The 144,179-nt window shown below is 42.1% G+C and overlaps 3 protein-coding genes across 3 annotated transcripts; 1 reads left to right on the top strand and 2 right to left on the bottom strand.

The window, feature by feature from the left end:
* Positions 1–56: 56 nt before the first annotated feature.
* LOC310955107 (phospholipid phosphatase-related protein type 3-like) lies at positions 57–13,801 on the bottom strand (the record flags this gene model as incomplete). The annotated part of the gene is made up of 8 exons (XM_083924860.1): positions 57–1,031; positions 2,109–2,924; positions 3,862–4,035; positions 6,713–6,770; positions 8,395–8,590; positions 10,395–10,524; positions 13,022–13,207; positions 13,721–13,801. 8 exons carry the CDS (start codon positions 13,799–13,801, stop codon positions 57–59), a joined length of 2,616 nt encoding a protein of 871 aa, XP_083780986.1.
* A 13,322-nt stretch (positions 13,802–27,123) lies between these two features.
* grin3ba (glutamate receptor, ionotropic, N-methyl-D-aspartate 3Ba) lies at positions 27,124–97,901 on the bottom strand (the record flags this gene model as incomplete). The annotated part of the gene is made up of 12 exons (XM_083923622.1): positions 27,124–28,099; positions 29,033–29,097; positions 30,526–30,690; positions 31,925–32,076; positions 41,779–41,894; positions 46,131–46,276; positions 46,579–46,725; positions 49,686–49,922; positions 50,717–50,988; positions 51,793–52,289; positions 58,299–58,999; positions 97,368–97,901. The coding sequence occupies 12 exons, from the start codon at positions 97,899–97,901 to the stop codon at positions 27,124–27,126; spliced, it is 4,008 nt and encodes a 1,335-aa protein (XP_083779748.1).
* Positions 97,902–135,203: 37,302 nt separating this feature from the next.
* On the top strand, positions 135,204–139,288 carry cldn11a (claudin 11a). Its single transcript, XM_083924866.1, has 3 exons — positions 135,204–135,621; positions 135,887–136,051; positions 137,797–139,288. The coding sequence occupies exons 1-3, from the start codon at positions 135,396–135,398 to the stop codon at positions 138,057–138,059; spliced, it is 654 nt and encodes a 217-aa protein (XP_083780992.1). The 5' UTR covers positions 135,204–135,395; the 3' UTR covers positions 138,060–139,288.
* Positions 139,289–144,179: the final 4,891 nt, after the last annotated feature.

The raw sequence follows: 144,179 nt of genomic DNA, 5'->3' as shown, positions 1-144,179 counted from the left end.
TCTCTTTCAGCTGAGTCTTCTTAAGTACAATCATTGTTATGACAATGATGTCTTTACTATAACATCCTCTCGTTCTGCATGGCCTTGTAGTAGTGCTCCTGCTCAGCATGGCTACGGGCGGAGACAGAGGGCCGACGAGGCAGGGTGGAAGAGCGGGACAGCGCCTGGCTGTGGCTGTCCATCAGTAAGTCAGGATGGGGAGGAGGGGGAAGCATGCCGGAGCAGGACGGGTGAGGAGGCGGAGGCATGGAGGATGAGTGGTGAGGTGGTGGCGGCAAAGGGGAAGAGGACGGATGTGGGGGTGGGGGCATTTGACAGGAGGACGGGTGAGGAGGTGCGGGCATTTGACAGGAGGATGGGTGAGGAGGTGGGGGCAACTGAGAGGACGACGGAAGGGGTGGTGGGGACATCTGAGAGGATAGGTGAGGAGGGGGAGGCATGTGAGAGGAGGCAGGGTGAGGGAGAGGAGGAAGCATTGGAGAGGAGCTTGGGTGAGGAGGGGGAGGCAAAGGGGAGGACGATGAGTGGGGAGGCGGTGGCGGTAGAGGGGATGACAACAGATGGGGAGGGGGGGGCAGAGGAGAGGAGGAGGTGGGGAGAGGTGGGGGAGGCAGCTCTGGTCCTCCCTCGGCGCTGCCACTGGCAGAGGAGGAGCAGAGCGAGTCCGTTTTCACTGGGAGTGTCCGGTAATCCCGGTAGTGGTTGACATTGTCTTGTCGCTGCAGCGCAACGCGGTGTTTGTCCCCTGCCATCTCGGCGGCCAGCATGTTACCACTGATGGTGTTTCTCCACTCCCACGGCTTGCCGTTACTGGCAGACACACGCACCACTGGGTGGTGAGGGGCATGGGCGTCGATTGTGACGATGCTCCCACTCCCGGCGATGCTCCCTGGGTTGCTCCCAGTGCAGCTGTCTCGATCAGATGGGATCCGGTAATAGGGCGACTCGGAGCAGTTGGACCCACCACCGGAGGAGGAGCCACCTTCTGACGAAGTGACTCCATGACCCTGCTGCTTAGACATGGCGATCACCTGGAGGACAGAAGAATATCTTAGAGGAGTACTCAAAACAGCTGCTCCAAATCAGCTAGCAAATGGACCTGTGACCCGGCAATTCATATTTGTCCTCTGTGGGGACATTTATTTCAAACACCATGTATGCAGGCTATTTGAGTCACAGTGTACTGTGTTGAGGACATCTTCTAGTGATGCCACACACATGGGGGTGCGGCCAACAGAATACATCTTGTGTCTTTTGAAAATAGGGAGAAATGCAGAAAATATGTTTCATGGCAGGAAATGATGTTTCTAAATGAGAGTCTTAACTATATTATATTAAGATTTTAGCAGGGCATTTTCATTTTAACCCGTTCAAAATGCACATATTAACCAATGCCCATTGTGGGTACAGTGGGACTTGTTCTTCTCTTTTTCAACCATATTCCATACATATATTGTGTTGAAAATGATTGAGGAAGAGTCAGTTAAAAGCATGCACGATACCTTAAATATTACATTTCTTGTGGAGTGGAGTTTACTGTGATATATACGTATGTGCATCATATAATGTAAATCTACTGTACTGTAGATAAGTACATAGGTACTCAATGCCCACTAGAAGGGAAATGTTATAAAACATTTGAAAAAAAAGGAGTTTATTACATCCTAATTACACTTTAGAAGAAAAATCAATGATCTTTCAAGCTCAGGAAAAGCAGCAAGTATAGAAACCGGCCATTTGTGTAAAAATAGCTTTGTACCACAATAAACCCTGAGTTCATGGAGGTAAACATAAGGAAGATTAGTAACATATTCCGCCTTTACAGACATTTTATAGATCTATTAAATAATATGATTTTGAAAACTCGTTAGAGGATTTGATATTGCACATTAATCAGTGAAATTACCTCCGCACGTGTTGCTCTGTTTGGATTTTAGACTATAAACAAAATAAATCATCAGGTGAGTCGCACATTCTCTTCTCCTGTCTAAATAATATTTTCAAGAACTGGCTGCATGCCACTAGAAATCAAAGAGTGGAGAATTACTGCTCAAAACGAATGTAATTATTATGATAAACAAGCACTCGTTTTCTAATTTCTTCCTCACCTGAGTGACTCTCTGCTGGGTGGGCAGCTGGTTGGGCACACGGGGAGTCGACACTGCAATCGGCCCGGTTCCTGGCTCTTTCACCCCTCCTCCCTCTGTGAGTGACAACCACTTGGCGCGCGTCTTGGCACTCTTGGGGGAGACAGGCGGTGGACGTGAGGCCTCTTCAGGGATGTGAACCAGTGGGGGTGCCACCACCATCCTGGCTCCAGTCGGTGTAGCGGTGCCCTTGTTAGCTTGCACGGTGGGATAAAGAGAGGATGGCATCTCCTGGTCTTCTTCTCCTGCTACTGCTCCTTCATCTCCGTCATCCCTCCCGTCCATTCCCTCCTCGTCATCTCGTGAGCTCTGGCTACGGAGCTCAAGCGAGCGCTGCCTCCACTCTGAAACCAGCTGCCTTGACCTCTGGGGGTCAAAGGGCACGTGGAAAGTCATGTGACGCTGCGTGGTAGGCAGCTCATCTGAGGGGGAGATGGGGCTGTTGCCGTTTGCGACTCGGGGCAAGGTGTTGCTGAAGGTTACCATGGTTTCCTTGCCCATGGGACCCCGGGTTGCCAGAAGCTCCACATCGGCACTCGCTCGTTTGAGGGAGGCAAGGGACGCCTTCTCTCTCCTTACCTTACTGCGAGCCCCAGAGCCCAGCCCCGCCCCCAGCTCCTCTCTGCTCTCAGACACCCTGGGAGTCTTCCTGTAAAGGGAGTCATGACTCCGCTGGCTCAGCACCCTCAGGCCGTCCTTGTGCTGAGATGGGGTCAGTCTCTGTGAAGAGGGAGCATCTTCATCTGATGCTTTGAAGTTTCCCACTGCGTAGACAGCCTGACACAGAAAACAGGGAGGAAAGTTGGGAGGAGAAACAAATGAGGAAATAAAAGTACCCAGCATGTTAAATGAAGACTGAAAAGCGTAGAAATGTATTTTCTTTAATCTGTGTGAGGGAAAAACACATATCGCTATTAGTGGGGAGCAAGTGCACGAAAAGCCTTTCTTCTTCTTCCTGCTGTTTAGTCACCTCTCAGAATTTGTCTTTTAATGACAGGAGGAAATGTTCCCCCTCTTAAAATGTGAAAGACGAGACAGAGAGAGTGAGAGAGAGGGGGAGAGAGAGAGAGGGAGCAGGAGATAGGGAGAGGGGGAGGGGGAGAGGGAGTGAGAGAGGGAGAGGAGGAGGAAAGCGTGGAAAATGGCAATGACAAGTTTTTATAAAATTGAGTGTGAAATTGCTCCAGAGAATTCTTATCGGATTATTTATTCTCTTTCCCTTCCCTCCGTAATAGAAAAGGCTATATATAGAGACTGTCAAAAAACCCTACTAGGCCACAGCATGGATAGATACACTGGAAGAGAGGTGATTAAAAAAAATGAGCATTTGTTAGCACATCGTCCTGAAAGCGTTAGAATAATACAATGGGACAATTGAGTCAAAGCAAAACAACCAAATCACTTCATGAAAAACAACAACAACAAAAAATATATATATTCATTCCCAACAAACTGCATGCTGACTGTTAACTACTCCATGGGGCAAAAGTAATCCCTCAATACCTAAAAACCTATGCTCGTTTCAAAAATCCAGAAATAGGAAATCTATTTCAAGACAATTTCACTTGTTAAAATGTCTTTCAGCAAGTTACATTATCATAAAAAGGTGCAATTATCCCGAAACCGGCTAAATAAATTAGGCTCTTTAATATTTTTTTGCCCACAGATTTAAGCCTGAGACATTTTTTGCTCTTGTGCACTTTGTTTAACCTACCAGGTAGACTCCGATGCCGGCTCCTATGAGGTATCCCACGTACACGTCTATCGGGTGACTGCGGTGCTGAGTTATCTGCGTCAGCCCGGCGAGACCCGCCGCCATGCAGAAAGCAAACACCAGCAACGGCTTCAGCAGCTTGGTCGTGCTGCTGATGCTGGCATTGAAATACATCTGCGGAGACAGAGGCACACATTCATGTGACAGGCAGACATATGGAGACTGAGGGGGAGATGTCATTAAAAGGCACACTGCAACGGACCCCAACAGTAGAAAAAGTTACAGGTCAAAGAAAGAAAGGAACTCATCTTAAACTTTGTTATTAAAGGAATACTTTGACATATCGCGAAATAAAGAATAAAATAATTCAATGGGAAGATTGATTCCACTCTCTGGAGTCAGCCAGCAGCCTGTTAGCTTAGCATAAAGAGGGGAAGCGGGGGGAAACAGCTAGCTTGTCTCTCTCTCTCTCTTTCCCCAGGGTCATCCCTATGTTCCCCTGGTCCTATGTTCCCGCTCAGGAACATAGGACCCTTTTCGCCCAATAGGGTCCTTTGTTCCTCAGCATTTTGTTAGGGTTAGGGGTTATATTTTTGTGTGAAACGTGGTGCCCAAGATGGACAGGGTTAGGGTCAGGGTTAGGGGTAGGGGTAGGATCTATATAAGTCTATTTGCCGGGGAATTTGCAACCAACTATGGAAAAAACAATAGACCAGGGAACATAGGACCCTTTCTGTAAATTGCGGGGAACATCGGACCCTTTTATTAAAAAAGAGTCCGATGTTCCCTGGTCACATACAAAGTGGGGAACTTAGGACATTTTTGGGGAAAAGTGGGGAACACAGGCTCTAGTTTTTAAAAAAAAGGGTCCTATGCTCCCCGGTCACATACATACGGGGAACAAAGGTACGCTCCCTTTTCCCCCTGCTTCTGCTTTTTTGCTAAGCTAACTGTGTTCTTGCTGTGCTAGCAAAATGCGAATAATCATATTTCCCAAAATGTTGAACATTTTTATCCAGATGGATGAAATAATTTCACTGGTATCCAATCGAACTCCACTATTGCAGCAACATTATACTGAAGAGGTAAAGTTAACTGTCTCATTGTTTTTGTTACATGAACATTCTGTAAATGATTTTATTCAATGAGCTGTTTCAAGAAATAAACTGTACACTGCACATGAGGTTAATTGGGCCACTAAGATGGATATTCTTTGACAGCTGAACAGAGTGAGGAAGTAACCAGGAGTGACATGGGAGGATAGACAGTATTCATTCATTCATCTTCAACCGCTTATCCCGGGGTCGGGGTCGCGGGGGGCTGGAGCCGATCCCAGCTGACGGATAGACAGTATATATTTATATATTTACATTGAAATTCACTGCATGCACACTATACTTTGGATTATATAAAGTGGAGGACAACTGAGTGACAGAGAAGCAAGCTTTGCAAAAAACATCCAATCTAACAAGCGTGTCCATCTTGTAGTGAGCATAAACATCGAAGTTTTCTTGAAGCAAGAATCTGCCAGAAGAAGGTGACATTTCAGTTGCCGCCAAGGAGGTTATGTTTCCGGTTTTCTTTGTTGGTTTGTTTGTTTTCCAGCGGGATTACGGAAATACTACTAACCCCATACGCATTAAAAAGTTGGTGGAAGGGTGTAGCATGGGCCGAGGAAGAACTCATTAAAGCAGACCCGAAACGCGGATATGCAAATTATTGTTCACTTTCAACACTGTGAGATAGGGCATGGCGTTGGCGGAAGTCCGTACTCTCAGAGTACTTTTTTTTAGTTTCCAGTATAATTAAAATGTTTGTCTGTTTCGCAAGTGATCTGCTTTTTTCTGTTTCAGCAAATAAAAACAAATGTAAACAGTGTGAGGGGAAGGTATACAAACAAGTGGAATTACTTCATTTTTGAGACTGAATACAAGAAACACATGTTTTTATGTGGTGGGCAGAGGAGAACAAACCGAAGAAAAACGATCAGACAACAGTGTTAATGGCCTGCCTCGCAACTTTGCAGAGATGAGACAACATGCTGTTACTGTGGCAACCGAAACAACTGCTCCCCTCCTCCGCTCCTGCCTTTTCTCTCTCATCAGAAATTGTTCTGGTGAACTTTAATGAGCACACTCTGGGCTCTGTGAGGCAGCAGTAATATGGCCAGTAGCTAGAAACACCATTGGTGGAGGATGTATGTGTGTGTGTATATATATATATGTATATATATATATATATATAGGAGGGTGTTACCTCATGGGATAATGACGTTGCTACTTTGCCGTACAGTTCACATACTATCAGCAACGGACTACAGAATGGCAGAAAAACCTACTAACAATGTGAAATCTGGCCTTAAAAGTCAGTTCCTGTTATCTTTTAATGTAAAATTTGGATGGCTCTTTGGCCTGAGGTTACTATAGTCTGAAATCTGTAAATCTCTCATTGAGCGAACACCACAACACAAGTGTGATTTATGTGAGAATTGACAGTGATTTAATTCCAGCTATGATACGCGGGATCTAATCTTATGTTGCCGGCAGCAATGTTCGTTAAGAATAATTAGATGAACATCTGGATAGTTATCATGAACACAGGTAATCCAACAGATAAATTGTCGACTGCACAAACTCGTGAAAATGTGTGAAAAGAATGTAACGGTTAAAGAAATGCAGGGCAAAAGCACTGCAGTGATGTCAATGTACCAGATATGTAAAACAAAAAAGGGGTTAACTATTTCAAAGTTACAGTCAATGAACTGTTCATACTGTAGGAGGGACAATCAAGCACACACACTTTCACAAACACGTTCAAACACAGAAGACAAGTAAGACGCAGAAGTGCTTACGGAGATATAGACAGCAGCGAAGCCAGAGAGCGTTGCATGCTGGGATGGAAATGTTTTCCTGAGGGGAGAGAAGGGGGAGAGTTAGGTGTGAAAGAGTGAAGGTAGAGAGACAACGAGAGATTTATGTTTTCACAAAAATAACTGATTCTGAGTGTGTTTATTGCCTCTTGAACAAACGTGAATTCATTTGTGATGTCGGGGTCACATTTGACAAAAACAACGGTGTGACTGCCCCAACTGTATGTTTGTCCTTGGATGTGAGCATTAATAAACACAAACAGAATACCACGGGGCATCAGTGGGAACATTAGGGGAGAGTAAATGAGTTGAGGGCAAAGCCGCCAATTAAGAGTTTAGAAAACTGGATCATAAATCGAATTTCATTTGCTTCACTAATGCACTGTTTGTGTGAGCGTGTTTATCCTTGTGCTTACCTTCTCCCACATGTTCAGGGCTAAACCCGTGCGTCTGTGTGGGGGCGTGCGCTCTGTCATCTTTTTTTCAGACTGAATCTGAGTTTTAGATGTTGAATGAAGGCGAGAGCATTTGGCCTGATCTCTACTTTTTCAGAGGTCTGTTTGATCTCTGAAAAAAAACTTTTTGGCTTCATGTTAGAATAACATTTAGGTTAAGATTAGGCTAATTGTTGGGGGGAAGGCCTTTAGTTGTGATTGTTAAAGCAATAGTTCGACATGTTCGCAAATAATATATTTGCTTTGCCTTGAGTTAGATGAGAAGATTGATATTACTCACATATCTCAGCGGTATCAATTTTCTCATCTAACTCTACCAGAAGGCGAATAAGCGTATCATCCAAAATCCCAAACTATTCCTTTAAGATTAGGTTTAGGAGGAGAGAGGGAATGAATCGTCAGTATGGGTCCCCACAAGTATATAATTAAAAATGTGTGCGTGTTTGTACCACTGGGATAATCCATATATCAGATATATTAAGCTGTAATTGCTTGTTATGGCTGACTAATATCCATACTCTACTGTAGCTTGTTTGTCTGACCTCTGTCTGTTTGTTACACACGGCGCTGCCAAAGAGTGTCTTAAGAAGCCAAATTTAGCCGCAGCACCTGCAAGTGAGATAATACAGCTGGGAACAAAGAGAATTTCTGAGGGCATTGTAAGTCTCGATGTGCAAATAAACACTTAACTTGACTAAGCAGCATATCATTTACCAGATCAAAAAAATCCGAATGTAACAACAATTTCACTCCTTCGCAATTTTAATCTCCTTTAATCCTCTTCAAATACAAATTAGTTTTGATGTCTCCTCGTCTTAGTTTGCATTAAATACTCCTGCAAGACAGTGATGTGTAGAAATATACAGCACTTCTGTAAATGATCTTATCATTGTAACACAATATGTTCTGTAGCATTTTTGATCAGGCATATATTTATATGAGCAAAGCCTCAATTGTAGGCATATGTACGTTTGTAAATTGTTTTGTAAACCAATAAGAAGGCAAAGGAATCTAACACCGTTGATTCATATTTAATGGCATGGGAGCAGCCTGCTTGGGAAATAAGAAGCATAAACTAACCTCATGTAATGAATGCACTGTATTCTCTGTGTCTTCATAAGTTTTGCAGATTTTGTATTGAGGCAGATGGAGACTTTTGTGTCCGCCGATGTCGTTTTAAAGCTCGCTATGTGCATCTCTGTGTCTCACCTAGCTGACATGATGGCAAACTGGTCTTTCCCCATGCAGATGTCCCGCGTGATGTAGCCATTGTTGTCACATGAGACTCCCGGGGCCGTGTAATTGGGCTGGCAGACGGTGAGAAAGAAAGGGGTGTGGTAACCAGTAGCTAACTGGATGACATCCGTCACTAGGGCTGTTGCCAGGAGACCGAACACATGAACACCTGAGGGAGATAGAGGTAGAGATGGTAAGGCGGCCTTGGTATATGAACTAAAAGCCCCTGGTGATTTCTTCACTATGAGCTGTTCGCTTATGAACACCTGCAGTAGAGGGAAAAAAATGACACTGAATTTGTTCCAACAACCTGAAGAAACACCACCAGCCTTCAGTTTGATAGGATGTGAAGCTTTTCCGCAGACAGTGAAATTTGGCAAGGTGAATTAATTACTCTTTTCACTTCAAAGCTCAATGTATGCCTCAAGATATTTCCTGTGGAGCATTATATCATGTCTATTTCTTTTCTAGTCACCCTTCATTTAATGCATTTAATTAGCTTATTTCCTTACTCTCAAAAAGTAGACTCAAGTTGGAGGCTCAGCCGGTTAGTGGGGCAATTTGTCTGAGACTAAACTGATTTCCATGTTAAAAACAGCCTTTTGTTCTTTTTCTGTCACCAAGCAGCTCTTTGCAAGGACAAAATGTGGTCTAAAACTAAAACAACACACGGAGAAAGGTTAATCTCCCACTGACCTTACTTTGAAGGATTAATCCTCTTTATTGATGCCCATGTGCACAAGTTGCCAATTAACTCAAAGTTGCCATTGTGTAAAAAGTGAGATTTCCATATCTTTTATTTATTTATTAAAAAGCAGGTCAAGGTGCTATATAAATACTCTAAGAGTATAAAAACACCCAATCCTCAGAGAGATGCACAGAGTATTCAGAAACAGTGCCTTGTATGGTTGTGATGTCACAACAGAAAGTGCCACTACAGTTATTCCCCGGCTGCAATGACGGTGCAGAGACAATGAGAGAACAGACTCTAAAGACCCAAACATACTGACAAATCAGAGCAGAGTTTTTTTTGGAGTCTTAAAGATACAGGTGCTCAAACAGAACTGTGATAAACATGCGTTTTATAGAGCTTTTTAACAGTTAGCTCCAGCCAAGCAATGTGACTGAACAAGATACTCGTTCCATGAGTGCTGATATACAGCACAACATCCCTGGGACTATTAACTACATGTATAACTCCACCTTACAAGAGTTCTAGCTGCCAGGCTGTCAACTTTGCACAGCAAAGATGAACAAGTTTCCACAAATAACATTTGAGTTAATTATGAATGGTCGTCAGGAGAGGACGAAGAAAAGGAAAGAAGCCTGGACACTTCAGTGCAAACCTCCAGGCGTGCTCGTATGACTAGACATCCACTGATGTAGACAAACTGAAAAATGAACATAATGCTACACTGTAAAACAAAAAAGGGTCAAGTCTCAAAAACATAAGCTAAACATCCGACAACAGACTCTTTTTTTCACAATAAATGGACACCTACAGATAAATCCTGAGTATAGCTGGCCTGTGGTAATGTGTAGACCTAGCTTACACAAAGTAGCAAGCTAGTGTGCAGGAAAATGTTTATGTGTTGCTTAGCAACAGTCCAGTTCCAGTCCAGTTGTAGAATTTGTGTTGGCGGATTAAATAAACAAACAAAACATAATCTGTTGTTGCTTAATACAGTTAACTAATAAATGGTACTTTGCAGAACTGTTGTATAAAGGATTGCGGCCTCTTGCCTACGACTGGATCACAGCTGTGAGGATATTCACATCACTTAATTTAATGCCTCCATGTCACTGACAGAATAAGCAACTATTGTGAAATAACACTGTTTGACGTACAATGTGGCAATGACAGCATCTAAAAAATGGTCCCTGAGGTGAGCTACATTACAGCTATAGCTGTGTATATAGCAACAGCCATGTATCCTCCAAAAAGCCCCAATTGGATTAGTAGTTGGACATACCGACGAAGCGCACAGTTCTGCGTAGGAAGGAGTTGAAGCTGCAGCCTCCAGCATTGATGCTGCTCTCTGACTTGGGACATGTCTTCAGTTTGGACTGCAAACAGTACATGAGGCCCTCCCCCATCATAATCTACGGACAGAGGGAGAGAAATGTAAGGCACTGAGAGAAAACTTTCAAAAAGAACAACGAAAGAAAGAGACAAAAAGAAAGAATCAGAATCCAAAAGAATCAGAGAAGCAAACGGGTAAAAGTGCTTTTAATGCCAAGTATCCATCTGTGAGATTGTGATCTACAGTGAGAGAGAACTATGGAGGGAGAATGGAGGCAAGGCGCTATTGAATAGTGATCACTTCCAATCCCTGTGATAGATGAGCGTTGGAGAGCTCTGCTCGTTTCCATGCTGCTGATGGATTAGCAGTGTGTGTGTCTTTGTATTGATTGAAGGTGTGGGGGGTGGGGGGGCTGTGGGGTGTTTGATGGTGTTTATTGGAATGTCAGGTGTGTATTTATCAACGTGTCCATTGATTCGGCTTTCTGCAGGGAGACTGAATTTCCTTTGTGAGTGTTGGCGGAGCTGTGCGTTTGCATATTTGTGTGAACTGTACATTTGTCTGTACACAAGCGTTTCTGTGTGATGTAGAACTCACAAGCAAACCCCCAAATCCCAAGACATATTAGATCACCGATCCTATGAGACCAGATTTATCCTTCTGAATACAATATGGGAAGATTTTGTTCTTGTAAAGCTCTACTTGTCAACATTTTTTACATGAACAGTGGATCAAATGTTGCTCAGTTACAAACCCACAGGGAACTATTACTCAGCGAGCTCTTAAAGGTTTAGCTGGTCCAGACTGAAAATTCTGCTCTCATCAGTCCAGCCTCCAGCAGTAGCATCAGTTTTCAGATGAAAGAAGATCTGATAAACTGCACGGCACCAAACGGGAACGTTAGCGCCTAGCTAGTGAAGAAAGTCACTCAACAAGCAAAAGATATTATTCTCAGGAGTTGGTGGAAACCAAAACAGAGGCAAAGATGTAAAATGTGTATAATAACGCGGTGATGTCAGAACAGTAACTAATACTTTTAAGCCAAATAATTTCTGGTAACATTTGATTAGTCAGATAAAGCTAGGGGTGACTTTTGTTCCTCTACTGTAAAAGTAGAGTTAGCGCCAGGATTAAGAAGTAGCTCCTTTTAAGAGAAATACACATTTACCAGGGCTGACTCACATTAGCATAGAAACCCATCAATAACATACAAGCTGGAACTTGGCTATTGTGTTTAAAATATGCATTTATCTATAGCAGGGGTGTCAAAGTGATCCAGTAAAGGGCCGTGTGGCTGCAGGTTTTCATTCCAACCAATCAAGAACACACCTGACTCGACTTACTCAATCACCTGAACTGTCTTCACACAGTTGATTTGTTGGACCAGGTGTGTTTCTGATTGGTTGGAATGAAAACCTGCAGCCACACGGCCCTTTACTGGATCAGTTTGACACCCCTGATCTATAGGTATTTGTCCACTATGGCTATGCCTTGTTCATATTTATATGGGACGTTCATTGTTTTACAGGAATCCTAGTCCTTCAGTGCTTCCAAGTTTCATCCATGAATCGAACTAAGCTAGTCTAACAAGTCAACGTATCCTCATACATGAACAATGTCTCCCAATTCCAGTTTTTCATGCGTTGTCCTATGAATGTCCAGCAACACGAGCTATCAAAGCTCCTGCACAAGCCCCTGCATTGCAGAACCTGTTTAGGCAACAAAACTACTTGTTTTCATCATGGTTTGAGTTGAAATAAGCACCTTTGTTACATAACTTATATACCTAAATAATGACAGGTACATAAGTTACATAACAGATACAAGGTAAGTTAAAATCACTCAATATTGACTTTTGCTTTCACATTGGACATGAACAGCGGCCTCGTCTCTGAAAGTCCTGTTTTTATTTGACTCATCCATCCACCTCAACCTACACAGACATTTTTACTCTACATTTATTTATACTCCATCACATAGGCTGGATGATATGGTCAAAATCTTCTATCCCTACATCATGATGTAGCATCTTTTCTGGCACTTCGACAAATGAATAGACCATAAGAAAAAACACCATGGTAAAACCTATGTTTGTGTAATCCTGTGTGATTTTAATATGTAACAAATGGAAAAAAGAGTATTTTCTCAATTTATTAAGAACTTTAGTGCAAAACATAAATGCTAAACATTTCACACCAGATTTTCTAGAAAATGTCAGATGGCGTGTGCTTGTTAGGATCAATGTTGATGATATAACTGTTTATCTCAATATAGGATTTAATCACGATAAGATTCCTTTGAAAGACGGCAGATGCAGCTCTGTACATCTTGGCTCACAAGTAGTGGGTTGTAAAAGAATTAAATAGTGCATCACTTTTTGTAGGTAGAAGTAAGAACAGTGAATGAGAACAGCCTGAACAGGTAATGTTAGACTTGCTTAATTTGCATGCCTTAAAACCACATGCATAGACAAAAGAGAGCAGTTTTTCTAAGTTGTCCCATTTCTTTTTGCAAGGAACTTCCTTTTATCCCAATCAGCATGTGTGTGTGTGTGTGTGCCTGTGTGATGGACTTACAGATGCTGCAGGACCAGCAAAGGCCAAACTCAGCAGCATCAGCAGAGGGATGAGCTCATCACCCGTCTCCACGTAAGGCATGGAGAGGTCACGGTCATGGCAACGGAAGCCCACCATCGCCGGGGACAACACATCTGTCAGCTCCAGGAAGTACAGGGACACCAAGGAGGAGAGGACGATGGGGAGCTAGACACACACACACACACACACACACACACACACACACACACACACACACACACACACACACACACACACACACACACACACACACACACACACACACACACACACACACACACACACACACACACACACACACACACACACACACACACACACACACACACACACACACACACACACACACACACACACACACACACACGGGACAAGGACAAAGGAAAGAGTGACTGGCATTTAATATAAGGGGTGATTTATCCTGTGTTTTATAGCAGCTCATGCCACAACAACTGATACACACCTTCAAACACACAAGGGACAGCAAGAAAGTGATGACACATAATATTTGCCTTTGGAAAATCATCAAACTCTGCTTTCAGTAGAGGTCAGATGTATCCAGATGCATCAAAACTGACTTCTACTATGACTTAATTCAGCAGAAAGAGTGAGTCAGCTAGTGATCGATTCAGCAGATGTAGTGTGTAAACCCATCCCTGGTGACTCATTAATACATACCTCTACAAAATAAAAGCATGGCAGCAACGTCATGCTGTCTTTGGGTGGTTTCTTCTTGGCTTTGTTTTTTGGGGACGTCATCTTGGGGTGGGACCAATCAATACCTGTTGGGATAACAGATTGAAAAGAGTTGTCAGAGAGGAGCTTCAGGCACAGCTTTCCACCATCAATATTTATGAATCAAAGAGACGTTCTAACTTCTGCCCGGGCCTGAACTTATGAATGAAACAGAGGTTCAACAAGTTTTCAAAGGCTGGTTAAGCCTGGAAGGTTTTATAGTTATTGAAATACATTAATTTGAAGAATGAGACCTCTTGTTAGTAAAGATGTATTCAGAAGCATTTTGTTACAGTGTTGTTTGGTAATGAGGTGCATTATTAGTTTGCGCGCACCCAAGCACAAAAGGACACAGACGAACACGTACAAAAAGACATTAAGATGTTGAACAGTCTGAAAGGGAAGCTTTTAAACCCCCAAATGGTTTATACGCACTAAATCCATTGTCCTCACAAACTGGTAGACGTACACACACGTGCCCATATTTTCCCCCATCAGTAACCTGTAGGCGATCAGAAGGCCTCGGAGAGACGTAAGAGCCAAGGGCCCGAAATGGAAAACTAAACACAGTTAAATATTCACAGCTCTCCCTACAGCTCCCTATATATCTACTTTCTGCCTGTTCTTCTATCTCTACATCTGTCCTCTACCCATTACCTCCCTTCTTGCTCACTCAATCTCACCCTCTTTACCTCTCTGTCCCATTTTACTTATCACTTTCGCAATCACCTTCCATCTGTCCCTTCCTCTTCCTGCCAATCTGCCTTGATTTTACCAACACTTTACCTCTCTTTTGCAGTATATTACCTCTAGCTCTTTTACTCTTTTTCTACCCACATCCACGTATATTCTGATATCTCAGTTTGCTTTTGTTTGGGCAGTATTGACTTAATATACTGATTAAACAGTAATTGCATACTTTCCAATATGATGAACGTTAAGATCAGATCTTGCCCAGAAGCCATGCAATGAAATCTGCTGCACGTCACGTCGCAGACCTGCTGAGCCACCTAAAAATGAATTACGCTATTTATTTTAGATGTTTCAATGGAGTTCTTTTTTTTTTTCTTCTGGCACATATACTGACAGATTTAAAGTGAATTGAATATGAGCACAAAACCAGCTGATTGGAGGCTTCAATCCAAAAATACTTTCCCTCAAGAAACTCATATTGGCTGAAAGCTGTTGAGGCATCGCTCCCTCTTTTTACCTCTTTCATCTTCTGTCTCTTTGTTTTCTCAGTTTTCTCAGTGTTTGCTTGTTTCTCTCTCACTGGCACTTTCTCAGCCTTTCTTTCTCTTCGTCTTTTTACACTAGATCAGTCTACAAATCCATGTCTCTGCTTTTTTAACCTCTCTACCACCCCCCTTTCTCTTGCCACCAGTCCTTCCGTCTCAGCACCTCTCTTTCTCTCTCTTCTTTTTTATCTCCATCCTCCTTTCTGTTTCTGTCTCATGCTTTCTCGCCAAGATAAGAGGGCCTGACCCTGAGGCGATAGGCACAGAGAATCAAAGCCTTCTTCAAGTCTAATTTCCATGACCGCTAGAAATGAAGAGGAGAGGAGAGGAGAGGAAATGAGAGGAGAGGAAAGGAGAATAGTAGAGAACAGGGGACAAGGTAAATGGAGATCAAAGACATGAAAAAAAATTAAAAAGTAGCTCTAGTTTGTAGTATATACATATGTGTACAGTATGCTGCTGGTTGGGGGTGGGTGGGGTGTGATCAGAGACAGGGAGGATATCGGGATGGACGGATTCCAGTGGAGCTGAAAGCAGCTTAGGAAGACGCTGGACCCTGGGTCTCACACCCCCAGCCGCTTGGTATCAGTGACCTACTCCAGTCGGCACTTACACCTCGCCCCAACACACACACACACACACACACACACACACACACACACACACACACACACACACACACACACACACACACACACACACACACACACACACACACACACACACACACACACACACACACACACACACACACACACACACACACACACACACACACACACACACACACACACACACACACACACACACACTCTGAGCCTCTTAACTGAAGAAAGAGGCCCGTTTATCTATCACACCAGCATTTGTCCTCTGGGGCCCGATGTGTGTGTGACTGAAAAATGTGTATGCATAGTCAGTGTTTGCATGTGCGTATAGTCTAAGCAATGCACATCACATCTGAGTGTGTGTTTGTGTTAGTGTGTCTGTGTGTGTGTGTCTGTTTGTGAATGAGGTGGGTTGTATAGCCTGAGGTGGACAGAAACAGTCTGTCAGTCTGTCAGACAGCAAAGAAGATACAGGACTCAGTGACCACCACAGGAGAGAGGGTGGAGGTGTTGGAGACAGAGAGTATGGTATTACATAGTACCGTTCAGAGCAATGAGTTTTTGTGTCAGGATAGCGCGTCACTAGCTAGATAATAGTGATATAGTGTAATATATGTGTATATCTACAGTATATAAATACACTATAATATACAGACACATTTCAGGAAAACCCCATATCAAGTACCGTGGTAAGCTGTTCTGTTAGGCCACCAGAAAGAGCTTCAGCGCTGCTTGACACAGATTCTCCAAGTGTCTGGAAGTCCCAAAAAATGAAGCCCTAATTTGATGTTATTTATAGTTTGAGCCGGAGATCACGCCAGTCCAAAAGGTGTTCAGCTGAGATGATGGAAGCATTGGAAGTATTCACTTTTGTTAGGATTCCCCACTCAGTTATTCTGCTTTTCCCTTTAATTTCTCATTAATCTATATATTATTGCATATATGCTTGAATGGCTTATTGTTAGGTCGTATATATAGTAGTAGGCGGGACAATAATATGCAGCTATTTATGACAATTGAAGTCATTTTTTAAGAAAAAATGCCCAACACAATCTAGTTTTAGGTTCTCATATGTGAAGATGTGTTGCTTTTCTTTATGTTATGTGAAAGTAAACATCACATCTTTGGGTTTTGGACCGTCATTTTATTGCATTGTAAAAACAACTGATTTGTCAATTCATCGAGAAAACTATTAGCAGATGAATCAATATAGAAAATACGCATTAAACGATATAGCAGACTGAACTTAAAGGAGCGGGGGAAACATGTCGATCACATGCATGAATTATGTATGTTGTCTTGATAAACAAGGGAAAATCTTTCTTTGGCTTGACGGTTTGACCGTGTGATGGTGCAATTCTAGTTCAAATGTCATTAAGAATGTCAATGTTTCATAAAAGGCTACTATTATTTAAATGTTTGTAAAATTAGAACAAAAAGGGCAATTCTTTTCCATAAGATAGTGCTTTGGTTTGTTCCAGGTCTGCTTTTGCATAAGCAAATAATGCATATTTGTTTGTTTGATATAACCAAGACGTGGATCCAAACGGGCCACCGACTTAACATTCAAATCTGAATGCACAGTGTAAAGTCGCTGTTCTTATTATGACCCATGGCTTACAAGCATGAACTTTACAATGCATTAATGAGGCGACAGTGTTAACAGTACAGTTCAGCCATTACCATCTGAGAAGTTACAGTGCTGGCTGCAAAGCCTTGTCCACTGCAGGGCCCTTAACACACAGACAGACATAAAGGACCATATGTTCACTTGATGTGGAGGAGGATTTGCACAATGTAGCTCAGTATCTACCTACCTACCTTTATATTGAAGAAAAATAGTTCAACCGTCATTTGAAGCAGGTATCAATAATATAGACGTAATAAGATGTATAAATGTTACCCCCCCCCCCCCCCCAATCAATTTCAGTCAAAAGCAACTGGACTTGGTTATTTGTATAAATGGTAATTTATTATAGAAAACATGTTTTTCTGAACATGCATTTTGTTTTAATTGCTGTTTTCTTCTACTGGAGGTAATAGTTGATATCAAGAGGAGCCACAATAGAGGAACACAATGCCGTGGAGGCTATTGATAACACAGGTTACTCTACCACAAGCAGAATCAGTAGATTGCGTATGTGATCATCAATTATGAACGTGCAAACCATGTGCTGCTTTTCCCCCTGCTCGTCTCTCGGCTCGTGCCTGGAGGAGCGCTATGTTACCGGGGCGATGCATGCGGGGAAAGAGAGCCACAACGCTGCCGGACAGCCCGAGCACTCACCTCTGTCCCGGGGGCTCCGTGAATTCACCGAGTCCCGTCGTCCCCTTCCCCCCCGGCGTGGTCTTGCGTGCTGCTCCAGTTTTGCGGTGCACGGTACCTTAATCCATCTCGAGCGACTCCCGAGTCACCCCGAAACCTAAAAAAGCCTCCACTAATATTTAGAGGGAGCTCCGGTGTGAGGCTATTCTGGGATCACTAAAGGAGACTGGGAGAAGGAGGTTGGATGGGAGTAAGTGGGGAGACCTACAGAGAAGAGCAGTGATGGCGAGAGAGAGAGAGGAGGAGGAGGAGAGAGAGAGAGAGAGAGAGAGAGAGAGAGAGAGAGAGAAGATGAGAGAGAGATAGAGAGAGGAGGGGAGAGAGAGATAGAGAGAGGAGGGTTGCTGATGGTGGAAAAGTCCAATTTGCTGCACTTGCTGGTGCCGCGTTCCTCCTCTCTATTTCCCTGGCTTTGGATAAGTGAGAGATTCACGTGCGTCCACTCCGGTTTCCTCCCTCTTTACTTACACATGCAAGTTTTCTTATTTTCCATACAATACACAATTTATTGAAATTCCAAAAAGAGCTGGTTTTCTATGCAAGGCATCCGTCACTCGGTTTTTCGGGTACGCAGTCCATTTCACAGCGCGCACATACACACGCACACACACAAAGGCGTGGGGGGCGAGCAGGGTTTTGGAGGAGGAGGGGGAGGGGGGTACAGGGGGAGGAGAGAGTGTGGTGTGTGTGTGTGTGTGTGTGTGTGTGCGCGCTTGTGGGGGGAGGAGACAGTCTGGTCCACACATACACACTTCTTTCTGGTGAATTCCTGTTTCGGGGCTACCGCCATGAGGCAACCGAGACAAAGGGGTAGATTTTGGAACATGTGTGTGTGTGCGTGTGTGTGTGTGTAAAAGCGAGGGGGCGGTTTTTGAAGATAACCTCTCATCCACGAGCAGGAGCCAATTTCACTGTGATTATAATATTAGGCTCGGCGTCAGATAGCCTCGCGCGTCTGTAAATGCCTTCTGATGCGTTTGTTTGACCCTCAACTTGTTCATCTTCGCGGGGACGATGGCTCAGAATAATGCACCCGCCTTTGTTTACTCTGGAGGGGTGTGGCAAGCGTCTGACCACTGTGGTGCATTTGGATTCCCCCGGAGGACCTGGCGCGGAGCTGTGTGGACACGCGCCCGCACATCGTTGATAGTTCACATTCACAGACACCTCTGCGACGCACTGACTCGTCATGTATGTCATTGCGGCAATTAACATCAGATAGTCGACAGTGCACGTGTCGTGTTTGTTCCTTGCTGAAGATGTTCTCTGTAACAGATCCATATCTTTCACTCCCACAGTTATCAATTCTTAATGGGACTTCAATCTGAACTTTAAACATCCATTTAGCACCCACGTGCTTCTCTCTCTCCTTCTCTTTCTCTCTCTGTCTCTCATGTCAATCATTGTTATACTGGGTGTGTTGTGACACATTCAGGGACACTTGCAGCCTGTACAAAATCCGTGCAGACTAATTTTGAGAGGGTGCAGAGCAGGAGGAAGTCGCCTGCTGACCAGCCTCCAATGGTTTCACACTCATTCATGTATTTGCACACGGGAGCACCCCCACCCCCACCCCCTTTCCACTCTCTCTTTCAATCCCTGTCGTTTGGCTCCATGTCGCTGTTTGGTGCTAGATGAATAAGGGGGGGGGGGATCCAGTCTGTTGCCAGGGAGTTTCTCTGGTTCTCATGGGGTACTCCCTCGTCTCTCCCTCCCCTGTTCCCCTCCGCATTCCCTCATTCCCCGCCCGCAGATCCCCCCCAACCCGACAACATCACGCACACACACCGCCACCACCACCCCGCCAATAATACCCAAGGGTGGGTCACAGCTGGCAGGAGCTAATAAACTCATCACTCACAGTGCCTGGCTCCTATTTACCTACTAGACAAAGCACCATAGAGAGGGAGAGGGAGAGGGAGAGCCATGTGAGGTGGAGGTGGATGAGCACTCCTCTCTGCTTCCCACAGACGACTCACACTCCTCTCAACATGACAGATTTGATCACAGGGACGGTACCTCCGAGATGCAGAAATCAACACAATTGTATTTTCGTTAATGCAGAATCAGTGCATTATCTGCGCACTCTTTACTATGAACCCAAGTCGGATGGTAATTGATTGCCGGAGGGATGTACTTTGGGGATTCTTGAGTTTGATTAAAATTCTTCTTGACTGCTGTTCACACATGTGACCCAATTACTTAATCAGAGAAAAAGAAGTCTGCCATTCAGATATGTACAAACCACAGGCAGACACCCACACATGCGGCACATGCGCATGTTTGCATGGCTAATTCATGTGAGGTAACACACACAAGCGCGTATAGTAAATGCACTCCCAGACTGAGGTGGTGTTAAGGCACACGCTTCACATGTGTTGCACGAAAGCATAGGTAAGATTCCTGCATGCCAACACATTCACCCACACATCTATGAAGACCCACACAATTCTTGCGAGTGGATTCTCATAGATTTTTTGTTTGTTTAAAGATCCCATTCATTGCACCCCCATCACCCGACAAAGAGCCTATTGTTTATTTTATTACAACAAGGAGAATGCAACCATGTGCGAGTGCAGAGAACATGTGATTGATCGGCTTTATCACCGTGCGATTATCTTCACTTTCTACAGTCTGGTCGATACACCGCCACTAAATCATCCGCCTGCTACACCTGCCTCTCTCTCTCTCTCTCTCTCATCCTCTTCAAACAACCCACGGGCTCTTACTGTAGCTCTCATCTGCGCTGAAGAATTATATTTGGTGGCATCAATTTCTATTCTTCCTTCACAAGTGCCACGTATTGCATAGGGACTCAATTTTCAGATATTGTTAGACAGTAAATGTTTTTTTTAAGTGTGTCTTAAGAGTGTTCACATTTCTGTGATGATGTGTTTAAGAAAACATTCCACTGTAAAAAGGAATACAAGACTGTGTAAAATCAATACAGGTGAAATGTGTAACAATGATTTGCTCTGCCATGTTATCTAGGCCACCGCTTCGTGGGGTGACTGAAGTGTGACTGACTGGCAAATATACATGAGGGGCACACACACACACACACACACACACACACACACACACACACACACACACACACACACACACACACACACACACACACACACACACACACACACACACACACACACACACACACACACACACACACACACACACACACACACACACACACACACACACACACACACACAATGAGATAATACATGTCTCGCTGTCTTTTAGATCACATGATTGGAAGTGAACGCATGTCCCTGTCGTACACAAAATATCAATAATGTGATTCTCTGCAGGTAACTCCTCTCCACACTCCATTCATGTGTCTATTGGGAGAGGTTCAAGTGCCTCTGTGTGGTTGGAAGCTGTCATTACATGACAAGTTAAACAATAGCATTATACCCTTGCTGGAGTAGTGCTTACACCTCCTCCTATTCAGCCTCAGGAACAAAGGGAAGTGTCTGGGTCTGTGCCAACAAACAACAACACCTGCAACATCCACCCCACGTTTTGAGCCTTAACTCCCCACTTTAGTCTAACGGGACTACTAATGTAGATTACACAGTATTCAAAATCACTTTGCAAGATGGATTTCAATAAGTTAGAATGTGATAACGCAATTGATTGAGAGCTTACAGAGTATTAATGTTTTATCCTAACAAGATAAACACCAAAACTGTGAGTCCCACACAGATCAATTGCTTAAGTGCTGTAGTGGGTGTAGATCCAGTCATTCAATACAGATTAATTAATGCAGCTGATGCATTCTCGATTGCATTGCACTGTGCAGCAGTATTTTACTATAAAGTCCCACTTTGTCAAAATGTTCACATTTTTATCTCTTTTTTACTGAGTGAGGGACAGAGTGAGGCACAGTTTTTCTAGCTTCAGCACTGCTACAACTTTCATTTATCCACTACAGGTAATGCTACACCTTTATCGTGTAACAGGGTAGCTACTAAAGCATTAGTGTGGAGCAGAGACTTCATCTTTTTGAAGCTGCAAAATACCAGCCTGGTATCACCCAAAGGCGTGTGAATGACACGCTATTTCTCTCAAGCCATCTCGCGTATAATTACAACGCATTTCATGATTTTTGCTAACATTTCACGCCATGTAGTCTCAATTGACGTGTATAGTGCAGAGATGGCGTTGTCATTTGACGCACAAATGTCATTGAGGGAAAACCCACGTCTACGTATTTCTCCGCAAGGTGGCGGAGAAATACGAAGTGGTGGAGCTTTCTGTCAGAGGGTTGTTTTTAAATCAATATTTCATGTGAAGGATGGCTGAAATAACGGGCGTGAAATGCCCTAACCCTAACCCTAACCCTAACCCTTAACCCCTAACCCTAACCCTAACCCTGACCCTAACCCTAACCCTTACCCCTAACCCTAACCCCTAACCCTAACCCTGGGGAACTACGGGCGTTAAATGACACGCGAAAAGCTTAATATACGTAGACATGCACGCGAAAAGTCATGAAAGTCATGAAAAGTGGCGTGCTATTTATACGCCCTCCCATGAGACCACGTAGAAAATACAGCTTCTTGAGCTTGTAAATAACAAATTGCTCAGGCACTAGTGATTCAGTACTAGTTATTCTGCTGGAGACTCAAGTGCTGTGGTGCAACCATTTTTTTTTGCAATACTCCAGAGAGACCAGGTGTACTAATAGCCTTCCTGTGCACAAAAAATATGAATCTGTCAAACTTGAATATATTACTATAGTTGTTGAATATGGAGAATGAGCAGAACACCGCCATCTAGTGTCTCGAGATCATAGATACATTTGAAGATTGCAACAAAATGTTATGAAAACAATTATGAAAACAACGTTTTTGTTGCATTTTCAAAACTATGCTGCAATTTATAGCCTACAACTCAACACACACACACACACACTAAACAGAGACAATTCAGCTAAAACAGTGTTAAATAAATGTTCATTTAAGTTCAGAAATGTTGTCTTATTTGTTATTATTATTAAATTGTTTTAAAATTTTTCCTAATCCTACAGTATATTAGCCATGTATTTGTGGGTTATTTGTCTCAGCTTACCATATTTCCATGTCTTGTTTTGTTTTTTTTGCTGTTTAATTATGATTCTTTTTAATCTTAAGTCTTTTTTTTGTCATCAAAGGGTTCAATCATGTTCCTTTAGGAGGCTTTACTGGGACTTGCCCCTTCCACACCTGTTACTCCTATGAGAGCTCATCCAGTATAGTATTGGGGCAGATCATCTGTTTTGCCCCCCTGATGAACTTCAATCTAGCACATTTCACCAAGCCCTTCATTAATCATCAACTTTTACAATATGTGCCAGTGTCATTTGTGGGACATTTGTGTTTTTGTACTCACGTATGAGGTGGCCTTGAAAAAGATGAAACTCTATCTGCAAAGATCATTCAAACAACATTTGATTTAACAATCATACAGATATGCAATGAAATCAGATGGATAATGGATTTTGAATGGCTCTGATTGGTGGCCACAGATTCAGGCAATGTGCTCATTGTGTTCACTCACAGTGTGTTATCCTTAAATGATCCTAGGAGGTCAAAGCTTAGGGACGGCATTGTCATTGATTTCTGCACTTCACACTGAAAATATGAGATAATGCAAGTAAATAAGTATATAAATGTTTATTTCAAAACATGAGAATGATCATCATGATAAAATTCAATAATATGCTGATACAATTTTTATAAGGGGTAAATTTAAAAGTATTTGTTTAAATATCCAGTACCACAAGCTCCTTCTCGTTAAAGACCTAAAATATATATTTTTTTCCTCAGAGACACCATGGCATGTGAACACAACCACTTCACACCACAGCAAAGTTTGAAACGTTTAAATGTACACCAGTACCATCATAAAAGCCTTAAGTTCTGTGTCATCAGTGTCTGTGTCTCAGACCCAACACCTGTTTAAAGTATTCTCGCACAAGACTCAGCATCACAATACTATGAGGTGACATTGCATTGTATAGTGCTGGGGTGATTTCATAAAGGCCTTATTTCCCCAGGTCCTCTCTTGTTGCATGCGAACAACAGCGCAGAAGGAATCTTCAATCTGTCATGTTTATTTAAGTTGTTTTGGTGGAAAGAAACCTCAATCCATAAAACTCTCCATTGTCCATAGCCGCAGGAAGCAGGGTTGCAGCTCCCTCTGGTGGTTGACTGAATAACTGAATGAGAGTCCCGATATAGTCAACCTTTGAAGAGCCTTCTCTCTTCATCATTGACACGGGGCATGAAACTCCACTTTGTTTTAGTAGTAAGCAAAAAAACGATTGCGTCATCCGAGTGGAAACAATGTAAAAGAGTACATTTATTTGAATGATTTATAATGAAAATAACAAAACAAAAAAACAGCATGAGGTCTCACTTACTGCAGCTCACACGGATCTGCAGGGAGCTGGGAAATTGTAATCAGCGTGAATTCATACGCAGTACAGTCACTTGGCGCGAAACTGTTGCCTGACTCATGATAAGTCCCTTCTGTAATGCATAAATGAACAAATTCCCTCCAGATGTTTTCATTTACTGGCCAGAGCCACAAATTCAAACAGATATGCAGCTGTTCTGAGTTGTTGTTGGGGATTAGGGTTGGTAATTATAAAGGTTCAGTGAAACGACTTTGAGATTGTAATTCTGTTCTGTTGTTTTGCGTGGCTCCGTATGAAAGAAATGTTGGATTATTAAATGAATACTAACAGTCTGAGGGAGATATAAATAACCACCTTCTTTAAAATGATACCACCTGGACATCACCTACGGCACACTGGAAAATGGAAACAGGTTTGAACTCTGACACCCGAATAACTCCGACCCATGTTACTGCAGCTACTGATGGACACATTAAATATTAATGTGGTCCTGGAAGTTTTAAGAGGGGTCAGACACCCACAAATACACCCTCCACCAGCCACCCTCAAATAACACGTGTCAAACTGATCAATGAAAGGGCCGCTGTTGCTGCAGGTTTTTCATTCCAACCAAGCAAGAACACACCTGACTCAACTTACTCAATCACCTGAATCGCCTTCACACAGTTGTTCTTGCTTGGTTGGAATGAAAACCTGCAGCCAGACGGCCCTTTACTGGATCAGTTTGACACCCCTGCTCTATAAGAAAGGACCTGGATTTGAATGAAAGGGCACTGCAGCGATTAAGTACTCCACTTCCACAAAGTCACAGGATTCACAAGCGTCCTGACATTTAGTCACACGTTTCCCAAAAGCATCATCTTTGTATTGCATTTGATGTGGAGGAGGGTTAACCCCACTTAACTACACCTTTATGTCGATGTTCTTAGAAAGTTGTATAGTCTCCGAATCATTATTTGTCACCAGGGATTATTTTCTCAGAGTTAAAGTCATAATCCGTAAGACTTGAGATACTTTGTTTCTAGCAGCTTCTTTGGCGGAAAGACAATTGCAGACGAGCCTGTTCTTTCAGAGCCCTCCAGCTTGTCCCATTCACGGCCGCTATATGTTTTTTTTTTTTTGCTATTACGTAAACTTTATTGAAACACATTCATCTCTCTACTTTCGGCCCGTCCTCTATATGTTTACCCTCTTAAATCCACACACACACGTATGTTCATATCACACTTACGCCCTTACTACAAGCCTGATTCAGAAGTAAAAAGTTCCTGATTCCAGATTACAAGTGAATGCAGCATAATCGGCAGTGACGAGCTTCGCCGGCAGACCAACCGCTGTCAGCAGCGTCACTAACATGGCAACGTATTTGCATTAAAGGAGGGAATTTCGCCACAGACACTCAGATCGGAATACTCTGCAAAAAGGCAACAAGTGCTTTCATTAGTGGGTCATGTGATTAATCACCATTGTTTTAACTCACTCTTTGATAGATAGTAATTTAGCAGACAGTTAACTAGATGAAAATCTTACGGATTATATCTTCAAAACTCATTCAAGAGCCACGCTTGAAATGATGTATCATGAGTTATACCCCCCATGACTAGTCATGATTATGTGTAACGCTGAAGTTGCTCTTTACAAACTGCTGTATGTGAAAAGGTATATTTTGACCTATGTTAACAACACAAGATAACAAAGTGGACAAAGCTATTTAAATGTCACGGTACTCTGAGTTAACTAAAACTAGCGGCCATAACATAGACATGAGGTGTGTATTTGGATCTAAATGGCTCGAATCCACTGCAGACAGTATATCAAACCGTTTTCCTTTAATGTGCATTTTCCTGCCTTAATATCATTTTTTATGCAGAACCCATGAAACTACAGGGAAACAAATTACCATCTCAAAGCATCTGTTTTGGAATGGCTCAGTTTACAAAAAACCCTTTTATGAGGGTGGGATTTTGCTATAAAAATATCCCAAAATGTGTTTCTGGCATAGCTGTGTTAGTGTTGTAATGTTGATGGCGCACACAAGGAAACAACTTCACGGGATCTTTAGTTAAACTGATTTAGGGCTGTACCACTTCTTTGTCACAGTTTTCTTCCTCTATTATTCACATTTTTGGGAAATTATTACTTGAATTATTTGAAAATATATTGTTTTTTTTGCATCTTTATCTTCTGACACTCAGTTCAATGCGTGTGCATTTTCAAATAGCTGTTGTTTTATTTTACATTGGGCTTACTTTCATTTCTCTGTGCTCTTGTCGCTGATGTTTCTGTGTGCTTGCAGGCCTCTTTAACCAGTGTAAAAGGTCTTCATCGTATTCAGCTGATTGTGTTTGATGGCTCCTCATGTGAACCACAGGTTTCCTTAATAAGCACAGTGATTTTAACAGTGCTAGATTACCCATATTGTCATGGCTAATCCCCGTGTTTCTGAACTGGTTGTCCGGAAACTATTTTGCTGAAATTATATTGGCTTTCATTCCACAAGATTGCTTTGCTTATTTATGACTTCATGGATAATGTACTAGTTTAAATTGCAGTTAAAGTATTTTAGTTGTAGTTTAGGCGAGTGTGGAAATAATTCGGACTGTGAAAATTATTAGGTTTCAGTAAGTAATGGTGTGAGTTAACATACACTGTCATTTTTCAGCAAGCATCCCATTAACTTAACCCATTCCAACAAAGCCATCTTCCCACGGCTATGCAAGTACCAACTGCACTGCAATCCTACACACCAGTGGCCTTCAGAAAGACAATCAAGTCCCACTGCTTACACTTGGTTGGTTGGCTTTTGTCCTCTCCAAAGTGTTCAGAGTGCGTGATAGGTTAGCCACCTGTCTGTCCAGGCTAGAAGTGTTCCGTGACTGGACAGTTGTGTTTCCAACACCTGGTTGGTTGACTCGACTTCGCTCCAAACTGGTGGAAGTACGTGATTGGACAGTCCTTTCTCCCGTCAAAGCATTAACAGGGCGTAACTGGTTGGCCCTCCCTCTGTCCAAACTGTTAACTGTGTTTAATTGGCTGCTTCTGCCGTGCTCCAGAGTCCCGGGACCGCCTGATTGGTTAGCCCTCCCAGTCTGTTGATTATTCAGGGTTTGCAGTTGGCTGGTCCTGTCTCTCTCAGGTAGTTTGGGCTGAGTGGAGCTACTTCTGTCTGTGTTAATAGTTTGTATCCTCTGTCTGTCTCTTTCTCTCTCCAGACTGGTATCTCTGCGTACAAGTCCGCTCCTCTCTCTCTCCAAGCTGCTCTGGATCTCTGCTCTCCTGGCCAGAGCCTCTCTTAGCTGGGTGCGGAATGTCTCAATCTTCCCCTGCAGGTCCTGGAGCTCCCCCTCCCAAAGGCTGGTCTGAGTGGCCCTGCTCCCCAGGGGAGAGAGCACCAAGCCTGTGGAAGCCAGTGAAGAGACGGGGCCCCCATTAGCATGGAGGCTAATCTGTGGAGGGGAGGTAAATCCCCCCAGGGTGCCCAGTCCCCAACCTCCTAAGCCGAGCCCAGGACGGCCGACCATACCGGGCCTGCCGCGCACTGAGGCGGTGTGTGTGCGCAGGCGGTAGCTGTGGAGGGTTTCCAGGTCAAAGTGCACACGTTTCTCCTTTGGCTCATGGGACGGTGAGGAGTTGCAGGTATCTCCAGCTGTAGTGGAAGCAGGGAGGGATGTGGGAGGAGATGGGGGAGGAGGATGATGCTGTTTCCTATGTAGGGTGCAGTTCTCTGAGATACAAGAGGAGGGGCTAGTGAAAGAGAGGAAGATCACAGCAAAGGGCATATATCCAGTGAGATATACTGTACAGCAGTATACATGGATGCATTTTCCTATAAGCAAACACAAAATATATACTGTTTATGTAGGGATTATCAAGTTCAGACTAAGCAGTACGATCAGACGTAAATCAGGTTAATATCACTTGGTTTGTCTTGATTAGAATTTTTCTGTTTGAGTTACATATATTTAAAAAAAGGTCATGCTTGTTTAAGATCTGACATAAGGTTATTACTGCAATAAATCTCCATCTTTACACTGAAATAAAGTGTAAACATTTGCAAGAGTGGTTATTTCAGCTTGTTTCCTGAAACAAATTGACTTGTTTTAAAGAAATCGTTTGACATTTTGGAAGATATAATATTCGCTGTCTTGCAGAGAGTTAGATGAGAAGATCGATAACAGTCTGCACGTTAAATATTAAGCTGTCAGCATCTGATAATGGATTAAAACGAACAAGATATAATATGTTAATTAGTGAACTTTAGAGGTGATGGTACGCAAATGTAGTTCTCTTTGGAAAGAGACAGTTTCCTGTCTTTATGCTAAGCTAAGATAGCCGCATTCTGGCTACGGCTTCATATTTACCTTACGAGAGCGGTTTCACATCTAACTTTCAGCAAAAAAGTGTTTCCCATAATGTCAAACTGTTCCTTTAAAAATGTTGATAAATGAGAGCTTATTGACGGAAGACAGAATTAGGCAGATTTTGTGCACTGGCAACAGGAAAGTGACATTTGATCCTAGAAAACCCTTCAAACAACTTCTTGCCAGACATAATTGGTGTGTGTTTAAATGGAGAAAAACATAGTCTTGATGCATTTAAACTGGCTTATTCTAGCTGTTGTTAATGGTGACCATTAAGTGCGTAGATGCAGATGAAGTCAGTAAATGACTAGATTACTTTTCGAGGTCAGTCAGCTCCTTCCCAACATCCTCGTATGTGGTGTGGAGGGCTCTGTGGATTTTCTGCACGTAGAGAAGAAAAGAGAACTACTGATTAGTAATGTGCAACTTGCTATCACTTCATCAGCTCTGAAATTAGTCGGATCGAGGTGGTGAATATGAATTTCTAAGATCCATTATGCTACCCGGTTGTACAGAACATCCGTTGACAGCTATTCCGTAGAAATCCCGCTGTGGTGCTCCTCTAGATAATTGGATTAAGTGATTGTAAATTCAGCGAGACACTTCTTATATGCTTTAAATTTTAAGCGAGGTTAAGGTATCAGTCGCTTAAGCCCTTTTTGATTTAGGTGCCCACGTGCTTTGGTTAGACTGCAAAAAAATCTCCATACCAAACTCTAAAGTTATATCTTGTAACTCTGCTTTAATTCTCCCTGATAGATATACATGTGAAGATATCTGAGTGAAGGGGAGGCTCTCACTTTACTCGAGGGACTAACTCAGATGTCTTCTTCTCAGATAACTGTAAGGGTTGTGATGAATGCTAAAGGCTGCCCGGGAATGGTTGCCCTTTTAGAGGGTTGTAGGAAATAAATGTGGGCAGTCTTGATATACATTATTCACCCAACAGTATAACCACAGGCCACCTCATTTAGTAATAACTAGACCTTCATAAAAAAAACAAAATATGACCTTTAAATCCCCAATTTGTGCTTCCCGTGGTGCATGTTGTCATAAATTTGGCAAAAATTCTCAAACAGCCTCATTATACCAAAAAACTTCTACAGATTCATTTGTTTTAATTTTATCTTTTCTTTACAAAATAACACTTTTTTATTGTATGTTAAATATGGCGCATTTGCAGGTAGTAAAAACTGGTAAACGACAAGAGTTTGAACGCAAAGGTACATTTAATATTCAGTGTTTGTTTATAAATCCGTTGCCTCAGACTTGAAAAAACAATGACGCTAACTCACTGCCAATGGGAACCGTTTAATAGGCTTTTTCTAAATTAGCCCATTAATCTAAAATATTTAAGTAACTTTATAGAGCACAATTAGATAGTTAATTAGATCATTAAAAAAGTACTTAATTAGCAATGCATTTATCTTAAAGTTAAACTGTTTTAAAGAAACCTGTCCTCTAAAACACGATAGCAGTCTGCATTAAGGAAAATGTTTAATCTAGACTGTTATCATGAGTTCCAACAGTAGAGGGCGTAGGCTACCAGCAAGATAAGAGTTAACTCCAGGGGCTAGAGACATTTCACCAACCGCAGTATGCGTGTGTATGTGTATGAGTGCGTGCGCGTGTGTACGTTTGTGTTCAAGAGTGATTGTTCTCATATGCCGGTGGCCTTGCGTATGCACAAACACAGTTGGTCTTTGCTCATCTTTTCTGTGTGTGTGTGTGTGTGTGCTTGAGTGCATGACTGACTAAGCAAGTGTGTGAGAGCGTGTGTGTGAGTCCGTACAGGATGTATTTACTCACCTGGCTGGTGTGCAGCCAGTACTGTAGTGTGTGCGTGCGTCTGAGGCGAGGGATGACCAGGTGATAAAAGGTGTGTTCACCTGCCAAGGTTAGCAAGGCTCCACCCACCCCCATACACAGCAACACAAACAGGCCGGAAAAATGTTGTATCCCCATCTGTAGAGTCTGAGGGGGAGATGGCGGAGAGGGGGAGATAGAGGAGAGAGGGGAGAGAGGAAAGAGAAGAGATGTGAGAGAGAGGTTGGGGGGGGAGTGACACAGATTACTAAAGACTTAAGCTGACACACAGGAAAATACAAAGATTGATGATTTGTATTTACATAATTACAATTTAGGCCACGTTTTGTGACTCTGCTATTGATATTCTGCTGTTGTCTATCTAGTTTGCCTGTGTAAGCCCGTAAGAATGGAAATGAAGAGGAGAGGGCAACGGCGTAAAAGACGTTCGGAAAGAAAAGGAATGTGGAGAAAAGAAAAGCATAAAAGAGCTGAGGGGGGAAGCAAAACTGAGAGTAATAGAAAGAAACAGCAGTTAGAAAGGAGACGACGGTTAATTGAAGAGCAGTTTGTTCCCATTTAGTTCGCCCACATCCCCCTGACATAATGTCTATCTCTTATGGGGCTTTCAAAGGCCCGGAGGAAGTGGAAGAGACAGTGGCTGAGCTTTTCCAACACTCTCTAATCATGTTTTCTTCACCCGGCTCATTTCTGCATTGCCTCTGATAGCAATTAGCCCCACGCTGACTCGACAAATTCGTCAGCGACAACACTGACCTCCTGTTGCTCCCAATCCAGAGGGCAAGACGGCACTAACGCCCACATTGTTTGAGAGTGGCCCGGTCTCTGGGCTTCGAATGGGATGAATAGTAATAATTTCCTGACGCAGGGGTGAAGTTGAGGTTCCCATTTCGCAGGAGAAACCTGTTACTGTGTAATTGCGTTTGTTGCTATAATATATTTCAACTTTGAAGTGGGATTTAAAAAGGGATGGCCAAAGGGAGTAGAAATCGCTTCTCTATTCACAAACAAGAGATAAAGATACAGACAGCGCTCCCTGTCTAGAGATCCCCAGTTCTTTAAAAAGAATGGAAAGAAAGGGAGGGAGAGAACCGAAAGTTCTCTGCTGTAGCACATTAGACACAAATAAGTATCGACATTTAGACAGTACGTGCCAGTAACTGGTTGAGGTCAGTAAATAGGCCTGAGTTTATGTGATTATATGTCTTTGTCTGTGTGTGTATGGGAATGTGTCTGTCAGTGTATGTGTGTTTGGCTGGCAGGCAATCATGTTCATGTCCCAAAGGGAGACTCATTTATAGGAGTACAGCGACTGAAGGCTTTGCTTTACACACCGTACACGTACACTATACACAAACACACTCTCCCACCATTGACTTACCTCAGTGACGGCAAAGACTCGCTTCCCGCAGGGAACCACCTTATACCATTTGTCATGTAGCATGTCCATGAAGCCGTCAGACTTATAGCGACTCACAAACTCGGACACGTTGCGGGTTAAAGGAGAGCCCTGCGGCAGGCCTATACCATAGCCTGCAAAGAGGAGACACGCACAGGTGTTTAAATACATACAGTATGCTACATGTAACATAATCTGAGAGTCAGAGACTAGAAAATAAAGTCTAACTCAGAGCAGAGTAGGAAACAACAGTCAGGTGCGGTTAGCCAAAGGGCAGATGCCCTCTGGAAAAAGGATTTATGGGTTTACAGGCTTCACTTGGAATCAGGATCAACATGTTTTCTGCCAGGTACAGTGCATAATATAAACAAAGCACAAAACCACTAAAGCCAATGGAGGTTACTCTTGTGGTGCACAGTACTTTATTTTCTGATATGCTCCGATGTTAAAAATAAAAAATAAAAAACATTCAAGAGGTTATAATGCAGAAAACATAGCTTGGGCCAATTTGGAAATCGTGTCTTGTAGCTATTTATTTAAGTTTTATATATAAAATGTAATTAATGGTCAGCATTTGATACTGAGCATGCTGTACTCTTTAGCTGTTTATTTGTATTTATTCTTTATTTTCTATAGGTTCATTTGTAGAATTGGTTGACAATGTACATGCACAATGTTTAATAGTAAATATTCTTTAATATAGTTATTTGTTTAGGCAACTTACTTACTCACAATGACAATAAAGGCTTTCTATTAAATACAGTTTATTTTGTCAGCATCATTATAAAACTTCAGAGTTCCCAGTATCAGTATAGCCACAACAGGCTGCCACCTCAGTTTTTAGTGTCACTGCAATGTCTAACCTCATGTTACCTTTCATAAAAACGAGTTCCACGCCGTGAGGTTTGTAATCAAATATCTAAAGATGTTAAAAAAGAGAGCACGGGTTTCGATTGGTAGTGTCGAGGTACTGGAGTTGGTATCGGGAGGGAAGAAGATGGATTAGTGTACGCCAAGGCTAGAGATAGACTCCTGGGATCAATGTTAACATCGAAGGCATCTGAAGCATCAAAGAGCACGCTGTAGACATCGTCAAACTTCAAACTACTAAGCTTTCGGGTTGGAGCCTTGAGAGGAATCCTACACTTAGACTCAAGTCGCCCCACACTATGAGAGATCACAAGATAAAATGACAAATGGCTGCAGCCGGCAGTGCTCAGTCCTATTCCCAGCATCCCACATCTGTCAGGTTTCTGGGCTGACATCAGGTAATCTCCGGGGTTGTAGCGGAATCGAGTTTGACTCAAAGCCCCTAAACTACCTTCAGTGGATATTATGAAAATATGCTCATATTTTTACCTGACTGTGCTCCATTGGGTTATGCATTCATGTGGCTGGGGTCACCCTGTGGTGATTTATTAGTGGAATATAAATGATGAGAGTGTTATGAGAGTATTTTCATTTTTGGACATGGTTTCCTGAAATCATCTTCCCTCACCTGTTCACTGTGTCTTTGTCACCACCAATTAACATAATTAGTGCCTTCTATTTCTTTCCTGTGTGCTCGGTTATTTTTGTTTTATTACTACATTTCCATTAGTGTTTTCAGCCAGGGTCCACTGAAGCTTGCCTGAAGAATATCCGGAGGTATATGACACACATATATACATGTTATATTCTATTTTTACTGGCAGTTTTATGACATACTTATGTAAGAAAATGCATAAAAATCTGAATGCATTAAAAGAGAATACCATCCTTCTCCAGCTATAGACGCTGTTTTGACAACACACCATAAAAATCACCCACACAGCATGAACAATAATTACAACTCCTCCCTCTCACCTACCCTGAACTCACCACCACAGCCATCAGTTACAAAACACTTATCACAGTCTATGACGCAGCGCTTCACTCCACGCTCACTTCACACTCATCCCCTCCGGTCACAGATACATGGCTCAGTTTTGTACAAAGGCCAAACGAAGGCCATTTTCACTCCGTTTGGAGGGGAACTTAATAATACGCTGACATTCAAAGCTCTTTTGTGAATTTAGGTTTTTTTTGTGCCTTTCTAATTACTGTTTATTTGTGTTGAATGTTTCCTGACAGGGATGTTTAACGTTAATACACAACATGAAATAATAATAATACATCTTTACTAGTTTTACAGTAGTTTTTTCAAGAGGTGAGGATGGGGGACAGTTGTGGGGTGGGGTGGGGGGGGGGACTTGATAGCAAGTTAACAGAAGTTAATGTACATAGAATCGATGTACATCATCTGAAAGTTGGGTACTGGAACATTCATTTGAGATTGTTGTGGGAATTTTGGACATTTGTAATTCATAATCATAGTTTTGTCAGGTCAGACACAGTTCAGTGTCTCCTCTGTCTCACATTCTTCATGGATAATGCAAATAACTAACTCGTGATGGTATATTGGCATATTTGTGCATCTGTACCCTGTGTTAGAGACCTTGTGATGAGAGAGGTTCAGCATGTTCAGCATTGTAATGTCTGAGGGATGTTTTTGTTTGGTCTAAAGACGTCACCCAACCAAGGCTATTCGCGTCCTGTCCCTCTCCCTAAAAGACTGTGCGAGATTTGGTACGTGGTCATTCTCTGCTAGACTCTAACTTGTGAGGATGCGGGGGTAAACGTATTTTTGTCTGCAGAGGAAAATGCTTTGGCAAAATAAACCACGGAGAAAAAGCTGATCCTGTTTGTTGATCTTTATTGAAGAATCCATTTCCACAACAAGATGCAGCACTGTGTCAAGTTCTTCAAGTCTTAAATCTGTAACAAGCACTGTGGTTTTGTGAGGTGGGCATTCAATTTTGAAGGTTTTGAATGAACAAGGGCTCAGAACATTATGATAAACAGTAAGTTCATGATACCAATTTCATGTGCCTTAATGTCTCATATGTCCTTAGAGAAATTTTTGAGTTGATACCATTTGTTACACAGATTCGGTGCTATATTGACCATATTTTGGAAGAGAAATGGACATAAATCCCTTTCAAAATACAACATGAAAGACACCAAGACCTCGAGGAACACCATAGAAAAATCCAGGCTGTGATCTGGTACCAAAAACGTTTGACATTTGGTGATTTCTGTAAGAATTGCATTTTACTACAATTGGACGGCGAGCATTCTGTTGTGTAAACCGCTCAGAAACCCGCTTATTGTCACTATACTTTAAATGCGCCCAAATACCAAGGGAATTGTTTCGTGATGCGTGCGATTCCATTGCTTCGTGTTGTCAGCAGTGTGAGGACCAGAACGGACGTCAATTTAAGATCAAGCAGTGACAAAAATGTATATTAATAAACACCTACCTAACAATTATTTAAGGTGTGTATTCAATTTTTTGGGGGACACACTGTGTTTATAAACGCGATGAGGGCAGAGTTCCTAGATTAAAAAAAACCCCTCAATATATCATTGTCTTGAAACATAACTCTTGTATCATGATATGTATCGCCAGATTCTTACCAGTACACGACCCTGCTACTTCCTAACTACATGTAATGTAATTGGCTTTTGGAGTTATTGATTACCTTGCAGAGTGATGTTTGCATGCAAATAAAAATAATATGTGCAATTAGAGTTCAAACCTGCCGCTTGGGTTTAATATCTTAAAAGTTATTTGAATTATGCAGTCAGTAATAAAAGTCTTTGGTATAGCACATTAAATATTAATCTGTGCTTGATTTGCAGAAATTGTTTCACCACCACTTTGTTGGTACTGCCTTGGACTTTCTTATTTCCCTCTTGTTACAGGTAAAACACCAGCAGAACGTGGAGTTATGAGACCAGACGCAGCAATAAAACATACAGCGATTAAATTATATAACTAGGATATTTTTAATTAAGTAACAGATTTAAGTACTTTTCCCGCCGCTGTTAATTTCAGAGGCGGCGCATTCGTGTTTCATTACAGAATTTGAAATCTAGAGAGAAATGGGTTCTGTTCTGTGTTCTTCCCAGACTTGGAAACGACATCTGTTTTGCATTACAGTCCACATTACCGCAGGTACAAAAATCTGTCCCTCAGCTTTAAATCAAAAGACCCTCGCAGAGATTTATTACTATACAAGACCTCCTGGGGTTGTTTGTTTAATTTCATCTGTACCGCAGAGAAAGACAGAGTCATGCCAAAAGCGTTTGTATAAATGTGTCTGTGTGTGTGTGTGTGTGTGCGTGCTTGTCACAGATTTGGCAGCTGTTTTTGAGCGAGTTTAGGTGTGTGTGTCGGCTGTCAAGGTGTGTGAGCCTGATGGGGGTTGCGAACAGAACCAGGGAATCGCTAAGGTCCACGTAACTGTCACACTCTGCTTCCTACATGACAAAGACGGTCTAAGCTCCCCTCTCTTTGCTTTCAACTTCCTTTACCTTCCCTTCCCTCATCATTTTCTCCCCTCTCTTCTCCCTCTCATCCCTCCTCTTTCCCTGACCGAGGTCATTTCTCTCCCAGCATTGCCGCGAGTCTTTCCCTCTGTCGGCCCACTCTTTATCTCTGTCATCCCTTCAATTTTGTTCGATTTCTGCTTCACTCCATTCTTCTCTTTATCTTTCGGCTCCTCTCGCGAGTGCATTGCTTTGTCTCTGTACGTCTCCCTCCTCTTTCTTTTTTTTCCCCCAACAGATAGACAGCATTTCTGTCATCAGTCTATCGCTATCCGCATTCCTTTAGAGCACTCAGTCAAATAGCGGAACACAAGTGGGCAGCCACTTGTCATTTGTTTTGCTTCTCTTCCCCAGACATCCGCATATTCCGTCACGTCAAGTCCTAAAGCTGTCACTCAAATCCCCCATACACCTACCCACTTGCTCACAGACACATACGTGCATATGAAGTATAGTTTCAAAACACTTTAAAGGCCTATAGGCTTGTAGAAAAGAAGATGCACTACCTTATTTTAAAAGACAGATCGAGAGTGTAGCTATTTTTTCCACCCAAAGAATTTATGATGTTTCATAACTTTAAATATTGTATTTTTTATGACGTATTTGCTGCTAAACTCAGCTTTCTTTTGTGTTTGTGCTGTGCTTCTAAAAATATATTTCATAATAAAACACAGCAGGTATTATAAATTATTATTATTATATTTATTATATTGGACATTCTGCAAACAACACACTTATTATCAGCTGCTGCAGTGACGCTGTGTTGTTTTAACCTTGTGAGTCTGTGTGTGTGCGTGCGTGCGTGTGTGTGCGTGTGTGTGCGTGTGTGGGTGTATATCATCATAGTAAAATGTGATCCTGGAGACATCTGCTGTTAAGTTTTTTGCATAGATTGTTGGATTGTTGGTGTTGGGTAGATTTTAGTCCCTGTGCGGGGTATAAAGTTGTGAAACTTGTGAGTATTTGTGATCTGAATAAAGGCCAAGATTTGGTGTTGCAGCTTATGTGATCCCCCTCTAGTTTTTAATTGTACATTCATTTATTGATTTACTCTTAAAGCTGTAATCCATAATGACTGACAGAACTTGTTCCTAGCGGCCTCTTTGGCGGTATGATGTAACTGCAGGCGAGCCTGTTCTTTCAGAGCCCTCCATCTCGTCACGGTCACTATGCGGGGGTGACTTTTTTTTGGCTGCTCTTTTGTAAACTTTATTGACACACATTCACCTCTCTAATTCTGGTCGGTCACCTATATGTTACCCTCTTACATTCATACAGACAGACAGACAGACAGACAGACAGACACACACACACACACACACACACACACACGTTCCTATTACACTTCTGCTCTTACTACAAGCCTGACTCAGAAGTAGTAAGTTCCCGATTTCCGAGTAGTAGTGAACACATCATAACCGGCAATGAGGTGTTCCACCTTGGCAGACCAAACACTGGTGACGGAGGAAACAGCATCACTAACATGGTGCCGCATTTGCATTAAGAGTCAGAATGTCGCCACAGTCACACAGATTGCTTTCATTAGTGGGCCATATGATCAATCACCATTGTTTTAACTCACTCTTTGATAGCGAGTAACTTTACAGACAATCAAATTGATGAAAACCTTACGGATTACATCTTAAAAGACTGCTGAGCATCATGCACTGTTGTGATGTTTTGACGGACTTGCATGCCAATGGATCCACACATCACATTTATTACGGACACTTGTTCACTTGAAGATTTTAAGATGCATAACTGTTGTGTATTGTTGCCTATGGTGTGTGTTGTCCCAGTGCTAAAAAAAAACCACATTTCCATTTTATGCAAATCTAATGGACAATAAAGTCATCTGAACTCAACTCTACATAATTAGATTTACTTTGAAAGATGCATTCTTACACACACACACACACACACACACACACACACACACACACACACACACACACACACACACACACACACACACACACACACACACACACACACACACACACACACACACACACACACACACACACACACACACACACACACACACACACACACACACACACACACACACACACACACACGCCAGTCTTGCCAGACGTGAGCAGCCCGACCAACAACAGTCTCACTCCGACAACAAACTCTGCCAGTCTCATTTTGGTCTTCAGACGCGTTCTGTCCTGCTTGACTGAGCTTGTGCCGACCACTTATGCACACAGGGACACACGCATCCAAACAAGCTGCGAGTGGCTGCGTGTTCAGTGGCAATATTATTAATGGGGTGTGTCTAGGCTGTCGTAAACATCTCCCAACAGCACTCAGTGAAAACAGACACACAGCCACATCCCCACGTCTCTCTCTCCACTTAAGTAGCCTGAAGATTTTAGCAGCGGCGCTTGCCTGCGGCATCTCCACAGTCCCAATTCCTCTGTCCCTCTGTATCTCCTGACCACAAACCACTCCATAAATCCTGCATCCTCATATGGACCAAATCACACTTCCTCCATCCTTTCTCTCCCTCTCTGTCCTTTGCTCACCCCTCCCTCACTCCTTGTGCCTGGGGTGAAGGTTTGTCTTGATTAGGGGACTCTGTTGGCTGGCTCTTTTATCACTCACTGTGCAGAGGCAGAAAGGCGCAAACTGGCAGTGGGCAAATGAAAGCCCTCTATCTCCTTCTTGTGCTTAACTCCCACCTCGCTTACACCCACTCACTGGCCCTCCCTTTCTTTACCTTTGTGTTGTTTTTTCTCTTACTTACTTTTTCCATCTTCTCTTCTATTTTCCCCCCCTCCATCTCCTCATCTCCTCCTTTGTTTTCTTCCCTCACATTTCCTGTCGGGGCCATTTCCTGCCCTTTCTTCCTCTTACCATTCAGACTCATTGAGTTTTTCTCTCCCATCTCTTTCTTTCTCACACTGGCTGTTGGAAGTGAATAGCACCAAAGGCAGCTTGGATTCGACACCTGCCTTTTCATGTAGGGAAATGAACACAGTAGTCATCAAACAGACCAATTCTACATACCAATGAGATCTGTGTTCTCACCCTCCCCATCATGAGTAATGCTGTGAAAATGTCCTTTGCCTCAGTTTGTCTCACGCAGTGAAGAAAGCAAGTAGATAATCTCAAATGAGCGAGAGTTGAGCAGTGAGTAGGGAATGTGGGAGTGGGGTCTTTCAGAGGCTTTACTTTGATTGACAGAGAAATGGTATCAAAATTTGTGTTTATGGTCCCATGTGACACCCTCACTAGTGTCTATTTACTGTCTCTGTATCTATCCAGAGGAGGGAAGAGAGAGAGAAAAAAGAAGCTGAACGGAAAAAATACACATGGATGTGCACACACACGTAATATGCATTAACATAATTGTGCATCAGCGCCAGGCATGAGTGCACACACTAATTCTATACCTGTAAATACCTTCCAGTGGCTAGATGAGTTTGGGTGAGAGGTTAAATGCGTGATACATTCAATAGACGTGTTCTGCCAGCGGAATTCAATTCTTCAATGTCACCTTCAAAAGACGTACATGTGCCGTATATGATGACATGTGACTAGAATACAATAAAACTTGCTAGAATTGCTGGCACCATTACTTACCACGATGAAAGGAAGCATCCGACTTTTATTAGAGCTAAGATATCATTTATTTTGACAGGTCGTCAGCAGCCTTTATTTGTAAAAAGCGCTACAATTATTCTCTTGTTCTGCAAAAAAAAAAATACAAATAAAAATCCCACTGCTCATATGTATTCACTTTATAGCATACACATATCCCTTAAGGAAACTACTTCTTCTTCTTCTACTACCTACTGTCATTCCCGCTGCTACTAGTCATAATAATGTGCATCTGGCTACAACAGTTGTGTATAGCCATCGATCACTTTAGCAAAAACATGATTTATGACTGGTAATTTATCATCAGGTATTGAACACAATTGCAATTAGTCTTGTAACCAAAGTATCCACATCCCCAAACAGAATGAAATAAGATCTTATTGACGCACTCACTGGCTGACGCAATGCTGCAGTGATGCAAGTCTCAGTTATGTTTCCAAAGTGAGACAAGAATTTCATGTCAGTGCTTGAAGGGTACTGTAACTTTAGCCAGTACATAAAGGTCAGCATGTTCAACTATATTTTGGCAGGCTAGGCTATTAATAATGTATGAATAAATACTTTCTTTCCTAGTAGTTTTCTAGTAGAATCCACAAGTTAAAGGTGTAGAAGGAGCTGGATGAGAAGAAGGAAGCGGAATTAAAATCCAACACGTTGAACATGAAAACATGACAGCGGTGTAATGTATTTTTTCGGTGAGCTTCCTGGCTCTATTGTGTGGCTTTGCTTTTTTTCATTACTTGACATGGTTCATATGGTGATTTTTCAGACGGAAGAAGCAATGACTCAACTTTGGAGAAATGTCCCCTCTCTGAACCTCTTAAAAATGAAAAACAATTTCCTTCAAGAATGCACACACTCATTTAACACCAGGATGCAACCATCAGTGCTCTCACACACATATGTCAGCATAGGCTCACTCATTTGTGTTGAAAAGATAAAATAATAAAATATTTTAACGCCCTTTGTGGATCATAAGCTGTTTTTTTTTTTGACTGCCAGTAGATTTTTCTATAAGCTCCATGACTGCAGCAGCTAATTTGACTTGTAAGCGTCCAGAGTCCAAAGTGCTCTGGCATTGTTGTTAATAATAGATGGATGCGTACTTTTAACCTGCAGCATTATAAGTTCTGTCAGTCATGTAGCCAACAGTATTTGATCTCCTTTTTGCATGTGTGTGTGAGCATGTGCACACATTATGAACTTACATTATTATGTGTGATTGTGTGAGTAGATGTTCATGCTTTGAGGTGTATATAATGTTTGTACGTTTGTCAGTGTTGCATGACAGAGAAAGCGGTTTTCTACAGTATGTATGTACAGTTACAATATTTTGTTTGTGAGTGCATGCACAAGTGTGTATTTATATGTGTGCGAGGCGCTTTTGGTTTGTGTATATGTCTTTGTGAGTATTTAATCACATTGTGGGGACTCACCTGTCATCTGGGGACAAAAGCAGGTCCCCACAAAGTCAATTTATTAGGCTATTATGACTAGATTTTAGGGTTAACGATACAACTATTATTAAGTTAAGGTTCATGTAAAGGTTGGGGTCATACATTAAGTGTTTTTGATTCAAGTTTAAGTTGATTTGTATGGCATGTGTTGCAAACTGTTTTAAAGCGAGAAAAAAATTAAAAGAGGAAATAAAGACAGATATTGGATGGTATATTATCAGCAAAGCGAAAGCAAAAATAACCAACAACAACTTGCTTTTAAAAATGCCACCAGGGAAGGACTGAAAGTCAATACAATGTCCTTCCAAGTAATAAAAACAAGGGTGTCAAGTGTGTGTGAGCCCGCGTACGCACCTTCAATGGCGAAAGGTTTCCCCACAGTGAGCAGTTTGCACTCTGCGTCGATGGAGACCTCAAAGTCCAACAGGGCTTTGTCCATGATGAACGCATCCAGGGCAGGGGGATCTGTCCTTCACCACACACACACGCAGATCACAGGAGTGAGAGAGAGAAGCATTAATTGAAGACGGCTTACTCTAAACTTTTGAAGAGCTGTTAATCAGATCTCCCTCCCAAAACTTTCTCACTCTCCCCAGACCCACGAAAGAACCCTGTATTTGGGTATGTCATGGGTTTTGTCATTTATACAGAGGATGAGATTAACTGCATTCTAATACCCTGTGTAAACACATACATCATTACCTAAACCAACAGTCTCTGTGGCAGACTGATAAGGCATTATACACATCGCTGAAGACTCTCCTACTCTGGCAATATCGATCCAATTGACCTAAATCGACCCGTAATTATAGACCGTTCCTGTGTGCAGCCTCTGCAGCTGACAGGAGATAAGTTTCAGGTTTCAGGTTACGAAGCACAACACACTGGATTTGAATTATATATCGACACACAAACACACTGATAAAAGAGAAAAGATAATTTCCTGACGCACACACGCATGCACGGACGCACGGAGGCACGCACGCACGCACGCACGCACACACACACCCAAATTGACGTACAAATTGCGCAAACATATTCACACGCACACATTTATGCATACACTTAATTTAAATTGCAGACGGATAAACAAGCATAAATGCATTATTGTAAAAAGCATGCCCATAAAAAAATATAGCAGACTGGTCAAATTCATTGAAACTTCTTGATATTCGTGTGCAACTAAAGGTTGACTTTACAAAGTCTTTAACTGTGCTGGAAAAGCAGAAATGTCTGTTTTTCCCCCCTGTCTGTCAAATACGAGGCACAGGGAGAAGAGAGAGGAAGGCTTCTTTAGGGAGTAAAGAGGGTCGGAAGTTATCCGATGCCAAGCCTCGGGATAAGAGTGGTGTTTGTGTGTGTGTGTGTGTGTGTGTGTGTGTTTGTGTGTGTGTGTATAGGCATGAAAGTGTGTAGGTAAGATTGTAAGTCATAAGCCTGTGTGTAGGTATGCGCCTGCATTACTTACTCTGAGCGTATATATTTGTGTTCATGTGCAGCTGCATGTGTAGCCACTGGCATTCTGTCTGTTTGGGAGAAGGCTTTTGAGTTTTTTTTCCTCTAAGAGTTGAGTGCCGTATTGGGGTCAGTAGATCTGCCAACACAGTATTTTACTGCCTCACTCCGGTTCTCTGCACTACTGTGACTTCCACTTCTGCTTCGCCACGCACGCAAACAAGCGTCACCTTCATCTTCCCTGTTCTAACCCTTTTTTTCTGATCAGGCGCTTTGTATCTTCCCAGTTGTAACACAACGTCAGCACATGCACTGTCTCAGCATCTCCGCTGGTGCTCTATGGTGCAGGTATTGTGTCAGAGAAGCATATGCGATTATAGCTGTGAGTGTGTTTGCTGCGTGTGGTACAGAAGGTCTCTGTACTTGGATAAGCAAGGATGAACATATTTTTTTCTTGCAGGTCTCAATTCCAGTTGTGGAATGTAACTTGAATCAAGAGCTGTGCCTAAGTACCTATTTGAGCTATTTGTACTTGAGTACTATCCTTCTAATTTACTACATTTCAGAGGGAAATATTGTAGCTTTTACACACAACATATAATGCGTATAAAATAGGATGTATTTACGTATTATGTTACAGATCAAAAGTATATAAAATATTACAGTAAACTATTACTTACACAAATGCATCAGTAATAGTAATTCAATAATATACTATATAATCACATAGACAGTGGTAATTTCTTTGCATTATGAGTACTTTTACTTTTGATCCCAAGTACATTTTGCAAAAAATACATTCACCGAAATGAGATTAACATTGCAGGACTCTCATTTTTATATTGCAGTGAGTAGTTAGTAGTACAAGATCTGAATTCTTCCTCCACCCTTGCTAAATGAATGTATTCTGTGTATCCATGTCCACGTGAGAGTTTATATGACCCCCATGTGTGTTTGAATGAAGTTATAAAAGCCATTAGAGCACAAAGTAATACAACATGATGTTTAACTTGAATTCATTCATTAGATTAATGAATAATACGGCCCGATCCCAAAGTCCCTTAAAGGCCTCAAAATGGTATGAAAACAAATGAGACAGCCCTTTGTGACAACATATAATGTTTCCTTGAGGACACCAAAAAATGTTACGTACAATTGTGGATTTGGGAATTTTTCCTTTCATGGCCAAGGATGATTCATATTCCAGTATTCCAATGTAACATGCCAGGCTGAATAAATTAAATCATTTAAACAATTTCCCCCTGGGATTATTAAAATATTTCTGATTCTGATTAAACAGAAATGTGACAGTACATTTTCTTTTGACCTTTTTTTTGTTTTTTTTAAGCTTCTGGGCTACCCCTGGTAACCCTGGGTTTATAAAGTCACAAAGCTATGAATCATGGGTATTTTCTAAGGCAAAGTCTGCATATATGCAGACTTATGGAAAGTGTGCATAAAGTGCACAAAATGTCTGGTGGAGAGCCCTCAAGCACTTGTCGATTTGACAGTGGGAAAGCCCTAAGCCCTTGCAGACTCACCGGGAACACGCCTCAGAGTCTGTGAGTGTGGACAATAGGATTGGGCCCACGTTTCCTCGACCAGCACTTATTTGGGTGTTGAGAAACACAAATATGCTAGTCGGTGTACTCCAATAGAAATTAAGACACTGGCAAGGTTTTGTGATCACTCTACCTCAACTCGAGATACAAAGTAGTTACTAAGTTAAAAGTATCACAGCAAAGGATCCACATTAGAAATTAAAAAATGGACCAAACCAAAATGGGTTCATCCTTAACTGCTGAGCTTATTAGAGAAGTGACAGATTTATATATGGAGTTAAGGATGTCTTCACATACAATCATAAACCTGAATGATGTAATTGTCAAATATACAGAGTGCTGAAAAAACAGGTTACATGTTCCAAGTTAATATCATATGCAGGATATGAGGAAAACCAGGTAGGACTAACATAAAACACGTGACAGAGATACTTGCATATGCACACATACACATGCATAAACATACTCTATACCTCCTCGGTCTGTAAGGTCATGTGGTAGCAGTCTGCTAACCGTTCATGTGGTCAAAACTAAAGAGCTGGAACAAACTTCCAGAAGATATAGGACTTGACCCAAACTTCGACTACCTTTAAATCCAGGTTAAAAACGTGTATTTCCTGTATAGCCTTTGAATGAACCATAACTACTCTCTTTTATTTATTTCTCATCTTTGTTAATTTCTTTTAAAATCATTCGTATCCCTTGGATTTATGTGTTTGTGCTGTGTTCAGTGTTTTAATGCATTATGTAAAGTACTTTAAACTGCTTCTGTGAATAAATTGTGTTATATAAATGAACTTGCCTTGCCTCCCTGCTTTCATCTTCACACAATCCCCATTCGACACCCGATCTATCCATTCATCCTCGGCCCTCATTTCATCAGTTTGTCCGTGACCGTCATTTATCTCTAAATTCAACACTTTTAATGAACAAAATTCCTTTAATTTTTTTTAGACTTTTTGGTTTTTTAAATGTATGTAATTCACAGGCTTTCGCCTCACTTAGACCCTGTGCCAAAATTCAGCATGGGTGGATAAGGAAAAGCTAAAACCAACGCAGGGTTCAAATATATTCAGCTCACAGAGTGATGAGGATGTGATGGTATCTGTCGGATACACAAGCAAACAGCGCGCTCACTAGCATAAGAAAACATCAACCGATGGCTTCGACGTAACATCACTTGAGGTGGATTAAGATCAAAGGGGAAATCAAACCTAAAACACAAATTGCATTGAGTTACACTGAGCAATTGCATTGATGTTAGATCAAAATGTCAGAAGTTATAAAAGAAAAAACAGCAGGATGGAACTCAGAACATCCAAAGTTTGACATTTTTGTAGTTGGTACTCTTGACATTTATATTTCATGTAGGTGTCTATGGGTGACCTCCAGATGACATCATTAACTGTATTAACTATTTCCTGTAGGATATTAGCACAGCACATAGAATATACAGTAGGTGCTGCGTGGCTGTAAATCTGCCACGTTTGTTTGCTCTTATTGAGTATGCACGTTTGCTTGCTGTTATTTAGTATGCACAGTGCGCATGAAACATAAATGCAACGAATACAGACAACCACAGATAACAGATGTAAACGTGACTGGCTTGTTTGTTTAATTTCAATACAGTCTTTTTTAAAAAAAAAAACAAAAACAAATGTTTATTGTGTGCATGAGTTTGTGTCTTACTTCAACATATGCACGCCTTCCGGAGTGGTGGGCTGGTTGAAGCGTCTCATGTAGTCGTGCATCTCTGGGAAGCTCTTCTTCATGTAATCCTCAGCGCTGCTCTCCCTCACCGTCCCGAAACGGAAGCCCAGCGACGGATGGTGCAGCTGTGGAAAATACACAGGAAGACATGGGTAGAAGAAAAGGTGGAGATGGGTTGTGGAATTGATAAAGAGAGAGAGAGAGAGCGGGTGAATATCACGATGTGCCTAATATCCAATTCACTGTAGCCCTGAACTCCCTACAGGGTTTAGGGATATGGAAAGTGATAATCCTTCACAAATAATTCCACTCTGTACTCATTAGCTTGTCCTTGTGTAAGATTAGTATGTGTGTACATGTGGGTCTGTATGTGTGTGTGGCGCGCTGACATGCAGTTGCGAGTTTGTGTCCTTGCTTGCAGTCCAACCTTGTCGTCATGAATTCCCGAGACCTGCTCGAAGGTCTTCTCTCCGACCATGACTGCAGCTAGGTTGGCGGTGTAGCTGGACAGCACCAGTAAGCAGAAGATGGCCCAAAGGTTCATCAGGAAGCGCCCGGTCCAGCATTTAGGAGTCTGCAGAGCGGAGATGTATACCAAGAGATTTTTTTGTTCTGTTTGGGTTGATTTAGCTTCTGTCTAATTATTAAAAAATAAAGTAAACAGAAAGAAAAGAGAAAAAACCTCGACGAGTGAATCTAAACTGAAAAGTGTCATGATGTCAAGACAAAGGTTAAATAGACTGACAAACAGCACGGAGGAAACTGAGATGAAAAACAATTTAAAATACAAATGTGTGAAGAAAGGTGCTTTCAGGTCATGACATAAATGCAGAGGCTCTGAACCTCCCCCTCCTCCCCTATTGTCCTCACCCTCCTTTAAATCAAAATGAAACCCAGAGTAAGGGTAATCAAGTTAATCAAAACCAACCAGAAGAGGAGCTAATGCAGAGGAGAACAGTGTGACTGTTGCACATCAGAAATATCTTTCGATGAAATCGCCTGCCCAGGGGAATGAATCCACCTGAACATTGTGATCATTTATTTATTCCGCCAATTAAAATCCACTTAACATCAAGAGAAGAGATGAATTTCTAATTAATGAGACATTAATTATATAAACAAGGTTGTAACCCATTACTACGAAGGTGTTGGGTTTGTTTTCAACTCCATGCATAATTAGTTGGTGAATTGAAAGGGTAGAAAGGGAGGGAGTCTTAAGAAGCTATATATTTCTTTAAGGAAGTTATGAAATATGGGAAAAAGTATTTTTTTTTTACACAATGCAGGTGCTTATTTGAAGATATAATGACATCTATCACTGTCAAATTTGATCGGCAGTAGCTACTAGCTAGCTAATTAAGCTAATGGTAGCCCTGTGAGTTCCCCTGCTCAATATCCTTATAGCAGGACACATTATCAAGAACCTTCAAACGGTTTTGTTCGTTATCATTCAAACTGCATTTGTATTGTCCATATCCTTTGTTCTCTTGCAACTGCAAAGCTAGCCCCTGTCACTCTCTTACAATGTTTATATCAATAGACATAGGACCCTGGGGACATAGGGATGACCCATTTTTCCCGCAGATTCATTTAAAAATAAGAATCCTGTAAAAGGAGTCTTAAATGTACACTTGATGGCTATTTACTGTACATGATATCATGCTTAAATAATGAGACTAAAGCCGCATGTAACTACTAGTTTTCAGTATAAGGAAAATGTATGATTAGACTGTAACTGTAACTCAATGTTATAAGAGAAACGGCTTTGAGGAAGGAGACTACCTAATGTGTTTGGCAAACGTAACAATTTCAGGTGACATTGGTTGGGGTTGCATAAGTGTTGAACCAAGTCCAATACAGAGCAGAACAAAGCGTCTACGTCACCCTCTGCTAGGATCCAGGACCAGCTTCCACAGAGTGAGTAATACAACAGAGAATATACACGTTTTGAACAGATCTTTTTTTTTTAATCCCACAAACTGATGTATTGAGTTAATCATGTGCCCCTTGGCCTTGGAAGTAATGGTCCATCACAACTGTACATTCGGTAGTAAGCTAGTAGTTGCACACGATTGCAGCATTTCTAGAGAAACACTCCATTGCTTGCACTTTTGCTTGTGTGATTAGCTTTTGGAAAGAACAAAAATGTGTTTTTCCATTGGATTAATTGGTTCTGAAGACTTAAAATGGTCCAAATTGTATTGAACTTAAACACGACTATAAAGGTGACTCCAGGGAAATAAGGTATTATTTGCAATTTAGCAATCGATTGACTTGCCCACTGTCCTCCCCATAGCCTAAATGAATATGACTCTTTGGCTCTGACCCAGCCCACAGAGGTTCAGTGTTCCTCAAGGGCATTTTAACAGGTCACACAGCTGCTAATATACACAACCTGTTAATTGACACATTGCCAGTTGCCAGGATCAAACCTGTGACCTTTCAATTATGGGAGGGTCTCTCTAATCACTTAGTTTCTGTTCCACCAACGTCCTTTACACTGCTTCCTTTAGGGACAAAGTGTGATTAAATGAATATTATGATAGTGTGCATACTCACTAAGAGGAGGTATAGGAATAATTAAAGCTAATTTTGTTTCAGATATATAATGGAATGTGCTGCATGAAAATTTGAAGAGCAACTATACGATATTATAATAATGGATTTTGGCATAATATGATGCTGTTTAAAAGAAATTGCATTGTGGTTGGGTGGGTGGGTTCATCACTCAAATCTGACAGGTTTCTGAAGGCTTTTACTGCGAATTTAAGGTGCATTTAATCTCTAAACAAAAAAAGAAAATAAGGGCAATACATTGTTTTTCATCTTGCTGCATATTTTTAAATGGACGGATTTGCCTCAGTCTGCGAATTTGACTTCCATCTGTCCTCACACGTCTCTCTCGTACTTACTGCCTGGCTCTCCAACTTTACCCACCTACTTGCACTCTCCCCTTTACGCCATGCTCTGTCTGCCCTGCTCCATGTCGCGCTCATTCTGATGCTTTTCTCTGCATGCCCACTTACCCTTTCAACCCTGTCTCGCCATCATTCTGTCAACCTCCTTTTTGAAGCCTGTTTCCCAATTTGCACTCTCACCCTTCCATCCCCCATTGGTCCCTCTTCTTTCTGCTTTTCTTGTTTTCAACTTTGTGTCTGGCTACTTCCGGGAGTTAACCTCTACTTGCTCCTGCCTTTTCCACCTTCATCCATCTCCATCATCTTTGCCATATCTCCTTCAATCTCTGTCGGACCACTTACCCTTTCCCCTCTCCCTCCCTGTATGTGCATTATCCTCCCTGTACCTCTCCACTTCATCACTGCCTACCTTCTTAACCTCTCTCCTATCAATCTCTTTTCCTCCCAAGCTATTTCTATCATCTTTTTTTCCATGCCTCTTTTCCCTCTAACTTACTCTTCGGACTCTGACTCTTAATAATAATAATGCACACCACCCCTCCCTTTCTCTGCAATTTCTGCTCCCTCCCTCCTCCGGCATGATGCCTATTTATCACAGAGAGGAGAGCTACCTTACCTTGGTGGCGACAGTTCGTCCAAACAATATGGCATAGCAGAGGTTGAGGGCGGAGGAATAGGAGAACACACGCAGCCTGTTCCTGCCATGGGGTGTCATGCCGAAGGGGCTGTTCCACTCGTACAAGGTGAGGAAGAGCGCGGTGAGATGCAGCGTGACAAAAATACCCACCCACATGGACCAGTGGAGGGGCCACATGAAGGCTCCAATGGGGGCCGCAGTGTCTCGGCTACGAACCTGGTAAGTCAAAAAAATAAAAAGACAAAATGTAAGCAAGAAACTGAAACAAGAATGAGATGTTTTGCATTTTCGTGGTAAATTGGGATTATAATTACACTTCCAGTTTGTAGGATCTTGTCAGTCAATGTCTCTGACCCTCCTCGGCATGATTACTTTAAAAAGTTGCATATATTGTTTTTGTGCTATTCATCATTTCCTGAAGGCAAGAAATCACTTTTCCAAATGGAACCGTATTGTCAGATCATATTATGCATTGCAGTTTGTCAGCCACAGAGGGAGAAGTTAACAAGTCAAGAGTGTTTGAGGTCTCTGCTAAGATGGCTTCTCCAAATGCCTCTCACACTCCTTATACACTCTTAAACTGTCTTTCATTTTGAACTTCCATAATTGTCCACTGAAAACTCAGCAAAGTAATTATTCACAACTAATGATCTTGTGTTCCTTTCCCAGAAGACTGGATGAGCTGGGCATTAGGGTGAAATAAAGTACTTGCAGATCATATTGTCAAAGCATACAGAAATACTGTCAATGAGAGAGAGAGAGAGAGAGAGAGAGAGAGAGAGAGAGAGAGAGAGAGAGAGAGAGAGAGAGAGAGAGAGAGAGAGAGAGAGAGAGAGAAAGAGAGAGAGAGAGAGAGAGAGATTGACGAATCAAAGTAACACTAGAAGACTGCGATGCTGCCTCTGATTTGCAATGTAGTATATTTTCAGGGCATGCTCCATGCCTTCTACAATCATGTAAACACAAACTCGAGACTCCCACAAACTAATGATGACTGCCAGCAACTGTACCAGAATGCCCAGGCTGGTGGAGTAGAAGGGCGAGGTGAAGTCGATGACTCTACTCCTGGCAGAGTTGATGGAGAAAGAGGTGACAGCCATGTCCGCCGTTCCGCTCAGCAGGTCCCCGACCAGCCCCGTCCAGCGCCCTGTCCCGCTCAATGCACCATACTTCCCGTCTCCGACAATATAAAGGTCAAAGGTGAACCCCATGTCCTCTGCCAGTTTTTCCAACAAGTCGATGCAGTATCCATAGCAACACTTCCTCAGGTCCTCCGGTAGATCTTACAGAAAAAGGTGATAATAATGTGAAATTTATCTGCATATTCTTTGCAAGCACATGCGCTGCATATCTGGGAATGCGTCCTCACCTTTTGACTATAGAAAATATTTATGGTTCCCCACAGGACACTTGTTTTTAATTAGTCCTGCACTTATGCTAGGAATGCACACTAAACATCAGATGGGAAAATGTAAAAACCATTGCATAGGAAAAGTAAAAATTGACAGGCTTTAATATCAAATTATATCAAACTTTGTCATTTTGCAAAGTCCGTCAATAAATAAAACTTGGCACAAAGGTCTGCACGAGTTCTGACTAAGCACCAGCATATGGAATTTTATTTATTCATCCTTAATACAAAGTTTTATTAGCCATCTTCCATATGTCATCTGCTGATTCTAATCAAGGAAAGTTAAAATACCTTATATTTTACTGCTATACAGTAGGCTGCCTGTGTGGTTTCCTAAATCCGAAATATCGTACCTGGTATTTCTTTGACAAGGCAGTCCTGATCTCTTATTGATTTAATGCCTTTGATCCTCCACATTCGTGAAACAGAGTTGTAGAGCTGAACCCTTGACACTGCACTTGGTATATTTTGGGACTGACTAGCCATGATACCTTATTGATTTTACTTTGAAAATCCATTCCTATCTTGAGCAGCAAAAAAGTAGCCTGTGATACAGAAATAAGATCTAAGCCAAGAGATCTAACAGTTTACATAAGAGAAGCTTCAACATTTCATAGATTAGAACTGATGCCAACACTATGCTGTTCTAAGGACACATGCCAAAACCAAACTCACCATTGCCCTCCCAGTCTGTAACGCTAGAGTTTGGGTTGTGCAGCTGGTTGAAGAGGCTCTGGATTAGGTCGGACCGGTTGGTTCTGGGATCCAGACAGAGCTGACCGGCTGGACACAATCCATCTTCATCCACCTCCCGTGTGAAGACAAATGGGTGTTCCACCAGTGTCACCACCCTCAGGCGTTGTCCCTCAACAGATTCTCCTGGCCTCCAACGTCCTCCAGCGTTAATGTCCCCCTGGCCGTCTCCTCCCCTCACCCCGGCTCCAAGACCTTGTCCCTGGCTACTGCCGAACCCTCCCACAAGTCCCAGGATCCCCCCTTCTAGCTCCAGCCTGCCTCGGGTCCACTGGCCTACAGTCACCCAGGCTGGCTGGCCAAGGGCTCCCCTCTTCAGGCTCCACACATGGAACAGCTGGGAAGAGAGGACCCGAGAGAGGCCAGCATCCACCTGGACCAGGCCTGTGGCACCGGTGAAGGAAGTGTTGGAGAGAAACCTCAAAGAGCACAGAGAGGAAAACAGACAATAAATGAGAGACAACAAAGATCTGTGCTGGGCTATAGCAGTTTAGAAATATAGCCTGCAGTAATACACAACACTAAAGCCTGATGAAAAAACATTTAAAAAAAAACCCTACAAAAAAAATTGTGGGGAAAAGCAAGGAAAATGTTACAAACGATGTAGATGGGCATGGTTTTCTTGTGCAGCTTTAGCAAGTCTAGTCTCAGATGGGTAATTGCATCTCCCAGAAAGTCATAATTAAAAGTTAATGCAGTGCAGTGAGGGTCTCCTGCTATCTGCCAGTCCATACAGACAGTCATTGCCATTCGTCTCACTCGCCTGGCGGTCCAGCGTCAGTCTTCGCAGTGGAATAAATTAGTTAGAGCAATCCCCGTTTGCACAGAAATCTGCCCTGGCCTTTTGAACCGTGCAAGTATTGTTAGCTCACGTCGTAGCATTTGATCATGTGAGCATCGTCAGGTGATCTCCCAATATGAAATCATTCAAGTACTATTAGATCGTGTGTGGATTAGTGGGGGCTTATCAGGAGGTCAGTGAATATCATAGGGGTGGTTGTTTAAATGTTAAAGTATGCAGGGATCGCTGCATTCGACAAGGGTGCTGAACCGTGCAGGGACTGTTGATTTTGTCTGGGTCAAGGCTAGAAATGGCAAGTTTTCCTTCCTGTTAATGGAAAAGCCATAGCCTGTTCTCAGAGCACAAAAATGGCCTTTGTCTTTTGCTCTTTTCTGTGGTCCCTTCCTCATCTCAAAGTTATACGTTGAATCGATGAGCACAGAACTGGGCAGGAGAACTTTCTCCATTAAATATGGGACATGCAAAGGAAAATGAAAAGATTAAATTGATCATGAGGGTCATTAACCTCACCTCCAAGCCTTTACTGGACTAAAGCATGTCTGCGCCACACATAGAACGAAACAGCATGTGAAGGTATGTAAGAGTTTGTGTATTCTGCTTGCGCTTTTTTATTTTATTACCCTCTTACTTCACTTTGGGATTTACTTCAACGGCACAATATCAATTTATAAACCCATTCCATGCACCATGATTCTAAAGAGCTGATTAAAAATGCCTCTGATTTGAAAGTCATTGCCGTCCCATTCCATGTTAACTTATGTTTCCTCATCGGCGGCTCCCTCTGTCTCTGTGACCATAAAAGCGGAAGTGCTAGCCTTGCCTTGAGCTGAAATCACTCATGCTAATAGGGTGGCTGAATCATCATATCCCATAGACAGCAGATTCATCAAGCCAACCCACTCCAGACTCATATACTATGCTGTAATGGCTGCGGCTGGACACAAAAAAAAATAACCATAAGCTTCACTTTACATCTCTTATGTGAGCAGAGAAGTGCAAAGCTCCCTTCCCTGAGGTTTGTGACATTTTTGGATTCGCGCCCAGAGATAAGAGTGTGAGATGGGAGTAGGAGATAATATAGAGATAAGAACAGGGGTGTAAAAAAGTATGGCACACTTTTAAGCAGCGGCGCCTTTTAGTTATGGGTTCTGTTGTGTCGCATCGGACCAGAGGCTGCATTTAAAGAATGGACTGTGGATGTCAAAGCGAGTTGATAAGTAAGCCAAGCGGTGTCAGAGAGGGATGGTTTCGTCTCGCTAACACCTGGCCCCGGTTTACACACTCTGAAAGTAAATGTCAGCAGAGTGGCCAGTAAATGATGACTCTATAAAAGAGTCCCAGGCATGTGTCTCACTCCCTTATCCCTCCATCTCCTTTACTTTGGAGGAAAGTTTACTCCCTGTGTCTTTGTCTGTCTGGGATGATATGTGGCTTGCTTGTTTCAATGGTTTTAATCTCTTCAGGGGAGATAGAATCAGCGTGGCAGCTGTGTCGAGTGAGATGGCACTGACTGGCAGATCTCACTCTGATAACAACAGCCCTCCTTGCTCTCATTTTTTCCTCCCTCACATCCTTTCCCCACAAAAGTTTCTCCTTCCTTTCCTTTGACTTTATTTTTTATTTTCCGTCTTAGCTTTCCTACTTCCTCCTGTCTTTTATCTATATGTTTGTCTTTGACTACTTCATCCTTACTTTTGGGAATAAGCGCCCAGGCATATTTGGATTCTGGGCATTCCTCAAAATGAAATAAAAAGTGGCTACTTTCTCACATTTTTCTGTGGCTTTATCATCATTGGTCCACTGCTTTGAATGGTAACATTCTTGTGCAGCTTGTGCACTTGTGCTCCCTCACACCTTCCTCTTCTTCTTATATCTCTAGACATCCTCTCTCCCTCCCTGCCTTTCTTCACTCTGTCCCTTTGGGCATTGAGCTGTTAATTGCCTTTTCCATGTGGAGGTCTCTTACTTCCCTTCAGCTTTGTTAGGGCTCTCCGGAGCAATGGCATGTCTGGCTGTTGCAGTGGAAGGATAAGAATCAGGGAGTACACTGGAGGGAATGGAGTCTAACTGGACCATTATGAATAGTGCGATAGAACGACCTGTTTTATCAGTCTCTCACAGGCCAGAAACAAAGGTCACTGACACTATATTGTGGAGGACTTTAATATAAATAGCCTTTTCTGATAGTCTAGACTATTTCTTAATTGGCCCTCCACAGGAAGATTGTGAGTTTCCCTGGTGTCCTGATGAAGTTTGAGTCCGTTTAAAAGCATAACTTATTGTTTTATTTATTGTACAACTGCACTCAGACACAAGGACAATGTTAACATACTGATGTTTAGCAGGTACAGCATAATATTCATCATGGCTACCATCTTAGTTTGGTATTTTCCATGCTAGGATTTGCTAAACAGCCATAAACAAAGTTCGAGGCTTCGCAAGAATATCATTCCTTCTCCGGGTATTATTATAAACCAAAGTATTGGATATATTTCAATTTTGACCTGGTGATAGTGCTAGATGGAAAGTTGAAGGTGTACTCTGTAAGAAATGAGGTACCTTGTTCCTAGCGGCCTCTTTGGTGGTAAGATGTGGTTGCCTTTTTTTGTGCTCTTTTGTAAACTTTATTGACACACATTCACCTCTCTACTTCCAGTCAATCCCCTATATGTTAACCTCCTAAATCCATACACACGCACAAGTTTCTATTACACTTCTGCCCTTACTACAAGCCTGACTCAGAAGTTGGAAGTTCCCAATATCCGATTACAAGTGAACACAGCATAACTGTTAGTGATGATCTGGGCCTGCAGACCAACCGCTGTCAGCAGCGTCACTAACATGGCGGAGTATTTACATCTAGGGAGGGAATGTCACCACAGACACGGATATTGTAATACTCGACAAAAAGGCAAGCACAAGTGCTTTCATTATTAGGTCATATGATCAATCACCATTGTTATGACTGATCATAGTAACTTAAAAGACAATTAAATAGATGAAAATCTTACAAGTATAGCCTTAAGGGATTACCAATGTTATTATTCATCCAGTGTAGTACAGGAATACCAAATGAATAGCAATCTAGCCAAAAGCTGTATAGACATTTTACTAAGGAAAAAAAAAAGTCCTCCTCATGTTGGCACTAGAGGAAAGTCAAAGAATTCCTGCATTTGATGCCAAGTTATAAAAAAAAAGGATAATTTGTAGGGTTTTGCTCAAAGCCAATCACCGCAAGTGTTCTTCGATATATTGAGACTTTTGACTGGCCCTCTACCGCAGCAGCAACACCCATACAGTCAATGGTGTGGTGAAGTCGGGTGCAGTGTTTTTGATGAAGTTGGCAGTTCAGCGTGCCGGCGTGTTTACATTCACATGATGGATATCGAATGAATTAGGAAAAAAAGGTATCAAATGAAATACTCCACTGGTATCGGTATCACTTTGAAGTTACTGGTTTCATATTTTATTGCCCAGCCCTACTGGGGGACCATGGATGTCTGTACAAAATATAAAATAAATCCATCCAATGGTTGTTAAAATATTTCAATCTGGACTCAAGTTACATTGCTGATGCTGCTAACCATAAATTTGCACTGCTAGCATGGATAAAACTGAGCAATTCAATCATATTAAATCTAATCAACTTGTTTTAACTTTAATAATGAATGTCCAGTAATACTGCTTTGGAACCTAACGACTCCCACTCCACATCTTTTAGCCTCTGGCCCTCTGTGCCAAATTGTTTTGGCATCCTAGTGTTCAACTTAACTGCAGGACGAAAGAAACGCTGTGAGGATCCAGCTTGCGATTATGTGGGTGGTGTTGATGATCACTCTCAGCTGGCAGGCTCCATGTATGTTCAATATTTGCTGTGGGCCCAGCTCAAACCACAAAATCCTTCTCTCACCAGTGCCACAAAAGTTGGAAACATGCTGTTTTATCCATTGCACCGTAATAAAGTATCCATGTCAACCGGCAGAGCAGAGATACTTACCTTTGGAGTGAGTTTATAACACAGGGTTTCAGTGTATCACACAGTATCAGCCGCATAAGAGGGGTTGTAATGTCTGAGTGTACAAATTTTTATTTTATTTTTGCTGTGCAAAAATGTAAGGATTTAGTTTTTTTTTCTGCTTTGAGCAAAAACATTTATGGTTTAATATATATTTCAATATGCTTTTTTACTGTATATGTTTGTATGCGTTATCGCGGACTGCACCTTGACAGAACCTGTAAAAGCTGCCGGAGGCCCTTTTAAGAGCTGCAGGGATTGAAGCCGCAGCAACAGCGAAGAGGAACATACAAAACTGTGGTGTCAGTCTGTGAATCTGTATGCCATAAAGACCTCCTCCCCGAGTATGACAGCGCTATTCAGAAAAAGCCACCCCCACGGTGCAGAGGACAGACAAGGGCAGCAACCAGAGCGTACAGTACCACCAGTGGAGCCAGCAGCTCCTCGCAAAAATGCCAAAGCGTCAGTCAGGGAACTAACGAGCTTACAGACATTTAGTGCTGTGATGTGAGGAATTTAATGGCAGTTGGTCAGTGTCTTCCATATATCATTTGGTGATTTAAATGTGTACACTTTTGCAACCTCAGCTCAGTATATTTCAGTGACAAGGAGGCATTTAAGAAAAACTGGTTGGCCTATTGGCTGCAGGGGTTAAAGGGAGTAATTGTGGTCCAATCCTGACCAGACCACTACTATAGTATTCCTTTGTCGACTAAAGAAATATATTTGTTTTTTGGAAGAGGTATAAGTTTCAGCATCAACCACTCTGCTTAAGTTTTTCTTGAACAGACCTCTACCAGCTGCAGGACTGGAACAGACTTTTCTGACCTTTTGCAAAGTGCAAGAAAATGAATATAGTTCTGTGTTTATTGGTCTATCATGGTTGGTTTCGCTAAATTACACAAAGACATTTAAAAAACGATGACCTTTTAGAGAAAAAGTCCATAATAAAAGTATTGACAATGAGGTCTTTTGGCCATCCAGGCATAACAGAGACTCTACCTAAAAGACACGTCTCTGAATTTTTTAACGAGAATTGTCAATATTGTAGTGGGCAGAGGGTAGACATTTCAAAGGCAGATACCTCAAGCTTGTGGAAGTGAGGTTAGCCACTCAGCTGAGTCATCGAGCATGGAGGTTCCTGCACATCCTACACTTTACAAAGCAGAGGGGTTTAGCTAATGTTAGCTGTAACTCCTTGAGGGGGCCCCAATGGAACAAGGGACCAAACTGTCAAAACCTACACAGCAAGCAGGCAGAACTGTATAGGGACATTTAAATCACAAATCGGAGTTGAAGTATTGGCTAATACAGTCAGTCCGGACCAAAAATGTACGTCTCCTGTAGAACACTAATGCAGGGAGCACTGTCATGTAAGAAAAATAAATATAACTTCTTTAAGTTGTTTATAGTTTTGACCAAAATACAAATAAACACAAAAAAATATATTCAGGTTGTTGTGTTTTTTCATTTGTAGTGAAAATGTATTTTAATTCCAATACTTCTTTGTTTGCATAGCAGCTAGATACTTCTGGAGGTAAACAATAATGTGTCTTTGTGTTTCCTGTAAACTGACCTTTTTAATCTATATGTGTATATCTGTGCATTTACCTCGTCAGATATTGTCCTGAAGAGGGCAGCTCTTGTCGGTTTGGTTTGTCATAACAATTCACCACGTTCTGAATCAGTGCCAGGTCTGGCCTCAACAGGGTCGCCGCAGTGACCGCACGGCCGATCAACTGCAAAGCATCCCGGATGTAGAAGCTGATTGGTTTGCGGCCCACCTCCCCGTAGGCCAACAGTCCAAGGGGACCGCCCAGAGTGTGGAGTGAATCTGGAGACAAGGGATATCCCATGATCCACTGCAGGGCTGGTAGTGATGGGGCGAGGCGCTGAGCGGCCCGCAGGACAGAGGAGAGACACTCAGGGTCAGATCCCAGCAGGAGAACAGAGGAGATAGGAGAAGGGGAGCGCAGGAAACGGCTGGAGAGGATCTTCAAAGCCTCCTCTTCCCTCTGATCCTCCTTCTTCTCCTCCCTGGTCTCCCCCAATCTATCACCGCCCCCGGAGACGAGGGTCAGGTTTATGATGTCCCACAAATGCCAGTTAGAACCACTGTGCATCTGCAGGTGAGACAGCAATCCTTCACCCCCCTCCTCCCACCCGGGGCAAACCACAGCTGCTCCTCCCCAGCTGCTTTCCCCTCGGCTTCCTCTGTCCCTGTCCCCTTCTCTCCCCTGCAGGACCGCCAGCAGCAGGCTGCCCAGAGTTGACGGAGGCACACGGGCCGACATCTGCAGGTGGAATCGGTTCTATCAGAGAGGACAGAGAGGAGAATGTGGAAGTTGATATTGCAAAAAACAGACGGACACAAAAGAGGATTTAGAACGTTATGGGGGAAACATTCAAATTAAATGACAGAGGCGCAAACAAAAGGGGAGAGAAGAAAGGGAAATGAAAAAACTAAACGGAGATTAATAGATATAGCCAAACCCCAATACCTCCAGGCTGAATAACATAAAATCAAATTAAGCTTTTATGAGAGGCTGAGTACTGCAAAACAATCCATGTTGCTGCAGTAATTCACCACCACACTGATCAGAAACAATCAGTCACGTTTGTTCATTATCTCTCACTCAGAATGAGAAGAGCCGCGCCGATACAAACAAGGAGTCAATGATACGCATCTAATCTGCAACATCACAGTTGGCTTGGCAAGACAACAGTAGCATCCACAGTTCATCCAGAAGCCCGCATTTCCAAACCCCACTGAAAACACTGGCTTGTTTCATACTGTTCCAAAATGGATAACACTGTTGTCCTTGAATGCAGCTCACAGATGGACCTCCTCCTCCTTCCTTTGGGGCTTCTATCCATTTTTCATCCTATCAGTGCTGCAGGCAAGGTTGGGAGGGTGAGGGGTGGACCGCTTTTATGAAGAGAGTAAAGTTGAGCTTAACATGTCTTAAGATTTGCATTACCTCTTTTAACTGAGTCGATAGGAATGATATGCACTACGCACTTTGCTCATGAAAACCCTTTGGCAGAAATGCCGACACATGTTCATAATCAGCAACGCACACGCACACGCACACACACACACACACACACACACACACACACACACACACACACACACACACACACACACACACACACACACACACACACACACACACACACACACACACACACACACACACACACACACACACACACACACACACACACACACACACACACACACACACACACACACACACCTCTGCATATAAGTCCTTGCAGAATCAGGAGAGAAACCTCTGGAATACACAAACACACATGACAGAAAACATCTAAACCCAAGTAACCCGCATGCATTCATTCAAAAGGAAATATCTCACCCGGGAGTACAAAGTAAACAGAAGGACCCTCTACTGAAAGTCCTTGAGTCCCTTAAGAGAGTAAGAAAAAAATTATTTGACTGAAGTCTGCAAAGACATGGATGAATTAATTCAGTGTATGTATTTATCCTCCTGGGAGAAGCTAGGGGTGTGTTTGAGGAGACAAAAGAAAATAGGCCTCCCCATCTGAACTCAATGGGGGGGCCAGAAAGGTAGCGGTACAGGATGTGTGAGGGTTGTTGGTGAGACGCCAGCAGGTGGCACAGGGTAATAGAGATAGGGAAGAGGTGCCTGCTACAGGTGTTAGTGTTATTCTGCACATTACTGTCAGGAATGAAACTAGCGTCATGCATATCTTGTCAAAACCCAAAAGCCCAAAAAGTGACGATAAAAGATCAAAACAGAGCCCCAAGGCAGCTGGAGGTATTAGCATCTAAATTTGTATCTGCTCTCATTCTAAATAGCTCTGAGTATAATCCATCTACGCCGTCAGCCTTTAAAAATGAATGTATGGCCAAATATTTATGTACGGCTATGTTATGTTATGTTACTGATATTAGGAATGCATAAAACATGGCAAAAGCCACACAAATTAGACAAGTCTCAACAGCACATGAGTATGCACTATGTACAAAAAACTGTAGATCATGCTCGCAGTGACTACAGCTTGTTAGAAATCCAGAGACGGAATCTTACAAAATATATCATTGTCAAATTAATTGTAATAATGATCATCGGCGGTACATCCCACAGCTGTGTCAGCTGTTTCGTACCAGCGTTATTTGATTATTTCTCTTGCACTGACAATTACTGCTAACTTGCTTGACTTTTGGAGAGCTTCTTTTACAATTTCATTTACATTTGAGGCATTTAGCCAGCGCTCTTATCCAGAGTGACTCACAATGAGCAAAACGGTAGAATTGCTTCAAAAGTGGGGACGTGACAATAATAATAAGAGCTAACCCAAGCAAGTTATATTTGCAGCTGCTGCTCTTAGGAATGAAAGTAAATTAAAGGGAATGGAGGAGGCAGATGTGGGAGCTGTGATGTGATTCTGAAGAGATAAGGTGATATGAGCCTTTTCGTAAAGTTCCAGCCCATAAGATTGGGAAGCACTCAGTTGATTTGCCTGGAGGAGGAAGGACTTATTCAGAAATTCGGTGTGCATTCAAACGTGACTAGCTCCAAAGTGGGCCCTATGAAACTTTAAAATGAAGCACATAACTTGAGTTATTGCCTATTATAACTGCTGTCCCTTCTTAAATGCATTTCAGTGTTTTGGCACAATTAATTCCAGTGATATATTTGAGCAATAACATCCAAGAGAACAGTTTCTACTGTGCTTATGATGTATAAATGGGATGTACATTCATTCATTCATTCATCTTCAACTGCTTGTCCCTATCGGGGTCGCCGGGGGCTGGAGCCGATCCCAGCTGACATAGAGCGTGAGGCGGGGTACACCCTGGACAGGACGCCAGTCTATCACAGGGCACATAGAGACGCACAGAGACAGACAACCATTCACACTACGGGCATTTAGAGTCATCAATTAACACATGCACGTCTTTGGACTGTGGGAGGAAGCCGGACAACCCGGAGAAAACCCACACAGACACAGGGGGACATGCAAACTCCACACAGGAGGGCCCCAGCTGGAATTCGAACCAGGAACCCTCTTGCTGTGAGGCGACAGTGCTAACCACCACACACCGTGCTGCCTGTGATGTACAGTACTTTCTAAAAAAAAGAAAAAAAAAAAAAAGTCTTGTTAAAAGTAATGTACATTAATAAAAACAACACAAAACAGCATCAAGTATGGAAATAAACACAAAGCGACAGCTCTGTGCTTTGGAAATATACGGTTCCAATCTGTGTTAGGTTTAGTATTAGGCTCATATTAGGTGTATTAAAGGGGACATATTCTCATTTTCAGCTTTAGCATTGTACTTTGGGTTTCTACTAGAAGATATTTATATGCTTTATGTAAAAAAAGCAAAAAGATTCTGTCTGAATAAACCCATATCCATCTCTGTAGGCCCCCTCCCAAAAAGCCTGCTCCGATTGGCTTGCTAGAAAAATATAAACAGTAGGTCAGGGGTGCCCAATTCTGGTCCTGGAGAGCAACTGTCCTGCACGTTTTAGGTTTCTACCTGCTCTCTACCTGATTCTCACTATTTTCAAATGTGTGACAAGCTCCTGCTGCTTGATAACGGGCACATCATTAGAATCAGGTGTGTAAGAGTAGGGAGAAACCTAAAAGATGCAGGACAGTGGCCAGGACCAAAATTGGGCACCCCTGCAGTAGGTGGACACTCAGATAGGGGCAATATATTCTAATGACCCTACAGAAGGGGAGTTAAATGTGAATTAATTGTTGAATACCATGTTTTCTGAAGAAAATGGACCTGGTTGGTCTTGTACCCAAATGTTCGAGCACTGAAAAACTGAGTTTTTCATGATAATACCCCTTTAAGTCCTGCATAGCAGCAGGGACACGTCAACTCTGTTGAGCTCCCGTTGGACTGAGAGTAGTCTTGCTTTATCAGACCATATTCCAGCAGTAGAATACGGTCTGGTTATGCAGACTTATCATTCTGGGATAGAGGAAAAAAAACGCTCTGGCTTTTTTGCATTTTCTTTAAACAAATCACTCTTGGGCGGAGCCAAGCATCACATGCTGGATGTGAGGCTTTATCCAAGTACTGTGGATCCTGTAAGCCAGCTGAGAGAGAGCCTACTTTTCTTTTGTTGAGAACTGCTAGGCCGTGTTCAGACGGACAATAGCACTGCATGAAAAATGTAGCCACCTCATTTATTTAAATTAGGACACTTTGGTGAAGCAGCAGGGATGCCAACACAAAGGGCTCTGGAAAACAAAATGTAGGGTGGTCAGTCAAAAGAGTTGAACTTCGCTCAACTCTTGCAAGAAGTAGATAGAACTACAGGAACACTTGAATATGACGTCTTTGACTGAGCGCTGTCTGGGCTGGATCAAGCTGGATCAAGCCAGTGGGGGCATCTTCTTGAGCTAGCTGCTGATGTCAACTCATGGTAAGCCTAAAACAGACGATTACCAGCCATCCTCTATTTATTTCCCTTCCTTTTACACGCAAAGAGCCATACGCAACTTATTCCTAGAACAGGCTGAAACCATCTTTCGTCAAACACTGACAAAACCCTACATGTAGCATCTTAAAGTATTTCAGTTCAAAAAGAACAATGAAATTCCTGCCAGTCATCACTCCAGCTGAATCCAGCATGTCTTAAACATAAGCTGGCAGCATCAGTGTTTATCCCTGTGACACACCAAATTTACAGTAATGTATGTGTGTGAAATATATGCATATATGTCTGCATACGTGCAATAATGCTTACATCAGATCTTAAAGTCCACAGAGGCTCTCTGCATGAATCTCTGTTTGTTTCATCGAATCCTGTGCTTTTTCCTTGGGTCGGACCCAACTTTGTCATCTGAGTTGAGTTTTGCTCTCTAGAGGAATGAACAAAGTATTTTGTGTTATTATGTCACAGTCTAGAGAAGTTAAAAGGTGTCTATACTGTCTGGAATTGCAAAGGTTGCAGCCTATTGTCAGTTTCTTAAGAAACACGGAAGCATGTCAAGATTTGGGGGATTTTCTTTTTTCAATGCCAGGGTCTAGCTTGACACAAAAAGGCTTGATACTCTTGATACTATGGTGTAGTCCAGACCTACTGCTCAGGCCAGTCCAAACCCAGGTAGAGATTTTTTTTTTCCTAAAGTACACAGGTCTTTTTTGGGGCTTGGTTGGAAATGTAATGGATGTTTTCCCTAAGCAGTGACATATTTTCAACCCGTAAGGACCTCCTGTGTGCGTGTGTATTTTTGTCTTTATGCTCTTATCTTTCCTCTCCTCTCAGGTAAAAGCTCCATCCGTAAGCACAAGCTTATAAAGACTCTGAACTAAGGATGCAAGATAAGCATAGCTAAAAGGAATGTCAGCATTATTCCGGTATAAAATATAAAATCCATACCCCTTCTCACACATCTGCAAATTAGGAGCCTTGAACTAAACCTCTGCCTCTGCTTAACAAATCCAGGGTGCTGTTTGATGTGCAGGCCGGAAGATTTTCAGGTCTTCAAATAAACAGCAGACAGCAGACAGGTACACATGCAGCACGCACCAGTGCAAGCACACACAAATACAGTATAAACACACCATGGTGTGAATACTCAAGCATAAACCCAGGGGGATCTTTGGGCAATGTGGTGTAAGCAGACCGACAGGAGTGTGTTGAATCCGAACAGGAGGGAGCAGATCGCAGTTACTAAGCTCATTCCTTATTGAGGCCTCATAAGAAAAGCACTTGGAAGGTGTGTAACCGAATGCACAATGCCAAAAAGCAAAAAAAGGATTTGACTATACAAAGAAGGGGGGGCAGAAGGAATAGCAGCACCTGCAGTTTCAGAGCTTATAAGGAGCAAGTTGGAGCAAAAAACAAAGAGGTGGGACTTGTGTTTCTGTGTGTGATGGGGGGGGGGGGTTATGGTTGAGGGAAGCTAAAGAGGCCTAAGATGTAAGTTGAAGTTCTGAAAAACCGGGTATCTCCTCTCATCCTTCCTCCACAGCTTCAGGCTAGCGATCTCTTTAACTCGCTGCAGCTTGAGTTATTACGCAAGCTCACTGTAGCCTCGGTCGGGCTTTACGTTACCCATGAATCATTTGCATGGAGCAAAGCGTCGGTGCAGACAATGATGTAACAGCGAGGAAAACTTGTATCCCACCCTTCGCTGTTACATCCAACGGTGCGGACCTCTGCCTGAGCCTCTGAATAGCTGCTTAGCTTCCTGTTCTGTCCAGAAACAAAGCTCACAGCGAGGGCAGCACTCCAAACAAGAACACTTCACTGAACACATTAATATTTCACCAGGTGAGCTGGCTGTGTGTTGGGAGGATGGACAGAGATAGGAAGAGAGACAGAGGGAGAACGGTGCGTGAATGCTATATGTTTGAGATGAAAGATGAGAAAGAAATTGATACATGGTTTAATATCCGTATTCATGAAAGGGGGCAAAATATGATGGTGAGTGAGTGTGTGTGTGTGTGTGTGTGTGTAGCCGAAAGGAGCAAGACAGACAGTGAATGTGGTGTGCTTGTGCCTTGAGGAAGACTGAGAAAGATTTTCTCAGTGGGGTGCAAGTCTTATATATCAAACACCTGAGATGAAAACTGAGCCTATCGTAACCTGAATGTCAGACTTAAATGTCACAGCGGATGTGGGCTCACATACGCGTTTGAAATAATCTAAATCCAACCCAAGCAATTTAAATGAACCTGCAGTGCTTCTGTCAAAGGAGTAAAACAAGAGCAACTAGCATCTTACGCTCGCATTAGCTCATACATAATGAATAAAGAAACTGTTGATTGTGTGCGTTTTTTTTCAGACTTTCCCCGACAGACCAAATAAACAGCCATGATTGAATAAGGCCAGCCGATGTTGTTTGCATAGTTAATGAAGCAACACTGAGCAGTGCTTTTTAGCTGACCAGACGGTGGCTAACCAGGCTGTTTGGCGGGCTTTTGTATAATTATATGCAAATAGCATTGTTTAATTTTCTCCTAATTTCCTTACGTCTCCTGGTGCTAAGTGTAATATGGGTGACTTTAATCTTTCTCAGCCATGCTGCCGGCGACTGGAGCTAAGCTTTGTGGGGGGAAAGAGGCTGCAGCTGTTAGAAACATGTGTAGCACATACACATGCACACGCACAAATACACACACACACACACACACACACACCAGACAGCAATAAACACAGGCAAGTACAGAAAATTACATTTATGTGCTTACACATGCATGAAAGTAGGCAAAGTAGCGCACATGCACCCTCAACACAACTGTGGAGCAATCAGCAACTTAACACAGAAAATGACTATGGTTATCTAAGCATAACAGCCTGTTGGCTCTCAGAGAAACACAGTGATAAGCAGTAAGATACACACTATTAGGCGCTACCACAGGACTGGCCAAAGATTGGAAAAAAGGGGCTTAATCTTGTTTCACAGTTAGCAGTTGATGGAGATGGAGCCATGTCTCGGATTGTCACCGCTGAATTACATATGCAAATGCCTTGACGCAACACAATTCTGCCTACCATCTCCCACACAGTGATCGAGCAATAAAGTACACGTGAGATTGTGGCCCATGGGGAAGCGCAATAAAACAGCAGGAGAAAAAGTGTAAAGCGCACTTTGAATTAGGTGTGATTAGAGGGAAATGGTTGCCCGTCGTTTAGGCTGCTCGTAGCTTTGACAATTTGGTGAATGCAGTAGGTATGAGTATGTTGAGTCCATTAAACATAAGAGACCTTGTTAGTTTCCCTGGTGGTGTGGCAGGTTGGGAAAGTGATGGTGGTGGTGGGAGGGGGGTGGTTATACAGTAACATCGTAAAAACACCATTGTTGTCCTGAGCGATTGTGGGAAAAGCCATAAAAAGACTTGACGGGCCATGTCTCCTCTTTATTTTCTCCAGGCTCGGAGTTTATGGGGATCATTCCAAATGGGAGAAAAGGCTGAGGGAAAATGGGATTCGCTCATTTTGTCTAACCAACCATAACAAGGTGGATGCGTTTGTGTAGTTTGTGTGAGTTTTCATTTGTGTACGCATTTACAAAGTATTTGTCTGTCCATGAGTGTGAGAATGTCTGCAGGACTATTACGTGTGCTGCACTTGCGAGTGTGTAAATGTGAATGCCTGTGATTTACAAACCAATTGATAGAATATTGTCCTCAGCATGGCTTCAAATTAATTTAAATGACACAGAGCACACTAACATTTTCCTGCCTGCAGCATTCAGAGCTACTCTAAAACTTAAAAGTACCAGACGAAGACGACCCCCCCCCCCCCCCCCCCACACACACACACACACACACACACACACACACACACACACACACACACACACACACACACACACACACACACACACACACACACACACACACACACACACACACACACACACACACACACACACACACACACACACACACACACACTCTGACTGATCGCATACTCAAACCAGCCAAGTGCTCTGGGCTTTGAACATTACCCATGAAGAAGTTTTTGCTACACAATTTAATGTCACACAGTTTAATCAAATGGGAATCCAGAGGGAATTAATAGAATGCAAGTGCATATCAAAGCATGCAAATGCTTCCGTGCTACTCTGTAGTGTAGACTAAATGAAGTAATTCAGTGAGTGTGTTCACTTTCATTATCAGTTGACTTCTGATTTAATGAGCCTCCACGGGCCCTCGAATGTCCCAATGTCATCAAAAATAATCAGATAGAGGAAACAAGAAAACAGCAGGGGGACTGATTGTGCTGTTCTGGACTGGTTACTCAGGTCTCTAGTCAGCCAATGTTAGTGCTGAGTGCACTGCTAGCATCGGTGAAGGCTGTCATCTCAGCACGCTGTATCAGCGCCTCCTTTGTCAGGAGCTCCTTTGATCCTCTCAGTTGCAGAGATACAGGCCCACAGCAGAAATATGCTGAATGAATTCATGTATCATCCTTCCTCCGCCCCCCGACAAACAGCCTCTGGCCCGCTCACTATTTATGATCATAATAGCTGCCGTTATTTATTAAAGAGAGAGATTGTTGTCCTTGCTCAATAGACAATGTTGTTTTCTCTGCCGGAGAGAATAATATTTGTCCTTTTGGTGTGGCCCTGCGTGTGATATGAGGCAGCGCACTGAATGTGATGGTGATTGATCCCTGCGTTGAACAGGGGAGAGAGGTACAGCGGAAGGCTAATCTGAGTTATGATTGCCTCTGTAATCGCATTTGCTCCCCTGACTCATCCATCCCCTGTACAGTAGCGAATACATGCCATATTCTGATTACTCCGCAGAGGTGCCAATAACGAATAATGCACGATGCAACGTATGCCTGTTCCGTCTTGAACACCTTCCACTAGCTTTCCATCACCACAAGTTTCGAGATCATAACTCTCTCTCTCCCACAACCCAGTTTTATCTTCCTCCCTCGCTGACTTGCTAACCTGCTGGAGGTGGCGTCAAGCATTTGCAGTAATCATGCCATCATGTTGGGAGTAAAATAAGCTGTTCTGGGTGTTCTGGGACTGGCGCAGAGGCAGTCAGGGTAGAAAATGGCCTCTTGCTGGGTTGTAATCCTACCAGCAGGCAGCTGGACCAATGAGGCTGCAGCATTATTTAGTTACTGTGAGAATGATACCAACAATTCCCTAAGTACAGATGTAGAGTGGCGTGATGTCATTAACAGTCAGCCCACGGGGAGCACAGCCGCAAACGGAAACAACCTCGGGGGGGACACATTTGTTCACAACACCCCAGCGGTGAAAGCACGCCATGCCAGTAATGAGGTGTCTCGAGCTTTGTGCAAAGGGTGCGTGTCTGAGTACGTGTGATATTTCTTAGGCTTAGAGTGTGTGTTTGTTTTGTTAAGCGTGTCTGCACGAATGTGTGACCGAACAACTTCCTAATGGAAAAAATCCAGTCGTGTTGAATACTGAATCTCATCCAGACTTCCCAGGAGTAAAATAATACACCTAGAGAGATGTCATTTAGGGGCTGTGTGTTTCTGCGAGGAGTGTGTTGAGTCAAGGATGTGTGGGTGTGAGAGGGGGGTTCCAGGATGGATGGGTTTGCGGTGAGTAAATGACCTGCCTTGATTCAGCCTATCAGCTGAGCTCTCCACCCAGACTCCTTGATATCCCCTTTCATCCATCTCTATAAGAGAGATGACGGAGAGATGGAGAGGCAGAAGGAGAGAGACTGAAGAGATGAATATGCACACAGGAGTGTGAACAATATCAAGTGCAAGAGCGGGCATAAAAGGGGCTAATTAGAGACAAGGGAAAAAAAAATTTGGGAGCAAGATCGACGGAGACAGAAGAAGTGAACAAAAAGACTATTAGACTCCATTCTGAATCTGGGGTAATTTGTATGACAAACTGCACCCTGTTCACACCAGAAGTGCCTCTCTAATATGACTGTGAGTGCCAGTCGATTTAGGGGCCATTTGGGGTGAGTTGATTTGGGGCACAGATGAACATGTTGTTTGGCTTCAGCCCACTTCTGGTGAGAAAATGAGCATAATATGTAGAAATCCATTCCAAAGTGGAGCATCAACCATCTGAAAAAAAAAGATGCGTACTCCGAAAATGATTTCAAGCATCAATGAGGCACATTTTAGATTAGTACTATGATCATAAACCTGAGTCATTGGAATACCTTTTAGCAAATTGTTTTGTTTACTAGACGAATATATAGCAATTTGCAGGAAATGAAATCCAGCAGCAGAATGTCCTTGTGGTGTGCTGTTGCTGTACCAAACCCAATCCGCTGCCCCCAGTACACCACCAACCCTCTGGGGAATCGCTTTGAGATTTCTGATTTGTTCTCAGCGTCAACTTTGGTTTTTCGGTAAAAGGCTTGAGAAAATGGCTCAGAAAGTAATTTTAAAGGACACGAGTAAAAAAAAGCAGGGACAAGGAAATGGATACAGATGCCAATGCAAACAGATGCAAGCAGTAGCCTGTGGCTGCACTGATATACTCCAGAATACCTCGTTTATTACAACTAGTGTCTTATTGTTTTTGCCCATCGTTTCTGTGAGTTATACAATTACAGTTTCAAAGGTAATGACCGAGATATGGGAACATGTGGTTCGATAATCAGACAGTTTATACCCAAACTGTCAGTTTAACTCTATTAAGCGATGGATTTGTTTGGCTGACCTGGCTGTTTGTTAAAAACCTGTATTATCAACTCAGGTTGTATTAAACCAGAATTTCACTTTAAGTCAAGACTCCTTTTTCCCATCCAGACACAAGGCACATGCCCACATACACTTTGTGCATCTGGGCCTGTCATTAGCTTAGTCTGGCAATAAACTGCTTATGTTGTTCTAATTAACAACTTTCCAGAGAGGATTACTTGCAGTGGCTGCGGCAGCACTAATTCAAGATCAACGTAAACATCTTCTTGCAAGGGCTACCATTGTAACATCTATATTTAAACCTTTCTTTATTTATCCAGGGGTGATGTGCTGAACATGCATGTTCTTTTATAGCAACATATCGGTTGACACACAGTCATGCCTTGCTCAAGGACAGTTCAGTGGACGTGTGTAAGTGTCAGGGAAGTGAGCATTTACTCACATTCATTCACAGCAATCCCGTGGGATTCAAACCAATGACCTTGGCTGCCAGCTGTTGCTACGTTATGATTATGCATGCCTCACGCTAGCTGTTTCATCAGAGCCTAAATTACAAAACATAAACAACAGCAGTGCAGCTGTCAAATGCAGATTTCAAAATGCAGTGAATGTCTCTCAGGATAAAACATATTTTGTCCTGTTTCCCTTCCTTGGATAACAGCAAACAGTCATATTTTTACTGGTTGCTTATTATTCATCCAGAGGGAGGAGTACTGTTCACTCACGGGCTTATGTTGATTTCAGGGTCAAAACACATTTCACCTGTGTGCAGAATGCTATTGTGAACTATGTGATGTCGTTCAGAAACAAACATCATACTTTCTGTTGCTGCAATCAAATAGTTGGTTGAATGCTCCGGTGGTTACAGATAGTGGCAGACATCCAAAGTACAATATTCCAGGGTTGTGCAACGACATTTATTTGCATTTTTTCATCTTTCTATCAAGAGCCAGGCAGCAAATCTCTGCCTGCTCATTTACAGTTTCTCCAGTAAGTCACATCAGATTTGTGCGCCATCTAAATACATAAATGGCGAATGTATCTGGATAATACGCCATCGCTCTGCTCACTTAAGGAAGCCACATAAATAAACACAGTATTTTCAGGGCTAAAGTGGAGTACCTCACATACTCTGGGGGGATGATACAGATTAAAAAAATGCAAGTAATATCAAGAACTTTGCACTTAACATATCCCCTAAGACCTTTTTTCCTTGTAAATATGCCATTAGTCATTTAGATGAGTCATCCTCCATACAGAGGTCTAATTGTATGCAGCAACCTCTCCCTTCAGCTGAAACCTTTAAGCAACCTTAAAGAGGAAAAGTACTGTTGCTCCATTTCGATTCATGACACCAAAATTAAGCGCGCACACACGCACACGCACATGCACACGTGTGAAAAGATTTTTTTTTGGCAGTTTTCAAGCCTTTTATTAGAAAGGACAGACAGGAAATGGGGTGACAGAGAGGGCGGGGGACATGCAGCAAAGGGCCGCAGGTTGAAGTCGAAACCGCTGCAACCACTGTGCCACCAGCTTCCCCTCATATTATTTATTAACAAATAACGAAGTGTACATTAGCAGCAAAAATAAATAAATAACACTTCCATGTAAAGTGCACTGCAAACAGATATTTTGGTAAATTGACTTGTGCCTTTCTAGTCTTCTGACTACTCAAGGTGCTTTTCACAGTGTTTGTCACATTCACATTCATACAGACATTCACACAGATGGCAGTGACCATCTACATACTATCTAATCATTCACACCACATTTACACACCCATGCGCAGTATAGGGAGCAATTCGGGGTTGTGTCTTGCCCAAGGACACTTCGACATGTGGACCTGGGGATCAAATCGCCAATCTCACGAATGGAGGACGACCCACTATGCTATTGAGCCACAGTCGCCCATCAGGACACCAATGTTTGCTTCTCTTTCCTACAGACAGCCAATGTTAGTTCATTTTAATCATGACCATGATTGTTCCCCACGGCATGCTTACCTGTCATACTCTGTAGCTCTCAGTCCCACAGATAATTAGCTAGCTATGGACATCTAAATAGAAACAAGTGGCACTATTTTAATCTTTACCTAACCAAATGGTATTTTTGCCTAAACCTAACCAACCTTGCAATAATGATTTGTAATAGCTCTTGGTGTCTATTTGACCCTGGGTGACTAGTTTAAGCATTGGCCTCTCACCCAGGACACAACAGTTCAAATCCAGCCTGGGATGTAACTTAAAACTTTGTTGACAAGTTGGTTACACTTAGACAACAAAACTACATGATTAAGTTTAGGCAACAAAGCCAATTGGTTAGTGCTAGGCCTCCCAAAAAAATGGGTGAAAATAACATTGTTGGTTACTGACATGACCGGTAGAAATAGCATACACTGATATTTGTACAGGGGTGAAAGTAGCCTTTGCCATATATTTTCCATTGAGACCCATAAACCAACTAGTTCTCCTAATTCTTCCCTGTACCTGGTGTGCTGTGTCAGTTTTAGTAATTCATCTAAGCACAACTATCCAGAAATATCCACTGTGTAAGCATAACATCAACTGAACTAATAAAAGGTATTAAAACAAGATTTTCCCATAGAGCCCTTCAACCAAAAAGACTCAAGACTAATAAAAAACGCGGAAGCGGCTTTATGACCTTTATAATTTTATTTCATAATGCTGTTGAGTAGTGCAAATTTGCCATCAGTGAAATTGCCACAAAGTTACCTGGGGCATTTGGAGACCTTAGAGATTTCAGCCAATGAGCATATTTTCTGATCATGTAGGCTACTAGGAGTGTCCAGTTGGATTTGCAGTTTTTTATACTAAGATATTGTCTTGGATGGCTGTGCTGCGTTGGATGCAAAGTCTTGAAAACAGGAATTTTCTGTATTTCTGAATTTACATTTTGCTAAACCAACAGGACTGTAAGGCCCCTGTTTATTTACAAATGTAACACTATACCATTGTTGTGCATTCGGCTTCTTCCCTTTGGGCTGCAGAAGAAAAAAAAAATCTAATCTGGCTCTGTTACCTCAGTTTCAGTATTAAATGCTGCATCAAATAAATGGGGCAAATCTCTGCACTGGGTCCTAATCACTTATCTGCCATTAGTGCTTCTAACCAGGGGGTATAATTGGAGCAGTTCATAGCTGTGGAAAATAACTTGGTGTTATCATAAACAAAAGCGCCAGGGTGGCCCACTTAGAGCGACTCATCTATTATCAGTCCAGCGCCAAATACAGGGATTAGATGGCAACTTCTCTGGCGCTTAATGTTAAATGTACACATGTATGAGTGTGTGTGACCCTTGTGTGAAACAATATGCCTGGTTATCCTTCCATGAAAGGTAGAGAACACTATATATAGAAGCAAGTGTATGGGTATAGTTCGGTGCGTGCGCCGAAGACAACAGACATATCCAGAAACAGAGTCAGCCTGCGATAAGACTCGCCCCGGCGTCAAGAGAGTCAGTCCCTCTCTCAACAAAACCCAGTTATAATAACTACAGCTCTGCTGCTCAAAGCTGAAGAGCAGAAAAAGAAAAGGGGAAAAAAAGAGAGAGCAATAATCTTTCTGTAAACGCCAGCCCAGAGTTTAACACTCTACAAAGTCACCTCCAATTTAGATTCATTGACAAGATTGTATGCGTCAGATCTTCCTAAGTAGTGGCACTTTCAGCAGCCAAACTTAATTTCCTTAGTTGGCAAACACCTCCGCAATGTGTGATCTTTCAATTAAGATTTGAGCCTGTCTGATTTGTGTGTGTGTGTGTGTGTGTGTGTGTGTGTGTATGTGTGGGTGGTTGGTGTACATCGGTCAGCATCGCTATGGTCTACTATGACATTTGACCCCATTATGTTCTAACTGAATGAAAGCAATATTCACTGATGTTTGAATGTCCTCCCTCCCTCACCCTCCCTCTGCATTTTGCAGTCTCAATTGATAGGAAGAGCTGCATCCCAAGCGTTGATTGATGTTGATTGAAACATGTAAAGGGCATCAAAGAGCAATGAGAGCTAGCTTGTCAGCCTGCACACACGCGCACACACACACACACACACACACACACACACACACACACACACACACACACACACACACACACACACACACACACACACACACACACACACACACACACACACACACACACACACACACACACACACACACACACACACACACACACACACACACACACACACACACACACACACACACACACACACACACACACACACACACACACACACACACACACACACACCTACGCAAATTGTCTCCACTCGTGTATATATCTGTCAGCTTGTGTGCATGCCTGAGTGTGCGTCCCCTTCCCCTCAGTATGCCCCAGGAGGAACACATGATTTACAAAATATCACAGATAATCGTGTCGAGATTAACAATCTCATTTTGATTAATGCTTAATGTTTAATTAACTCAACTTTAGGTCTCCGGCTTGTCAGAGGGTCCCCTACATAGCAAATAGGCTTCGTGCTCGGTGTCAGGTACAACATGGATGGGACTCGCGAATGTGTATGCTGGTGAGGAAGTGGGGAGAGACACATTTATTAATCTCCTGGGATAATATTTGTGGGCTAACCGAAGCAATGAATTATTAATATTACCCATACAAAATGTATAATAACAAAATAATAAACAGCTCGGAGCAGAATGTGTGAGTGTTTGTACATACAGAACGCTCGAGATTGTGCGTGTGCATATTTCTTCTTAAAAACGTGCCATGTCTCTGCTACCTATATTGGATATGTGTGAGGGAAGCACCGAAATGCCTAATATGATGCATGTACAATAAAAGTGCAAGCACTTCTGAGTGTGCATCCACATGGTAAAGCAGGGGAGATTATGCCAACGCTGTGTATAGTACGCACGAGCATGTGTGAACGCATATTATGTTGGCGATTATACGCTCCTCTTTCTATCCAAGACACTTCTTTGAAGCTTAGGTTGGTGTACAAGACAAAGTAACCATGAAATTGACACCCAATCCTGCTGGCCGGTCCACATCCCCATCCAAATGAACCACTTAAACAGTCCTGGTTGCAGATTGTAAGTCTTTGCTAGTAGTAATTCATCAGTATAAAAAGTCTCTGCTTTAAAATTTCGTAGCCAGGATATGAACGCCTACAGTGTCTAGAACATTTCTGTCTCTCTCTTATTTCTTTCTACCCCTCCTCCTCCTGCTGCTGCTGCTGCTTCTGCTTCCTTCTCCCGGTTGACATACCCTGTGCCAGTCTGATAACGTGATTTCACGCAAAAGTGAAATCCTCCTCGTGTCTGATGTGTGCATTTCTACTCAATCCGCGTCTAACCCCAACATCCTCCCTTCTCCCCCCCCCCCCCCCCCCCCCTCCACTACCCCGCCTGACATTTATAAGGCAGCTGCTCAACGGGAGAAGGTGCTCTGTGGCATTGGGAGGTCAGTGTAGGTGTGTGTGTGCGTGCGTGCGGGAGAAAAGGTGAGGAAGAAATCAATGTCTTTGGCAGGTGTGTCCCCGTATTTAAGAAAGACAGAGAGGGGGGAGTATCATTGGCAGGTATGCATGTATCTCGGAGGCAAATGGGAGCTTTGAAGGGTAGTGTAGCATTTGGGAGTAGGTTTAATATCGGATTAGGCATCTGACAGGTGAGGAAGAGAGAGAGTGTGTGTGTGTGTGTGTGTGTGTGTGTGTAAGACTACAGAAGAGAGATACAGAGTGGATGATTTTTTGAAAGATAGCCAAGAGATAAAATGACATTTACGGATCAGAACTTCACAAGTCTTTCATTCTTGAACATCAGGCAGCCTGTCCTTTCCTTGGGACAGATCTGTCACCTCAACTGGGCCCCAGAGTTTGGAAAAAGAACATGCAGATGGAAATGGTGCGCCTTCAAATACAGTAGCACAGGCTTTTTTCTGACTTATAGAAAAGCAGGAGAATTTTTGTTCCCACAGAATAGTTTCTTTCTTTTCAACTGTAAATTTTTCCGAGGAATATCAACCAACCATGCACGAGCTTTGTCAAATTCACCCTGCTTCACATTCAGAGTTTGGCACACCAGTCCTCTTCCATCCTCCACCACTTTGCTTAAGAAACACCTTATACTTTACTTTACCCACATTTTTCCCAGCAGCAACCAGAACATCTGAACCTGCTTCTCGGACCTCCAGGCTACAACACCTACTTCTTTACGGAAGTATGAGCAAATCAATCCACATAGAATTTTTATGGCGCTATGACTGATATTGGATCCTTTCAGAGAGTGTGAAGGGTTTTGAATTAAATACGAGAACTCCGGAGTCAGGAACCACTGGTTCATGTTCTGTTTGGGAACAAAACATGGAGTTATAGGAGCATAATCCACTATTTTATACATTACAGATGGTGACCAACTTGCTTTTTAGGCATAAAAACATGCATGAAGCTGCACAAAATAAAGAATCGGCAGAGAGAGCGAAAGCATAACAGACAAACGGCCTTTGGCTGCACCCACAAAGACCTCTCTGCTGGCTGAACTGTAGCCATTTTTGGACACATTTTAAATGTATCGAGACTGCAGCAACATTCTCCCTTAAATGTTTTAGTAGAATTGTTAATACGAGGCATAGTTTTCTGGTTGGAACACAGACAATAATGACCACAGATTTCATCATGTCTTACATCTTAAGGTGTGGTTTTATGTCATATCTTGTGGTTAAAGTAAATCTTCATGATCTTTTACGTATGTTCTTTGTTTTCTTCTTTATCCACCAGTTTGTCATTCGACTAGTTTCACATACTCTTAATGGAAGATGGATGCTCTGTGCTAATCAACAAGAGTCTACAGCGATGTTAGCTCAGTAGGTGGTATGAACTAAATGGTAACCCCAGCATGCTAGCATGCTCACAATGACTATGCTAACATGGTGTTTAGAAGGTTTAATGTTTACCATGTCCTCCATCTCAGTTTAAAGTAATATTCTTGAAGATTTTCATTAAATGACATGTCTGTTAAGTCACTTTACATCGGCAAATGTAAAATGATGGTGATTGAGCCCACTGATGAAAGTATTGCATTATTTATATAGCCTGCAGTCTCTTGGCAGTATTACGAACTGAGTATCTGTGGTAACAATCCTCAAAAAAAAGTGCTTTGTTAAGTTACTGTTGATGCAAACCGAATATTTCCTTCTGCAGCAGCTTCACATCCAAAGAATTCAACCGGAAAAACACAAGTTCACTTTTATTATGTAATAGTCAACAGGAATGCCATGTGTTTTTCAGTGAACTTGAAATCGACTGCGATTGTTCATCAAAAATGCATGGACAGAACAAGACAACGGTCCTTTCATGCATTTTTTATTTGTTTTTTTTTTTTTTAACAGTGGATCGAAATGTTGCAGGGAGTAATGGAAGGCAGGGGCAGCAACAGGGAGCGGTTAGGTGTTGACACCACCAACTTCTCAGTTAGGTACTAGCTTTTACTTTTTCTGTTTTCAGACTCGGACGATGTGCAGTAAATAAATCACATCACGGTTGCTCACAGAATAATGGAAAAGGCAAATTATTGCCTGATATATCACCCACAGTTTTCCTATATAATAAAGGCTTGAAAAACTGCCAAAAAAAATCTTTAAAAACTAACAAACAAACAAAAAAAAACAGATACCTCCCAGTTATTGGTGTTAATCTGGCATCTGGTGACAATTTACTAAATTGTTGGACATACCCTATTTATCTGGCAGCTCTCCTGGTTACTTTGCAAGATGGCAAGCTAATCTAACGTGACTGGAACCCTGCGATAGCAGGTTGTCCAGTTGAAGGCAAAATGGATGCCCCCATAAGCCATCAGAGAAAGGTTGGGCATTCCAAGTCTGTGAAGGACATAGATTCATATAAGTCCCTCCAAAAGGCCGGTCGTCCACGTAAAACGCCAATTAAGACTTTTTAGACTGAGAGCCCACTCTGCAGTGACCAAACCGCTCATCAGCAGAAAGAATAAAAAGGCCAGACTTGCCTATGCTGGGGAGCGTGTGGTGTGGACAGAGGAGAACTGGTCCAGAGTACACTTCAGTGAGGACAGTACGTTTAATTTATTTGGGTCTGATGGGAAACATTATGTTTGCTGAGGACTGGGGAAAGTGTGTAAAGAGTTAATTTTAGAGGAGGAAGTGTCATTGGTCAGATCTAAACCCCATAGAGAATCCTGTGCAACAAAGTAATGGCTAAGAAACCCTGAGGTGCACGACACATGAAAGCCTGTATAGAGTTTGCCAAAAAAACACATAAAGGACTCCAAGACTATGAGAAATGAGATTCTCTGGTTTGATGAGATGAGACCATATATATATATATATATATATATATATATATATATATATATATATATATATATATATATATATATATATATATATATATATATAGGAGGGGAAGCTCTCCATATGTGTGTGTATATCAATGACAAAGTGGTGATAGTGTAACTCGATGCACCCCCTGTACAGAGACAGGCAGACAGAGACAGAGAGAAAGAGAGAGAGAAAGAGCGAGAGAGAGAGAGAGAGAGTGAAAGAAAGAGAGAGAGAGAAAGAGAAAGAGAGAGAGAGAGAGAGAGAGAGAGAGAGACAGCAATTAGCCTTGCAAATTTCCAGAGTAACATTAAATTCAACTGCCCCCTTTTTAAGGGTAACCTGTTAATTTGCGAAAATGGCGTGACAGAAATGACAGGTGTGTTTTGCGCATTCAGTCGGTCCGATATTGCCCGTCCCCGCTGACATCAAAAATGACGTGCTTCACTTCCTCATAACTTTCCATGAGTTCTTGTTGTTTAGACGCAGAGAAGAACGCTCCACACGTCTTTTCCATGTCTGCATCAATGAATCATCTGTGCTCAACCTCGCAGTCCCCCTTTGAAACGCACACTCATCAGAATTACTTACACCTGGCTTGAACCTTCTCATCCTGGCTTGGCGTACGTACAACTAATTAAGCAAGAATGATCAGACCAGACTAGTTCCACGCTGGCTTTTTCTGTCAGCCTTTGTGCAATAGCCCCCTGGTGTTGCCAAAACAACCAGGACTCCAATCTTAAGGATACAACATTTGCTGTTCACTGAATACAGCACAGCTGAGGCAAATTGGAATAACACTAGATTTGCAGGTATTTGACAACAGACCAAACTACTGTGAATTTTCTAATTTTGACTTGAATGTGGCACTACAGGAGGAAAAAGAATGTTTCCATAAATTTTATGATTATCCAACCAACAGACGTGAAGATATTTCACTCAAAAACATAAATCAATCAACCTCATGGTCACGCTGGAGGAAAACAAAGGCTTCTTCCTCTGAACATGAATGTTTGTACAAAGGTTCCATGGCAATCCATCAAATACTTGTTGTGATATTTTAGTATGGACCAAAATAGTCATGGGCAGAAAGTGACTTTGCTGAGCCGAGCTGCTAGCATGGCTGGAAACATCAATCAATTGATCAATTTATCAACAGCCAAAAGCAGGAGGGCTTTTGAGTCCTTCTCAAAAGTACTTATGAGAGAGTGAGAGAGAGTGAGAGAGAGCAAGAGAGAGAGTAAGAGAGAGCGAGAGAGAGAGCAAGAGCGAGAGAGAGAGCAAGAGCGAGAGCGAGAGAGAGAAAGAGAGAGAGAGAGAGCGAGAGAGAGAGAGAGAGATTTTATTCAAGCCAAAACACATCTGCAGATAACAATATCATTCATCAATCCCGCAATCATGATAGAGAATTTCTGCCTAAGTGAATGTCTGGCGGTCGGGTTTTACAAGCCAGTGAGAAGGTGGCAGTGGACTAAAAATAGCCCTGCAGCAGGGTCTCATAAATGGGAAGGAGAAACAGTAAAGGGGAACGAAAAGAAAAACATGCACACATCCAAGTGGTGATTTCATTTCCCTACCTGTCATAACGTGGCTAAATAACTCTGGTCAGGGTATTACAAGCGCCGGGCTCGCTGGCTTTGAACAGCAATCCCATGCAGGTGGGAAATGAGTAGGAGGAAAAGAGGGGGAAGGAAAGCGATAAGAGGGTGAGAGGGCGAGAGGGCGAGAGAAACAAAAATGGAGAGTAGGGGAGATTGATAGACCAAGAAGTAAAGGCGAAGAGGAGAGAAGAAGTGGAAAAATAAGAAGAAAAAGGCGAAAGGAAATGGACAGGAACAGGAGAGAGATGGAGAAACAGAGAGGGGAGAGGACACATCTTAATGAGAAAAAGAAGGATGGAAATGGGACAAGGGAGAAGAATGGCTGAAGGTAGTCCTTGGATGAGCACACATACATAAAAACACACACACACTGTGCATCCTAGTGAGGTAGACTGGCAGATGGAATTACACACTCCTATGACTCTGTAACTGTCCTGAAACACACACAAAGGCGACAGTTGACTTTCTGAGGCGAGAGTTCTCTGGGCAAGGTTACTTCCTCAGCAAGTTTACACTCCCCGTCTCTTACTTTCTCCCACTCACTCACACACACACACACACTCACAGAAAAAGAGAGAGAGATAGAAATACTGATTCCAATCTGCACCATATTGCACAGTATGTGACAAACTGCAGTGGTCTCCTGCCAAGGGAATGATAAAGACTGTGTGTGAGAGAGGAAGAAAGAGAGAGGTGGAGTATAAAAGGTGTGGGAGGGGATACAGGATAGAGAGAGGGAGAGTGAGAGAGAGAGAAAGAAAGAGACTGCACAGTGAGAGACAATGGTCAAAAGAAAAAAAAAGTTTTTTTGTATTTGTGCCAATGCAGGACATTGTTTGCTAGTAAAGGATATTGTTAGAGTGACAGTCTTAAAGATCTGTGCACACAATGGGCAGCACAGGTGACATACTTAAAAGGTATCCCAGCCCTCCAGCCGGGATAAGAGTACATGATCTGAGTATAGTTAGGCTTCAAGGACACTTGATTGAAGTCATAAAAATGAAAGATGACTTGTTGGAACGGAATCACTGCGGAATCTCTCCCTCAAGTTCCTATCCCCTCCCTCTCTTCCTCCCTCCATGCTTCTTTTATCCCCCCGCTCTCCCTCTCTTCTCTGCGGACGCTTTATCCTGCCAAAACATTGCGTTTGTCCCTAACCCACAGAGGTAGAAGCAGGGATAATTGAAAAAGTTCTCACGGCGGGAGTTAAGTAAAGCAGATAAGGGGAGAAGTTGGACGTTAGCTGCACAACAAACATGCCGGAAGAATGTGCTCGGCCGTTGGAGAGAGTTTGCAGGGAGACGGGGAGGAAATGGAGGAAGAGAGACGGTTCCTGTCCTGGGTGAATGAGAGGAGGGGAAAAAAGAGAGTAAGCAGTAAATGGAGAGTTTGTGTGCGGTAACAGGGTAAGGGAGGGAGAGGGTGAGAGAATGAAAGCTTTATCTTATCTACTTTAGCCATCGCTACTGTCCACTGGCTCAGAGTATAATACCCACTTATGCAAATACATCCACATCTCTACTCCCCTGATAGTGTAGAAGCCCTAACAACATTTTAACCAAGTGTGTTTTTGTGTGGGCTTTTGTGTAAATGTTTCAACTTTTTTATGTGAGCTTGTCTCAATGCACCTCCCGGGTGCGTGTGTGGTTGTGTGTGCAGGAGAGTGCTGTGCCAAGAAAGACACCAGCATCCCCACCCCCTCTCTCTGCCCATCCCTCCGACCATCCATCCATGCCTTGCTCCCTCCCTTCATCCCTCATTCCCTCGCCCTGACATCCATGCTTTCCTCCCTGCGGGCATCCCACTGCCCGTCCCCTTCTTTTTTCCCTCCATCTTTCTTCCCTTCTGCAGCTTCTACCCCTCCTCTCCCCTTCGCTTCTTCTACCACTGCCTTTGTCTTTTCATGGCCACCTCAAATGGCTTTAGATCAATCAAAGGCACTCAACGGAGTTTGTTAGCGAGCGACCGTTGTGGGAGAATGAAGCCATGCACCCAGGGGTCTGCCGCCCTCATAATTAAATAGCTGGAGGACTGAATGCTTTCCTCCCGAGGACCTCCTGCACTCTCCGCTGACAATCTACCTCGGAGCGATTTGTGCCACTGAAAAACTAATCACTTAGGCTTGTGCAATCTCAGGCATGCTATAGAGAGACAACCAGCAATATTATTAGGTTTTGGAAAATATCCACTGTTTATAAATGCTCTTGGAGAAGCAGCAGATGCTGATTGGAAAGCAGGGTTAACCCACTGGCTGCCGGGAGAATAGAGGTAGATATGCTGATGAAATCAACAGTTGATGGGATGGACAGCTCCAGGTCTGGGACCTGTCAATCACAATGTGATTTACGTAAGGCCGGAAAATAAGTTGCGTGTGCTGGGATCAATACCTCATCCTTTAAGTGCAAGCAAGGAATTACAACTGACCAGCGTTCCTTATAGTCTACAGTATGACCTGTGTAGAGTACAGTGCACTCACACATACAAGCATGCTGTTTGTTAATCCCTGTTTCAACAAACACATTTGGTATAGTACTTTTAGAACAACATAAACCACAAGGTAATGTGCCTAAACAATATACCTATCCTCGCACCCAGAGCAGACAGTCCTCTTAAATGTAGGCAGAGTTGTTACTGGATGATAAAAGCTGTGGACAGCCACGAGCTGAACAACCAATTATGCAGAAGAACATCTGCATAACGTGCGGACTGTGGTGTTTCTACTTCAACAAGGTTAATGAAAAAATACTTAACTAAATGCAGTTAAGTTGATGTTTGGCTAATTAACATAAATTGATTTGAGTTCATACTAAGTAAAACTACAGTAATCTCTTAGGTTGATTTATGTGGAAAGACATAAAAGCAATATATTTAATACGTAGCAGTATTTACAGTTACAGTCCGTATTTACAGCGATGCAATAAGTTCATTAGTGGATTTATTTAGTGGATTTCGGGCATTTAAAATGTATTTGGATGGTTTATAATACTTATTTACGTGAATATTATTTATATTGCATTTAGAAAAGTTTGGGGGAAAATGTGAAAAATGTATTTGGCACCTTTAATTTCCCTTTGATGCACTAAAGGAAGGGAGTTTTTTTCACCAGTGGCAATTAAGTCAGGCAGTAAGTCAGGCAACCTGAGAGTGGAGCCACAGTTTTTTTTACCTCTCTTTTTTCTGGTTATTGTTCTGTGCCATTTCTTATGTGAAAGTAAACAGTCAAACTTTTACAGAGAAGTCCAGTGGATATTTTTTTTATGTGGATTAAAACAAGAGGAAAGAGAGGAGCCTCAAGCTAAGGCTTCTATTGGTACCATCCACACGTTTTTACATTTGCAAAAATAACTGTTTTTGTGTAACAAACTGAACTGAAATGCTTGAAGGAAATGAGGCAATAATGTACAACCGGACCAGGTCCCAAATCACAGACCTGATTTGGATTATGAAATCTGAATGAGTGTTAATCCTTTATGATATAGTTTTAGGTTTAAATGGCAATTTTAATACACCTAAGTTGTAAACTTAAAGCTGTACTCAAATTTTTTATATCAACAATAGATCATATAACTATGGGAGAGGTCGCTCAATGACAAATCCACAGAGGAGTACCTGCAACATCCCTCAGCTCTACAGAGCTTTTAAACATGTGTTGCTGGTTTAAAAGGTCTGATAAACCGGCTGTATGCTTGTCCAGTACCAAATGGCAGACAGACATTTGTCTCAGGAGTCGGTATAGACCAAACAGAAGCGTAAATATTGGGCTTTCATTTGTCAGGTGGCAGAAAACATGACTTCAAAACAATGTTAATGTTTCTCAGCGTCTGTTGGATGTGTAAACAGGCCACTGTTGGCAAACACATTGACCGTAACAACTTTTTAAGATGAGAATATGCCAACATTGGGGTTTCCGCTTGTTGTGCTGTTGCAAGTGACCCAAAGTCAATGCATGCAGCTATAAAAGAAAAGGAAGCATTCACAGAACATTTTGCCAGATGTGATGCAAAAATTCATTATACTCAGTGCTGATTAATCAAGGTATTTCACCACCTTGGAACAAGATCCAACCCAACCTTTTGCACAACAGATGGAAGACAGGACTGGGATGTACACACTTCTAAAACACACACACAGACAGACCACACAAACCATTTTTCACATCCAACATTTTGACAAAAGACAAACATGCCCACAAACAGTAGCACTGGCACTGCCCCGCTGCTGCTAGGAAAGCCTTGGCAGTGGACCTGTAGCCCAACGCTGCTATAGTGATGATGGTCTGATTGATACTGACAAACAACGGGCAGAGAACTGGAATGGACTAACTGGGCACGTCCGGCTTTACAAGGCATCCTTTAACTAGAGCTGACAAGGCTGCCAATGAATGCGGCAACTGTAATACGCTGCCATTTTGAAAATTAGCAGTATTAAAAAAAAGGTCTGGGAGTGACTGGCGCTGGAATGTCCAAAACAATGATTGCTTAGCTGAGTCATAAGCTTATCTTTGTCTCTGCCAAGACCATAACTGGAACCGTGTACACTAGTGGCCGGATGAGAGGAGTCCTCAGTCTCCCAGTTGACTTACATGCAAAACCTGACTATTTATTCAGTTGGAGTGAAAATGTAACAAAAAAAAAAAATCAAAGCATGAAATAATATTTTTGATGCTTAATTTCTCATGGACAATGTATCCTATTTTTTTTAGTATTCAGCATTTAAGCTAGCTTGTCCTGAAGTAATAAATGTATAATGTGTTATGTAACCTTGGCACAACCGCACTGCTTCATAGTGATTCAATATTTTGGCAACTTCAAGCATAAAATTAATATTCAATGATATATGAGGTTATTACAGCTTGGTGGCCCTTATGGACATGGAGAGAGGTGTGAATTGTATTCCCTTGTACAAGAGGACATCGCTCTACATCCAGAAGTGCAAAGAAGATGCATTAGTTTAAGGCTAAAACCTTTAGTCCATACTTTCTTCTCAAAATGAAGCATTGAAAAGTATGGAAAACAATATGTGTCAAAATTGTGCTGAATGCCTTTTCTTGATGTAGACAGTGTTGTGGGAATTTGGGATATTTGTAATTCCTACTCATAGTTCTGTCAGGTCAGACACAGTTCAGTGTCTCCTCTGTCTAACCTTCTTCATGGATATCGCAAATAACTGTCTCATGATGGTATAATGGAATATTTGTGCAGGTGGACCCTGTGTTAGAGACCTTGTGATGAGAGAAGTTCACAATGTTCGGAATGGGAATTGTCTGAGGCATGTTTTGTTTGGTCTAAAGACGTGACCCAACCAAGGCTTAGCTCGTGATATCTATTCTTTTAAAAGACAGAGCACGATTTGGCTCGGTGTCCTTCCTGCTATACTCTGGGCAGAGTGAGGAAGCAGGGGTGAAGGTATTTTTGTCTGCAGAGGAAAACACTTTGTCAAAATAAACCACGGAGAAAAAGCTGATCCTGTTTGTTGATCTTTTATTGAGGAAATCCATTTCCACAACAACAGCGGGGTGAAGAAAGCTACGTGGGTGAAAGTGCAGCGGTTTCTCTCCGTGGTTCTTATGTCTGTTACATTATCACGTGCTGTGTGGAAACCATCTTATGTAAAAAAAAATCAACCGTTGAAGTCAAAGTTTTAATCCACTTGTGTGGCAGTTCAATGATAACTGAGATATACAGTATCTTCCCCTGGACCAACTTGATATCTGACAACTCTCTGTCAGCAGTCCTCACCAGTGAGTAGTGTGAAAAAGACATCTCTCTGCCCAAACCAATTTGCCCAGCTGTCCTGCTCGGAAAAAAAAAACCTTTCAACCAAACCATTCCACCTGAATGCCTTAAGGCCAGACCTGACTCTGCCGGTGTATTATGGCTGAAAAAAAGAGGAACAGGAAAAACTCAGTCTTACATCGACATCCAAGTGCTCATAAAAAGAGAAAAACTAAAAGATTCTTCAATTCAATTCAATTCAATTCAAAAAACTTTATTTGTCCCCGGGGGGCAATTCAGGGCACACAGAGCAGCAAATAACGACAGTGCAACTATACAAAAACATTAGAACCAACACAAGAATAAAGTGTAAGAGAAGAGTAAGTGTCAGGATGTTAGTGTGTTAGTACAGGTTAGATACAGAGAACATCGTCGGCGTGAGATGTAGAAAGACATGTGTGTATCAGATGTAAGCAGACATGTGAACGGGTGTATATGATGTAAACAATGTAAACATGCAGTAGACTGTTAAAACAGGTATAAACAGAACTGTGGTGCAGAAAAGATATAAGTGGACAGTGATCGGGTTCAGTTGAGGTCAGACATGATGCATGTGTGTAATGAGCAGACGTAAACAGAACTATAGTGCAGTAATAGAGTATAAATATAATATATAACTATAAGCTAGATAATAAAGTGATAGTGGTGCATGGCAGGAAAACAGCAGTCTAAATATATGCTAGCTCTGTGTAACAGATGTATACTGAGAAATAATCCGGGACCCTTTTCCTCAATTATAAAAATCTTCACCACTCTGTTTTTATATTCAATATTGCATAAACAAGCCAAGAACCAGACTAGAAACATCATTTGGTCGGATCAGTACAGCCTAGACTGGTAGGTGTTATTTATCCATGAAGGTATCATACGCTCTCATATAAAAAGTGATTTGTTTGCTGCTATTTGTCATAGACGCCTTCTTTTTTCCCAAAATGTCCAGACCTTGGTCGCAGAACAAATCTCCATCGGTTTTATGAATAAATTTAATTTTACCGGTGTCTTTGGTTCTCCTTTTTTTAAAAATGGGCGATAGATGCAAGATATATGCATGTTACTGACCTGAATTATAGTGAAATATTACTCGGCTCTGTTGCGTGACTTGGCATTAGATAAGTGTGACAGGGAGGCTGCTTTAGCGCTATCTGCAGGACGGTCTGTCCTTTGTATGAAGGGCAATGAGGAAGGAAAATTGATCTCATCCTATTTCTCTTCTCTATCACACTTTTTCCCTTTTATTTTTCCGCCTCTTCTTGTGTCACCATACCCTTAAGATTTCATTTATTGTCATCTTTCAAATTCACCCACCCAGTGCCTTCAATCCTCTTCCCTTCAAATCTCTTTCCCTTCTACACTGTGTCTCGTAGTGACTCTGCATTAGTTGTACCATGTCTGCATTCCTCCTTCCAGCCCATAAATAGCATTTACGTGTTGGATGTAGTGCATATGAATATCAGATTGTCTTGATATTTCCCCTGCAGCAACAGTGAGCCTGTGATATCACTCAGGATTTATCTGTCGTTCCGCTCTGCTTTGCTTTATGGAGGCAGCTCGAACAGAGGTCAATGAAGAAAGAGAGTGGGAGAAAGAGAGAGAGTCAGAACCGAAACAAGACTCCCCAACACATCGACGACTGCTTGTGTGTATGATGGATGCTCCAAGATACAATCTGACTGAGCGTGCATATCCACTGTCGTGTGTATTTCACCGTGTTTTGCATATGAGTCCAAGTGTGTGTCTGTGTGTATGATTGCATCAACAGCAATATGTCTGTGTAGTTTATGGCAGGTAGAGGAGATAACAGGTGTGTTACAGGAGGGTTGTGTGTTATTGCGTTGTTAACCTAATCTGTGTTGGGCAGTGTGTGAAGTGTTACAGTAAAGACAGAAAGCAGGCAGGCTCTATAGGCAGCATACGAATGCAGAATCTGTAGGCAACGGGACACGATTTTGGCATCAGAAGCATACTGGTATTTGTTTGTAGTCCAGGTGGTATTGACCAATCACGTTTAAGCATGCTTTGGTACCATGCAGGTCAACAGTTCGTGAGGAGAGTAAACAAGGTGAACCGCATTGGCCGAGATGCAAATTCATGTGTTCATTCTTTTCTTCATTCATTCATTCTTCCTAATGCAAGATTTTGTTCAGGCTCATCCCATTTTTAGTTTTTTTTCAGCGTCAGAGTATTTCAGTGAATAGTTGTTTGTACATATGTAGGTATATTGCAAACAGGAACTGCTAACAGCTAGTTCGGCAGACATTTAATGACTTTTAATAGGCCAACATAACAGGGCTTAAGTAAGCACACAGCTGACTCAATGGAAACATTATACTAGCTGTTTACATCTTCCAAAGCATTATTGGAACTGTAGTACCAAATCGAATTAAGACAAGCAAACAACAATTAACCAACAACAATCATTAAAATAAAGTTTCTGTGCTTGTGTTTGCCTCTAGTGACTTATAGTGTCAGACTTTAAAAAACTCCCGTTGTATTGATGATCAGAGGCTACACAACATGACGGTCATTAGTAAGCAACACTGTACGGAAGTTGACAGCATGTCTCCGAGCAAAGCCAGCTCTCATCCAAAGCCATTTGAAACACCCATCTAGAGGCTAGAGGCTAAGACAGTTTCAACAAATATATAAAAGGATTTTAGAAAAAAAGCTGTATAGGCCTATAATTATAGTATATGCTTTCACAAAGTAATCATATTTAATACTTGGATGATCCATGGGCAGACTTCACTTTTATACTTTCTTGGTTTGGGGAATATGTACCCTTAGTCTATTTCACTATTAAGCCTTAAAAAAAACTCCTTGGGGGCCTGGTGGCAAAAGCTGGTTGCATCATCATAAAAGCCAGCATTTCAACAGGATGGTGATTATTTAATTTCAAATCCAACGAGCTGGAGTAGAGCCAAATGGGCAAAATGGCTGCTTTTCTGCTTATGTAACGATGTAACGGTGTCTGTTCATATGTGAGTGGTACCGGTGCACTGGTTGGTTTCTCCTTTAGACTGCCTTTCCTCTGTGGGCAGGTGGTGTTGAAGCCCATCCAGATGGGCTCTAAATCATCCCTGTTTCCTTGCCAACTCCCAACATAAATATCCCGGAAGGAACACAGAAGTTACCTTGGGGTCTACCATCTTTCAATCCCCCTTGTCTACGCCTCGCCTGCCTCTCAAATAACTTCATCTCTGACAGCTTGTCGCTCTGTCACATTTTCTTTGTCAACTCTTGGTTCCCCTTTTTCCTTTTTTATCTCTTACTAACTTGCTCACTTTACTTTGCTGTCTATTTCTCAGTGTGTAATCTTCCTCTTTTATTCTTTTCAACTCTCCTGAATCGCTCACTCTGTCTGAGCCTGTTTCGTTTTGTAGCTCTGTCTCTTACTTGCTCTTTATCCTTTGTTACTTTCATTTAGTCTTACCCTTTCTGAACTTTTTCCCCACTTTCTTGTCGTCACCCCCGGGTGTCTGGCTAACCTGTCGTTTTGGCACTCGATCAACCTTGTCTCACAGCCATCTGTCAGCATCTGTTTAATCTCACATCAGCACACGTCTCTCTCACCTCTCACCTGTCTTGCATCCTGTCTGCCTCTCCCGTCTGCTTGTCTTTCACCTGTGACCTACTGGAGCGCCTATAGGGCCCTATATATGTGTGTGTTGTGTCCAAGTCTGCCCTTATCACTGAAGCCCACCTGGCCTAGATTTCTGGTGTTCTGCCTCCACCTAAAGTCACACAATAACACACATTCCCGTATGTGCGTGCACAACCAAACAACTGCTGCACTGGCAACAGAATCAGTTCTATGGTAGGGAAAGATGAGAGTAACTTCAGAAGGATGTGGAAAGTTTGAATGTATGTCAACATGTGTCTTCATCTGTGTGTGTTGTGGATACATTTGCATGAGTATAATCTATATGTGCAGTGTGTGCAAGCCTCAGACAGATGTGTGAGTGCGTGTGCATTCACTTAGCTGTATGGTTGTGCGCAAGTAGGTGTGAGGTGTTTTTTCAATCACAGATAGCTCCAAGTTATCACTCACTAATCCTCTAATGAACTGGCACAGTTTAGATAAAACTTCCTCCATCAAACTCTTCAATGGAAGAGAAAACACAAGGCCCAGGCCTCCTGTCATCCCTCCCTGCATTTCCTCAATACCCTCATCCCCTGCTACTCTCCATCATCCCTTCTTCCATTTCATGCAGCCTTCAATCCCCGCCCATCCTCTGTGGATCCCTTCTTTACTCATTCAAGACCTGATTCGTAACTAGATGATTTGCCTTTCTTGACCCCTCTTCTTCCCCACCTGATTTCTCCTTTCCTATTTGATCACGACTTGACTCATTCCCTCACTTCCTTGATTCCTTCTTCCTTTAATTTTACTACTGCTTTACTCTGCCCCTTCTCCCTCAGTCCCTCATTCCCTTTCAGTTATTTCCTTCATTCCTTCTGGTTCTTCCTTTCCTTGTTCCAACCAGCCAATTCCTCTTTGTCTTTGATCCCTTCTTCCCATGTGTCCTAAAACTGGGTAGACTGGCATCACCAGACTAATCGCAAATGGGTTTTTATCTTGACCCTCTTAGTTCATTTTTGATTTCCAAGAGGTGTTATCATTGGTGCCAAGCAAAATGCTTCTGGGTGCAATTGGATAGACCTACAATCAATGGAAAACAATGTTGGTCGAGTCACAAACTCTCTTAAATTACAGCTAAACAGTACACTAAGATATGTTTCTGAAAACATTTTATGCGAGAAACAGACAATCAGTACTGCTTAGTTTGACAGTTTGATCTGAATTTTGTGAGCCTGAAAAAGTATGCTGAACGGATCTGCAGACAGCGACGCTGTCAGTCATCATCTGATTGGTCCATCTGTGATTGGTCCATCTGTGATTGGTCCATCCAATGTCAAACTGCTGGGAAACTGTCTGTATGAGAGAGGAGCCACACATATCTGCCAGAACCAATGAAACATGAGTTTGGCAGATTCGTCTCTTGTCCAGGCTGATAAATGGATTCCTGTTTCTTTCTAAATCGCTTCTTCTTCATTTTCTCACTCTGTTAGTTCCCCTTTTCTCCCTCATCCCCTACTATATAATGCATACTTGGTACATGACTAGTCGACATGTCATGCATTTACATTGCGGACAAATCTTGGGTTGATGGAAATAAACTTAAGGAATTAAAAATAATAAACTATAAGGTTGTATCCATTCATTGGTGTCCACGTAGAGTGACGGATTAGTTAGAAAAGTTCATATTATTAGCATTAACCCTGATTACAGGTGAAGTAAAATAATATTTTCGTGGTTTCAAGGAATATAATGGTGCAACAACAAGTCTGAAAACAAATCACTGATGTGAAGCTTCAGCTACCTACATGTTGTTTAAACGCTTTGAGCGACGAAATACAACACATCTTTTTTGTAGTGCCACGTTGCTGTCACATTAGAATTTAAGCTACTAAGGGTCATGAACACACCAATGTTGGAAGAACAACTTCCAAACTCGGAAATGTGAATGCCACTCACTTCCCCCCTTTCCTTTCTTTATCCCTTCTTACCCCATGCGGCAAAACATTTCTCCCTGTCCTTCATATCCAACTGATAGATTCCTCCCTTTTTTCTGCTGATCTCCTTCCCTTGTTCCCTATCCTCCTATTCTCCCTTTCCTCCCTGATCCCTCCTTTTAGCATTCCCCACCAACTGATTCCTTCTTTCTTCCTTGATCCCTCATTCCTTGATCCCTACATACCTCCTTCAATCCCTCTAATAACTCTCTATGATGACAACCACAGCCTCCCCCCTTCCATTATACATGCAGCCCTTCCTTTTCCAACCATCTCTATCCATCACAGGTCTTCTTTGTAAATCTTGATTTTTTTTTTAGCTCTATGGAGAAATATCGTATTGTTTGGAGTTACTGGAAATATTTGTTTCACCAGGGGCAAAAACACAAGCCAAACACAAGCCAGAGATTAGAACACAAACGCAAATGCCATACTGAGCAGCTCAAACAGGCCCACAGTACTTTTGGTAATACACACTCTGCTGTTTCTGCTCCGCTCAATTAATCTGGCTCAGTCAAGACCGCACTGAACTGTCATCATAACACTAATAAAGAAAAAGCTTTGAGCTGTTTGCATTAAGTGGCCTGCTTGTCTCAAACTGTCAGTCTGCCTGCGGCTCTAGCTCGGCAGAAGTTTTGTCCCTCTCTTTCCAGTCGTTTATTCCACTGTGGTCGGGCACAAATCCCCTCATCATCTCAAAGAAAACACTGAAGGCAGCATGGCCTTGTAAAGCCTCATTAGGCTTAATAACCTTTAGTGATCACAGAGGCGACGCTGTACGTGTGTGTTTGAATCACATACATGCAGGTATACATTTGTGTGTGGCTTGTGCATGTGCTTCTCTGCGTGTGTGTGCATGTGTGTGTGTGTGTGTCCTTTGAGAGCCGGGCTAGCTCAGAGCCACAATGCATCTTATTCAGCAGGGTCCCTGGATTAAAATGTAATTTCATTCAAAGTCGCAAATTGGGTTTTTTACTATGCTAATCTTCATTTTACTAAGCAGGATGAAGTATGCCATTAAAAAAAAGAAGTGACTTAATGAAAGAATGCAGGATGGATAGATTGCAGTGGTAAGAGCAGTCCCCCAACACAATGATAAAGGTTATTTGGAACCATAAACAGTAAAAAGATCATGAATAATACACGACATGACTGTATCTGAATGTGTATTGTAGTGATTATATTTAAGGGAAAGGCCTAATGACAAAGGCATCAACATTTGCGGTTTAGACATTTAACTAACGACGTGATTCAGAGGGATTTAAACTGCAGATGCACAATCAGCTAAATTACAGACAGTCGTTTCAGATCAAATGATCAACATTACTAGTAACATTAACAAGTGCAAAAGGTCAGAGCGACAGAATCCAAACAAATATGTCTTTATACTTCGAATCAGAGTTGTGTCGATACTGATACCGGTATCGGAAATGCCTCCGATCCTGCCTAAAATGCTGGCGTTGGTTAGTACGCAAAGTCTATGCACCGATACGATAGGCTACCACGTAATTTAGCCCAGAAAGGAAATCTACTTTAAATGGTTAATGTTCTGTTTCATTTATGACTGACTACCATATATTTAGTAGATTAAAATAAAGTTGTATGGCACTCATTCTCTACCTGAGCCAGGCCATACAACGATAAATGCAATCATGTCACAACCAAACAGGGTTAGTAGTATACAGCTAATAAAGTAAATAATAATAATAACAACAATCATAATATCGAGTAGGAAATCGCTACTTATAATGCTCATACTTATGATCGAGGTCCTGTTAAAAAAAAACAAGGCAGGTAGAAACTAGACTGTGAAATATGAATAAAAAACTCTTCTCTTTTGTAGGGAGTATTATAATATAACATTTAACGTGGGAATAATGGAGCTCGGTGAACTACAAAGTGGGAAAAAAATATGAATGGTATTGAGACTCAGACTCTGTGAAATACAGCCCTGTGCATTGTGCTTTACAAATGAATTTGCAGCCAAAAGGTGCAGTGACAGTAACTGAGCTGCACTGCTCCCAACTGTGAAGAATGACAAATAATGAATTCACACCATACCACCCCTCTCACCTAATCACATTCAGGAATCAGCAAAACCATCTCCTTCAGCTCTCCTTGCTAATACATTTCCGGAATAGAAATCATGATCCACAAAATTATTTCTGTGATATTATCAGCAAATCTAGAATTGTTTGGCAAAGGCCGTGTTTTAAAAGGGCCGGCCGCATCAGAAATGGGCAGAGATCGCATAGATGTTCTTTTTTCAATTAAATAGTCGGGCACATGCGCGAACAAATTATTTTATCCTATAATGGCTTTGGTCCTATTACCAACACATCCGAACACACCGATAGAATACCAATTTTAAAACCAAGATCCTTCACTTTTTTGTGTTAATTAAGGTTATTTCTGAATTCCGTCACTTAAACATCAAATATCCTCAATTTCATTTCTTACCCTTGTTCCATGAGAATCTACTGATGAACAAATCACCTGCCCAAATTCCCATAATGGCCCTGATGGGAATTAGAAGGCCATTTCCTTTTGCTTTCCCCTCCTCCCTCTGTCCCTCTTTCCTTTTTTACTTTTTTTTGCTCCTCTCATCCTCCCTGCCATAGATGAATGGTAGAGATTTACAGTTAGGGGTCACACACAGGTTCTAATTAGCTTAAGTAGGTTGGGAGGAATAAGCACTTCCTTGCTGAGACACATCACTAAGTCCCACAGCTCTGTCTGACTAAGCAGAGAGGGGAGAACACACACTAACAACCGGCCTCTGTCTCCGTCTGGCCCTCTGTCTCTCTGCATCCTTCCCTGTCTCCCAGCCAGTGCTGAATTTCCCCCAGTATTGCAAAACCGGAACATTTTTGACAATGGCGAACTACTCATCAAGTACATAATGACGACAACCCTTCAGCAGGGGCTTTGTGTGAACCGAAAGGCAGTCTGGGAAACATCTATCATCACAAGCTCAGAGAAATGTTACACATGCTATATGACGCCCCCATCGTGGCTGTGCCAAGCTCATTTCTTTGTTTTTGTCCTCAGATGAAACATAAAATATGGCAGAAATTAGCTGACGGTGAAGAAGGAAAATAGAGAGCCAAATACTAATGAATTCTTGAAAGGCTGTTTTTTCTCCTCATGAGCAAGTTCTTTGACCTTGAGGAAGCGTATTCAGCCTGCGATCGAACCCCCCCCCCCCCCCCAACAAGTCACCTTTTATTTTGAGTGGCATTTTAAAATGCGCAAAATTGACTTGACAGTTGGAAGGTAACATGCGTCTCCTGCTGCATGTCTCTCTCTATCTCTGTGTGTGCATCTACCTCTCTCTGATGTCCAGAGAAGGAATGTGTTCACCAGAAAAACATGGGCTCAATTCCCAATACCCTGCAGAAATATCTCAACAAATCAAAAACTCCAGGAAGAAGACTCTCCTTCCAGAGACAAAAAAAAAAAAAGAAAGAGAAATTCCTCCTCAATTTGAATCAATCTGTGACGGATCCGGCAAATTTTTGGCAGAGGCGTTTGTTTTGTCTCTGCATTTCTGCAGCCCTCCTACCCCTCTCAGGAGTTCTCCTCCCCCATTGATGCTAAAATGTAAATAGCCTTTTTAATTAGAATTATATCTTCCGTCTGTGTATTTTGCTATCACCAGAGAAACCACTATACTGTCCCCTGTTTGTAAAGGATAACAACTTGCTTCCTGTTGACCCAATCCACTTGTCACTGCCCTCTGTGTGTCTTTGAGAACGCGTCTCACCTCTTCCCAGCCTCATTTTAGTTTATTTCCAACCATTGCTCCCTTTCTATGGAGGTGCACCCTGGAGTGTTGGAGAAAGAGAATGCATTACACTCCTTCACCATGTATTGAAAACCATATGGTTTGAGGGCAGCACCTAATGATTTTTGTCGCCTTCAACAAAGCGGGTCATAAATTGATCAAGTGTTGACGGACTGAAATGTAAAAAATGCCACTCACAGTGTCTCAAATTGGAAAAATATCAAACGTACACTGATATAAAATGGCGAAAAGCTGAAAAGTCATAAATATGAGATGATGGGAACAGACAGTTTTGCAATTTTTGCCAAATAAAGGATCATTAAACATGGTTTGTCGATTCATTTTTGTTTACCTTACAGTTTCAGCACCGTTTACCCAAACAACAAAATAAACTACAAGAACATTAAGGGATCATTCTTATAATTCTATATTATGCAAGTTATATTTGACTATATTCTTGGTTCAAAATGGCAGACATTCCTACACAAAAGATCCCTCCTCCTCGGTCACACACTGAGCTCCGTACTGTGACATCTTTAACCATTTTTCCTAGTCTGTTCCTAATCTTTCATTAGTCCAATATTTCTTAGCTGCCCTGTTTTTCCTCTATGGCTTACAAACAAACAGAAGTTGCTGGCTGTCATATCTAGAACACGTCACCTCGTATGAAACAAGAAAAACTGGCCCGACACTGTGAAAAAAAGATTTCATGCATTTAATATAAAGGCTGAAGCACTTTTCTGTAGCATAAATAACAAAGCGTATCAACAAACAGGCGTCCATTTATATGAAAATGCGGTTTGCAATTATTGCTTAATATACTGAAACTGAGGGAAACAGAAAGAGAGTGATGGTTGTTTCTTATTTGCCCACTGACTGCTTGGCACAGTTCTGAAGAACTGAAAAGCCTCCCATAGCTCAAAAAAGCCCTCTTCTCCCTTCCCTTCCCGGCCCATTCCTACCTCTCTTACCCCTCTCTCTTTCCTTCTGCTCTCCCTGTTTATCTCCTTGCATTGCCGACACATTCGTCAAGTGCTGTGACTTCTCATTCATGCAAGCTTTATTGAAATCGAATAAGCAATCCATTGTTGACAAAGAGACGCAACGGGACAAAGATTTCAGACTTAAACTGTAGACCCCCCCCCCAATGCTGCCTCTTAGTGCCTCTGTGTTTGTGTGTGTCTCAGTTGAACCTGTGTGAAAGTTGAAGTCCTCTTTATGTGCCTTTCTGTGTTGTTTCTTACCCCTGTGCAAGTGTGTGTGTGTGTGTGTGTGTGTGTGTGTGTGTGTGTGTGTGTGTGTGTGTGTGTGTGTGTGTGTGTGTGTGTGTGTGTGAGACATATAGATGCAGTTGGCTGCTCAGTTGGATAGAGGCGGATATGACTGGAGCTGGATTGAGTGACTGGCAAGCAGCTCAACTGCTCCTGGGAATACTAACATGACACACTCACGCATACACACACTTATTTCCTCCCTACAAATTTGCACACACACACACACACACACACATATCTGGAAACACACACACACATAAACATACATATGTGACCATGCACAAATAGCACAAGCAACACAAGCAGCAGACACCACACCTCTCCACAGCATCCATATATCAGCATCTCGACTGTTTGAGTGATCCGCTCTGAAAGGTGCCAAAACACAGCCAATCATACACTCCCATTCAGGCACACACACTGACTCAGAGTCTGTTCACACAGAGAGAGAGAGAGAGAGAGAGAGAGAGAGAGAGAGAGAGAGAGAGAGAGAGAGAGAGAGAGAGAGAGAGAGAGAGAGAGAGAGAGAGAGAGAGAGAGAGAGAGAGAGAGAGAGAGAGAGAGAGAGAGAGAGAGAGAGAGAGAGAGAGAGAACATTCCACTTTAAACCTCTGCTGGTGGAGGGCTGGAGGGTTCAGTCCAATACAAAGGCAGAGCTACCATATTAAACATGCATGTGAAGGGCCTGCGGGTTCGCCAGCAAAAGCTTAGCTGAGATCAATCTGAACATTGCTGGAAGAAGACATTTAGTGGTGCAACTTAAGAGCCTGAGACTCTAAATGGTCCTTTAAACTACATTTCCAATTATCTATATTGTATTGTTACTATTACTGTTACTAATTGTTCTATTCTTAGGAATAATTGACCTTATTCTCCCTGTTAGAATTACCTTTCCTTACACTATTCCTGCCTGACTTAAAATCGGCTTTAAGGGGAGTTTTGCACATGCTCAGACAACGAAATCCTTGCCACAGGCAGAGGTTCATCTGTTAGTATCAACACTCTGATAAAGGTCCAAATGAAAATATGTTTGGCCAGAGGTTGCTGCTGATTAAAGTGCAAGGTGCAGAACGCATAAAAACAATGTCATAAACTCAAATAACCTTCAGTGTATTCTGTTTTTTTTTCTGTTCTTATAATAAAATGACTGCTACAGGTGCACAGGGACAGCACACAAACACACACACCATCTATCCATACCTTAGTCACAAGGGGTTCTGTATCCTCCAGGATGGAGATGAAGGGGATCTCCAGGAAAGATGAGAGAAACTCCACCTGGATCAACTCCTCCCTGGAGCGGGGGAAGGCGAGCACGGCGGACACCCCCCTGACAACCAGGTCCTGGCAGGCGCTACGGGACAACGACTCCGGGTCCCCTCCAGCGGGCGATCGAGCCACCATCTCCAGGCTAAGATTATAGGGCAGCAGAGGGGGTGTTTGGGAGGCTGTCGTAGAGGAGTCTGCCCCTCCGCTCTGGTGCCGGAGGCTAGCCAGGGCGCGATTGAGCGCGTTTTGTATCCGTGCCGGCTGGCGGGTCGGCAAGAGCGCACCGAGGCGCACGGTGTGTCCTATCCGGGTGAGGATGTGGCAAGGCTGAGGGTGCGGGAAGCAGGACTCGGGGGAGCAGGAGACTGTTGATAAAAGAAGCAGTAGAAGCAGTCTGGCGGAGATGAAGAGGAGATGAGGTCTCCCGGGGGTGAGGCAATAGGTCCAGAGTCCAGAGAGAGACACCATGCTGCAGCTCCGACACACAACAGAGGAGGACTGGGCTCTGCTCGGCGGGAGATGGCATAGCTCCCTCTTTCTCCCGGCTCCAACGCTTTTTCTCGGACTTGATGGTTCTTTTCTTTGCCCCTTTTTCGTTGTTGATGCGCGCTGTCGACGGTGATTTGTGGGCGTTTTGACGTTTCAAAGTTTTCGTGTCAAGAGTAAAAGAAGCGCAGGCGAAGGAGAGGAGAGGAGAGGGAAGATGAGCGCTCACAGCTTAGAGCGGTCGCCCCGCTTCTGTCAGTCTCTGCTGGAGGAAGGCACACCAGCTGTGGAGAGAGAGAGAGAGAGAGAGTGTGTGTGTATGTGTTTTCGTGCGCGCTTGCGTGTGCGTGTGTGTGTGTGTGTGTCCATGCGTCTGCCGGCCAATAATCTAACCTCTCACGGAGCTGGCCTCTTGTTGAATTTTAATGAAAATTCGTCGGGTAACATTTCCTTCCGCTTCTTCGGGTCCCAGAGAGAATTTGCACTTAATGTTTTCATTCAGAATTGAAACTACAAGCAATCAAAGACGCTCCCTTGTAATTATTTTATGAATCTCTATCTAAGGATAGACAATCCAATGCAGAAATAAGTTTGCTTCTTTTTGACCGGAGTTTACCTTTGTATTTCTGCATTTCTAGTGGAGGATAAACATACAGTACTTACCTCAACATTTCTCCTATGGCAAGAACACATATTTATAAAACATATACACACAGAGCATCAGACCTATTAAACTGCTGTAAGATTCAAAAAGATAGATCTTTTTTTTTTTTTTTTAAAAAAGGGATAAGGCATAATTGGATGGTGTTATAAGTGGTGGCCATTTGTTTTGTGAGGGGCACTTCTAAGCGCCTTCGCAGCTCTGACCACGATGTCCCTGCCAGGTTGGCCAACACAAAGCTAAGAGCTTGCAGAAATCTCAATTTTCCTCTGAGATTTATTCCTACTTCCTTCCTGCCGTCCAAGCAGAGCATTATCCGTTGTGTAGCCACATCTCTTCAGCACCATGGACAGCGCCAACGCCATAAAAGAGATCTACTGTGCATGCTAATTTGGCTCTGTGCAAGGGATGGCCACTCAAGTCCTCCCTTCATTCATTCTGCACTCACTTCTCTTCCTCTTGATCTAATTTGCCATCATTAGAGCAGAACATTCAGTAAATCTTCATGTCCAGCAGAAATCTAGGCAGCAGTGTGTGGCTTTCTCTTTTTCTGATAATTCCTTGTTTGTCGGACACCACTGATGCATCAAAAGTCTATCTCCTTCTGTTTTTTCTGCCTCTGCTCTTTTTCTCTGCAGCTTTGACACGGGGTGACGTTTCAGGGCCGTTTCACTGCGAGGTCTGACATGGAAAAAGTTGAGCTGACATACCTGCAGATAAAAAGGTATCACACTGTCTCTCTCCGCCTCAAACACACACACATTCCCGGGATCAACCAGTCATTTCACAGTCTGCTAGGTGACCTGATGTGATACCAGCGTGCTTTACTGACAAATCTGATCCAGTTGGGCACAAAGTGTTTTCTTACCTTTCCTCCTTTTCCTCATGCTCCACTTGCTCCACACGGAGAACAGATGAAAACCAACACTGTGGGCTTTGTTCTGCTGCAGAAACCAGCAACATTAAACTTGCATAGCTCCTCACACACACTCTCCCCCAGGTACCTGTTGGAAGTTGAGCAGGAACAAGTATAAACTAAGTGTTTCCAAATGTATTCCTCTGTAAATGATGTAAATGTGATGACTATTGGGCTTTACATAAAATATGCAAGTGTCTGAATGTACCAGGCTGATGAAGCCATTTCCTAATCAAGATGTCAAATTATATCCACGAAGTTGAAAAATTACTCATAATCAAATGCTACCAGAATGGTTTCTCTTCTCCATGAATAATGATATTTGGAGTCACTTTATATAGCCCCATCACATTATTGGATGCCAGATTCATTTTACGAAAGAAAATCAGGAGTTTGATTTCTTGCTTTTAAGCTTTTGACTATAGGTCAATAACATTATAAAAAGATGATTACAGGGAATTATTAATGGAAAACCCCTTTAAGTGCAGTGGATTAAGCTTCTGATTCAGCCTCACAAGATCTTAAAGAACTTGTAAACACACATGACAGTAGAAGGGAAATACCAAGAATATAATGGTTATTTCAACCTGTGGAAGGGGATCAAGAGAAGAAGACAGAGATGTACCGGCCAAACACTCCAGTAATGCAAAGCCAGTATCACCAGGTAAGCCCTTAGATAGATACCCCAAGACACAAGACGGAGAGGCTGGCCCAGGAACACCTGGCGAAGGGACCTTGAGACTAACATCAAGCAGAATGGGCTGACATGGAAACAGCTGGAAAGGAAAGCCCAGGACAGAAGTGTCTGGCAAACAGGGGTCAGCGGCCTCGCTCATGAAAAAGGAAAGGAGTGATCATTATTTCACCTTTACATAGAAAAGACAAGAAATCAGCTCTTACTTAAACCATACTTAAGATCTCTTTTTAACATGTATATTCCCTGACAAATTGAAATATCGTTTGTGGTTTTGTTTGTGTGATGCCTTAACTCTTAAACACAGGCATCTAAATTAATTTGGCATTTTCAAAACTGTTGTTGTAAAACTGTTTATTTTACTCTGCAAATGAGAAATCAATAAAAGCAAAGCTCTTGATTAGAAAGCGTTCATTATGTAAATTATAACATCTATAAATCAAAATGACTTCCAGAGGCAAGAAGCCACTTTACAATGGCTTATTTTACTCAACACTTATGCATAACAATGTACTGAAGTCACACTCAAACACCACTTTTTACCTACGGTAAATAGATAATGTTCATAAGCGGGGCATTTTCTCCCAATTGCCACTAAAATGTACATACGACTCAAATATTACTCGAAATCACTCCAAAAATGCACCATTTACAGGTTTACAGTCCAATTCAAATCCACCATGTAAGTGAAAAGAATAAACTGTGAAATGAATTATATGCATTGTCAAGTATAGACACTATAAACTCTAGAGGCTGGAAAGTGGCTGCAAGACGAATTGAATCATTGGGAGCACTGGGAATAGATATTTTTCCAGCAGCAGGCATAAACAGAACTGTGAAAAAGGCAGACCCAGAAGGAATTTTATTTTTGGGCAAGGTGACTTGTTTCCACCTGTTGCTCTCTTGAATATTAAGCCGTGTTCAAGAATAGAACGACTGCCGAATTGCAACGCTGCGGCAGCACAATACATTCCAGGAGGAGGATGCTTATCAAGGGTCTCAAGTGTGCAACACAAACCTCCTTTGGCACCCTGATCGCTGCAAAGGGAGAGCGATGACTGGACTGTGTCCTTAGTTTGTCCTTAAAGGTTGTATACAGGTGATTTCCTATTAACAGCTTCGCCCCCATGGGTGTATTTGTTTTGATTATGTACATTGTAAGGGATTATTGTGGAGAATAGGATTAAGCAGGCATCAGAAACCCAATTAAAGTAGCCCTTCATCTTTGCTAGCGCGGGCCACGTCTCGGTTTCACTGTGTGAGATCCCTCCTACTGCCTCAACACCTCCTGCCCTCTGTGTCTTCCACGCCTCTCTTTACCTGCCCGCTGTCTTTGCATTTTAAATGTGCACACATCCACTCTTCATCCATTCCCTTTTCTGTTTATCTCCCCAGCTCAACCCATTTGGTCCTGCCTTCAACTTTATCCCCTTTTCCCTCTGATCTTTTCCCCCAATCCCTCACTCTGCCTTTCACATTTTGTGCCTCTTTGAGGTAGACTGCAAATTTGCTATTCGCACCCAAACATACAAGCCACTAAACCACATCAGTGATTAATTCCTGAGCTCAAACTGCAATTACACTGGTAGAAGAGTGCTGGAGAACATAGTGGTTCAGCTTAGGGGTGAGCCAACAACAACTGCCAATTTGACTAAGGGTGAGAGCTCCTCTGTGAGGGGGAATGTCTATTCATGTGTGCGTGTCATTGTGTGTGTGTCTCTGTGTGTGTAAATGTAATCCCAAATAATCTGGCAGCATAAACCCAGGTAGCAGAGAGGCTGTTGGAAAGGCAGGGAGCTGTGAGTTAGTATTCCTGGCACAGCGTTAAAGGAACTAATATCACCTTTTAGCACAATGCTCACCAGCCAGTGGCAAGACAGAGAGATGGGAAGACTAAGACAGAGAGGACGGAGGGAAAAGAAGAATAACAATTATTCATGTGTAAAAAAACTGGAAAGGGTTGTAGGGAGCAGGCGAGAGTAGACAAGTGGGGAGAAGTGGGAATGTTTAAGGAATATTTGATGTTAGCACGTGTTGTGTCTTTAAAGTTGAAACAAATGAATGACTCGAGTTCATTCCTCGCAGTTCCTTTCACCCTCTTTTCCCCCTGATGTACAAAGACACTGGTCTATAGAGAGAGACTTATCTGGAAGCAACAGCAGCACCCTGCATGTGTAAGTGTGTCTTTGTGTGTGTGCGTGTGTGTGCGTGTGTGTGTGTGTGTGTGTGTGTATGCGTGCGTGTGCGTGTGTGTGTGTGTGTGTGTGTGTGTGTGTGTGGCAAATTGCAGTATGAGGGTTTTTGAGTGTGTGCATGTTCCATTTTCTGCCAATATTTCCTTGTTTTGTTTTCCAGACACTGCTCATGTAGCACTCAGGTGGTAACAGGTTTCATTACTGTAGATGTTCGAAGGCCTTTTAAAAGACAGTCAGGTTTGTGGTGTTAAAGATGTTTTATGGATGTTTAATAATTTTCCACCACTTGGTTTTTCTCAGGGTTCTGCGGTTTCCTCCCACAGTCCAAAGACATGCACGTGTTATCACCCGTAGGTGTGAATGGTTGTCTGTCTCTGTTCGTCTCTATGTGCCCTGCGATAGACTGTCCAGGATGTACCACGCCTCACGCCCGATGCCAGCTGGGATAGGCTCCAGCCCCCCGCGACCCTGACAGGGACAAGCGGTTGAAGATGAATGAATGAATGAATAATAATTTTCCAATTCTTTATTGTGAAGGCATTTGATAAAAAGGCATTTATATCTGCAAGTTATTTTAACATGTAGGGATATCAATGTCAGTCTGTTGGTTGCTTGGTCCACCACTTTGGTACTGCCGTATCGCGACTACAAACTATTGAATTTGATTTTATATGGTTTAATAGAGGCGATGCAATTTAATATAGTTCAAATACAGAGCATGAAACTGCTGCAAAGAGAGTTTGTAGCTATTGTCTTGCTAATTTTCAACTTTTGTCCCGAATTGGGCTTTAATATGTACAGTGTAGTTAAAATATACAGCTTTCAGTACCATGAAAACCACAATACACTATATGGAAATACAATAAAAATACACATCAGACAATACACCATTAAACATCAGTAATTTATAGTACAATTAGCTAAAAACAAATTTAAAAAGTTTAGAGTTCTGACTTGCCTTTAGCCAGCACTTAACCTTTGTTGTAAAAGATTTTATAGCTGGAATTAATTTGATATCAGTTGGTAATGGGTTTAAGAGTTTACAGCCCTTTATGGAGAAAGCTGTCCAAACTTAGACGTACAATATAACAGTTTCTACTCACCAAGTTATTAGTTACTCCTTTACTGCCCTATCTATGGATCAGTGGTGGCTGCTGGTCTTTCAAGGAGGGGAAGCTCATTTTTACAGCCTACATCATAAATGTGTTTGTTTATTTATATGTAATTTCTACCCTTCGTTCCTTTTCAAGAAAATGATCTGTGACCTTGTCGTACCAAGGCGTCTTTTCCATTGACTTGACCAGTGTCCTCTCAATGGCCAGCAGAGCTAGGCTGTTAGACGGCCTTGCCCCCAATTAGAGCTGCCGCGCCAGGCAATATGTTATGATCATTATCTGCAGAACTAATAACATTCTCCTCAAACTCAGCTGTACGGTGTTTGAGGCTAATTAGCAAATGTTAGCACTGAAATGGTCAACATGGTAAACATTTAGCTACACATCAGCCACATTGTCCCTGTGAGCATGTTAGCATGCTGATTAACATTAAATTACAATGTCACCAAGTTATAAAAAAACATACCATATAGCAACAACATTCCCGGTTCAACCGAATTTGCTTAATTTGTTGTTTTCATTACACTGGCAGAGTAGAAAAGCCTTTGAAACAGTTGAACCCTGGGACATTACACCTCTTATGACGATGAACAGAGAAATGCTCTTAAGTAGTAAATTATTTCACACAAAAAGCTCTAAACAATTGAATATGAGAATAAAATATTCAGAGTAGGGTTGGCTGTGCTTTCTGATCAGTTGTCCCTCTGTTCTTTCCTTGTGTTGCCGGGGAGAATTGTTGCTGATCAGCAAATTGAGTTAAGTTTGTGTCCTTAAAAAGACCTTGGACTCTCAGACTCTAAACAAAAAACACTCTTGTAGATCTATACAAACAGCTATTGCCACACAAATATTACTCTAACCCGACGCCAGCCAGTCATACAGTGCCACCAGTTTTTCATGACAAAAGCATAATCAACAACACGTCTCATTAGTATCTTGCCTGAAGAGAACAAGTCATATTGAGCACTCCTGTGACCACACAAGTGGTTCCGATTTCATGACTGAATTCACAAACCCATTAAAAGCCAAACTGTCAAGGTAAGTTCTGGGAGGAATACATTGCTGTTGTTGCATGAATAGAGAAGAGAAGGTGAGCTGACTGATGGTGGCATAGTAGAGGATTCAGTCAAGGACCATCACTGGTGGAGAGCTGCACTGATTAGCCCAAATAGACTGCAAATGTGTTGCAGGCAAAACAAGCCTCCTGCATGTATCCTGTCTCAGTTAGCCAGTGTGTGTACGTGTGTATGTTTAAACAGAGTAAATCACACTTAACGGCGTTCAAACTAAGCAGCTGGTTTTGCAAAAGAAAGGAGGCGTAAAGGAAGTTTTTCTTTCCATGAGTGTATACACTATACTGTTTGTATGCATACAAATGTTGAGTGTTCGTTCAATGACCTCCCTATGAGACATTTAGGGTTTGTGCAGGTGACTGAGGTGACGCGTTAATCAGGCCCTCTGGCAATTTGTCAGTGAATATATGTGTATTTAATTGGAATATACAGTCAATACCCAAGGGAGTATGAATTTGCGTAGTTGCATGCTTCAACATGACTGATTAATATGTGCATATAATATTGTAAAGTATAGTACATTAAGATTCTGTCCATAAACACACTTGTTGTTTCTGAGGCTATGTACTGTAAATTACACTGATCTTAATCAAAACAAGGGTCTCCATCCAGAGGATTAGAAAGGCCTCATTTGCCTGCAGTTTTGTTTCCTCCAAAGGTCTCAATAGACATTCAGAGAGGAGGGACTGAGCCCTAATTAGGTTGGCTCACACATTCCAAGATTCGACCAATCAATGGTCCGCTAATGGGCTGTCAGTCACACGACAAGGCCTGGGACAGGTCAGGGTCGCTAGAGGAATGCCTTAATTTCTCAGCAGAATGGGACAAAATGGGCCAGATCGGAGTCCGGCCAATGGGGGCAATTATAGAAAATGATGAGATCCAATAGTAGGACATGGCACATAATGAGCAGCAAGATGGTAGAGGGGGTTAGGGTGAGCTTTTTAATCATTTAAAATTTCCCAAGGTGGAAGTTTGAGCTTGCCTGGGGCTCTTTTTCTGCATTTCTTCCTCTTTGTGCTCCTTGTCAGTCTTTGATTATCACATTGTGTTCAGAAGAAGCCCTCAGACTCATTACAAGCTCGTTGTACTATTCATAAGCGACAATGAAAAGACAAACATGTATCAACTGACAGATTTTCTCTGTCTTTTATCTCAGTTGAACCACGCATGTAACACCTGCCGCTGATGTAGAACAAAAGACAGAAAACAAACAGATGCTGTTTGTGGTATGCCTTGTTCTTGAACAGCTTGATGTGGTTTGTTCTGTAATTTTCACAGAAGAGACTGATTATGTGGGCCAGAAAAAACGGATGGAAATGCAGAACTATAAGTCATGGAAAAAAGGCTGTGTAATCTGTACAAAAAGCTATATGACATTTTACTGAAAAAAGAACACAACAAAACAAAGCTTCTTGTCAAAGCAGAGACAAGTTTCGTGTCATCAGTAATATGGCACACATTGTGTGGGGCAAAAAACTGACATTGTGGCTGTTGACATTTATTGTAAAGCTCCCTACTTTGTCACAAGCTTGATTCTATTGGTAACTCAAAATTCCCATGGCGACTCAAATCTCTGACAATTGCACACCACTGCATTATGAAAAAACTAGCTTAGAATTAAATCTTATTTAATCATGACATTGCTGGTGGGGCCGGAATGACAGCTACTGAATAATTCACACACACACACACACACACACACACACGCACAACAATTACAAGACAAACAGAGCTGTGACCAGGGGCGTAAATATAGTGTGTGTGGTTACATCGGAGCTCATGTGGTGGTTGTGGGGTCACGTAGACAGTGTGTTGGGCAGTGAACGGGCCCTTGAGAGTGATTCAGATTGCCATCTCAGAAACTATGCCTGTATTCAAAGAAGAACTCTTGTTAAATTAAAAACAATGCCATTTGCTGTATATGCACTCGAAAAAGGCAAACCCTTCTCTGCCATGTTTTTTTTGTTTTGTGAAAGGGTCAGTAACAATCTAAAGACACAATTTTAAACGTGTTCTACATGAACTATAACAAATATAATTAACTATAAATAACTATAACTAATAATGGTGGTCAGCACTTTCGCCTCACAACAAGAGGGTTCCGGGTTCAAATCCCGGCTGGGGCCCTTCTGTGTAGAGTTTGCAAGTTCTCCCTGTGTCAGCGTGGGTTTTCTCCGGGTTCTCCGGTTTCCTCCCACAGTCCAAAGATATGCTCGTGTTAGGTTCATTGGTGACTCTAAATTGCCCGTAGGTGTGAATGGTTGTCTGTCCCTGTTCCTCTCTATGTGCCCTGCGATAGACTGGCGTCCTTTCCAGGGTGTACCCCGCCTCACGCCCGATGTCAGCTGGGATCGGCTCCAGCCCCCCGCGACCCCGATAGGGACAAGCGGTTGAAGATGAATGAATGAATATATACAATTATGATTACTGGGTAATATGTATGTTGATATTGTCCAATGTCAAGTTTCTATCTGATCATATGATGAGGTCATACGATATATGGTAGCTAGCTTAGGTGCAAAATCTGTCAATACTGACTGATGAACACATCTGCAAGCCAAGTGAGCAATCATGAAAGTCTTATTTTCCCAGTTTTGCCATTCAAACATAAACAACAGTAAGAAAAGACAAGAGAGAAGAGAAGAGGAGGAGAAGCAAGGCAACCAATTTCACGTTTACTCATATAATCAAAGATGGACATTTCAGTTGTGAATTTAAAGATTTTAAAGCTGCTGTGATCAGTATTTTTTTATATTAACAATAGATCAAATGACTGTGCAAAGTGAAAGGGGTCATCCATAGTGACAAACCCGTAGAGGATTATTACAACACACAGTTCCCCTCGGTTCTACAGAGTGTTTTAGCCGTTTTAGCTTTTTTTGTCAGGCTGCAACTTAAATGAATCAGTCGCTCCGGTTTCATAACTCTCATTTCCAGTTGCAGCAGGCAGCTGTTTTAAGTGAAATAATAAAAAATAGGCTCTACGCTATATGTCTAGTATCAAATTACAAACAGCAACAGATGACTAGCTTAGTGCTGGTGAGTGGCTGGTGAACATGGTTGAGAATTTAATAGCTAAAGAGTCATTTTCATCCTCTGGAAGTGGTGGAGACCAAAACAAAGCTGAAAGGAGACTGATTATTGAACTGCCATTCATCAGGTGGCGAGAGGCAGAACTCTAAGTTAATAAGTTAAGTTATTAATAGGTAACAGTTTGTTAGCATGTTAGTCACAACAACTTTATAAGGTGGTGTCAATGTGTTCACAGCTTGTTCCACTGTCTCAAAGTGGCCACAATAAAGCAAATGAATACTGCTTTAAAGTGTTGATTGGAAACAAGCAGCAACCTCTGGAGCAGAAAAATGCCAAAATATCAGATCCTGGAATGGGCATTTGAGGCTGACTCCATAAGCCATAGACGCCCATGTTAAAATGCACAACTTTGCAGCAGTTTACATCCCGGTACCAAGAAACGATTAGGTGTCTAAACTGTACAGGGGGTGAATTTTGGTCAAATGTAACCATTCAAATCATATTTAGGTTTAAAGTTCTGCAAAATAACATTGACAGGTGAGGGCTCCACATCTCTGCCTGTTCTTGGATTAGTGAGTTAGGCAGAGCAGGCACTGCCAAGACGGTGAAGGCCGGGAGCCACCCACACTGAGCTTCCAAACGGCTCTTCAGAAACCTAAGAACAGAAACTGCATCCATATTTTATACAGTCCATGATTGGAAAACATTCAAATACCCTCGACTGAACTCAATCAACACTTTTAAAGCAGCTGTAAAAGACATTACATATTAGAAGTTAGACTAATTATCTTAAAAATAAAGCACGTGCAAGAAAATTGTATGCATTTTAAAAATGTCATTGGGTCAGATTGACAGAAAAGTTGTTTTACATCCCATAACTGAAACCGGCTGACGCTTAATTAAAGCCTTCAGAGTTTCATGAGATAGCAGATGGCAGAATAAATGAAAAGCTCAAGAATCACTTCCAACATATTTATCCTCTTACTCAAAACATAAAAAAGTGCATAGAGTGATGCTAGGGAGGAGGAGTGACAAGTCGCAATGCCGCTTTCCTGCAGTCTGTAATGAGGTTTATGGGAAATGTGATGTTAATTTAGGAGCAACACAGTAACAAGACTAGCAGCATGTGATAGAGTCTATTCCAATCCTCTCAACCGTGGTTTCATTTGTGCATGGTAATTACAGCAGGGCTTCAGAATTAATTTCACAATGATGTATGCTGTTTAACATTTGTTGCTTGGTTTAGTCACAAAGTATATTTAAAACATATTAGACCCAGGCTGAAAATGCTATGGTTAGTTGTATCAAACACTGTGTTTTTATTCATTTTGTGAGAGTCAAGAATCCTCTTTTAAAAGATGTTTGGCTGACTCGAGTTCTTGCCTTATATTTTTTCAAGAAGCTTAATTTCTCCATTTCATCATCATGCTCTTCATTTTTCATCATATTCAAGCCTTTGATCCACAAATTTTGCCCATTCTCATACAATCTTTGTAGATTGATTGAGCTGTTACAGTTAAGCTTTAGGACTCATTCAGTAGAGAACTTGTATCTTTAAGATTTGAACATACGCAGAACAAACTGTCCTTGATCTACCTGATATGTGTACACATAGTGTGTGTGTGTGTGTGTGTGTGTGTGTGTGTGTGTGTGTGTGTGTGTGTGTGTGTGTGTGTGTGTGTGTGTGTGTGTGTGTGTGTGTGTGTGTGTTTGTGTGTGTTTCATTTCATGCCTGAGGGCTGTGTGGGTTAATTACATTTTTTGTTAATTTTCAGCGTAAAAAGATTAGTTCTACCTTGCAACTGTTTTCCAACTGCAATTTTCTTATCTGCGGAGAAATAAATGTACCCGATACTTTCTCTCGTAGATAGAGAATCCCTTGGTACAGCAGTAAAGATGCAGCCTACATTAAACATTCCTGGATCAGTTCCTTCACGCTGTGTTAGGGGAAAGAAATATTTAAAAATCAGTCAGCAACAGACTGTCATGGTGAGAAAGATGTACATGTTGAGTTCCACAGGTTAATGTCTCCCTGGCTAACAGTGAGCGGTGATAATACGTAAGAGCTGTACCCATTACCCCCATTGTCATAGACGAGGCTTCACTGTGCTGAGCTGGCAGTGCTAGGTGCAGGGGATTACATTAATATAGGCCACTGTGCCTCTTCCCAAGCGTTCACAGCACTTTGCAATGTGAGTGGGTGAGAGGAAGTGGAGGGGGGGAGTTCACCTCAGAGTCAGGAGCACAGGCCAGCTGGGTAATAATGAGAGGTCCTGTATGAGGCTAATATGAGCTAATCTGTGTCTTCTATGATATATTGCAATCTAATCAGCCTCTTTACCATGTAGGCCATTTGTCATTGCATTAACATGGGACCTGCTAATAAAGTTGACGACTGACAGGCTGTCTTCCTGGCCCGAGACTAGTCCGATGTAATTACACATTCACAGAAGCCCGTCCACTGTGTCCACCTCTTGCTACGCCTCCTCTAATCCCCTATCCAGACCTCTGACTTGTTCACGGTCATATGTTTTAGGGTGACAGGACACAAGTGAAAATAGCTGAAATTACAGTACTCTCACATACATTACTACTGTCAACCAAGATATTAAAAGGAGTAACTTAACATCACCTGACAATCTATTTTCCTGCCCTCCGGTGATTTAAGTCATCCCCTTGCCGCAGTGATGTACAGGTGTGCTGCAGGACCCAGTGCTCGCAAACAAATATAAACACGGCATTGAGATGTTAGCATACAGGTTCATGTTTAGAGCAGCAGACATGGAGCAACATTAAATTGGTGTCATATCTTTGGCCACCAAATGAATGGAAGCCCAATATTAACTCTGTTTTCTTCTACTGAGAAAAACATCTCAATTCGTTACTATATTAACTAACTAGTTACTTGCTTTGTATGACTGCTGTTTGGTGCTGGGCAGGTTTTATAATGCTGAAAATAACTACCTTGTGCAGTTGGAAATGGGTTAATGAGAGCGGTGAGAGTGAACCAATGGCTCGTTTCCACTGCATGGTTTTGCTCGACTCAACTTAACTCTTTGGTACCAGGTGCTTTTCTCCGTTTCATTTTCCACTGCAGATTGTACACCTCAATGCAGACGGGATCGCCATAGCAACACCGTGTTAAACTGATGCAACGTATGATCTTCAACGCAACACTCACTGGATCACTTCATCAGCAACAATGCCTGCACTTCATTAATTGTACGTAGTTTCACGGGCTGAGCATTTTTAAAATCTGGGGAAAGTGAATAAAAATATTGCAGTGGATATTGACAGTGTGCAGGATTGCCTGTGTCACGCTACTGACGGTTCTCTCAGACCAATCAGTGGTTGGCAGTGTCTTATCTCCACCTAGCATCGACTCAGCTCACTTGGAACGTCGACCGAGGTGGTACCAAAAAAGTACCAGGTACCAACCACAACCTCTGCGAATGGAAAACCAAAAAAAGCAAGTCAAGTAGAGTTGTGCTGTACTGTGCAGTAAAAGTGTGGCACAAAACAGTAAAGCTGTGAAACAAAACCAAACCAAAAAAGAGCTGAAAGGCACTAAAATGCTCTGTAGAGGAGAGGAGAACTGGAAGGTCGAGTGGCGATAATTCTACGTGAGCTTGTCAGTACGAGCAACCCCGCTCACATTACACATTTGATGCATTGTTAATATTAAAAAATATCGATAAGTGCTGCTTTAAAAATTCATAGTACAAGGAATTGAATGTTTTATGACCTGCGCTCAGTGAATACCCTCTGCGTCTGAACCAAAGCTGTAGCTGAGTTTTGCTTTCTGCTTTATTGTATTATTATTATTTATTGAATTCATTGCCGCCCAAGCATAAACCTTGTTGACAAGGCAATAACATCACAATTTAATCCTCTATTAAGTGTGACAAACTTGATTGCAGGGTCACTATCATGCTTAATCACTGGCTCACCCCTATGCTCAAATGCTCACTTTTATTCCATCATCCCTTTATTTCCTTAACTTTCTTACCCTCCCTTCTTTTTTTACTCAGACTCCACCCTTAATTTATTCCCTTTTCTCTTCCTTCTTTTCCTTTCTATCTACCCCTTCCTCAGCCCCTTCCCCCTTTTATTGAATCAGTCTGATTCACTGCTCTTAAATCCTTCTTACATCCCCTTCTTTTTTTTCTCCCACTCAATACTTGCTCACATGTGTTGCTTACTCACCCGTCCCCTTTCTCACTCCGTTTTCTTCCCTTGTTCTCCATCTGTTCTACTTTCACTTGCTCCCTTCATCCATCCTTGTCACTTTGTCTCTAGCTTCCTTTTGTACTCCTTTGCCTCAAACACCGGTGCCAGCTGCTTATTCCACTCCTCTTATCCCTCTGTGATACTCTCCTACTCTCACTCCCTCTAATGACACACTCTTTTTATCACTTTTCTGGTTTTCTTCCCCTTCCCCTTCCTTGCTCCAGCTCCCTCTACCTTCCCCTGGCTCACATCTATTATGCTCCCTCTCCCCCCCATCTCTCCGCACACACACACCCTCTCCTATATATTTCTCAATGCCTCTCTGTCTTTCCATTCATTCTGAGCGATAGCTCTATTGATTCTCTCTGTGATGATATTGCCCAAGGACAACCACAGGGCAGAAAACCTCTTTAACTTACCCAAGTGTCTGTGTGTACAGTCAGTGTGTGTGTGTGTGTGTGTGTGTGTGTGTGTGTGTGTGTGTGTGTGTGTGTGTGTGTGTGTGTGTGTGTGTGTGTGTGTGTGTGTGTGTGTGTGTGTGTGTGTGTGTGTGTGTGTGTATACAGTGTACACTTGTAGGAGTCATTGCTTCTCACATATCCAAAAACAGCCTCTGGCCTGCGTGAGTGTGCCTGTGTTTCTATATAGGTGTGTAGATTTTATGCCCTGCTGAGTGTCTGCAGTTATCAGTGTGTGTGTGTCTGTGTGTGTTTTTGTGCGGTTGAGAAGAAGTTAAAAGAAGCTAAAAGTTGTTTCGTCTGGCTTTGCCAATCTCATGTTGGGGTGTGGCCCACAAATCTCCAACTGACTTCATGGCCACACATCAGAAGCTATCAGTCTGTGTTTGTGATAATTCCCCCCTTCGCCCCAAGCTCTTGGAAAGCCTTCTGTACTGTTGGCTCGCACAACAGGTGCACGACTGCCGTCATAGATGCAGATGCTTCTAACACGCTTCTAGCCAGATGCTAGCGGGATCAAGCTTCCTGCAATACGCATAACACATCCTAAAGCACATGCACACACACAGATACACACAAAAGTACTGAGGCATGATGAATATCCTTACACACACGTGCAAAGTCAGATCAGAAAAGATACTAGAGGGGGAATAGACAATTAAAAAATAAAGCAGAGTCTGCAAACTTTTTTTCCCGCTCCCTTGGTGTACATTTATTTAAGTTCTCTGACATTTTGAGCTGCACAGCAGATATTTATTTAATTCATTGAAAATGAACCTGCAGTGGTGCTGCTATTGTAGAAATTCCGCGTTGCGTGCAGCTATCCCGCATTAGTACTGCAGGATAGCTACAATGAAGCAATTTGTTCTGGTTATATTATTTACCACCGTATAGAGCAGCAGTGTGGAAAGCATCTCAAATATGTCTCCCCCAATTCATCTGTATTCAACCCCACTGGCTGCCCTTAATTCAGTTATGTAATGTTCAGCTGTGAAGGTAACTGTCCATAAACTCATTGGAAACATTCATTAAATGAGCTGAATAAGCCAGAGAGAGTCCCTATCATTTTACACTACAAATGATTAACATTACATGAAACATTCATGCGCAGAAAAAGAAATAAGCATTCACACTGCTTGATCAGTTGTGCCTTTTTGTCCGGTACAAAAATCACTTTCCTGTGATCTTGCTGTTCACTGATGAGCTGTCACATCATGTGAGACGCTTGTTTATGGAGAGAAAATCATTCTTTCTTTATTTTATCAGCCCTAATTATTTTTATTTTTTATACCTGGGAATACTGTTGTTGAGTTTTACCTTCTTCATCTTTTGTTCCTGGGGTGTTACAATTGGCAATAGGGAACTAAGACAGCTTCTATATCACAATGAATTAAGCTCCTTATTTTTCAGACCAACGTGAAATTCAATCATTTTTCTCAAGACTGACTGTTTTGAAGTAGAATATTATTCACATGAACGAGATTTTCCTGAGGCCACCAGTGCCTCACACACTAATCTATAGTTTGCATTTAATAATATCCCTTGATCATGATGAATAATGACTGGGTTATTGTAACTCTATTAACATTATAGGATGACATTTTCTCACGCTCTACACCTCAGGTGCTAAAACGTCCTACTTGTATAATGAATTGTATAAAAAACTTGGTGTGTGGGATTGGATGCTGTGAATACATGTAAGACGGAAGGATGTTACAATATGAACCTTTAGCTTGTATGCTGTTGCGTAATGCTATACGTGCATGACCCGAGGCAGGTTTAATTTGTAACACCTCTGGAGATATGGTGTACAATAATTGCTCTGAACCACAGGCGGTTTGACTCTTTTTCCACGATAAGATAACAACACAATTCTAATGGGGTTCCTGCGGAAAAGCAGCGAGATGGAGCTGCGAAGAATGTGTGTGATGGAGGGAAAACCCTTAATCTTTACCTTATTCACGCTGTGGTTGGAATGTGCCCACACGCAGCGCACACAGGCATTCGCACTCATCATGTGCTCATTCACACGCTAAGTTTCTGTCACACGCACATATGGCCACGCATGCATGTAAGGCTGTGCGCACATATACGCTCCCCTCTGTACTAAGCCAATAGTACAAAAGTGAGAGCCTGCATAAATTCTTGTCAGTGGTAGCAGCTTGTCTTGTGAAGGTCAGAGTACTGTTTCTCAGTGAGCCTGCCGTTTGACGGATCCTCGCTTCCTCTTTCTACATCTGTGCACATTCCCGCTTCTTCCTGTTATCTTCTCCTTCATATTTTTATTTTTTTGCTTCTGGTTTTGCTGCTTTCTTTTCATTCATCCATCTCCCCATTTTCATAATCTTCCTTCCATTTAAAGCTGCAGTCAGTAACCTTTTTCCATATTTGCTGAAACTGTCCCTATATCCTGACAGCACAATGAGACAGATGATCTGTGAAAAAGTCTGTAGCCCTACCTCCACCTTCAGCTACCTTCGTATTCCCTGAGCCCTCTGCGTGCTCCAAATGGCACCTGCAAGACTCCACTGCGCCCAACCTACAACAACCAATCAGAGTTGAGTAGTCGCAAGACAGTGTCAATGACTGCTCCGAAACAAAGTCCTCGACTTGTGACAAAGTCGAGGACTGGCAAAACTAACTTTCTCACAGGTAAACGCTACACCAACATATGATTCTGAAAACCCTTAATGCAAAAAATAGGCAACACAATTACAGAATATTGATTCATATTTGATCAGTGCTGCCCACTTTCACAGTTTGATCGGTTCATGAGCAGTTGACAGCGTTTCAGAGACGCCTGAGCTCCGTCTGGGTGTTGGTCGGGCGTGGTGGAATTGAGCAGATGCCATTAGGAGCAGACAGGGAACAGAAGGTAGACATGGAGCTACATGTTTTTTCACAGATCATCTGTCTAGTGACAGTTTCAGTTTCAAATATGAAAAAATAACTTCTTTTTTTTTTTTTTAAAGTTACCCACTTCAGCTTTAAGTCCTCCTCCACCTTCTCCCTTGGTGCAATCCTTCTTTCTTTTTTTGGTTTCTTTGAACTCCCCTTGCTTCTTCTACTTTTTCTTTTTTTGGGCTCTGTGACTTCTTCCTCTGTCTACTCTCCTCTTTTTTTTTTACAGCCCCTCTTTGATCTGTAACCAAGTTCTACTCACTGTCTCGCCCCTCTCCTTGTAGATAGACTTCTGTTTCCTCTACTTTCTGACTCTGTGTTACAATCTTTCTATTTCTAGCCAACAGGCTGAAGAGCAAGGAAGTGAAAGTTTACCTTTAATGATTAAATAGAGAAGTACACAAACATGTTTGAGCAGCAAATTCAAACACTCGTCTTTTGCTAATCCTACCATATCGCCACTGCTGCCACCTCTCTCTTTACACTATATCCCACTATTTGCTAGTGTATGCATGTGTGTGTGTGTGTGTGTGTGTGTGTGTGTGTGTGTGTGTGTGTGTGTGTGTGTGTGTGTGTGTGTGTGTGTGTGTGTGTGTGTGTGTGTGTGTGTGTGTGTGTGTGTGTGTGTGTGTGTGTGTGTGTGTGTGTGTGTGTGTGTGTGTGTGTGTATGTGTGTGATCTAGGGATGCTCTGCGTGTGTCTATCAGACACAGAGCTAATTGAGGTCATTGGTTGCGCACATGCTGATGCCGGGAGACGGGGAAAAAAAGCTCACAGCTTTGAACCTTCTGAGCAGAGAGCTCAGCACACTGCCAAAAATTTGTCCCCCCCTCGCTGTCATCATCATACTAATAATACACACATGTTTAATTTGTGACCAAACAGAAGCTTTTAATCTCTGATTTTAGAGAGGCTGTGCATGTGTGTTGGTGTGTGTGTGTGTGTGTGTGTGGCTGTCTTTGTAAATGAATATGAGGGTTTGTAAGGTACTCCTATGAGGGATGCTCTACGAATGAAAATAAATCAGAGTGCACTACATCCTCTTTTAACCTGGGGGTGTTTCTGTCCTTCTGCTAGTGTCAATAACCACACACACACACATGCACACACGCATCCACACACACAACACACAACATACAACACATCTAATAAAACCTCTCCACCTCACAGTGCTCCCGGGGCACCTGATGGAGACTGATAACTCACTGAGACGGAGGAATAAACCAAACTGTCAGTGTACATTTGAAGACCCGTGCTTCCATTCAACCCACAGAAGTTCAGAAATCTCCTGAGAGAATCCAAAACGAGGCTCCGTGTTGGAAAACACATCAAGAATGAGCATTTCAGGCCATTGAGCTGCAGCTCCAGAAAACTTGAGTCAAATGGTAAAGCAGTGTAAGGAGAAGAAAGCATGGCATGCCTGAATTGAACCAAGATACCTTGGTGCAGATCCCATGTCACCCCATTAACTTGTTTACCTCTCTCAAATTTACAGCCTGCCTTCCAAATACTTGGCCAAGAGACACATTACAGAAGAGCTGATTTTGTTTTCCCTTCAATGCTTGAAGTAAGTCAAGTTGACAATACTTGAAACAGAAACTCAAGGTGTCCAGATCTCCATCCTCCTCTTTATATTTCATCTCTTTTGTTTGCTGGTTCTTACCATTACAATGCATTACATTGCTACAGTAAAGTAGATATAAGCCTTATTATGCGGATCATTTTAAAATGTTTTGATTTTACATACATTTAAACTGCTTGTTTTCCCTGTCTAGTAATCCGATTTTTTGTTTTTTCTTAAATCTGGAGGTATTGTATTTGCTTTGACAACACTAGGTATTTAATGGAGAAGCAAAATGGGATGAGCTTCTGGTTCTGGACAATGTTTCACTCTGTAAATTCCCATTTTCATCATCCTCAATATTTGTACACCTATTGCAGGAACTCAAGTTTGTGTTATGGCCATCGATTTTAATTATTCTGATTTTGGTTTTGATATGTCTTGTATGTCAGGTGGCTCCAAATAATGGATACATCCATCCTCTACATAATGATTCCCCGGTTTCTCAGCCCCCATTGCTGCTGTATGTAAACCAGCCATGCAGGCAGAATCATAGATTCTGAAATGTTGTTGCATCATCACTGTTTAATTCATCCGAACTTGCCCCAGAATCCCAAAGTGAACGGATACAAACAGCTGAATGTGTCATCTAGTTTCTGCAAAGTAATCTCCCACTGTTGTTAGCAGGGCAGAATTTTACGCTCTGTGATTGGATGTTTCTTATGGAACTGCTCCAGGGGAATTGTCAGTGACTTCTCTCCTAAGGTGTTTAGGACACAAACTTTTTAAGACCATGAACATGAGACGTGTTATAATTCCGTCCCATATAAATCCACCTGTCTTGACATGCCATACTTAGGTCATGTGATACCAGATGAAAAAGCTTCATGACAACTGAGCAACTCCGTCCTCTAAGGCCAAAAGATGTTGCTGGAAGCTTTGGATCATGTTCAGCAAGTGGACCTGGTACTTAACATTTGTTTGTCAAATAATACCATACAGTTTTAAACCAGCTTATATATTTTGTACTGATAATCAAACCAATGTATGACCATTCAAGCCTTTCAAATGCATTCAAGTGCTCTGGACCCCAAAAATAACTTTGCAACTCTGTGGTCCTGCCAAAACAGAATAGATGAATTTTTAAAAGAAAGAATGAAAAAAACGTTCACCGGTTTCCATTGACAATCTCCTTTAATGAATTTATTTTTATTTATCCTTTATTCAACCAGGAAGTTCCCACTGAGATACGATATCTCTTCTGCCAAAGGGTTCTGGTCAAGATGTGCAGCCCAATCATGCATCTCCTTCAGGCGCTGCTGCATCATTTCTTATAGAAATTAGTTTGCTCATTGATTATCAGTCTGCAGAAGCTGAAAATGCATCAGGAGCGAAGGGTCACGGTGTATGAAATCGCCAAGGGCTCAGAGGATAAATGATATTGTAAACCGCTGTCGCCGCTGGCACGAGGTGCCACCGCACACAATGATACACATTCATCATACAAGCAAAGCATTAATTATAACCATTCATAATTAAGCTTTTAACTGACAAGTAATGAATATTGATCTCACAGGAGGAAAAGTCAACACTCTCCACATATACGTCAGAGATCAATACCATGACTTACTTAAACTGTGACCTACGATCTCTACACATAAGTCAAGGTCAAGATTTTGCAAACAATGGAAGATTGTGTTGTCAGTGGCCTAATATTCCTTATATCATTACTGTGGCTATGACATGCTACAATGGGTATCAGTGAAGCCTTAATCAATTTTCAGGCACACGGCCAGTTGGAAGATGTTTATGATGTATTTTTACTATCACACTGAGGGACTGAATAATGGCCTGCTGTGTTTGCTTCACACAGTAAACAGAGGCCTTTTATTGATCTGTTGGTGAGAACTTACTCAGTCAGACAGACAGGAAAATACGGATTGGAATGAATAAACGTTGCTTCTAATGAGAAACCTGATACCATCTCGGTAAATCTAATTTGGGAATCGCTGGAAAATTCACCTAGAAAGAATTGAGAAGCATTAAGATAAAGGTGAGGAGATGTGCAATATAACTGATCAGGCGATTGAGTTGTACGCATTGCAAGGTTTTTTCGTATATCATTCATAAGTATCCCTCGGAGCTGGACCTGATTCACGGCTTGAGTTAAAGGGAATCAATAATCTTGCCATTGAAATTCTTACATCAAAGACTGAAATTTATCTAACTCTGGGGAATATAAAGTAGATATCTGGCTGACGTGTATTTTAACTATTTTGCAGCAATCCAATTAATTCCTGCAGCCATGGAGTCTTGGTGCATTAACCACAGGCATAAATTTCCACTATTAAACACTCATATCTAATGATGCTCGTTGCTCCATAAAGTTGTGTGTTGCTTAACACTGCTGTGTTTGTGCTCCGAGGGACTGTAATTTATGTCCAGTGTTACTGCACACCATGCTGTATAGGAAAGATTTAGTTTCAACTCAGCCAACAGAAAAGTTAGTTCAGACCTCACAACACCTTCGATAATAATCCCTCTGCAATAATGACACTTGAGACTCGGAAGCTTTTGCACGGTAAATAATCTGAAAAATACAAGTGGCATGATTTACAAATGTGCTGTAGATATGAATGTCCTGAAATACCATAAAAGGGAAACTTTAAATCATCTAAAAGCCCTATAATGTCCTAATGGCCATCGCTGCGTCTCCTTTCTCCTGCAGTCAACGCTCTCCATTAGATTATGAAGACCTTTCCTCTCCTTGAATTACAAAACAGAACAAAATGTTCTGCTTCACGATAGTTTGACGTTTTGAGAAATAGGCTTATTCGCTTGCTTACAGAGAGTTATGTTAGAAGATTGATACTCTCATTTCTGTGCGGTAAATATGTAGCCGTCCAACCTCCATTTCTGCCATTTCACGGGTGGCTGGGGGGGGGGGGGGGGGGGGGGGGGGGGGGGGGTTATTTGACACAGACTATTTCTTGGCCATGAACAGTAACTTCCAGAAAACAAGCCAAAACCTGGATCAAGAATATTTCATTTATTGTCATTGCAAATTAACGTAATAAATAATCATCGTTCTACACTGATCTGCTTATCTTAAAATACTTATTTGTACAGTAAACCATTCTTAAAACAAGAATACTGCTTCATGGACGAGCTAATTTGCCTCTGTTTTGTTTTACTAAGTGTTTTACAAGAGCACAGTAAAGCAAACTGGAGTGCAATTAAGCAGATGACAGTAAAGCAGAAGAGACTGGTACAGCTTTGTGTCTTTGCCCCTTTAAAGAAACATTTGCAGTACTTAGAGCCCCCATTACAGGCTGGATATGCAGATGCGTAAACCTCTCAGCCTATTTCCATTTTAGTTCCTCTTCAAGTTGTTTCTTCATATTATCAGAGTGGGATTGAGGCCGATTTTATTGAACCATACAGTATTACGTGACAAAAAGTAAATGCTAAACAAAGGGAATAATGAGACCTACAGCAGCCATTTGATCCACTTTGAGTTAAAAGGCTACTCCAGGGCTGGAGACCACACTAATGGCTGGTTTTATGTCTGATGCAAACAAGCTCCTCCTCACATTATGTTACTGGTGTGGAATCAAGACTACCAACTGTGTCTCTGCCTTTTTCTAACTCATTGTTATGCTTCTACTTCTTCAAACTACTGTAAACACAATGTAACTTGGGGTCTCCAAGGATTATAAAAAAGGAAATAAAAGTGTTGCATTTCGTCTCAACTGCCACATTCGGTCTCAACTGCCGCAGTGCGTGCAGGCTAGCTAGCACAACTTATTATGAATGAGTATGACTGCTTTCCTAAACAAATAACTTAATTAAAGAATTTTTTTTAACATCATTATACATCATATACCGTATACACACTATTACATCGTCAACCAATTCTAGAAATGAACACAGAGGGGAAAAGAAATAGATGAGTAAATAAAGATCATGCGCTGTATGTTCAGTATCAGTCAATTACTGACCACGCTCTGCTGGACAAACTAGAAAATTACACCATTTCTAAATCACCCCAAGCATCGTTTTCTGTATTATAGTTTCTGTAAAAATGTTCATATCAGCGCATATCGGACCACATATGCTGTACACCGATGCCTATGTGTCTATTATTATAGTATAACAACCATAAGGAAACTCAGAGTAAGCATAATTAAAAGTGCAGTACAGTTAAGTAGGGAATGCAATTACAGTAATATGGAGGAATGCACACAGCAGTACATTTCAGCATACTGAAAAAGCCATAATATCATTTACCTGTATGACCATATCTCAGTGCAGGTGGAGATATAGTACATAGGTTTGTGCCCCTGAATGTGGTCAGGGAAGGATTTCTTATACAGAGCAGAGATAAAGTAGATCTCCCACTTCTCTGAATACCTCTGCATATATATCCACATCAGCACTGCGGACAAAACACACAATGCGTGTGCATATGCTGGCATTTAATGAATGTTGATGCACGTGCATGCACACAACCAAAACATGCATATATTGCATCGTATTTAAATGCAAGGATGCACATGCCCGTATATGGACACACACACACACACACAAACACACACACACACACACAAACACACATTGGTCTATACAGGCTAAGCAGCTGATGACCCACGGCTAGCTCCTCTTATCAGTCTAAGCCGGTCCTGGCTTAAGGATAAGCAAAAGAAAACCACTGAAACCGACACTTTGGATAGATTTAGGAAAAAACTGTAAAGTAGAATTTCTGCAGCAATAAATGATTAACTGTGCTATTTCACAATGTATAGTATAGTTGCCTCGTAAACACATAATGTAGTTTTAAACATTTGGGAATCGAGTGTGGATTGGCTGTGCTGTATGATGTGCAAATATATTGTAAATTGCACCCAGGGGGCTATGGAGAGTATTTTCACCCACAATGACGTTTTTTATTACAACCTGCTGAAAAGGAAGTAGTCAAGGGCTTCTTTGGCCCCTGAGGTTTTAAATCTTACATTCTTGTATTAAGTTTGCCAAAGACAGATCAGTCAGTGGATTGAATCAGAGGAGGAAAAAAGTGCCCTCGAATTTCTCAGCCACTTAAATCCCACATATGGCAGAACTCACCAAAGCATCGCAGTCATTTCAGCAGCCAGTGGTGAACTCGCAAATCCTTTTTTCTTCTGCCTCCCACAGCTTAGGGCTGCAGAGCGAGCGGAGTGGCGAGCTACGGCACGAGCCTTTGAGGTTTACAAACACACACACATGAAACAGCTTTTGGGGTGGTCTGCTAACAGGTAGGGCTGTGTGTGTTCACGTGTGTGTCCATGTAGGCGTATGTATGTACTTGTGTGAACATGCTTGCACGCCTGCGTTTGCATGTGTGTGTATTTATATGTGCATGTGCATCCATTGGAGCGTGCCTCTGTGTGAGGCTCCAGCGCCATTTCCTGGTGTCTGGCTCAGCGCTGATAAGGAAGCGATCCTCTCAAGACTTAAATGCATTGCAAATTGAAGAGACAATTAGTGCTCTGTTGTTCTACAATCAATAAAGTCACTGCAGCACAGTTAAAACAGAGAACACTATTGAATTAGTATGATGATAGGTCAGTTGTCACTGTGGCCACTTAAAAAAGTGCTTTTGTAAAAGGTTTGCCAAGCAACAACTGCCGATTCCACTGCAATTCAGTAATTAAGTGCTTTAAACTGGCAGCTTGAGGCTTAATTTATCCACCGAAAGCTTGAATATCCAACATTTATCTCCTATGTTAGACAATCCCCGAAGTCTCATTAATTGTCAGCAGAGGCCACCTCTCCACACACTTTTATAACTAAGGAGCACCAAGCATCACCCTGGCTGCTTTCTGTGGTTTTGGAAACAACAGGGCTCATTTGTCATAGGAGTTGCACTGTATCAGATACCAATCCATCTCTCCTTCCTAATGTACCAGCTTGTTCTCTCAATTTCTTCAGCCCCTGTAAGAACCCTTCTTTGCGTCCACGTTTCCTCCATTCCTCTGCCCACGCTCCCCCAAGGCCAAGATCAAACTGTGAATTACAAAAGTCCTTGAGAAACCCTGATTCAGATGGTTCAGGGTCAGCACCAGGGCCCTCCCGTGTCCCCTCGTGATCCCTGGCCGTCCGTCCAACACTCCCCTTTAGACAACTCCCCCACCGTCGGATTCCTTTCTTCCTCCTCACCAGCTCTTCTAATACCAAATCACTTCCAACAGTTATCTCAGCCTGCAGGAGGGAGGGAAGGAGAGGAAAAGAAAAGAGGGGAAAGAATTTCATCAAAAACTTTAAAATGATGTCAGCTGCACACCGGGGACAGACTGCTGCTAAATTCTTCGGTTTTTCACATTTTTGCTCTCGGTCCTGCACCATTTCAGTTCTTAATACAAAAATAACTGTAATGTGGTCAGACAATGATCCATTAAACATTATAATTGTGATCGCTCCCCCTGACTTTTCAATTATATTAGAGAATTTGTATTTATAGACACTTTGAGTAACTTATAATTACTAACTAGAGACCATTATTACTCCAAATCGGGTGACTGCTTGTTGCAGTTATAGGGCCACAATGTCTGGGGAGGGGCAGGGGGTCTATCCCCTTTCTATCCCCTACTTCTGGCCCCCTTGCTTGCATAACATCCATTTTCAACAAATTTTGAGGTCAACTACGCCTGTAATGTTTGGTGACTATTTTCCACAGTTACACAGTTACAGCTACACCATCGCGGAGAGAAAATCTGCCCACAGACAGACAGACATATAAACACCTAGTTCACGCTACAATATGTGCCTCCACGACTACATTTTTCCATGATACACAAGGTGAAAACAATACCAGGGTCGCTGTCGCCGCTGGTAACAAGTTGATTTATTTAGCTTTTACAGGATTGAATGAGGTGAACAATTGCATTTTTTAAACAGGTGTAAGAGGAAGCGCACGGATATGCGGCATGAATGCGCCCCCTGTAAAACATTTGACAAGCCTGTTGATTGATTTATAAAATGCCCAGTCACAAGAGTTCAGTGTGCTATTTTTTTCCAAGTGTAATTTTAATATTATTATGATAATGTCTTATCCAAGGACACATCCAGCATCTATATCTAATGACTCTCGGGCCAACAGTTGTTCTTGGTCTGCATAATACATTACAGAGGCAAGAAATGAAGAGAGAGAGAGGAAGACAGCTAAGTAAAGTGCAGAAAGAGAGAGAGAGAGAAAGTGAAGATTCAGAACCAATACACTTTCCTTTCCTGCTTGGACCCACTGGGCTTTCACTCATTTCTCTTTTCTGCAGTAGTTTGATGGACAAGCCTCTGCAGTTATTTAAAGGTGTAGTAAAATGTATCATTCGTCTTGCCTGGTGGACTGATGTCAACCCTGCTCCTATCTGAGACGCTGTTGGTGTGACAAATGGCCCTGAGGCATGCCAGCCAGAGCAGATGAGGGGCAGTGGGAGGGATGCGGGCCATTTTGATATTAAGATGATGGAGACACTGCTCTGGTTTTCCACTGAACGTCTCGGAGCCAGATTGCTTCTTTAGGGAAAGGAATTAAGCGCAATGTCCCTCCACAGGAGACAGTAAGTTAACGGAACTGAACAGAATGAGAACAGAACAGAACAGAACGAACACACACACACACACACACACACACACACACACACACACACACACACACACACACACACACACACACACACACACACACACACACACACACACACACACACACACACACACACACACACACACACACACACACACACACACACACACACACACACACACACACACACACACACACACACACACACACACACACACACACACAGGTGCTGCTGTTTGCGCAGAAATGATTGATGAGATGCTGGATCAGGGTTTTCTTTGGCTGAATTACTCAGACCTGTCCTGAAATTACAGTATAGCAGTTCCATGCTGCATTGTTTGGTATTCGCCTTTGAGCCTGGTCTATTTCACATAAGACTTGGCTGGCAACTGTGCGTGTGTGTATGTTTCTAATCTCTATCTATCCAGGGAAGGTTTGCTCAGCACTTAGGCTCTTCTTGCAGCCGCATTCTTCTTCACTTTTCTATAGCTAGTTAAAAACATTCTCTTCGTTTCAAGAACAATTACAGTTATAAAATAGCAGCTACAGTTAAGGGAATACACACCTGATGAATGCTTCAGGACATTGTGATATTAGTCATAATGAGAAAGGAGACCATGCTTTTTTTCATTTTTGCCGCCTGAGTATCTCATCTTGTCTTGCGATCTCAAGTGGCGACTCTTCAAATTCAAAACACATTCAAAATGTGACATGCAATCATTGCAGTCACTTCGGGACAGGCCTGAAGGGAGCATGCTTTATTGGCTGGAACTGGGTGATAAAGCCAGTCTGATCTTAAAACGTGTGTTTGAAAAAGTCATTAGGATTAAAAGGCCCAATCAGATGCTAATCAGCTGATCTTGGGGGACAGAGTGGTCTTGTTTGTCTGTTACATTTGAGGCTACACAAATAAGACAGGAGCGAGGACGAAAGCTCATCTACACATGCACATACTGCGCGCACACACACACACACACACACACACACACACACACACACACACACACTTCTGCACTTGTGAGGACCCTCACTGACATGATGCATTCCCCAGCCCTTTCCATTACAATTTAATGCCTTATCCCAACCCACCCCTTTCCCTAAATCAAACTGTAATCTGAACCTTAATCCAAGTCTGAAACCTCAACAGACCTCTGAAGTGATGAGGACCAGCTGAATGTCCTCACTTTTCAAAAATGTCCTCAGTCTTTAAGTCTAAAATTGAATTGGTCCTCACAACACACACACACACTAACAGGGCAGGTGTACTAGATGCCCTGCCATGCCCGACTGACTAGCTGACTGGCAAGGTCACACAGATTTTGGATGAGTATGCTGGGCATCACTGAACCCACCACTGACAGGGGAAGAGGAGGATGCACGTGCACACTTGCAAACACACCCGCACAAACAAGCCTGTGGGGATCTCTCTCTCTATTGCACTCACTCACACTGTACACACACACACACACACACACACACACACACACACACACACACACACACACACACACACACACACACACACACACACACACACACACACACACACACACACACACACACACACACACACACACACACACACACACACACACACACACACACACACACACACACACACACACACACACACACACACACACACACACACACACACACACACACACACACACACACAAAAGCACAAGGGCAAAGAAGCCTCCATGATTAAATTGGTTTATTTAAGAGGGGGAAAGCGGGGATGGCAGTCAGGGAGCAAAGGCAGATAGGGGGTAAATACATTTAAATGCATTTGTATGGTTAAGCAGCATACATATGGAAAGGGTGGGGCAAGTTAGAGAGAAACCAATAGATGCAAGTTTTTAAGCATAGGAGCAAGATAAAAGAGGCAGATGGACATATAGAAATGCACCATTAGAGCACATTTACAAGAAGGTGGGCTGTGAAAGTAATTTAGCATTAACAGCTGCATGTAAACAGAATAATCCATACAGAAAGGCATATGATTCATATATATGCTACACCCTCAAGCGCATTACAGTAACATGTACACACAAACATACATACACAGTAACAGTGAGAGAAAAGCTGGTGGTTTGGACCGAAGCAGCTCCCAACTGCCTCTTTGACAGGCAGCTAAACCGCATTAGCAGAAACAATGGAGCACTCAATCTCTTCCACGTCCCCTGGAGACTCCCAGAGAGGGGTAGCGGGGTGAGAGGAAGGAGATTTAGCCTAATATACGTGGGGAGGCTGGGGCTTTAGCGTGACCCTGTTTCCACGCGGCTGTCTGTCAGCTGGTAATTGAGGAATAGCAAGGTATAGGCCGGTGCCTGAGTCAGTGGATAAGTAATGATCTTCTTGGGTCATTGACCCCCGTCCATTATAGTTAATCTAATCTGAAATATAAATAATGAACTTCACCTATGAGGCAATCCTGGAGTGGATCAGCACTGATGCCAATGTGTCAGCACTCATTGTAAGAAGTGTCTAAAAAGGCAGCAAAAGCCAGATCAGGGCACAGCTGCTTTAAGTGTCTGTAAGAATGACCCAGGAATCTGTCTGTCAGCCTTCCTGTCTGTCTTCATAGCAGTAGTAAGAGAGGTTGTTTTGTTTTTTAACCACTTTGGGGGCCGGGGAATAAACTATAAAAACAACACTGCATATTATCACCGTGTAAAGTTCAAATGTTGAACTTCGGAGCAGAAAGCTTTCGATTTACACATCCAGCGGGCATGCCCACCTGACTGATGTAAGTCTAATATTCACTCTCCTGTTAGCTTTATCATGCTGCGGCTGAAAATGAGATTGATGCGAGCAGTGAGAGAGAACCAAACAGTAAAGTTCCGGGCCATAAAGCCAAAGCAATGAAGATGCTGATGGGAACTGTGGAGCTGAATGATAATTCTTTGTAGGATCAGCTTTCACATTACATAATCACTTGACCCATTGTTAGCATGAAAGTATCCATTAGTGCAGCTTTAAAGAGTTCAAACATTTAAGCACTTGTTTGCTTTCTGAAATGAGATGTCTATACATATTAACTAAGAAAGTGGAGTCCTTGATAAGCCTAGATAAATGGAGGCAGGAGCATTTGACTTGGCTCTGCCCAAAGTTCTGTGTTGAGTTATGTGCAGGAACTATTTCTTGGTGAACAGCCCCTGTGTGCCGGACTGCACAGCCTCTCAAAGATTTGTCGCACTAAAGTTATCAGATCTGATATTATCATGCTTGTACAGAGACTGCAACGTGTGCTCACCGTGTCTGGCAACCTGCGCTAGAGCCGAAGTACAAACTCTCCCCAAGAACACCAAAAATTGTTGTTTTTGGATTAGTATTTATGTATGGCTTAAACAAACACTATACAATGTCCAAATAAGCTTTAATTGTGGGTATGGGAATTTTCGTTTTTATTCTGAATAGAGAGCCAGGCTGGTGAGTCCCTCCCAACACAGACATGAAGGAATAATAGAGGATCAGTGTAAAATGGTGAATTATCCACATAGTCCACATTATGACATCCATACATGGCCCAAGTTAAACTCCAGTCTGGTACTGCAGAGCCTCTCATCAAGATGATATACAATTCAAGTAATGGTGCATCTCCCTCTCCCTATTTCTCTCCATCTTTCTCTCTCTTTCTGTCTCACTGCCCAACACATTCCCATCTCTTACATTAGTTAATGCACAGCCCCCCATGTAAAGAGCAATAGATTATTCTATTCTCGGTGACAACAGGAGGAGAAAGGGGGAGGGAAGGAGGATTATAAGGAGCAGAATGATGAGGAGGCTAATTTAAGCAGGTTGAAAGAGAGAGAGAGAGAGAGAGAGAGAGAGAGAGAGAGAGAGAGAGAGAGAGAGAGAGAGAGAGAGAGAGAGAGAGAGAGAGAGAGAGAGAGAGAGAGAGGCTTAATGGAAATAAGTTGATGTGGTAAGGTGCCAACTGGCGAGGAGCTCTAAAATATGTTTATGGAGAAAAAAAATGTTTTAGCACATGTATTTTGGAAAACAAAATGCCCCTTTCCTAATTCACTACCTTCACCCCTGTTCCATACGTAAATCTCTCCTCAGCACTAATGAACTGTTGGGACAAATACTGAGAGTATATTTACTGTGGTGACAGAGGCCACGCTTCTCAGTCCGAGAGGGCCAGAATGAGTTATGTATGACTGAGGTTTTTTTTTCATTCTGTTCCCCCTGCCTCTGTCTGCTTTCCTGTTTCTACTTGTAACTCCCTTTCTGCTGCATTGCCATATGGGGAATGACACATGTCTCTCTCGTCTTCTCCCACAGAGCAACAGGGCTGTGCGACTGTTTTGTTCTGTGCGGTATAGACGTAGTTAGCAGAGCCTGTGGTGATGTATTGAGTGTAATGGCCAACAGTGTTTGTTGAGATTAATTGATACTAATGGCTAACACAGTTAGCGGTGAGTGATGGCTGATACACTGCAGACACACTGGAGGATTGGACACAAATCAAGTTGCGACTCGGCTTCTACTGCAGCAACACACTCCTTCTGCTCTGTCATCTACTGGGCCGTCTGAAACAGAAGAGATGGGTGGGGGACCATAAAGCAGCATGTCGGCCACTGTTCAGCTGTGAGCTTTACTGGAGGCTTTAGTTACAAATTGTAACACTGTCAACCCAAATGCTAAAAATGAGCACTGACATTTAAAGAAAATTTGTTTTGGGGTATTAATTCTGTTTTAGAGAAATACACTGAGCTGTTTGAAAAAGTAAAAGAAGAAAAATAAAAATGCAGGGGTACTGAAAAAAGTGTTATGCAACAGTTCACAAACAAAAGTCAACCAGAAAATGTACAACACATGGCACACAGGTGGTAGGCAGCTCAGATACAGTGGTGGAAGAATTACTCAGAGCTTTAACTAAAGTAAAAGTAGTAATTCCATACTGTAGAAATACCGTAATTTCCGGACTATAAAGCGCACCTGACTATAAGCCTCACCAGCTAAATTTAGGGGAAAATACAGATTGCTCCATATATAAGCCGCACCCGACTATAAGCCGCAGGCGTTTTGATGTGTAATTACCGTAGTATATAGGGGTTCCTGCTACCACGGAGGGGATTGTCGGGACAGAGATGACTGTTTGGGAACGCAAAGCGTCCCATTTATTAACAATAAATCTTTCAATCATTCAATCAAACTTTCACATCTTTGACATGGCGAACAGCATTCGTGCAGAGTACAAATAATACAACGGTGCAAAGTAATACAAAGTGCTCGCCTGTAACACGGCAGTGCCGGCGTTTACGTTATCAAAAATAACCAGCCATTCATTGATGTCAAGGGTACGTGCAGCAGCTCTATTTCCTTCTTTGACAGCCAGATCGATTGCCTTTAACTTAAAAGCAGCATCATATGCACTTCTCCGTTTGTTTTCCATGTTGAGGGTGTTTGCATGAACACTTCCTTCGCGCAAACTGTCGCTGACGCTCTCCTTCTCTTTGTTTTGCTCTCGTTACCTGGCGCCAGATGTCTGCCTCGGTCTCGCGCATCCTCGGTAGTGCGCGCCCCTGGTTACCGTAAGCCGTAGAAAAGCCGCACCGTTGTATAAGCCTCAGGGACCAGAACGAGGGAAAAAAGTAGCGGCTTATAGTCCGGAAATTACGGTACTGTGTTACAAGTAAAAAGTCCTGCATTGACAATGTTACTCAAGCAAAAGTACAAAAGTATTAGCATAACAAATATACCTAAAGTAGAAAAAGTAAAAGTACTCATTATGCAGAACTGCTCATTTCTGAATATTTGAGTATTAGATCATAATTATTGATAGATTAACGTAAATATTACTTGAGCAGCTGATAAATGTAAGTCAAATTTCATTTACTTTATATACTGCTGTGTGGCTTAATCTATAACAATATATGTTATTCAATTTGTGGATAACATTTTGTATTAATAACCTAAATATGTAAAGTAACTAAAGTTACTAAATCAACATAGTGGAGTAATTATTTAATCTAAAATGCAGTGGAGTAGAAGTATAAAGTAGCATAAAATTGGACTACTGAAAATTGTACTTAAGTACAGCACTTGATTAAATGTACTTAATTACTTTCCACCACTGCTCAGATAAAGCAACATTATGACAGGAAGTGGTGTAACTGGTACATACTGCAAGAGAAAAGATGATGTAAGTGTAATCCACCTTAATCGTGTCTATGCAAAATCCAGACAAGAGATGCATGTTAACACCAGGCATAGAGCTGGGGGATATAAAATGATTTTCACCAACAAGCAACTTCAATTTGGTGGAAGCTGTGAATTAAGAGAGGATTTCATTTTTACTCTCTTTTACTTTAATGTGTGACGATGCCTCACATTGAAATCGTCAGCAAAAGAAACTGTGCCAAAATTCCGCTAGTGCGCAGGTTTCAATTTTATTTGAAAGAACTTCAATAGATTTTATTGAAGACCGGCTATTTCTTTGTGAACTACATGCTGTTAAATGCCCTCCAGAGCCTCAAAAGCCCCGCAGAGACAGCCTCTGTAGAACGACTCAGAACCTGCCAGTTGAACTCATGTCCTTGTTTCAAATTATGAGAACCGGTAATAACAATATCAGGTACTCATTTTTGAGACATATGTCCATAAATGAGACTAAAAAATGTACTCCTACCTGCTTGATAACACTTTTAGAGACCAGATACATAATGTGCATTTCAATTGATGACTCATTGACTCTAAAATTGCCCGTAGGTGTGAATGGTTGTCTGTCTCTGTTCGTCTCTATGTGCCCTGTGATAGACTGGCGTCCTGTCCAGGGTGGACCCCGCCTCACGCCCGATGTCAGCTGGGATCTGCTCCAGCACCCCCACGACCCCGACCCCGGGATAAGCGGTTGAAGATGAATGAATGAATGAATATATTATTTATTTTTAACAGATCAATCATACAGCGTTACAAAGACAAGAGTTACTTATGTAACTACGATTCTATGAATTCTGGATGACCGCCAGAGTTCTCTGTCGCTCGGTTTTATAAGTTTTTCGCGAGAAGATCCAGTTGGAACAGATCCTCCGGTGACCCCGGAATATATAGATGTTCATGGGTCACCCAGGTGTCACAGGTGACTTTGTTGGTATAATTATACCTACGCATGCACAAGATGGGACCATCCAGTGCTTAAGCATCGCCTGTGGCAGTCAGTAAGAATGAAATAAAACTCATCAGTCCAAGTAACGTCACTGTTGCACTGTAGCATAACTGATCCTCCTCTCCTCGACGTCTGCCTACTGTTAATCACGGAATGTGATTTGACAACTGTTTGAAAAAGTACCCATCATCCCCCTAGGCCTGGATGACTCATCCAGTATGGCTGCCACTCCATCACAGTGGGCTGGCTCAAAAATCTTTCCTTCTCCCTGGAACATTGCTCCTTGTCACCTCCCCGCTCATAACTCATTCGACTAGCACCCTTACCTCTGAACTGGAGCGCTAGTCTTTCTTTCCCGGGACAAAAAACTGTGTCATTGCTCCTCATCTCTTTCAATCGCATGACTGACAGCTCTGACAGTATGAAGGGTCTGCTGCGCTTCCTCCCACCTGCTGCGGCACAAGGTTTTAAACTTTCCACTGCATCAAGATGCCCCATAAACCACACACACACACATAAGTCTACATGCACCGCCACCCCCTCTTTCCCTCCCCAGGAGGGCTAAAATCCCCTCATCCCTCTATGTCAGTCGCTGTTGCAATCCTCACTGCATTAGCATAATATTCCCATTCCCTTGCCGCCTCACTCCTCCTGTATCAGACAAATTGCTCTGGGAATCATAGGGATATGCCCCGCTCATGCTCAGTCTACCTCTTTTGACTTTATCGCTGTTCATTTCCCTTTCCCGCCCTCATGAACACACATACGCTTGCTCGCTCACACACTCTCTTAATGTCTTTGATTTGTCTGTCTGTCTTTCTGAGCAGACGACTCTATCAGAGGTGCAAGTGCGAAAGGTTGAGAGAGATATGAATGAGATACAGAGAAATGGGGGGGGAGATGAAGTGTAACAGTCTGTTTACACGGCTGACTGGATCAAACCACTTACCCCAATGATTTATAATGTGTTTGTATTTTACCACTTTTACTCCATATGTGATTTACACACACGGCCTCCACCACAGGCCATCATACATACTTTTTTTGGCTGTAATTGTCTTTATCTTTTTATTCCCTGACACTTAACACACCCCGCAGTCATACATGAATAAACAGTAGATACAACATCTGCAATGACCATGAAAAAGACAAATAATGATCATCCATGCTGGCGTGTGAGCTGGGGCTGGTGTTAAGGGTCAAAGGGGCCGACCGGAGCCTTGTCAGGGGCTTGCAGATTGCGTGTTAGAGCTTTCTAATTGCCTAACTCCAGTAAGTCCCTGCAGCTCTCCATCTCAGCGGCTGTCATGAATACAACACATCTTCTCTCCAAAAACAAACTTGGATTTAAAACAACTTGTAGTCTATTTTAAAACATAACGAAGCCCCACTAAATGCAGTCCCTCCTGCAATGGATCCACACAGTAGAAGACATAATTGGTCATCCTCAGTAGAAGGCGTTCCCTGTGAAGCAGCTGCAGGAAATATTCAGCATGTATTAACAAGATACATGTGCCATTACCAAAAAACTGCTAGCTGCAACTTTTGTTTTTCAGCTGCTTTTTGTTCCACTGCTGATACATTGTAACATTTTGCTTTCTTTAAGTTTATTTGATATACTATTTATATGATGTGATACTTTTTTTTTTGCTAGGTAAGGTAATCATGTTAGCATACCCTACTGAAGTGATAAATGGCCTGATTTTCTGGATGTATACAGTCAGAAGAATATTGCCCTTTTTAAAATATCTGATTCTCATCTAGATTATTTTTGTCCTCGTGAAAAAAACAAAAAGAACTGAAAATGCCAGCTTTAACCAGTTTAAATATTCAATCAGCACATGCCTTATGTGAATCGCTGTGTATGTATATATATATGTGTGTGTGTGACTTCCCCCAGTGTAAACATTGCCACATGACCAGACAAACAACAGGACAGAAGAGCAATGGGCAGAACATGAGAAAGAAGTGGGCCAAACATGCCATGACAGTGCGTGACCTTGTGGAACCATCTGAAAATGTCAGTCCGTCTCTGTCTTCCTCTTAAACTGATTGCTATGCACCTGCCACAACACTGGACTGATGTCGCAGATGGAGGACTTACTTAACTCCATCCAGCAAGGACATTGTGGAAGGAAACACCATGTCCTGCAACACCTGAATGTCACACCATTGCTGTGCTATCTCGCCCCCTGTTGGTGATTTGGAGGTACAGAGCATTGAAGAACAGTATGAAATAGCATGTGCATATAACAGGTTCAGCCATTAGAAATAAACAACCACCTTTCTTACAATAGACTTTTCAAGAATAAACCACAAAGAGTACAGCACTCAACACAATTGGACCAAAATGACCAGCAAGCATCATTAAGCAGCATCAATTACTGGGCCTGACACTTTAACAGCATAATAAAACATCACAAAGGCAGCCAACACAGAGCTGTAAAGAGAATATAATCAGCACGGCGGCTACAACCATTAACACACATTGAAGCAAAAAGAGAGCTTGAACAGTTTTTTGAATTAAATCCATGTGTTTGGTTGTACTCACCTGGAGGGTGTCTTCCAAAATCTGCTCCAGGTTCATTATAGCACAGCACAGCCAGTCTACCTATCCTCTCTGGGGGTGCCACTCTACTCCTCAGAGTTTTCTCACAAACTGCATACAGGCCTCAGACACCTCACTGGAGGTGGAAGTTCATGAGAAAAAAGTGAATTTTAGTTCAGCATGCACCTGTTGTTCAATTCCCTTCATGTCTGTGTTTGATTTGAGTCACTGAGCACATCCACCTGGTTGTGCATTCAATCAGTGATGAAACATAGAATCGAGCCCTTTTCCCCCCATTTACTGCAATACAATAACGCTACCCATAACCCATTATGACCCCCTCCTTGCATTGTTGCGCATTTGTACTGTTGTGCAACTCCCAGACCAGGCTCAGCTGCGACCGCATCTCACATGTAAAACATGTACCTCTTCCGGAGGTCTAGGTGTCACCTCCCCGGTGTTCTGCCCTCCTGCGGTCGCAGACGCTCATTCACCACCTTTCTTTTGTTCCATTCTCACATGTTTTCAGTGGAAAAACATTATAAATACTTTACATTTTAATGTAATATTTGTTTGTTTTTACTCTGTAACGGATGCGTCTTGAAATGTAAGTAGCGACAATAAGTTATTTGAGATACATAATAATAGTAATAATAATAATAATAATAATAATAACTTTAGTTGTTTTCAAATACTCAAAAAGTCCACAGAAATACGACTTTGTTACAGTGACGGCTTTCTATGTAAATGGTTACTTCCACATTAAAGAACACTCCCACCACTCCATCCAGAAGTGTTTGTTGGGACGATCCAAATTAGGTATTTTGTTGGAAAGATGCACCTGTATGACACTTATAGTAAGACAATCAATGTAGCCAGTAGATGGCAGCAGATTTCGGGTTAGGTTTTCTCAGCTTCCAACACTGCTCAAGGCTGCGTCGTCCCGTCAATTATCGCATTGGATGCAAGGAAGGGGCAGTGCGCACAAGCTGTTTGGAGATAGAATAAAAGTGGGGTGTGTCGTTTTCTCTGCTATTTCAGGAAAAAAAGTGTCCGTATCTAAGTTTCTGATTGGTTGAAGTTTTGTTTTTCTCTTACTGAACTTCCCCTTATAAAACCTCTGTTGCGGTGAAGTGAAAGCTTCACTCTTATGAATTGCGCAACACAGCTGATGGACATACTTAATTGCGAGGGGGAGAGTCAACTTTAATACTGGATTAACTTGTACGGTGGAATATTAGTTGTGTAATTAAAGTTGGCTAATTTTGTTGAACATTCTCAGCTAGTTTTAAAGTTTCTAACGGTTTCTGTACCCGGGACACGCGCACTTTACGCACCATTTGCGCCATGGCGAACTCGTGTCTTCAGCTGAGCGGCTTTCTCATCAGCTTCCTCGGCTGGCTGGGCATCGTGATCGCGACAGCCACTAATGAATGGGTGTATACGTGCAAATACGGTTTGAACACATGCAAGAAGATGGATGAGCTGGGAGCCAAGGGACCCTGGGCGGACTGTGTTATCTCCACCGGACTCTACCACTGCGTCACCCTAACGCAGATCCTGGACCTGCCAGGTAGATACTGTTCCGTGTACATCCCTGAAACAGCACGGTGGTTGTTTTCAGTTAGATCCATTAAGGTTTATTCTTTTTTTCTCATGTGATATTATGCAATTTATTGACAATATGATATCCCCACCACTTGTTCTGTACTCTGTTTTTTTTTATTTCATCAACCCTTTCAGAAAAAAATATACCCTTTAATCTCTGTGATGTGATGAAAATGTTTCTTTTAAGACATAAATAGCATATATGTACATTATCATATATGTTTCTATAGCCTACATCCAGACGACTCGTGCCCTGATGATCACAGGTTCGATCCTGGGTCTCCCAGCGGTGGGAATGATCCTTATGTCCATGCCCTGCATCAGCCTTGGCAGTGAACCCCAGGCCTCCAAGAACAAACGCACCATCCTGGGAGGAGTGCTTATACTCATAGTCGGTAAGAGAGTCAACTTTACTTTTTACACAATCAAACTATGAAGCTTAGTGGGGGGAAACAAACTGGTCAGACAAAATATACAGTGAAGCAGAGCAGGCCAAATTGTTTTGCGCTGCACATGCACACACCGAGATCACTTCCAGCCGTCCTGTGACCTCTTTTAACCCCACCTCAAATGCTTACAAGCTGCTGAGAGCAGAGGATGTTGAATATGACTGTCTTCCTCCCAAGGGCGCACACATATGCATACACACATTATATGTTCCTGACCTGCTCTGTTGAACCCTTCCCCCCCAGATCCCATCACATTCCTCTCCTCCACCTACTCTCATCCACACCCTGCCTTTGTTCTGAACCACATGGAAACTCACTCCCTGAATTGTCCAGCATACTGCGCTGATAAATATTTGACTGGTGCTGCAGAATTTTCCAACGCCTGTATCCCTGAAATGAAACTTCACCACCCGTGTCTGTTGTTTGGCTTTTCCACTGTCCATGTTATATATATATATATATATATATATATATATATATAGAAAAAGCTATTCCCAACATGTGCCACCCCTGACTCACAAACATCACTGTTACGTCGTACGAAAAAAATAAAGCCCTGACTTAGTTAAAAGATTTTATTTTTTGTCACTGGGGACATTTCACGGAGGATTTGTTTGTGTGTGCATGCTTGTTGCACAGCAAAATACAAATTTACTCACCATATTGCCTAACACTGCCTCAACACTGGCAGAAAATTCATCCCAGCAGCTATTATTTTGAGTCCAACTTTAATTATTTTTGTCAACCGCATCCTCTGAAGCATCCGTTGGAAAGCTTTCAGTCCACATATTACTTGTGGATTTGATTATTTCCCTTTCTAGTGCAGTATATATTTAAATTTTATTGGTGGAGTTACCCTCAGGGGCATACTGGCACAACTCCAACCCAAATGTGTCCTTATCAGCTGTATAGGGATTTCAATATTTGTATAAGTCTCAGATCAGACCTCTCTTTTGTAGTTCAAGGCAAAGCTTATAACACCATTAAATCTTGCTGCTAACTAATATTATTACACACATTCTTTCTTCCAGTCTATCATCCCCTTGTGTTCTGTTTGAGGAATAAAGTATATAAAAAAAACTTTACTGTGTACTCACACCAGCATATATACACTCATCTACACTAGCCTCGGTCCTTGGTCACTTTTAATCATATTGTACTGTTATTCGGTCTCTTTGACACTCCTCATGCCAAAGAGACCGCATGATGAGAAGGTATGTATAATAGGCACACTTTATGTGCACCATTTTGCATCCCTAGTTTTTATTATGTGATATGCTTTCAAAGATAGTGTGGTGATGCAAGATGTATGTGTGTTCATGTAATTATAATTAATATTATTAATAATATAATTAATAATCAGCAGCATTATTTTGCATTCCCAATTCAGTTATTTAGTTATTCAAGTTTTTACATACTATACAGTCCCCAAAGCAGTTTCAGTCAAAAGCAACTGGACTATTAGTCTAGGAAGACGTTTCACCTCTCATCCAAGAGGCTTCATCAGTTCATGTACGCATCTGACCAGGCTGGGACCAGTCAGGCCAGATCAGATCATTATGTAATTTTCTCTTTTTGTATCAGTGTGGGAGTTTTTTTCAAAGTAACTTTAAGCACTATGTGTTTATATGTTTCTTTTGGAGGCACCATTTTATAATTAACAATATCACTATTTCTCTATTTATCCTCAGCACTGTGCGGTATGGTGTCTACAGTCTGGTTTCCCATGGGAGCACACCATGAGCTTGGCCTCATGTCATTCGGCTTCTCCCTCTACACAGGATGGGTGGGCAGTATCTTCTCCCTGCTGGGTGGGTGCTTTCTTACCTGCTGCTCCGCAGAGTCCTCATCTCGCTCCTACCAGGACAACAATCGTTTCTACTACTCCAAACAGGGAGGTGGCAACCCGCCAGCAGCCCCCTCCACCAATCACGCCAAGAGTGCCCACGTCTGAGCGGGGAGGGATCGGATGTGTAGGGGACGGTAGTTTGTATATAGAGAGACATATACACTAGCACACATACACATACAACCACTGTTACACATAAATCTATACCGGAAGAGAACGAGACACATAAACACACTCATTCATGTTCAAGAAAAAATACACTATACAATACATAAATATTGTTGAATGAGCGCACAAACATACATAAAAGAGACATTCACACATCCAAACACACAAAGACTGTTTTTGTTGGAGCAGATGGATTGTTTTTGTATCAGAGAGCTCATCCTCCAGCCTCCTAATGTTGGGCGTGGTGTGGACTCTCCCTGCTGTTACATAATCGTACAAGCTCCTCAGTAACTGCCTGCACAGCAGCCTGAGGTCCCAATCACAGAGGCCTTCGTGGACTGAGATATTGATCTTCTATATTTCTTATATTTTTCTATTTAGATGTTCCTACATTTGAAATCCTATATGTCTCCGTTGATAAATGTTTTTTGTTTTTTAATGGTTTGTTGTTTTGAGCAATAGCAGGGTATGACAGTATGTTTGGAACTGAAAATGTGTTCATTAACAGCTCATGTGCATTGATTGTTCTTTGACAGTATTATACAACCCTCTAATGCATTTGCTTCTTGAGTGATGGACTTGATTAAAAAAAATGCAGCACTGTTTTTCCCAGCCGCAGCAGGATGACTGTAGAATAATGGGAACATACATTTCACAGGACAGCTTTAGACCGTAGTGTTACAGTCCGTATTGGAGCCTTAGCATGTGCACTGACTAGGCAAAAAATACTTACTTGATCGTACAAAACCTTAATCTTTTGTGCTTTTCTCCATCATCTGATCATAGTATTCCATAATAGAAACCTTACACATTTGTATGTGACTAACTTGCTTCTATTTTATTTGAATAACAACTGAGCAGCTTATCTTGTATCTGTGGAATTGTACATTTCAACTAAACATCTTAATCAGACTTCTTCACATAGAAGAGGTCTGTAGCTGAAAGTATGTTTCCACAAGCATGCACACAAAAAAAAATCAGTATTATGTAGATTAGCTTCTCTTGAAGGAATGTGATGACTTAAACGCTAAATATCCCAAAAGTGTTCAGAACACAGATGGGAATTTCCAACTCAGATGAGAGCAGAAGCAGTATGAGCTGGTTATTTATTGTTTCACTGATGTGCTGTTTTTTGATTTTATGTAATAAAGACAAAATAATTACTAGTGTCTTTGTCTCAAGTGTGTCACACTGAGTTGATAATATGTAATTCTTATCCCACACAGCACTTTCTTCTACTCTGTCTGGGAGATGAGTTCAAAGCGTAAATCATCCCAGGTTCTTTTTCGGCAAATCCATTCATCAAATAGGCCATCAAGACAGTTTTTTTTCGTGTGACCTCTTTAGACCTCTGCAGCAGCATGACAAGAGTCCTTACACATAAAACAAAGCACCAACAATGTAGTTAATGAACCCAGAGTTTATTGAAAGAGCTTATTTGATGACTGTATTTGCCGGAAAGGACCCTGGGATGAGAATTACACTTTAATACAGAGTGTTTAACACAGCAGACAGAAAATGATGTTGTTTGTGTGTGTGATATACAGTAATCACTACCTTGGAACAAGCTGACTGTGACACTGTTGTAGGGCGGTGACGCAGATAGGCTTCTCTTGAATATATGTGTGTGTGTGTGTGTGTGTGTGTGTGTGTGTGTGTGTGTGTGTGTGTGTGTGTGTGTGGTGTTAATATTAATGTGAATATAATCTGAAAACAATGAGAAAACATGATTTGTTATGAAGGCATCATATCTGTAGTGGGACTCAGTCACCTTGAGTTAGGTCAGCACAGACAGCAAAACTGTCTCTAAAAGCCAGGCACTGTGCCAGCCCTCCCCTGCCACACACACACACACACACACACACACACACACACACACACACACACACACACACACACACACACACACACACACACACACACACACACACACACACACACACACACACACACACACACACACACACACACACACACACACACACACACACACACACACACACACACACACACACACACAGTATGCAACAAATACGGATAATTGTGTCCAGCGTGTGTCTGCATGTGTCTATGCTCCTTTGTTCATATCAAGGTCACTGAGTCATTTCATAGATATAACATGATACTTTGGAAACATTATGTGCTATCTAGTTGTCCTCAGCTTATCTTCAAACACACATGCAGACACACAACTATCTGTCCTAGTTTCGACACATCATTCTGTCACTACAGTGCGTGTGTTTTCTGGCACGTCTGTGAGTGCAGGTGTGTGCGATCATGTCGGTGTGTGTATTCCCTGAAATGTGATGCTGTTCCAGGCATGGAGCCATCCGGTCCAGTCCAGGAGGCCAGTGGGAGGGGTCCACGCTGTTCTGTATTACTGCGAGAGACTGTAGTGTTGTGTTATGATATGCTAAAACATTGCAATCTTAAAGTCCCACTCCATACTTAAAAATAAGAAAAAAGACTGCTATGATTAATATTTTGATTATTGTGGGTTTCTCACATAAAAAAGGTAAAAAATAAAAACTCAGAGAAGGGGCTGGAAGCACATCTCCTCTTTGTCTCTCATTGATAAATACTACAGTACAATTCAGCTTCTCCCTAAGAGTTGACTGGTTAAAAAGCACAAGCATCAAGATGGCTGGACACATCGGAGTTGTGTTGAAGTCGTACCTTAGTCGAATATTGTTTACCATATTAGACGATATGTAACGTGTACTATTGCTTGCCAGGGATAGATTTGAGTCTCAGATTTCAGGAGAAAGGAAAAAACACCTCTCTCTTGTGACAAACTTTCCACAGATAAAAGTTAGAATAGTCAAGGTCAGGCATTTTAGAGGACATTAACATAAGAAAGATTTTTGAGTGACTTTAGGTTTCTATCTGCCAATAAAACTAAATTGTTGAGTAAGAGAAGGGTGAACATTATCCTACTCAAACACTATTTCTGTGATATTCTATCCTTTCAAGCAATTACTATATAACTAAGTATTGAATTTTCTTTTCTGTATCCACTATCTATCAACGTGGCTTGTCTATTTCTACTTCAGTTGAAATTTCCGATTCATTTCCCTGAACACCATTCAGCAACACCCAGAGAACACCCATGACCTTTTTCCCTCCCGCAGCGTTTCTGTGGAGGAGTTGAGAACAGAAATCATAGCAATAATGTTAGAGCAATACAGGAGAGAGGGCGACCGTCAAGCCACCTGATTAAAAACACAATCTGTTTTATGGCTGAGTGAGTGGTTTATTGAATCGAATTGGTTGGTGAGAGTCAATAGAGACTGAGTTCTGAAACTGAAACTGATTCTGATTGAGAGACACCATAGCTTCAACATTCAGTTCACAGCATTGCAAGTCCGCTGCATGTATCTCAGAGTTATCATTTATGGTAGAATTGGCCTCCAGGCTATGGTATGACCAGTTACAACTAAATACACCAAGGAAGGTACAGTAAATCCCACTGCCTCTCTTTGCAAGTAATGCCCTGCATGTAATTCAAGCGCTAGTATTGGTCAGGTCTTAGCCCCTGACCATGGGACTACGCTGACCCTAGCAACTCAAGGTCAATGCCTTACCTCGACCATCTGCCTGACCACTCAGCTCCTATTCACAGGCTAGTGTTATATTTCCAAATTAGTAGTCAGGTTAAAGTTACTTATCTAAGTCCCTGACCCACCACTTCATTGTGTATATTCTTGAGCTGAATTGCATATGCTCTGACAAGACAAGTCTGCCTCCAGTCGAAGCAAAGCGGGGCATGTTGTCGGCAGCTGTTCTATTTTCCATTCACATAAACAGAAAACTGATTCAACCACCTTGAAACCATATTGTTTCTAAAACCATATACCCCAAGTTGTCATTCAATATGAAATGTGGCATTTTCGACGTAAAACTCTCCAAATCTTGTGAAAATCCTAGGATGTAAGGAAGAGGCCTTAGTTTATGTTAAGTGTCTGGCTGATACCTGTTTATTACAGCTGATTTTATGGCTGTTACTTTGATCAGAGGGAAAAAAGGTCATTGTTAATCAATTCCTTTGCAATTTAAGAGACATAGGGTGAGAGAAACTGCTTTATGAATGGCAAGGGCAGTGTGCCCTTTTTAGTTTTTGGAGGTTTTAACGCCTCTGAACCGAAAATGTCCCCAGATTTTGTCTCAGAAATCGGGTCACCTTAGAATTAGTATGTTAAAATTCACTGAAGTTCATCAGCCCTAATGTCCATAATCATTCCTGCATATGACAACAATCACGATCGAGCAGGCTTTTGTTGCATGAAGGTAAACTGTTTTGTTTTTTTCAAATGCATCAGCCTTCATATGCATATCTGTTTATAGAGATTGAGATAGAGAAAATGTTGTCTGGACCTGGATCTGGTTGCTAATCTGACTGTCAACAATGACCGAGCACAAAAGAGGAAGTCCTGGCCTGGATATCCATTATCTGGATCCAGGAATTTTTGCCCGTAGCCCTCAGAGGTCAGGTTAGACCCATAGCCGATGAGCTCTCACACGCATCAGCCCAAAATGGACATTAAATCATTTTGCTTCTACTGTAGGAGGTTCCTCCATATCAGGTTCAATATGGAATACATACAGGCTACACACTGTTGCACAGCCTAACTGTGTATAATTGTGCATATCCTTGTCAAATGTGTAAATGTGGCTAGACCCTGATATATAATATTTCTCATAATAGTCAGAGTGGGAAATGTAAATAAAAAAATGAGCGAGTCACATTTTTTGTATTTGCAATAAATAGCTTTCATTGTTTCATGGAAGCAATATCAACAACTCAACAAAAAAACAGTGCACCCAGGAGCAAAGTAACCACACATATGGAAGAAACCATTCAAAAAAAATCAACATAAAAAACAACTACATTATACAGCTTTGTGCCAAAATATACAGAAGAGGAAAAAGGAATATCTAGCTGTTTGCAGGAAAAGCCAATCTCAACAAGTCCGACGCACACTGACTGGACACTTGGCCACAGCGAACACAGAGCACAGGCAGAACATGGCACTCCTTCACCGAGACAAATAAACAAATAGTAGCTGACTTTCAAAGCAACAGTGGCAATATTTGATTATGCTTGTAGTTTGTATTAAAATAGTTTCAGCATGTTTCCTGTAGAACTTCTAAACCTTCTACAGTCCTAATGATGTCTAGAGTAACCATTTCAAAAATCCTTCAAAGGAAAGGATCAAGGTTTATAAATGAGCGTTCTCGTTCTCGAGACTACGGTTGTTAAAAATAGATTTTAGCAGTTTCTCCCAGGCCTCCGTGTGATTAAACAAAAACACAGAAAGTGAAGACTGATAACTCCACCCAGCTCTTTTGTGCACACCTACCCGAGGAGGACCCGTGGATGGGAGGCAGCTGTAGAAAAATACTTTTCTCTTCTCCTTCAATGTTGTACTTTTTCACTGCTTGACAAGCTTGATCTGCTGTAGTCAATTGCATCTAGACTTATACTTTCAATATTTCAATGAAATACTATTCAACTAGGATTTTAAAAATGATCACTGCACTATTGACTAAAGTCACCGTGATAAACTGACATTAGTAGCTTATTAGCAGTCCCCTCAAGAAAAAATGGTTAGCTCTGTTGTATCTGAGTTCACTTAGAAGAAACTACGCTCTCCTGTCTGTGAAAAGTAAACAAACATTGCGGACTTTGGCTTCCAGAGGTTGTGGTTGAGAGGGATATACAGGAAGTAGGCATACTGTAAGTGGTCGAGGGGGGATGAGATAGGAGTCATCTCCACACCTGTGTGTTTGCTACATGTTCTACTCCCTTTTCAAACGGAGCCCTGGTTCCCACACCTGGGTGAGGAGATTATAGTAGCATAGAAATATAAGAGAGAATCCAGTGAATTATCTTCTTTTTTTGTTAATTAAAGGAAAGGTTTGAGTTTGAAGCTGAAGCGGTTGTAATACACTTGTTAAATCATCTCAGAGCACAGAGGCCAATGATCCCAGGTATGAGAACTAAGTCTGCGTTAGGTTTGGTTTAGTGTTCTATTATGTCTCGTAGCGATCAGTCAC

The sequence above is a fragment of the Echiichthys vipera genome, assembly GCF_963691815.1.
Source record: "Echiichthys vipera genome assembly, chromosome: 12".
NCBI lineage: Eukaryota > Metazoa > Chordata > Actinopteri > Perciformes > Trachinidae > Echiichthys > Echiichthys vipera.
This window is presented reverse-complemented; position numbering and strand designations above follow the sequence as displayed.

What these genes read in the sequence shown, in the direction of transcription:
- cldn11a (XM_083924866.1), top strand. Translation starts at nt 135,396, where the DNA reads ATGGCGAACTCGTGTCTTCAGCTGAGCGGCTTTCTCATCAGCTTCCTC. An exon ending in GCAGATCCTGGACCTGCCAG is followed by an intron (nt 135,622 to 135,886) that starts GTAGATACTGTT and finishes ATGTTTCTATAG; the next exon opens with CCTACATCCAGACGACTCGT. An exon ending in AGTGCTTATACTCATAGTCG is followed by an intron (nt 136,052 to 137,796) that starts GTAAGAGAGTCA and finishes ATTTATCCTCAG; the next exon opens with CACTGTGCGGTATGGTGTCT.